The 144,179-nt window shown below is 46.1% G+C and overlaps 5 protein-coding genes and 2 pseudogenes across 25 annotated transcripts; 2 read left to right on the top strand and 5 right to left on the bottom strand.

The window, feature by feature from the left end:
* Nucleotides 1–14,021: 14,021 nt before the first annotated feature.
* LOC147974901 (uncharacterized) lies at nt 14,022–15,369 on the bottom strand (annotated as a pseudogene).
* A 24,963-nt stretch (nt 15,370–40,332) lies between these two features.
* LOC125550835 (NAC domain-containing protein 71) lies at nt 40,333–42,618 on the top strand. Its single transcript, XM_048713940.2, has 2 exons — nt 40,333–40,923; nt 41,396–42,618. The coding sequence occupies exons 1-2, from the start codon at nt 40,456–40,458 to the stop codon at nt 41,933–41,935; spliced, it is 1,008 nt and encodes a 335-aa protein (XP_048569897.1). The 5' UTR covers nt 40,333–40,455; the 3' UTR covers nt 41,936–42,618.
* Nucleotides 42,619–53,832: 11,214 nt separating this feature from the next.
* On the top strand, nt 53,833–59,754 carry LOC125550833 (uncharacterized). Of its 13 annotated transcripts, XM_048713936.2 has the most exons (8): nt 53,837–54,168; nt 54,284–54,364; nt 54,878–54,966; nt 55,491–55,839; nt 56,493–56,607; nt 57,674–57,823; nt 58,419–58,532; nt 59,383–59,754. In XM_048713936.2, exons 4-8 carry the CDS (start codon nt 55,829–55,831, stop codon nt 59,407–59,409), a joined length of 417 nt encoding a protein of 138 aa, XP_048569893.1. In that variant the 5' UTR covers nt 53,837–54,168; nt 54,284–54,364; nt 54,878–54,966; nt 55,491–55,828; the 3' UTR covers nt 59,410–59,754. The 13 variants fall into 13 exon arrangements, 7 of the variants coding, with proteins under 7 accessions (XP_087373973.1, XP_048569894.1, XP_048569896.1 ...); XM_048713937.2 differs by having other exon boundaries at nt 53,834–54,364; nt 55,503–55,839; XM_048713934.2 differs by having other exon boundaries at nt 53,836–54,168; nt 54,284–54,966.
* A 5,081-nt stretch (nt 59,755–64,835) lies between these two features.
* Nucleotides 64,836–69,767, bottom strand: LOC125550832 (uncharacterized). 9 transcript variants are annotated; one of them, XR_015600407.1, is made up of 8 exons: nt 69,235–69,767; nt 69,060–69,164; nt 68,837–68,898; nt 67,886–67,952; nt 67,204–67,389; nt 66,801–67,006; nt 65,866–65,911; nt 64,836–65,050 (listed from the first exon to the last, which is right to left on the bottom strand). XR_015600407.1 is itself a non-coding variant. In XM_087517845.1 (5 exons), exons 1-5 carry the CDS (start codon nt 69,727–69,729, stop codon nt 67,375–67,377), a joined length of 744 nt encoding a protein of 247 aa, XP_087373971.1. In that variant the 5' UTR covers nt 69,730–69,767; the 3' UTR covers nt 64,836–67,374. The 9 variants fall into 9 exon arrangements, 1 of the variants encoding a protein (XP_087373971.1); XR_015600408.1 differs by having other exon boundaries at nt 65,870–65,911; XR_015600405.1 differs by having other exon boundaries at nt 65,866–67,006.
* A 1,079-nt stretch (nt 69,768–70,846) lies between these two features.
* Nucleotides 70,847–87,365, bottom strand: LOC125553609 (aspartic proteinase Asp1-like). Its single transcript, XM_048717369.1, has 9 exons — nt 87,231–87,365; nt 86,992–87,118; nt 86,607–86,842; nt 86,304–86,525; nt 85,911–86,003; nt 71,464–71,509; nt 71,206–71,376; nt 71,047–71,122; nt 70,847–70,953 (listed from the first exon to the last, which is right to left on the bottom strand). Exons 1-9 carry the CDS (start codon nt 87,341–87,343, stop codon nt 70,847–70,849), a joined length of 1,191 nt encoding a protein of 396 aa, XP_048573326.1. The 5' UTR covers nt 87,344–87,365.
* A 15,477-nt stretch (nt 87,366–102,842) lies between these two features.
* On the bottom strand, nt 102,843–104,766 carry LOC147974900 (uncharacterized; annotated as a pseudogene).
* Nucleotides 104,767–106,424: 1,658 nt separating this feature from the next.
* LOC125550831 (aspartic proteinase Asp1) lies at nt 106,425–109,644 on the bottom strand. Its single transcript, XM_048713927.2, has 8 exons — nt 109,372–109,644; nt 108,859–108,976; nt 108,308–108,528; nt 107,985–108,221; nt 107,278–107,416; nt 107,014–107,196; nt 106,853–106,922; nt 106,425–106,765 (listed from the first exon to the last, which is right to left on the bottom strand). Exons 1-8 carry the CDS (start codon nt 109,527–109,529, stop codon nt 106,653–106,655), a joined length of 1,239 nt encoding a protein of 412 aa, XP_048569884.1. The 5' UTR covers nt 109,530–109,644; the 3' UTR covers nt 106,425–106,652.
* Between the last annotated feature and the right edge of the window lie 34,535 nt (nt 109,645–144,179).

Genomic DNA, 144,179 nt, shown 5'->3' with positions numbered 1-144,179 from the left:
ACTCCTGGCGGGATCTAGACTGGCCCCACAGATCAATACTAGTCTTTTCTGCGCACTTTGTCCTCACTCGTGCGCACCCGGGAGCAACTTCTCGGTCGGTCACCCATCCTGAAACTACTCCAAGCTGAGCACGCTTAACCTTGGAGTTCTGTCCGAATGGGCTCCCGGAAAAGAAGGAATTCCTTATTGATATGAGTAGTCTATCATCCGTATTAAGCCAGGCTATCACAACAGGGGACACAATGCTTACCCAGGTTCGGGCCCTCTCTATGGAGGTAATACCCTACGTCCTGCTTGATTGATATTGATGAATATGGGTGTTACAAGAGTTGATCTACCACGAGATCGTGATGGCTAAACCCTAGTAGCCTAGCCTATATGACTATGGTAATGAATGGTGTCCTCTCCGGACTATCCTCTCCGGTTTATATAGACACCGAGGGGATCTAGGGTTTACATAGAGTCGGTTACATAAGAAGGAATCTTCGGGGTCGCCAAGCTTGCCTTCCATGCCAAGGAGAGTCCAATCCGGACTCAGGTATAGTCTTCGGCCTTCATGTCTTCACAGCCCATCAGTCCGGCCCACAGATAAAAGGCCGGATGCCCGAGGACCCCTTAGACCAGGACTCCCTCATTTGTCCTTTACATTCTCTCCCCACCTTGCAGAACCTACAATCTCGTCATCACCCTCCAACCCCCTCATCTCTATAAACATACTTTTATGGTCAAGAAGAAAAAAATCAAAATATTTTCTCTATCTTGCATTTTTTTGAAAAAGGTGGCTTATCCCCGGCCTCTGCACCCGAAAGATGCATGCGGCCATTTTCTCTATCTTGCATGTTTGCCACTCTAATTTGGCGTATGAGCCACCTCCGACAAGTATACCAAATCTGCTTGGGTATTGGTTGACGGGTAGTCAACCGAAACTTCTTTTTGTTTTCAAATAGTTTGGATTTCTTGTCACATGTGTAACGTGGTTACTCAATCGAAACTCAAGGGGCATTTTCGGGTGGAAGATACTTTGTGCCATATTGTGGGCAATTTGGAATCGTAGGAACGAATGTGTCGTTAACAGATCAAATACATGCTACAATGTGAATCATTGCATGGTCATTACTTTTATACGTGGATGCTCCAGAGCATATATTTTTTGTGTGCAACCGTTTGGAAACAATAGCACCCAATTTATTAAACCGGTTTGGCTGGTGAGTCATTAATAGGTTATGTGCATGTGTCATGTAACCTTATTACCTACTGATTATGGTTGTATCTTTATTTTCTGTATTGACTACTTTGAACTCTTAAAAATAGACGTGTGCACCACAACTATGAGATGCCGAAGTTAACCCTTTTTCAAGAAAAGAAAAGGCATGTGCCATTAGACCTGTTGCCATCCAATATTGCCTTGGATGACCACATGCCCATTTTGCCTCGATGATGTTTGGCATGTTAATGCATTCTAGAAAAAAAAGAAGAAATTTGAGGCATGACAAGACCCCTGCTTCATCTACGCTTGTGCAAACTTGTCTTCATTCCGAAGCTTTCTGAAGTTCAGTCAAGTTCACTGCTCCTACGCAAGTACGCATATGATACCATCCGCATCCGCCAAGGTTGAGAGTTCACACCACACACAGGGGCTCGCCCCAAGTCGTACCGTACAGCATCGCGTGTGGTGGGCCCTGCGCGCACGCTGCGCCTCGTCGCCGCCCCGTCGCGGCGACGAGGTAGCCCACATGCCCGCCCATCTTGTTAAGGTAGACCCTCGATCGCGATCGCGTCGCCACATAAGCTCGCCTTTCTTTATCCTGCTTTGTCGCCGGCTGGTTCCCCCGTGTTGTTTCCTAGCACCAGCGGCCTCGCTGGAATCTATCTTGGTGCTCCTGCGCGCCTTGGCCGCCAAGGTCCCTCGTCGGTCCCGTCAACGGATTCCACCGCCGCTAGTGCACCCCGATTCAGAGTCAGACTCGAGTCAGACGCCATTGTTTATGCTCGTGCTCCAGCCACCAAGACTTGGGTGCTGAGTCTTTTTGAGAGAAAAGATAAACTGGGAGCCAAGCCACGCACGCATTCCGACTGAAACGTAGATGAAAAACTCAAGCGGTTCCCCGCGTAGATGAAAAACTCCGGGGGTTCCCCACGTATCTCACCCCCTAGCTCATGTAGGTGAAAAGTATATTCGGCGGGGTCCGGGCGATAGCGTGACTGCTGCGGCGCCGTTCACAGCCATGTGGCATAAGCGCATGCTCAGCCAATTCTGTGCAAAACTGCAAATCAAGCGCCGTATTAGCAATAGTGCCAAAATGAACATCCGGCCTCAGAATCATTACGATGCACACAATCATTTTTAGTAATTAGTAGTAAGTGGAGTACATAAGACAATCACGGTTAAACAAATACTGTACAAGATATGGAATAAACACCCACGACTAAGTTGATTTTTACCGTACTAACATCTTCAAGAAGGATTTTGTGTCCTCTCATCGACAGTCAAAACAAGTATTTTTGCCAAAATCAAGCACCAAAGGCCAACATATCAGATGGGAGACAACATCTTCAGCAAAGTAACAACGCAAGTTCATCGTTGCGGGAGCCTAACCAATCAAGGAAAAATCAAGAGTTTTCATCCCCGGACGTGAAGCGGTGTTTCAACCATTATTTTGAAAACAAATCTTCCGAAAATCACGCTAGTCTGGACTCCAGCAAACTTATGTCTAGAAAAACTCTGACATCTCAACCCGCCCTTCTTGAGACGCGATCACTAAAATATTTGCAGGCACAGATGCAAGTTGCGGCGAATGACCACAAAACAAACTTATTAACACGGTTATAAAAAGCGAACCAACCTGTGGTTGAGATGGTTAGGTGGACAATGGTATTCCTAACCCATCAGGGTTCAAATCCTGGTGCTCGCATTATTTCTGGATTTATTTCAGGATTTCCGGCGATGCGCTTTCAGTGGGAGGAGACGTTCCCGTCGACGACGAGGCGCCTACGGTGACTTCGTAAATCTCAAGATGATGTGCCGGCTCAGTCTTTCGGAGGTGCTCATAGGGGTAAGGTGTGCGTGTATGCGCGTGTATATGAGCGCTTGTGTATGTACTGATGCTCAAAAACGGCTCAGTCTTTCGGAGGTGCTCATAGGGGTAAGGTGTGCGTGTGTGCGTTCATAAGGGTGAGTGTATGCGCGTGTATATGAGCGCTTGTGTATGTACTGATGCTCAAAAAAAAACAAGGTTATAAAACAAGCATTATTGGAAAATGGTGCAGTGATGTACACTCGAATGATTGATCCTTTCTACGGTACGCAGCACCTTGCCATGAACCCGTCCACATCCCACCAGCGATCGATGCCATAGACAAGTCGACATATAGATGAGTGTTGCTTAGAAGACAAACACTTGTGCTGATTTGGTGGCAACAACGGCGGCATGATGCCACATCCATTAATTTAACTGAATGCTTAATTGCTGTACTTTACTTGTTTTCCGATGAGATGCAAAACAACGTGAGTTCTTAGTTGGTCGTATATTCTGATCTGCTGTAATGGTTTACTTAAATATGTGGTAGGTACTTAGTTGCTGCGATTTATTTTCTTATGAAACCTGTTATTTTATGCGAGCTGACTGGATCGAACTACGGGAAATGTTAAACTGAACCAGCGTGATGCAGATTCTTCAAAACCACGGCGCCCTAGCGCCACATACATTTATTTTAGTTTTATTTCTGAGCATAGTTTAACTGAAAGGAGCTTTCGTCCTTGCTTGGTTTGGCTGTAATGATCCACCGAATCAGATAGTTAATTGATTAATTTGGTCGTACAAATTGCAACTCGCAGGATTTGTTTGAAGTATATGTGAGGGTACGCGTCTAGTGAATGTCATGCATGATGCATACACATCAACATAGCGACCGGAATCTCCATGGATTCCAATAAATTTGAGTTGAATCCGTGGTTTCTCCAACACAAATAGACGGAATCAACCAGGTGCATAAGCAAAGGTTCATTGCATTTTATGAGTAAATAGTATAAAACTACTAGTTTACAGGTTAGGGTTTCAAAAAACTACCACTTTTTAAATTTTCTCAGAAAGCTACCAAACGCGCGGTCCGCTGTTTCAAAAAACCCAAACCCGCGGTGACTAGCGAATTAACCGTTTTTCTGACCGCCTGGGTCCATCTGTCAGCCCACGTGGCCACGCACGCTCACGGCGCGGCAGTTGACGGCGGTTAGCCGACGTGGTCCGGTCGGAACCAACGTAGGCGGTCGGGTGGCTGGTTCTCTCACTCCCCCTCCTCTCCCCCTCCTCTCCCCCGTAGTGACCTAGGTGGGCGATGGCGGCGGCGCAGCCAAATGTCGTCGGCGACGAGCGATTGAGCCAAGGCGGCACCGGCCAGGAGGGCGTTGGACCCTCGGAGGTGGACAAATGGCTAGGCAGCTCCAGCTTCCCGGCGCAGCGGTTGCAGCAGCCATCACCGCCAGCGGCTCATGTGGATCCGGCGAGCTCAGATCCGGAAGTCCGCGCGGCCAGGGCAGTGGCGAAGCGCATCCACGCTGATCCAGCAGGCAGCCACCATTGGGCGTCGTCCTTTGGTGGAGTGAGGTAAGCACTGGTCAATGTTTCTGGGTCCTTTAGTTAAAATTTCTGGGTGCTTTAGTTCAAATTGGAACTAGGGTTAGTAATTGTTTGTTCTTGGCATGCTAATGTATTTTATTGGTTAAGTCAGTGTAGAAGAAAGCGTATTTGGTTAGTTCATTTGGTCAGTGCATTCACTGTAATTAGAAGAAAGTTCAGTAATGTTCAGTGACTTAAAAATAATTGTTTGTCAATTTAATCCTAGAGCTTTGTAACGCCCCGAGACCGATGTGCCAGGTGTCCTTCAGTAATTTGCTGTTGTTGGCTTGTCATTGCTTGCGTGTCATGCATTCCATATCATGTCATCATGTGCATTTCATTTGCATACATGTTCGTCTCATGCATCCGAGCATTTTCCCCGTTGTCCGTTTTGCAATCCGGCGCTCCTATGTCACCCGGTGCCCCTTTCTACCTCTTTTCGTGTGCGGGTGTTAAACGTTTTCGGATTGGACCGAGACTTGTCATGCGGCCTTGGTTTACTACCGGTAGACTGCCTGTCAAGTTTCGTACCATTTGGACTTCGTTTGATACTCCAACGGTTAACCGAGGAACCGAAAAGGCCTCGTGTGTGTTGCAGCCCAACACCCTTCCATTTTGGCCCAAAACCCACCTAAACCTCCTCCATCATCCCGCTCGTTCGATCACGATTGCGTGGCCGAAAATCGCACCTCATTTGGACTCTCCTAGCTCCCTCTACCTATATATATGTGGCTCTCCCCGATTTTTCGCACAGTCTAACCCTAACCTTCGTCCTCCTTGCGCCACCGGACAAAAACCCCCGCCCCGGACAATGTCCAGCCGCCGCCGCCACCTCACTCCAGCCAACCGGCGGCCGCCACGTCACCACCGCACCACCCCGCAGCGAATCGGACGCCGCCACCTGTCCGCGCCCGCGCCCCACTTCGCCCCCGCGCCCGCCGGCCCGCGGAGCCGTAGCGGGCCCACGCGGGCCCAGATCCGCGCCGCCGCCTGGACTGTTCTCCGCCCCACGCCTGGTCCTCCCCGTCGCCCGACCGGCCGCCGCACTTCGCGCCCGACGCCGGCGCGCAGCTCCGCCGCCGCCTGCACCGCCCGCCGCCCTGTCTTCCTCGCCGGCGTGCCACACCATCGTCGTCTCCTCCGCAGGGCGCCGCCCCGGCCCGAAGCTCGCTGCGCTCGGGCCCCTTCCTCGCCGGCCGCCCTCATCCGTCGCCACCTCCGGCCTCCCGCGCCGCCTCTCCATCGTCGCCGGAGCTCGTGGAGCTCGCCGGAGCAATTTCGGTCGGATCCACCGCGGGGCGGACGAGATCCACCACACCGTCCATCCAAACGGCCTTCGTCCAGATCCGGATCCCTCCGTCCCGCACCGCTTCGTCCCAGTTTGACTTTTCCCGGAGAGGTCCAAATTTCTTCCAAGTCCCCAGATCTGCTATGTTTTTATGCAATCTTCATCACATCGTATCTCTACATCCGTAGCTTCGATTTGTGCGTGTAGCATATCAAAAATTTCATATCGATGAGTACATCATTTCATCTCATTGCATCATTTTCATTTGAGCTCATCTTGATGCCTGAAATGCTGTTGAAAGAGGGCTATACGGTGAATTTGTCAGATCTGTTTCAGCAAATGGCATTTTGTCATTTTTGCCATGATTAATGTGTGCATGCTATGATCCTGAGCTCTACATGTGTTTTGTTACATGTCATGCCATCTTTACTGGGGTGTATGCCATGTATTTTTTTGATATTTGTGGTGACTAGCAGAAGCTTGCAAAGTAGCGTAATCGGTAATGCTGATTTCAGGGACTTAGAATTTCACTAAGTCCTTGTCCTGATTTTGTCGTTATGCCATATGTTCATGTTGTTTCCTAGTGATCCGTGCCTCTTTTGAGGATGATCAGTAAGGATGATTTGTTAACATTGTGGTGCTATATCCATCCATGTCTTTGTTTGCATTTATGGAGCACCCTAGCTTGAGTCAATCGAGCTCTACTTTTGCTATTTCGTGATTCCTGACAGGTTGTTGACAAGTTAGCGATTTTGCCGAGGATGTTGCTATTGTTCCGTGCATGCTATGTTGTTGTTCTTGCCATGTCTAGCTTCTATGATATGTATTCTTGATGGGTGTGTCCTTAGTTTGTCATGTCATGATCTATAGTGAGTGCATCGAGCTCGTAAACATGCCTACTCGTTAACTGATTTGCATGCTCCAGTTTTTCACTAAGTCTGAAATCTGTTTATGTTTTTGCCATGTTCACATGCTTGCAATTGTATTTTCTGATCCCTTTTGGCTCAAGGTCACTAAGGGACTTTTGTTAAGTGCTTTGAGTAGCTTCATGGCATGCCTTGCTTTGCCATGTTGAGTTCTTGTAGCATGTAGTTTTCATGCTCTAAAGTGTGCTTCCTGATGTTAAATTCCAGACTTGTGTTAATTTCACTAAGTCTGAAACCTGTTATCATTTGCACTTTTGCCATGCTTGTTTGAACCTGTTAATGGATGAATTAGCCATAGCTCAGTGTTCATCTTTTGTCAAGCATCATTCATGGATCCCTGCCATGTATTTTGTTACCATGTTTGAGTGTTGTAGCATATTTATCTTGATGCATCTAGTTGGTCCCTTGCTGTTTATCGCAGACCGGTGCCATATTTGTTTTGCTTGCCATTTCCAAACCGTGCATCCGATTCTGGTAATTTTTATATCGATTTCAACCGAAATCACCTCATCTTTCCAGTGGCACTCTTGGATTTCCAAGTTGAGGCCAGGTCCAATCATTCCTTTGCAAATCATGCATATGCACCGCATACCGCATCTCGCATATCATACCATGTTCATGTGTATGTTTGTTTACTATGTTGTGTGCTTCTTTCCAGTGTTGCTTCTTCGGGTTGGTACCGATTATGACGTGTTTGTGAGGATTCGTTCGACTACGTCCGTTTGTCTTCTTCATGGACTCGTTCTTCTTCCTTGCGGGTTTGCAGGCAAGATGACCATACCCTCGAAATCACTTCTATCTTTGCTTGCTAGTTGCTCGCTCTTTTGCTATGCCTATGTTGCGATTCCTACCACTTGCTTGTCATGCCTCCCATATTGTTAAGCCAAGCCTCTAACCCACCTTGTCCTAGCAAACCATTGTTTGGCTATGTTACCGCTTTGCTCAGCCCCTCTTATAGCGTTGTTAGTTGCAGGTGAAGATTGGAGCTTGTTCCGGGTTGGAACATGGATATTTTGTTGGGATATCACAATATCTCTTATTTAATTAATGCATCTATATACTTGGTAAAGGGTGGAAGGCTCGGCCTTATGCCTGGTGTTTTGTTCCACTCTTGCTGCCCTAGTTTCCGTCATATCGGTGTTATGTTCCCGAATTTTGCGTTCCTTACGCGATTGGGTTATAATGGGAACCCCTTGATAGTTCGCCTTGAATAAAACTCTTCCAGTAAGGCCCAACCTTGGTTTTACCATTCGCCATCGAGCCTTTTTCCCTTGGGAGTCGCGCATCCCGAGGGTCATCATTATTTTACCCCCCCCCCCGGGCCAGTGCTCCTCTGAGTGTTGGTCCACCTTGTCAGCCGCCGGTGGCCACCAGGGGCAACTCTGGGCTGGCCTACCGGAAGTTTGGACAATCCGGTGTGCCCTGAGAACGAGATATGTGCAGCTCCTATCAGGATTTGTCGGCACATTCGGGTGGCTTTGCTGGTCTTGTTTTACCATTGTCGAAATGTCTTGTAACCGGGATTCTGAGTCTGATCGGGTCTTCCCGCTAGAAGGAATATCCTTCGTTGACCGTGATAGCTTGTGATGGGCTAAGTTGGGACACCCCTGCAGGGTTTGAACTTTCGAAAGCCATGCCCGCGGTTATGGGCAGATGAGAATTTGTTAACGTCCGGTTGTAGAAAACCTGAAGTTGACCTTAATTAAAATACATCAACCGTGTGTGTAACCGTGATGGTCTCTTTCCGGCAGGGTCCGGGAAGTGAACACGGTGTTGGAGTTATGCTTGACGTAGGTTGTTCTAGGATCACTTCTTGATCATAGATTCTTGACCATGCTTTTGCCTTCTCTTCTCGCTCTCATTTGCGTTGTTAGCCACCAAATATGTTAGTCGCTTGCTGCAGCTCCACCTCATACCTTTACCTTACCCATAAGCTTAAATAGTCTTGATCGCGAGGGTGTGAGATTGCTGAGTCCCCGTGACTCACAGATACTTCCAAAACCAGTTTGCAGGTGTCGATGAAACCGTACAGGTGACGCAACCAAGCTCAAGGAGGAGCTCGAAGAAGATCTTGTTCTTTATGTTGTTTCGTTCTAGTCGATCAGTAGTGGAGCCCAGTTGGGTTCGATCGGGGATCTGTGTAGCTTTTGGGGTAGTCTTCTTTTATTTTGGCTCCATAGTCGGGCCTTGATTGTATCTGGTTGATGTAATACTTTATTCATGTAATTGTGTGAAGTGGCGATTGTAAGCCAACTATGTATCTCTTTCCCTTATGTATTACATGGGTTGTGTGAAGATTACCTCACTTGCGACATTGCTTTCAATGCGGTTATGCCTCTAAGTCGTGCTTCGACACGTGGGAGATATAGCCGCATCGAGGGCGTTACAAGCTTAGATGATGCGATTTGGGACTTGAGGCTACATTTTCAAGGAATAGATAATATGGAGAAAAAGTATTCAGTTTCCTCAGATATCAGTTATCTGACCATATTAGCATTGGTTGAGTTGGAGGGCTATGGAATGGATGCATTTCTGACTTATATAAAGGAAGAGGGAAAGGGGCTGGAGGGTGTGGAGGCCCTGGATAGTGAGGAGGCATTAGAGGAAATGCTTGACTTATTTGTTGATAATAAGGTACTGAACATCAGTGTCAGAAAAGCTATTGATCTAAGCCCAGCAGATGAGGAACAGATTCCCATTGATCATGTAGGTGAACCTGTTGTTTACAGAGTTTCACAAGGTGTTTTGTACCCTGCCTCTAATGCTAGTTTGCCAGCTTTAACCCCTGATGGGCCCTACATGAACACACAGCAAAGCAGCAATTTTAACAAGGGGAAAACAGTTGTGGAAGAAGAAGATGTAGAAGAAGAAGCAGATGAAGAAGAAGAAGATGTACCAGAGGAAGAAGATGAAGTTGAAGATGACAAATCATCTTCAGATTTTGAGTTCTTTAGGGGTGATTACAGAGGGGAGAAAAATTCTTACAAAGCTTGGTGTAGGGGTGAAGATGAGGCTGGCACTGATACTGCAGAGCACTTTTGTGCAGCTAACTCAGAACCTTCTGAGTTTTGGGAGGAAGAACCAGTTGTTTCTAAAGATGAACAAGTAGAGGATCCTGCTGCTGTAACTACAAAAGCAGCCAAAAAGCTTAAGCCAGTTAGAAAACCTGGCCCAACTAGCAAGTCTCACAATGAGCCTGAGCACATCAAGTTTGAAGATTATGTCCCTGAAGCTGATGAGTACTGTTTTCCAGATGATTTTGGCATAAGTGATGAAGATGATGCACCAAGGCTGCCATCTGGAAGGAAGAGTAGGAAGAAGCCGAAGAAGGAGAGGAGATGGTATGATCCATCAAGGCCTGATGCACATGAGCAGTTTGCAATGCATTTGTTCTTTGAAAATGTAGTTCAGTTCAGAGAAGCCCTTAGAAATTTTCATGTGAGGACTCTTAGGAATTTTGAGTATCACAGAAATGAACCAACTAGGGTTATTGCTTGGTACTCTGAGAGAAAACATGGTTGTGAGTTTTACATAGTTGCCTCCAAGATAGCTCATGAGGCAACTTTCAGTATCAAGAAGATGAACCTGGATCACACTTGTGGAGCAAGTGGAGACAACACAAAGGTGACAGTCAATTGAGTTGCTAAGGTTTGTGAGGATACAGTCAGATCCAACCCTGGAGCTGGTGTTGACACAATTATGTCATACACAAAGAAGAAGTTTGGTGTGCATGTGCCTAAAAGCTTGGCATATAGGGCAAGGAAGCAAGCAGTTGAGGTTGTGCAAGGAGATCACAAACTCCAGTATCACAGAATAAGGGACTACCTGCAGTGTGTGCTAGATACTAAACCTGGCAGTAGGTGCATAGTAACAACACATGAGGACCCACTTAACCCAGCTCCTACCCCAAGGTTTCACTATATGTTTTACTGCTTGTTTGCATGCAAGGAGGGTTTTCTGAATGGATGCAGGCCATTTATAGGTAAGTATTCAGAAATTTATATGCTTTTTAAACATTGATGTACTTAGGCACTCATGTTATCATGTTAGCAGGTCTGGATGGTTGCTTCATCAAGCTAAGCACTGGTCAGCAGATATTGGCAGCTACAGGGAGGGATGGCAACAATAACATCTTCCCAATAGCTTTTGGTGTTGTTGATAAGGAAGAGACAGACAGTTGGACATGGTTTCTCACACAGTTGAGAACAGTCATTGGAACTGGCAATAAGTTTGGCAAATACACAATTATGTCTGACAGGCAGAAGGTATTGTTCTGAACCTAGTCTTTACATTTGCCTTTACATTTGCCATGAGTAAAATGTTATTCAGTAGATGAGTAACACTTAAGATTACCTTATATTGAACAGGGATTGTTGAATGCAATAGATGATGTATTCCATGACTCTCCACAAAGGTTTTGTCTTAGACATATTTATGCCAATCTCCAATCTGCTGGTTTCAGAGGAGAGGAACTTAAGAAACATTTAGATTAGGTTGCCTATTCCTTTACCTAACATGAACGTGATTTAGGCATGGAGAATTTGAAAAAAGAAAGTTTAGAAGCTTGGCAGTGGTTGTCACAGATACCAGAGCATACCTGGGCTAGGTATAAAATGGACACTGTGTGCAAAACAGACCTGGTAGTAAACAACCTTAGTGAGGTTTTCAATAGAATGATATTGGATGTTAGGAACAAGCCAATCAGGACTATGTTAGAGGGCATAAGAACAAAGCTGATGATTAAGTTTTAGAATATCAGAGAGAAGACAGAGACATGCAGATGGGAAATCACACCTGCTTATTCAGAGATTTTAGAAGAGGGGAAGAAGTGGGCTAAATATTGTGAAGCATACATGGCAGGGCCAGGGATATGGCAGGTCACAAGTAGCTCTGAAAACACATATTGTGTTAATTTGAACAATGAGACCTGTGACTGTAGGAGGTGGGACATGACAGCTATCCCCTGCAGTCATGCCATTGCTGCAATGTAGAAACTGAAGATACACCCTAAAGACTATGTTTCTTCTTTCTTTAAGAAACCCATGTATTGTGAAACATATAAGCACATAATATTCCCTGTGCCAGGTCCTGACCATTGTCCTCATACACCTGGTGATGATATTTCTCCCCCTGTTTTTAGAGAGAAGAAAGGTAAAAAAACAAACTGCAAGGAGGAAAGGCCTGTTTGAGGTGCCAGCTGAAAAGGATACTTCTAGGATTGGTACAGTGACATGCAGCAACTGCAAGAAGCAAGGGCACGGGATCAACAATTGTGGTGTCCCTTTGAAACCTAAGTTCTAGATGAGGCTGAACAAGCACTAGGTATGTCCATTGATTCCATTGTTACATTCATTGCATTGCATTGTTACATTCATTTCACTTGTAGGAAAATAGTTCTAACTAATATTGTTGTGTAGGAAAATAGAGCAAACTACTCTGAGGCTGGTTCTTCAATGGCTGCAACTGAACAAAGGCCACCAAGGGTACCTGCTGCCTCTGCACCTGCACCAACTCCTCCTCCAAGAACAAATGAGTCAACACAGACAACTTCTAGGTCAAGGAAGAGGGCAGCACCAGCTACAACAACAGCACCACCACCTCTCAAGAAGAGCAGGACCAACACCTCTTCTGCAACAGTAGTACCACCTCCCAAGAAGAAGAACACAACTATTTCTGGCAATGGGTCAAGGTCTTCTCCAGCAAAGAACACCAGGTCATCAAGGTCTTCTCCAGCAAAGAACACCAGGTCAGCTGCTGCCAATAGAGCTGGCACTGGATCTTTCATTGCTCCTAGACAATCTGATACAAGTGCTGTGCAGGATGGGTCAAAGAGGGTCAGGAAGCCATCTAATAGGCTGAAAGATTACTTTTATGCAAGTGGTAACTAGCTGAAGTGGTTGAACTCCAAGTGCTTGATACTGTTTGATTTGGTTTGTAATAACATTGCCTCACTAAGTACTTGATACTGCACTGTTTGATTTGGTTTGTAATATGGTACTGTATGTGGATTCTGCACTTGTTTGTAATATGGTATTGTATGTGGATTCTGCACTTGTTTGCAACATCAATTCATCTACAACTTTTATCTACATGTGGATTCAACACTTGATGTACACCTTATAGATAGAAACATCCAAATGTTACATAGATAGAAAGATAGTCTCGTAGATAGAAAGATATCTATCTGACCAAGTGCATTATATGGTACTGAGATATACATCACTGACCAAATGCATACATTTATTCAGAAACATCCAAATGTTACATAGATAGAAAGATAGTCTCATAGATTACATCCAAATCTCACAAAAACTACCAAAACTCTCTCTCAAATTGACTTACAGATAGAAAGATAGATAGCAAGATAGATAGCTAGATTGACATATCAGTCATAGCGCTCAAAGAAACGGACCCACTTGGACCTAGTTGCTGGATGAGGAGCCATGACTGCCCTAATCCTTGCCCACCTAATGATCTCCATGAATGACCTTCCCCTGCCGCCAGTGAAAACCATCTCTAGTTCTTCATCATTGCACTTCTCCAGTACCTTGTTGGAGAGTCGGCGGTTGAACTCCTCTTGTTGCTCATCCTGGGCCGCCTCTAGTGCCCTCTGCGTGCGCCTCCTCCTCCTCCTCCTCTGTGCTGCTGCTGCTGCTGTCCTAACCTCCACAGCCTCCCCCTCTTCCTCTGTGACATCTCCCATGTCAGGATCCATCTGTAGGGTTTCTTTTGGGTGGCGGCTGGTGGAGTCACTGGGAAAGGGTGGGGTGGGGAGGGGTTTATATTGAGAGATGGATGGGGGTTGGGTTTAGTAGGGCTAGGGTTGCATTTGGTCAGAGTGTAGTGGGCCACTAAGCCCAATTACCCATAGAAATAATATATGAAGGCTAACAAATAACATATAAAAGATATAAGATCAAGTTGAACACTTAATAGCATACAAGATCCATTTCCACAACTTAGTAGCACAAGAGATCCATTTTCACTACTTAATAGCATAGGAGATCCATTACAACACTTAATACCATAGGTGATCCATTACAACTTAACAACATAGGAAATAAGGTTCTTACACTAGGTTAAACTTCACATTCCACCAAAATGTACACCCATAATCACTTGAAGTCATGTCAGGCCACATCCTTATATAAAGGCCTTTGGATGTACTTACTTCACCAACATATCACAGCAAGTTCAAGACTCAAGGATGGCCTTGATTTGCTCTAACTTCTCCTTGTTGCCATACCCTTCTTTCAGCAGCTCAGCAACAACAAGCTCAAGCTTTTCCTTCTCCTTCTTAAGAACATCTCTGTCAACTTCAACATCCTTCATAGCCTTCCTGGTGTTCTTGATGATATCAGCTTGGCTCTACAAAATGCACCTCTGCTCTTTTGCAAGTTTAAGCTTTTCCATCTGCACCTCCAACATGGCTTTCTCCTCTAGCTCCTTCTTCTTATCAAGTTCTCCCTCCTCCACTTGTTTCTGGTACACCTGCTTGTCCACCCTACCATCCTGCCAATCAAACATCTTGGATACATCATCAACAAGCTTGGTGTACTCAATGCAAAGCTTGTCATTTTCAGTCCTAAGCTTGGCCAACTCCCTTTCATGTTCACTCTTAAGCCTGGCCAACTCCTTCTCAAACTTCTCCTTGTCATGTATCCTTCCAAGGTTCTGCTCATGGAACATCTCCCATAGCTTGCACAAACATCTCTGAAGAACAGTTGGCCAAGGCCCATCAACCCACTCTACAACACCACAATTCACACCATTTTCCTGCATTTATAAAGGTGATAAGTTATTACAAATGGACTAGGAGCTTATTTCAGTTCCATGATTAACTTGTATAGACTTGATAATTTCTAACAATGAATAACACAAATGAGATATGATACGTTATTACAATGCCATGATTAAGTTTCCAAAGTAACAAAAATACATAGCAGAAAAGTTTATTGGCATCATATCAAACAAAGTGTTGCATCATATCAAACGTCAGTGAACATACATAGCAGAAAAGTTTATTGGCATCTAACCTGGACTGGGCAGCCATAGAAACGCCTTCCTGTTAAATGCCCTTCAAAAGCAACACGCTTAATAGGCCTCATTTGATGCAGAATGCACTTGGGATGAGCAAGCTCAAGTTGGCCACAGAAAAGGGGCTCCACAGTGGTGTCTAGTTCCTCCTGCAACCAAAATAACCAGCAAACACTAGTTTCAATCTGCACTCAACACCAGAATCAACTTGCACGGTTCATTAAACATGAACACTAAAAAAATCCCCAACTCAGCATGAACCCTAACACTGTGCAGAGATGAACCCTAGCTTACATCAATCCTACAATCAAACCCCAGCCTCACTATTGAACAAGAATCCTACAACAGCAACACTACACTTAGCAAGATCCATGGCGGTAGCCTAGGCCTACTAGCACCTAACCCTAACCCTAGGTGGCAAAGAACTTACCATAAGTCCCATGTCCATGCTGACGACCTGGCAGTCCTCCTCCGAGCTCGTTTCCTCGTCGTTCCAAGAAGGCATGGTGGCAAGGAGGTCGACGGCGACCGACCTCAAAGACGGCGAGCGGCGGCGAGCTCGTACTGGAGCAGGGGAGTGAGAGCAGGGGAGTGAGCGAGCAGGGAGAGAGTGAGCGAGCAGGTGCGCCCGACCGACCGAGGGGGTTTATTTACCCCAGTTCTGACCGGGCCGGTCTGCTAACGGCTGTCAACGGTCGCGCCGTGAGCGCGCGTGGCCACGTGGGCTGGCAGATGGGCCCAGGCGGTCAGAAAAACGGTTCAATCGTTAGTCACCGGCATTTTGGGTTTTTTGAAACAGCGAACCGCGTGACTGGTAGGTTTCTGAGAAAATTTAAAAAGTGGTAGTTTTTTGGAACCCTAGCCTGTAAACTAGTAGTTTTATGCTATTTACTCGCATTTTATAGACCTATTCTACGTACGTTTTGTTGCAGTCCCTACCGGCTGATGATAACCATGAAGTCCTCGTGCGGAACAATCACTACCGCCGGCAAAACTAGCGGATAGAGTGTTGTTGTCGCCGTTTTCATACTGGAGCCGACCTGACCTTGCTGATGATAACCATGAAGTCCTCATGCACGCGCCCCTAAGGACCAGCAGTCTGGAGCCGTAGTCGTCGTCCTCTAACCCTTGAATCGATATGAAACACCTGACACCAAATCTCGCCATCACGCACGCATGACGAGAATCCCTAACCTCGTCACCCCAAGGAGATGACAAGAATCTATGTTGCAGCTCTGTTGATTCTGTCTTAATGGACGAACTCAGGGAGAATCGAAGCTTGGAAGACCAAATCAAAGATGGCGCGCCGTCACCTGTCGAAGCGTCACCCCGTGAGGACTAAAAACATCTAACCTAAACTACTAGTCCAAGCCGAGGCACAGGGATTCCCCTCCCCGCCACCAGTTGCCGGAGCGGCAAGCAGAGGGGAGGATAATCCACTGGCTGGCCGATGGAGCTTGGATGGAAGGAGAACTTTTTCCTAGCCGCCTTAACATGAGGGGGAGGAAAAGTCATGTATTCTCCCAACATTATGGTTTATATTTCAACATTTTCCAGTCCGATTGGCTCTGAGAGCCTATGGATGGATTGGTAGTAGGATGGCCTTTTTTCGGTTAAAGGCACATTTCTATTCACGTGGGTCTAGACGGGCAACCTGAAACCCTAGTGAAAGTGCATTTAGTCCCTTGCGTTGTTTTGGTGTGATGATAATGAGGTTTCTCGTCGTGTGGCGAGATTTGGTGTTAAGTTTTCAGATGAATTCAATGGTTTAACAGCAATGACTGCAGCTCTAGGGCGCTGGTTTTTAGAGGCACGTGCACGAAGACTTCCCGGCTGTCATCGGCATGGTAAGGCCGACTCCGATAGGTGAGCGGCGCGTCAACGGCTCGTTCTGGCGACGGTAGTGGTCGTTCGGTGGTCTTGCAATCTCAATGAATTTTTATTATGTTTGAGGTGCTTTGTACTTCCGATAAACTTTGATAATGGATCTGAATCATTTTCACACAAAAAACGCAATATCTATTTTTATCAATTTAATCAACGCAGAAACTCCGTGTCTATCTCGAGGTGTCATCCAAAACAACCACAAGGCGGTCCTATACCGATTTGACAAGTGGTGAGAAACCAGAAGCCTTCAATCGGCACGTCTCTTGGCAGCCTCGCAGGAACTAGGAATCTGTTGTCGATTGCCAAGAGCCAGATACACTGCACATGCATGGTTAAAGTTAAAGAACGCCGCAAAGGTCCATCTCGCCCGACAGGGTGCGCATACAAAATTCAGATCGACGTGGACGTGAAACTACGAAGGCAGCATGGCGGCTCATGCCCGCCGCGTAAAACCAACAGCCAGGTCCCTTTGTTTTCCGTCTCACCTGAAGCAATGACACCTTATCGAGGAGCGTGCCGTTTATGCCAGGTAGGCCCGAATAACCCTGGGCCCCATACACATGTTTCAGTCAAAGGGGCAACCGTGGCGAGGCCTGTGTCGATCAGATCACGGACGTTGGGGTTAGCGGATCGCCGCGTATGATTTGCGTTGCAGTAATAATTTACTCATGTAAAGCGAACGGCGTCACACAAAGTTTCAAAAAAAAGTGATATGCGATGGCCCGCTTAAACAAGTAGGTTAGAATCTTGGTAGCTCAGATTGTTGGAATCTTTGCGGTATAAATCATTTCACAAGGTTCAAGTCTTAAATAGATTACTGATGTTCGTATTTTTGGATATCTGAGCTTTTTCGACGATGTTAGTTTACTTTGCTGGAAGGAGGTGTTCTCCCCAGAAGACACAAGTTCGTTTCATCGACTACAAGTCGTCTATTTTTATTACTTCGTTAACCTCAAGCCATGAACATAAGTATTTAGAGAAAAATCTAGCGCTCCTATTGCGAGGACGGATACGGAATACCACGGTAAAAGACTCCCGTGTCACCCCTGCTCGGGCGGCACCGGAGGCCCCATGATCCACAACTAGCGCCAGTCCCATGGCCGATCCCATGGCCACTGCCGCCGCCGGCGGTGGTGGCGGCGCTCGTCACGCCGAAGGCGGAGGGCGGAGGAGGCACGCAGCGACGACGCATTGGGCGGAGATGCACAGTGGCGGACGCGTGCGGATGGAGGATGTGGAGAAGAAACGTTGTGGTGGCGGCGATGGGGGTGGATGGATTGAGCGAGGCTAGTCCTTGGCGGCGCCATCCGAGGCGTTGCTGCCACGGTGGGCGGCGGCGGTAGCAGGGCCGCCCTAGGTATGATCTGGACCAGTGGGTTGCGGCTGACGCAGTGAGTTTCAACCAAATTGGCTGTTGTCCAAGGGATGAGACGGCGTAGTCTTTTTGGGACTGTTCTCCGCCGGATCCGGCGTCGTCGTCGTTGGTGATCTGGTTCGTCTTCTCCTCTGCTACCGGCTGGTGGTGTGGGGGCTACTGGCTTGGCTTGAATAAAGGTGGTTGACCATGCTGTTCTTCGAGTTTCAAATCGTTGACCTGCTTCATGTCGACCTCCTCGATCTGGACGCCTACGAGTTCCGGTCTTCCTCTCAGAGATCTCAGCTATTGGCGCATGGCGTCACTGGATATCTAGATCAGAATTGATCCGGTCAGGTGCGCCCTTATCTTCGGCCAGAGAGGCTTCATGTGGGCGTGGCGCGAAACTTTGCTATCTTGTGAGTGCACTGGGACATGTCTAAATATAGATTTCTATGCATGGACAGTGGTGAAGAAAGTCATGGTGGCTGTGATCTGAGGCTTGTAATGGCGGGGAGAAATTTTGATTACGATCTAGACTTGCGGCACACGTTTTCTCTGTGTGTCGGGTGTCGACTACTTGCAGCAGCGGCCTTGGCAGGAGGGAGCGGCAACACTGGTGGAAAGCAATTCTGGTGATGCTTCTCGAGTACCAAGCCGTGATTTTCAGGGTGAAAACTCAAGGTCTGGCCTTTATTGGTTGTACCTGGCAATGGCCTTGCTGAAGGCATTGTTTTCGGACTAGGGTGAAAACTCAAGATCTTTGATTGAGCGATGACAACGCTTGTGCCTTTCTTTCCTTCTTGAAGGCATTGCTTATGGAGAACCTCTTTTGTGGTCCGAGTGTTGTTTTTGGTGGTGTTTAGAGTGTTGTTGTTGCGAGTGTGTCATCACTGCAACGAGGTCTTTTTTTTACTTTTTTTGCATTCTGGATGTTTTTTGACATCCTGTTGGTGTAGAGGCTGGACGTAATTGGTATCTTCGTGATATTAATATATTCTCCTTTAAAAATATAGTATTTAGAGAAGAGTTTATCTGATCTGCGTGTTAGACTGTATATATACGTAGTTGAAAGTGCGTTATATCGACTAGAGGGGGGATGAATAGGCGATTTTTATGAAAGTCTTCAAAACGTGAAAGTTATGAAGACAAACGATAGAAATAAACCTATTACCATGCAGCGGAAGGTAGACTACACTAGACAAGCCATAGTCAAGTATTCAATGAAGTGAAAGCACAATGACTTAATAGCAGCAATGTAGTAAGGATCAGGTAGGAAGATATTATGAAGCCATACAGAACATGCAGTCACTCAGTGAAGACAAAAGATAGTGCAAACATACAATGACTTCACAAGGAGCAACAGTAAGTAAAGGGAAGAGAAGATGAAACCAGTGACTCGTTGAAGACAATGATTTGTTGGACCAGTTCCAGTTGCTGTGACAACTGTACGTCTGGTTGGGGCGGCTAGGTATTCAAACCTTAGAACACACAGTCCCGGACACCCAGTCCTGAACACGCAGCTCAGGACACCCAGTCCTCACCGTATTCCCCTTGAGCTAAGGTCACACAGACCTCGTCCAATCACTCTGGTAAGTCTTCAAGGTAGACTCCCAAACCTTCACAGACTTCGTTCACCGGCAATCCACAATGTCTCTTGGATGCTCAGAACGCGACGCCTAACCGGCTGGAGGATGCACAGTCCTCAAGTGTAATAAGTCTTCAGAGCACACAGACAAGAAGACTTAAGTGATGCCCAATTCTTTCTGGCTCTGGGTGGTTAGGGCTTTATCCTCGCAAGGAATTCTCTCTCAAAGGCTTCGAGGTGGGTTGCTCTCAAACGACAAAAGCCGTACTCTCAATCTGAGCAGCCAACCGTTTATGGTTGTGGGGGGTGGGCTATTTATAGCCACTTGGCAACCCGACCTGATTTGTCCGAAATGACCCTGGGTCACTAAGGAACTAACACGTGTTCCAACGGTCAGATTTCAAACTCACACGACAACTTTACTTGGGCTACAAGCAAAGCTGACTTGTCCGACTCTGGACAAGATTCGCTCTCATAGTCTTCACTCGAAGACATAGATGTTTTTGGTTAGGCATCACTTCAATCATTCTGACTGGTTCTCTTGGACCCCACTTAACAGTACGGTGGTTCCTATGACTCAACACAAAAGAAAAAGAACTACGAAAGATCTAAGTCTTCGAGCCCCATAGGCTTCATGTGGTGTCTTCTCTTGTCATAGTCTTTAATGTGAATATCTTCATATACCACCTTTGACTTCAATGTCTTCATACATTTTTAGGGGTCATCTCTGCTAGGAAAACCGAATCAATGAGGGACTTCTACCTGTGTTATCCTGCAATTCTCACAAACACATTAGTCCCTCAACTAGGTTTGTCGTCAATACTCCAAAACCAACTAGGGGTGGCACTAGATGCACTTACAATCTCCCCCTTTGTGGTGATTGATGACAAATTAGTTGAAGTTTTCAACGGGGAATATAATCTGTGAAATTGTAAAGGATAAGGAATTGTCTTCATAAGTTGCAAGGGCTCTCCCTGAAGATGTGCATATAGGTAATTTGCTTTTGGAATGCAAATGCACATGGCAGGTTGTACTTGTGGAGATCCACTTTAACTTATGATGACAATCCACTATGCATGTGAAAGTATATGAAGATAATGACATGCATAATGGAAAATGGACGTCTGCAGAATAATCTAAGTGCGGAATTTATCGTCGCACATGCGGAATTTATCATCGCAAAACAAAGTGGCAGATAAGTAGCAGACGGCCATCGAGTTTAAGTGTTACAACTCAAAGAACCAAATGTAGCAAAACGAGAGTTGTAAGCACGAAGCAAAATATAAAGCACCCGCCCATATGGACCCGCTTGAAGACTATCAACCGCATATGCTTCTCCCCCTTTTGTCAGTAAGGATCAAAAAGATTTGAAGACATAGAGCATCTACTCGTTCCCAGGCGGAGTAGGTGAAGTAGCAGGGTCGTTGGTGGTGTTTGGCGGTACTGAAGAGCTTGGAGCAGAGTTGACGCGTGCTGAAGGAGGTGGTGGTGAAGTAGCATCATCTTCATCCTCGATAACTCTGGCAGTCACTGTTGCAGCAGATGAAGAGAACTCAGAGTCTTCAAGGGATGGAGTTCCTAGCAGCACAGCTCTTCGAGGAGGTGTGGAGTCAAACTTGAATCGCTCAGTGAAGCCATCCTCTTGGAGATCATCTTCAGAACACATCATCGTTAGCCCTTTCCATGTACGGCGACAGGTTTCATGGGCAACGAAAGCATTCTTGGTGGCAAGATTGCGAATGCGATTAACTTCCACCAAGAGGCTTTTCATCTGACGCTTCAGCCAGTCATGATGCCTATCCTGTTTCTGATGAAGAGCCACAAGAAGCTCTCGGTCGTTGAGAACACGAGTGCGCTTCTTGGGTCTTGGAGCAGTTGTACTATCAGTGGCTTCAGTAGACGCAGGGTGTGGTGCACGTGTAGTGCCAGCCAAAGGATACACCCGAGTGACTGCTTCAACTCCTTCAATGTTCTGTGAGAAACTCTGATGCTCTGCATTCTGAAGACTTAGAGGTTCTTTTGCAGGCTCAGATTAGATGGCTTCAGTAGAGATATCCACATCAGGCAGAAAAATCCTATGATTGCAAGCAGATGGCTGATATGAGATATCGGAGTGAAGTTTAATTAGCCGCATTACCCATGGGGTGTAGAACTTCAAGCCAAACAGATCAGAGCCCGAGGCAGCAAGTTGGCGGATGAATAAGTCTTGTGCATTGAAGCATTTTCCATGAAGAATATAGAAGACCAAAGTCTTGATTGCACCCTCAAGCTTGGCATTTGGAGAGTGCCCTTTGATGGGGCAAAGAGTTCGCCTGATGATGTGATAGATGGTTCGTGGCAGATACTCAAGATCTTCAACAAAGAACTCTGTTGGATAAGCAGCATCTTGGGGAAATGACTTCATCATGCTGAGCATCTGACTCATATCAGGTTCCGGCCTCTTAAAAATGCTCTCAATAGCTTCATTATGCAGCTGACAGCCATGCTCGTAGAGATCGCCAGGAGTGGGCAAACCAGTGAGCTCAATGATGTCAAATGCATTGGCTTCGTGATGAACATTTCCGGTCATCCACTCCAGGACCCAAGTCTTCGGATCTCTGTTGTACCCGCGGATGTGAAGTGTGGCATAGAATTGGAGCAGCAGCTCTTCATTCCAATGCTCTTGGTCAGTAACGAATGACAGCAGTCCAACTTCCTTGAAGCAATCCAAAGCTTCTTCCAGACAAGGCAGACCAGTTATGGCTTCAATGTCAAGGCGCTTGTGTGGGAAGATGCGACCTTAGTTGTAAAGAATGCATGAGTAATAGCTTTGCTGAGGATAGCTCCAGAACCGATCAGATGATATCCTTTCCCTTGAGTAGGGGTTCCTGGAGCTATCGAAGAATGTGTTGTCTGCCCTGAAGCCATTGATATTGAAGGAGCCAGGTGCTGATGCAGGACCTGGGAACCTTGGCAATCTTGGGATTGGCTTCTGTACCTGAGGCTTGTGCTCAACATGATAGTCGAACTGTGGACCAGGAGCAGACTCAGGAATAGAAGTGACGGGATCAGTGGCTTCGTTGTCTTCTTTTTCCGTTGGGGAGGGCTCCACATTAGCTTCATTGGTGGTTGTGGTAGCCGCAAGATTTTCAAGCACGTTCTCCTTGAGAACTGCTTCTTGGTGGGACAGTGGAGTGGCAACTTGTGGACTTCATCTTCCGCGGCTGATGCAGCCGGATTGTCTTCAGCAGAGACTTGAGGCCTTGGACCTTTGCGAAGTCTGCGCAACGCGGGCGACGCCTGTGGAGTTGGAGTGGGTTGGGCCTCATAGTCTTCTTCCTCTTGTGGGCGATCTGCCCATGAAGCATCATGTGCAATTGGCGTCAGTGGACGACCAATGCTGATGAGTTCGCTGTTCTGAGGAAGGACTGCACCATCTTCTACATTGTCATGTTGACCAATGTCTTCAGCAGCGATGGGATCAGCTGCTGGAAAGTCTTCAGCTTCATGAGCCTCTGTGGAAGCAGGCTCATGAATAGTCAGTTGGCGTTCATGGCGTTCAGCTTCAGGATAGACCATAGAAATGGGTTCAACTATCAAGGGCTCTGTGGGAGCTGTCCGATCTTTCTTGGTCTTCCTCTTCTTCTTGGAGGGGGCAGTTGGAGAAGCTTCAGAATGTTTCCTCTTTCTGGCTTCAGCCTCAGCAGTCCTTATCTTCTTGAGCTCTGAAGCTGTTGACCGGCTTTTTGGCTTCGAGCCAGTCATTTTAGTTGTGAAGACAATAGGAACTGATTCCTGCCTTGGTGCGTCAGGTTCAGCCGTAGCAGGCTTCTTCTTCTTCTTTGCGGCCATCCTGGGGTCGATGCCAGGACGCCCAAGGGCCTTGCGCTTCTCAGCCTCATTGTAGGCTTGCACACATCTGTCAGCCAGAGTCTTCATGCGCTCACGCGAACCCTGAGCTTCTGCACGTTTCTTTACAAAGGCTTCCTTGAGCTCGTGCATCATACTCTTAAAGTTCTTCACTTCCTGCACGCTGAGCTTGGCCATATGCTTCTTGAACTGAGCCTTTTCATAGTCAATCTTTTGCTTCAGTTCAACAATGCGCTGGGCAATAGCGAGTTCTGAAGCAATGGCGCCTTGGAAGGCGACACTAAGGCCAATTGGTAGCTGCAGATCTTCAAAGCTGATATTTGGCGTGTCAAACCACTCGTCAATGAAGTTGTGGATTATGGTCACATCAAAGAGAGGCAGATCATTGAAGGCTTCTGCTTTTTCTTTGCTCTTAATGAGTTGCTCAAGAGCGTCATCTGCTAGATCTTCATCACTTGACAGATCAATGTCGTCATTGCGCGGAATGGCAGCAGCAGTTAGCTCTTGTCCGGTGTGAGGCAGAGGCATCTTGACTTTCTGGGGCTTGGAGACGCGAGATAAGTCTTCGGACTGCACACTGTCTTCAGGAGGTGCGGTTGCCAGTGGCTTCGCCCTTGAGATTTTTGGTGAGGGGGCAGGCTTTGAAGCTTTAGACTTCTTCATCTTCTTTGTCTTCGGCGCTGCAGGAGCTTCTTCTGATTCAGCGTTAGCTGCAGACTCATTCACTACAGTCCCTTGAACTAAGATGCGGGTGATGAGGCCTTCAAGGTTGGAGAAAGGACTGATGACATTGGGTTCTGCATCTCGTGTGCCATCTGCCCTTGGTGCTGAGGGACCAGGGTTGAAGTCTAACCCCAAAGTCTTCTAGTTCTGCTTCGCTGAGTTCTGGGCAAACTAGAAGTTGCGCTTGAACAGATTGTCGTCACGACACCATAGTAGTGACGATGGGTGTGCATCAGCTGGTTGTGGCCCACGGACCATGCAGGGATAGAAGCCTTGAGCAATGGCTTCATCTCTGGACCTGGGTAGAAGATTCTTGTATTGGATGTCTCCCCACGGTCTCTTGATGGCATTTTTCTCAGCATATTCTTGGGTTACAAATCGGTATTTGAACCATTGTTCTGCCCAATATCTTCGAATCCATTGGATTCGGGTCTTGCGCTGATTGTAATCCTCTTCAGGATCTGTCTTGTGCAGTTCTAAAAGTTCATCTGGCAGATTTCTGGATGTTTCTCCATGACGCTTTCTGCCACCCTTCCTTGCTGCTTTCTCTGAAGCCATAAATTTTAACTTGAAAGGCTTCAAGACGTTCAAAGGCTTCAAAGGTTTTCGCTTGCTGGACCAACAGGAACTGGCTTCGGGAGAATTAATGTGATGCTGTAAGAATTCTGCAAATGAATGCAGACTATGAGAACCAAAGGATTCTCCCACGGACATGTACCTGTGACAGCATTAAGGTGCGAGGGAAGGGGAAGAGGTCATATGCATTCTCAGAAGATTTTGAAGATAAATCAGTTTAGAAGACATTGACCTCATTTTGCGAAGACATTCACTCATAAATAAGGAGTTGGTTCCAGATTTGTACGAATCCACACATCAGTACAAGTGAGGAATCTAACTACTTTGTGAAGCATAAGTGAATATACTAGGCATGTTATGAGATGCAGTATGAGAGAGATCTAACTTGTGTGAATAGAAACTGTTTGTGGTAGAAAGTGACAAATCCATAGAATCAGCGGTGCTGTAAAAAGGAAGTTTTATTTACCACACTAAGAACTGCTAGACGAAGTGGAAGATGAGGCCGAGCAGTTCGATCTTCCGTGCCCTAACTTGGCGATGGAGGACACCTACGGCGACGGGGGAGAGGATGATGTCCGCGGTTGGCGTGAAGACGGCGTCGGAGAGGTTGCGGCAGCGAAGCGCTTCGTCGCCGGCGTCGTCGAGGGCTAGCGGTGGCGCTAGGGTTCGTGTGAGAGTGGAAGAAGAGATAATGACCGTTGTGAAGTGTGTATTTATAGGTACATGGGCGGCACTGCGCTATTACATAGGTGCCCCTGGCGATTCGCATCTGAGGAACACGTGGCCATTATGCGGAATTTTGGGGTTTGTTCCACGTCCCACGCACACCTTGATTGTCGGGTGGTCGTTCCTACTTCATGTGGAGGAATGAGCATTGAAAACGGACTTAATGGTTGTCTCTGTATCTTCTGCTGACAAGGACGCAGAGAAGACATTCGACGGTTTCAATAGAATGCATATGATTTGGAGAGATAGAAGAATTTGAGATAGAAAGCATAGAGAGGTTAGGGTCCGATCACATTCACTTAGTTCAAAAGATTCAACAATGAAGACATAGCTATAAGTGAATGCTGTAGAGGACAGAACACTAATATATATATATATAATCAACATAGTGAAGATAATCATGAAGATATGTTGAGATCGAAGCCAAACCAAATGTGAATACATTGCAAGGTAACGCCATGGGTGAAACACTTCAAAATAGAACATTTGATGGTGGCGTTACCCACCGTATAGGAAGTATTAGACCCATACACGGCGCACAATTATCGTGGCGCTCCGAAGTCAAATTCCACATTAATGTATTCACACTTAGAATATATGTCTTCATTGATTGAAAATATACTTTACTTCGTGTGTTGCACATCTAAGTCATCAATATGCATAAGGGTTAGGATGTGTGCTTGATCACAGGACATTTGAGGATTCCAGGATATTTAGCTCACACCGTAACTTGGAAAATCTCTTCTCATCCAAGGGCTTGGCGAAGATATCTGCCAGTTGCTCTTCAGTGTTGACGTGTATGATATCAATATCTTCCTTCACAACATGATCTCTGAGAAAGTGATGACGAATTTCAATGTGCTTTGTCTTCGAGTGCTGAACTGGGTTGTTGGCGATCTTGATGGCGCTTTCGTTATCGCAGTAAAGTGGCACTTGCTTCAGATGAATGCCATAGTCCTTGAGTGTTTGCTTCATCCACAGAAACTGAGCGCAGCAAGATCCAGCAGCAATGTATTCAGATTCAGCAGTGGAGAGAGATACACAGTTCTGCTTCTTTGAAGACCAACATACAAGTGATCGTCCCAGAAAGTGACATGTGCCTGATGTAGACTTTCGATCAACTTTGTCACCAGCATAATCAGCATCCGAGAATCCAACCAGATCAAACTCTGAGCCCTTTGGATACCATAATCCTAGAGTTGGGGTGTGAGCCAAATATCAAAGAATTCGCTTCACAGCTAAGTGATGCGACTCCTTTGGTGCCGCTTGAAATCGAGCACACATGCAAACACTAAGCATAATATCTGGCCTAGATGCACATAGATAAAGTAAAGAACCAATCATGGAGCGGTATACCTTTTGATCAAACTCTTTACCATTGTCGTCGGGACCCAGATGATGTTTGGCTGGCATTGGTGTTGTGAAGCCTTTGCAGTCTTGCATACCGAACTTCTTCAGGCAATCTTTGAGATATTTCTCTTGAGATATGAAGATGCCGTTGCGTTGTTGTCGTATTTGAAGACCAAGGAAGAACTTCAGCTCTCCTATCATGGACATCTGATATTGCTCTTGCATCATATATCCAAACTCTTCACTGTACTTCTGATTGGTGCAGCCGAAGATAATGTCATCCACATATATTTGGCACACAAACAGTTCACCATCATATGTCTTCGTGAAGAGAGTGGGGTCTAGGAAACCAGGTATGAAGCCTTTGCTCTTCAGGAAGTATTTGAGTGTGTCATACCAGGCCCGAGGGGCTTGTTTGAGGCCATACAGTGCCTTGTTGAGCTTGTATACCATGTCAGGATGTTTTGGATCTTCAAAGCCAGGCGGTTGTGCAACATACACTTATTCTTCAACCTTGCCATTGAGAAAAGCACTCTTCACATCCATTTGATATAGAAGTATGTTGTGATGATTTGCATAGGCCAGCAGTATGCGTATGGCTTCAAGTCTAGCCACAGGAGCAAATGTTTCATCGAAGTCAATGCCTTCCACTTGAGTATATCCTTGAGCAACGAGACGAGCTTTGTTTCTGACAACTTGAACATGCTCATCTTGCTTGTTGCGGTATATCCATTTGGTGCCTATTATATTGTGCTTCCGTGGATCAGGACGCTTAACTAGTTCCCATACATTATTCAGCTCAAAGTGTTGAAACTCTTCTTGCATAGTTTGAATCCATTCAGGTTCCATGAAGGCTTCTTCAACTTTTTTGGGTTCTATTATTGAGACGAATGCGAAGTGCCCACAGAAATTTTCTAGCTGAGTTGCCCTTGAACGAGTGAGTGGATCGGGTGCATTGATGCTGAGATGATAAGTTCTTCTTCAGGATGAGCTTCAGAAGGTATAATTTCTCCAGTTCCCATTAGCTTGATTGATTCACTGGATGGAACTTCATCTAGCACATTTGGCAGTTGCTCTCTTTGTGAACCATTGGTCTCATCGAACCGCACATTCACTGTTTCAACCACTTTGTAATGAAAAAGATTGAAGACTCTGTAGGAGTGAGAATCCTTTCCATATCCAAGCATAAAATCCTTATGTGCTTTTGGTGCAAACTTTGAGGTGTGATGTGGGTCCTTGATCCAGCACCTTGCGCCAAATACTCTGAAGTAACTGACATTTGGCTTCTTGCCAGTAAGGAGCTCATGAGATGTCTTGTTCAGAAGCTTGTGAAGATAAACACGATTGATTGTATGGCATGCAGTATCAATGGCTTCAGGCCAGAATTTTCTTGGGGTCTTGTATTCATCTAGCATCGTTCTGGCCATCTCAATGAGTATTCTGTTCTTGCGTTCGACGACGCCATTCTGCTGTGGCGTGTACGGGGCTAAGAATTCATGTGTGATGCCCAAGGTATCAAGATATGTATCAAGGCCAGTGTTCTTGAATTCAGTGCCATTGTCACTTCTGATGTGCTTTATCTTGGCGCCATAATTGTTCATAGCTCGATTTGCGAAGCGTCTGAAGACATCCTGCACTTCAGTCTTGTAGAGGATTATGTGCACCCAAGTGTATCTAGAGTAATCATCAACAATAACGAAGCCATAGAGGCATGCAGTAGTAGTAAGAGTTGAGTAATGAGTGGGACCGAAAAGATCCATGTGAAGCAGTTCGAAGGGTCGAGTAGTGGTCATGATTGTCTTTGAAGGAGGTTTGGCCCTCGTCATCTTCCCTGCTTCACAGGCACCGCATAAGTGGTCTTTCTTGAACTTGACGCCCTCGATGCCTATGACATGCTTCTTCTTCGCAAGGGTGTGGAGGTTCCTCATGCCAGCATGTCCAAGCCTCCGATGTCAGAGCCAGCATTCTGAAGTTTTTGCTAGAAGACATACGGCAAGCTGTGGTCCTGCTGAGAAATCTACCACGTACAAATCATCTTTTCGATACCCTTCAAACACTAGAGACTTGTCAGATTCCATTAGTTCAAGGCAACGATATTTTCCAAATATTACGATCATGTTCAAATCGCAAAGCATTGAGACAGACATTAAGTTGAAGCCAAGGGATTCAACAAGCATGACTTTGTCCATGTGTTGATCCCTTGAGATTACAACTCTACCTAGATCCAATACCTTACTTTTACCTGTGTCAGCAAATGTGATGTGGCTCTTGTCGGATGGACGTAAGGTTGAGTTCATAAGAAGACTTCTTTTGCCAGTCATGTGATTTGTACACCCACTATCAATAATCCATTCTGAAGACCCTGGTGTCGTACCCTACAGTGCAGTTAGGGGGATAGGCTTCACCAAGAGCATTGTGAAGCAAAAACATTTGACGAACCAGTGGGTTATGAAAGCTTAGATCCAGATTAGGACTAATAGGGAGAGTAGCAAGCGATTCAGGAACGAAGTACATAGTAAGACCATTCGGGCATTTGATCTTGCGCCCTACAAGATGTTTAAGGTCCCCAGTAATGGCGTCAGACGATTTTGGTTTTCTGCTGGAGACATTTCCCTGCAAAACAGAGTTAAGCTTTCTTAGCCACCCACATCTTCAAGGGTGGCTGAGAAGCAATGAGTCTAAGCGCAGCATCTGAGAATTTTGGCTTTGGAGCCCTAGCAAACAGTCTTGCAGGCGGACAATAGTACTCATAAGAATAAGCAGAATAGTTCTTGGTCTTATGAACATGGCGGTTTGATGAACCGCTCTCATATTCATATGCCTGAGTATGGTTTCCCTGCAAAACATTTGCGTTAGTGCGACTCAGGTGAGTCCTCTGTCTGTATGAAGCCTTTGGACCATATGAAGTCTTTGGTCTGAGGTTTGTCTTCTTCACGTGAGGTGTCATGATGACATTCACAGGAAGATTATCCAGCCACCTTTTCGGAACCCAGATCTTCTTCATAGGCGGTCCATTCCTGCAGTTAGTACCAATGTACCTGGCAAACACTTGACCATTCTGATTCTTAAACAGTATATAATTTGCATCAAAGGATTCATCAATGATAATGGGGTTAGCACAGGTGAAGCCAGATAGATTGGATGGGTCTGCTGAAGGTTCCTTTGCAGCAACCCACATGGTTTTGGGGTACTGCTCAGGTTTCCAGTAAGAGCCATCAGCATTCATTTTTCTTACGAACCCAACACCCTCTTTCCTCGGGTTTCGCTTCAGAATCTGCTTTTTGAGGACATCACATAGTGTCTGATGCCCTTTAAGACTTTTGTACATCCCTGTTTCAAGCAATGTCTTCAACCTAGCATTCTCATCAGCAATAGCAGTGGTATCCTCAGTAGAGGGGTTAGTTACCACATCAACAGTTGAAGATATTGCAACAGTAGTAGCAGTAGAACATTCAGCAACAGAAGTAGCATTAGCACGCTCAATGCATTTAAGACATGGTGGTTCAAATCCTTCCTGAGCGGGACTGATCTGTTTGGAGTGAAGTGACTCGTTTTCCTTTTGAAGATCTTCATGAACCGCTCTCAATTTCTCAAAATCTTGCTTCCTTTGAAGATAATCATAGGAAAGCTTTTCATGAGTTGTTGAGAGAGTTTCATGACGACTTTCAAGTTCCTGATACTTAACGTGAAGTTTTTTATGTCTTCAATTAAGGATTCAAATCGAGTCATTTCAGCACTTAATAGATCATCGCTTCTGTCTAACAGTTTTTGAATATGTTCCATAGCTTTCTGCTGTTCAGTTGCAATTTTAGCAAGTGTTTTGTAGCTGGGTTTTGAATCACAATCAGAGTCATCGTCACTAGATGTTTGATAGTGAGTAGTGCGTGTGTTTACCTTGGCACCGCGTGCCATGAAGCAGTAGGTAGAAGCGGAGTAGTCCTTGTCATTTGCATCGGTGTCGGTGACGAGGTCATTGTCTTCAGTATTGGAGATGGACTTGGCAACGTATACTGTAGCCAGACTTGCGATGCCTGAATCGGACTCCTCCTCAGACTCCATCTTTGCCTCCTCAGAAGCGGACTCCTCCTCTGAATCAATTTCCTTGCCAACAAATGCACGTGCCTTGCCAGATGAGCTCTTCTTGTGTGATGAAGACTTTGAGGACGACTTGGACGAAGACTTTGAGTATTTCTTCTTCTTCTTGTCGTCAGAGTCATATTCATTGCTCTTCTTCTTCTTTTTGTTCTCATTGTCCCACTGTGAACACTCAGAGATGAAGTGGCCAGGTTTCTTGCACTTGTGACATGTTTTCTTCTTGTAGTTGTGAGCAGAAACTTCATCATTCCTTGAGCTTGATCGGGAAGACTTTCTGAAGCCTTTCTTCTTGGTGAATTTTTGGAACTTCTTCACAAGCATAGCAAGTTCCCTTCCAATGTCTTCAGGATCATCAGAACTGCTGTCAGATTCTTCTTTAGATGAGGAAACAGCTTTTGCCTTCAAGGCACGAGTTCGTCCATAGTTTGGACCGTAGATATCTCTTTTCTGAGAAAGCTGAAACTCATGTGTATTGAGCCTCTCAAGTATGTCAGATGGATCGAGTGTCTTGAAATCAGGACGTTCTTGAATCATCAGGGCTAGGATATCAAACGAATTATCAAGTGATCTCAGTAGTGTCTTGACGACTTCATGTTTGGTGATCTCAGTAGCACCGAGGGCTTGAAGCTCATTTGTAATGCAGTGAGTCGGTCAAATGTGTGCTGGACATTCTCATTGTCATTTCGCTTGAAGCGGTTGAAGAGGTTGCGAAGGACACTGATTCTCTGATCTCTCTGGGTTGAGATGCCTTCATTGACCTTGGAGAGCCAGTCCCAGACCTGCTTAGATGTCTTCAAAGCACTCACATGGCCATACTGTCCTTTGGTCAGATGACCACAGATGATATTTTTGGCAGTAGAATCCAGTTGAACGAATTTCTTGACATCAGCAGCAGTGACACCTTCTCCAGCCTAGGGAACGCCGTTCTCGACGACATACCATAGGTCGACGTCAATGACTTCAAGATGCATGCGCATCTTATTCTTCCAGTAGGGATATTCAGTTCCATCGAAGACGGGGCACGCAACGGAGACTTTAATTATCCCTGCAGTCGACATAGCTAAAGCTCCAGGTGGTTAAACCGAATCACATAGAATAAGGGAGCACCTTGCTCTGATACCAATGAAAGTGCGTTCTATCGGCTAGAGGGGGGTGAATAGGCGATTTTTATGAAAGTCTTCAAAACGTGGAAGTTATGAAGACAAACGATAGAAATAAACCTATTACCATGCAGCGGAAGGTAGACTACACTAGACAAGCCATAGTCAAGTATTCAATGAAGTGAAAGCACAATGACTTAATAACAGCAATGTAGTAAGGATCAGGTAGAAAGATATTATGAAGCCATATAGAACATGCAGTCACTTAGTGAAGACAAAAGATAGTGCAAACATACAATGACTTCACAAGGAGCAACAGTAAGTAAAGAGAAGGGAAGATGAAACCAGTGACTCGTTAAAGACAATGATTTGTTGGACCAGTTCCAGTTGCTGTGACAACTGTACGTCTGGTTGGGGCGGCTAGGTATTCAAACCTTAGAACACACAGTCCCGGACACCCAGTCCTGAACACGCAGCTCGGGACACCCAGTCCTCACCGTATTCCCCTTGAGCTAAGGTCACACAGACCTCGCCCAATCACTCTGGTAAGTCTTCAAGGTAGACTCCCAAACCTTCACAGACTTCGTTCACCGGCAATCCACAATGTCTCTTGGATGCTCAGAACGCGACGCCTAACCGGCTGGATGATGCACAGTCCTCAAGTGTAATAAGTCTTCAGATCACACAGACAAGAAGACTTAAGTGATGCCCAATTCTTTCTGGCTCTGGGTGGTTAGGGCTTTATCCTCGCAAGGAATTCTCTCTCAAAGGCTTCGAGGTGGGTTGCTCTCAAACGACAAAAGCCGTACTCTCAATCTGAGCAGCCAACCGTTTATGGTTGTGGGGGGTGGGCTATTTATAGCCACTTGGCAACCCGACCTGATTTGTCCGAAATGACCCTGTGTCACTAAGGAACTGACACGTATTCCAACGGTCAGATTTCAAACTCACACGACAACTTTACTTGGGCTACAAGCAAAGCTGACTTGTCCGACTCTGGACAAGATTCGCTCTCATAGTCTTCACTCGAAGACATAGATGTTTTTGGTTAGGCATCACTTCAGTCATTCTGACTGGTTCTCTTGGACCTCACTTAACAGTACGGTGGTTCCTATGACTCAACACAAAAGAAAAAGAACTACGAAAGATCTAAGTCTTCGAGCTCCATAGGCTTCATGTGGTGTCTTCTTTTGTCATAGTCTTCAATGTGAATATCATCATATACCACCTTTGACTTCAATGTCTTCATACATTTTTAGGGGTCATCTCTGGTAGGAAAACCGAATCAATGAGGGACTTCTACCTGTGTTATCCTGCAATTCTCACAAACACCTTAGTCCCTCAACTAGGTTTGTCGTCAATACTCCAAAACCAACTAGGGGTGGCACTATATGCACTTACAGTAGTCTGTGTATTAATATTGTAACATTGTATTGTACCCCTTGGTACCTCTATATAATGAAAGAGCCACACCTCGTTTAGGGTGTCGAGCAAGTTTTGAACATATTGTGTTTTACATGGTATCAGAGCATGCATCGATGGCGCGTAGGGACCCGTCGACGGGGCTGTCTCGAGATGAGGAGCACCCGACGAGTAGACGACAGGAGCACCGGGAACGAGGGCGTCGGCTTCATAGGATGGTTGCGGCAGCTGCGCCAGGAAGTGCTGCTGCGGTAGCGGCGCGGAGTAGATCGGCGCCGACGGTGGCTGGTGGTGATGCGGCGGGAGAGCCGCATAGGGTTGGTGATGATGCGGCGCCGCGTAGGACGCCACGGGCCAGGAGGACTGCGGCGGCTGAAGGGAGCCCTGGGCCGCCGGCGGCGCACCATACACGGCAGGAGCGACGCCACCCGGCGTCTGCGCGACGCCGCCGTAGGGCGGCTGCACAGCAACGCCATGAGATGGCGGAGCAGCGAACTCAGCAGAGGAGTCGGCCGATGGATTTGATCCGATCGGGGACTCGGTCGGCGGCAGGGCCCCATAGGCCGACGCAAGGGGCCGAGAAGCAAGGAACGGTGACATAGGGGCGAGGGTCGGCCCGGCGGCGGTGGCAGCGGCGGAGTTCGGCGCACCGGCGGCGGCGGCGGGAGCAGCGGAAGACATCGAAACCCTAGTCTGATACCATGTAAAACCCTAGTCTGACTCCGTGTACGAGGACGAAGAGGGACCACAGGCCGTGCCGGTGAGACCGACGCAACCGGTGATGGAGACGAAGCTGCAGCATCGGGAGAGCTCGCACTAGGGCTCCCTGACGACGACGAGCCAGGCGAGGCCAGCCCACTAGCAGCCGAGGCGGGACTGACCGGGGCCAGCTCCAGGCCGGTCGAAGCAACCGCCGACCGAGGCGAAGATGCCTCCAGGTCGGGCGTGACCCCTCCTGGGTCAGGCGGAGCGCCAGCCGAAAGACTGGGCGAGGCCAGCGGCACGCCAGGCGAGGCCAGCCGAGGGCCAGGCGGGGCGCCAGCCGAAGGACTGGGCGAGGCCAGTGGCAGGCCAGGCGAGGCCACCCGTGGGCCAGGCGAGACCGGCGCCCGCACGACAGCCTCCAGTGGCGATGCAGGGGCGGGTACGTGGGTCGAACCTGTTATGCATGGGACATGCACGTCCCGAGCAGGAGCTGCCGCGTCGGTTTCCTGTTCATCAAGAAGCTCAAGACGAGTCAGTCGGGCATTTTCTGTCTGAAAGAACGCAAGGACGGGACTGTGTCATGGCTAGCCGCGTGCATGGCTCACATTGCTGCTGATCCCACTGCTGAGCCTCGACACTTCCAGGCTGCACTGAGTATTCCTCACTGGCACGCTGCTATGAAACAGGAGATTCAGGCTCTCCAGAAAAATGACACTTGGCCGCTTGTTCCTCCAGTATATGGTGTCAATATTATTGATTCCAAGTGAGTTTTCAAAATCAAGAGACATGCTGATGGTCCCATCGAACGCTACAAGGCACGGCTTGTTGCCAAGGGCTTCAAACAGATGTATGGTCTTGATTATGAAGACACGTTCAGTCCAGTCATCAAGCCTACTACCATTCGCTTGCTGTTGTCTCTTGCTGTCACTCGTGGATGGTCTCTTCGTCAGCTTGATGTGTAGAACGCTTTCCTCCATGGAATTCTGGAGGAGGAGGTTTATATGCGTCAGCCACCTGGATTTGTTGATCCTGCACGCCCTCGTCATCTCTGTCGTCTGACTAAGGCGTTATATGGACTGAAACAGGCTCCTCGTGCATGGCATGCTCGTCTTGGCTCTGTTCTTCGAGCACTTGGGTTTACTCCCTCCACTACAGACACATCGTTGTTCCTTCTTCAGCGTCCTGAGGTTACGATGTATCTTCTGGTTTATGTTGATGATATCATTCTTATCAGTTCATCCCATGTTGCTGCTGATCGTCTTGTGGTTGCACTTAGTGGTGCCTTTGCTGTCAAGGATTTGGGTGCCTTGCATTTTTTCCTTGGTCTGGAGGTTTCACGTTCTTCTGCTGGTTTGACTCTTACATAGAAGAAGTACTCCCTGAATTTGCTGCGTCGTGCTGGTATGCTGAAGTGCAAACATGCTATTACTCCAATGTCTGCCACTGATCGGTTATCTGCCCTTGATGGAGATGCTCTTTCACCTGAGGATGCTACTGAGTATCGCAGTCTCGTTGGTGGTCTGCAATACCTGACTATTACCAGGCCTGATATCTCCTATGCAGTCAACCGTGTCTGTCAGTTTCTTCATGCACCCAGGACATCTCATTGGTCTGCTGTGAAACGTATTCTGCGTTACATCTGTCTTACTGTCTCCTATGGTTTGCTTCTTCAGCCTGCGCCCTCGTGTGAGCTCTCAGCTTTCTCAGATGCGAATTGGGCTGACAGTCCTGATGACAGGCGATCCACGGGGGATATGCGGTATTTCTGGGTTCTAACCTGATCGCCTGGAACGCTCGAAAGCAGGCCACAGTGTCTCGCAGTAGTATCGAAGCTGAGTACAAAGCAGTTGCTGATGCCACTGCTGAGATCATATGGGTACAGTCTCTGTTGAGAGAGTTGAGAGTTGCTTCAGCACATCCTCCGGTTCTGTGGTGTGATAACATTGGTGCTACATATCTTTCATCTAATCCAGTGTTTCACGCTAGGACGAAGCACATTGAGGTTGACTATCATTTTGTTCGGGAACGTGTTGCACAGAAGCTATTTTGTATCAAGTTCATTCCGTCAAAGAATCAACTTGCTGACATCTTCACGAAGCCTCTTCCACAACCACAGTTTGTAGGCTGTAGGCGCAATCTTAACTTGCTTTGTACTTCAGGCCACAATTAAGATTGAGGAAGGGTGTTAGACTGTATATATACATAGTCTGTGTATTAATATTGTAACATTGTATTATACCCCTTAATACCTCTATATAATGAAAGAACCACATCCTAAACGGGATGTCGAGCAAGTTCTCAACCTATTGTGTTTTACACTGCGGTGCACAGGCTGTACAAAGAGCGACCGCGAGATCTGATATACACACGCGCGGCGGAGTTCCGTCGCCCGCCAGCGCGCGGGCGCTAGGCCACCGGACGCGTGGAACAACGCTACGCAACGATGCGTCGCTGACCCGCACCTCGCGCCGGCTTCTCGCCGCACCGGAAAAGTCCGGCGCCGCGTGCGGAATTGCCGACTGCCCGGGCTAGCTCGACGAGAGACAGCTGGCCTCCGGTCCGGGGATGGGTGGATCCGTGCATGGCGCACGGTGACGTAGCGTGAGCCAGGTCACGTGCAAGCTGCCTTTCGGCCACCGCGACTCCACGAGGCCGGCCTGCGCTGAGCCAAAAGCGGCGGTCCAGTCCACGTCGCCGGCGACGCGCGTGCGGCTCGCCCCTGCGGTCTCGCCCGGGGACCTACAGCGGTTGCTCGCGGGGATGGATATTCGCGACTCGTCGCCGTCGCCGTCGCTGACCGTACAGTTGGGCGCTGGTGCGGCGCTGGCCACATGCGTGAGCGTCACATGGATATCTCTAGCACGAAGTGCATGGTCACATGGGTCAATCTAGCCGCACCATCGCATCGCAGCAGTTTACTTGTCGCACACGCGAACGTGAATGGCCCTGCGTGCATGCGACCTCGCACGGTCGCACACACCGTTGCTCTGTGCCGCTGCCTGCGCTTCCGGATGACTCAGGCATGGACCATGCTTGCACGCACCGCTCAAGAAGTACTATTTGAGAAGAGAAAAAACATGTCAAACTCGACGCGCAGTACGAAAACACTGGGACCTGTTTGGTAGGCTACATGAAGTCCAACCAGGCTCTGATGGGCTAAGTTTGAGTTGTTTGACTGCCTGACTCGCATGGAAAAACCAGCCGGCATGAAATTTAAAGTACCCCTCTGGCTAGTGTAATTTACACTACGAGGGAGGAAGCGGAATATGGTAAATTCAGGTGATCAAACGACAAGTAGGACATGGCACGGAGCCTACCATCCTCTAGGCCAAGAGTTTCTGTATTGGGATGTGAATACATTTTTTTTTGCGGGGGTATTTGGATGTGAATTAGAGATGCAGAACAGATATTGTTAGATTCAAGTAAAAAACACTTTCCAACAGCATCATTTTTGTACCAAATAATTAAATATACACCTCAACAATCATTGGTTGAAATAAATTCTTTAAATAATCTAAAAGCTGACCACAAGCTGACGACAAACGGAACATGGCACAGAGCCCACGTCTTCTATTTTCTGGATTTTTGGTTGGGTCGTTTGCTTTGGCTATTTTAATATTGTAGTGGATTATTATGCGATAATCCACTTCGGTGCCAAAATTATTTTTTTACAGGCAAGATGTGTATGTGCATGATGTTTGGGCAAATTTTCATGAAGTTTGGAAATTCGAGGAGCACGTGGCAAAAAAAACAAAATCGTACGTGAACAATGTTGTTTTCAAATGTTTCTCACAGACATGAACTTTGTTTTTTTTCACGAGCTCCTCGAATGTTCAAACTTCATAAATTTTTGCACGAATATCATGAATTTGAGCATCTTGAATAAAAAATGGGATTTTTTAATACTTTTTTTTCTATTTTTTGCGGCCTTATTGTTCATGCCCGGGCTCAGATAACCCGGGCACCAATATGCCGCACTTATTATTATGTCCACTAAGTTTTTGTCTATTTGATGTTAGGCGTTTTAGATAAGTCGAGGGCTCAACGGCGATGATGACAACTCTAGAGTGTTGATCTTTCAAGACACATACTTGAAAACTTCCCGGCTGTTATCGAAAAGGTCAAACCAACATCAGTAAACTGGAGTTGTATTAGTGGTGCATCGACGGCTCATTTTAGCGACGATATTGGTCATTCGATAATCTACGGATCACGATGTGATTTTTATTATAGTTTTCTTTTTTTAGTGAAAATGTCTAGATCTGTTATAAAAGTTCACCGTCAGTACAAAACATCTCAAACATATTGAAAATAACATCGAGATTCCGACACCACTGAACGACCACTACTGCGACCAGAACGAGTCATGCCCCTCTGCTATAGCCTCTCTTCACTAGAGCCGGGTTGACCTTGTCGATGACAACCGGGAAGTCTTCGTGCGAAGTGCCCTGGAGCCGCAGTTGTCGCCATTGAACCCTTAAATAACTCCGAATCACATGACACCCAATCTCGCGACATGATGAGAAATCTTAAACTCGCCGCCACAAGAAGACGGCAAGAATCTATGCCGGATTTTCGTCGACGTCATCTAGACAGACGAATTCGAGGAGGAGGAGTCCGGAAGAATTAAGAAGCGACACCATTCGCCTGAACGCCACGTGTGTGAGGACAAAAAAACACTCACCTAACTACTCACCGGAGCAGAGGCACCGGAGTTCTACTCTCCTCCATCGGCAGCCAGAGCGGCTGGCAGGGTAGAGGCGAATCCATGGACTCGTAGGCTGCCTGAAGTTAGAGGAGAAAACACATTTTTTTTTTATGTTTGACGTGCTTTGTGGAGTACTTTCGATTATCTTCAGAAAATATTTTTGAAAAGAAAAGGTTTTTTAATCAATTAGATGTTTGTTTAACCATTTTTTTCTTATAAATATGCTCCTACATAGTTTTGTAGCACAAATGCAAACTACTCCTAGGGGCCTACACCAATTGTACGGTGTAGTGTTTGTAGGAATGAGTGTATGTGTATATTTATAAGGGCTTCTTTGATTGTAGGGTTTTGAAAACACAGGAATAGAAAATGTATAGGACTAGAGTGACATGCCCGCTTAAATTCTATAGGATTAGCAATGAGTGTTTGATGCCGCAGAAAAATAAAGGAATTGTAAAAAACATTAGAGCGGTTAGATATCCTATGAAATTTAATACAAAAGATTTCATATAAAAAACTCCTACGGATCCAGTCCTATGATTCAAATGACTAACATAGAAAAAATCCTAAGAATTTCAATCTTTTCGAAATGACCCTAAGTATCTGTGCCTTTAACTTTTTTTATATCTTTCGATCTTGTCGCTGAGGTTGTTTCGAAAGATTAGATTTACCATTGCACAAACAAGGAGAAAGATTAAACTTGCCCAAAAAGTTATCCTAGGGACCTACACCTACGGGGCACTTAGTCGCCTAGGAGTACGTGACAGTACAGATTCCAATGCAAGTTCTTCAGAAGACGATTTTAACCTACCCTAAAAGCTGACCACAAGGCGCCTAGATATCATCGACGGTGGCGATCGATGCAAGTTTTAAACTTGAAATCCGCGGAATCCGCAACGAAACACTATTTTTTATATTTTTTTACCCTACGAGCTGAGAGACGGACCAAGTGGAACGATGGGAATCTCGACGACCCGTACAATTATCCCAAGGGCCGCAAGCACCCGGTGGGCCCGCGCAACATGCCTCCCTCCCTTCCTAACCCGGGGCCCTACCGCGCAGGCAGGTGGTACAGTACTACGGACCGCCCCTCGTCATATCTCACGGGCTCGGATGCTCCCTCAGTCCCTCGCAATCCCAGACGGCGACATAACTGCTGACGTCATCCATGACAATTGCGCTCCCCCGCTGGCCCCACGCCTTCATCCGACGGCTCGCGCGTCTCGTCGCCCGTCCGATGATCGACACGTGGGTTGTCATCCGACGGTCAACCAGGCCCCCTCCTCCCCTCCCCAACTTGCACGTGCGTCACATCGCGGCCTCCCCGTCCGCCCGTCGACACGCGTCGGCACCTCCGCCTATATATACGGGCGGGTACGGCGAGCTCATGTTCCATTCCAAATCTTCCCCCCAAGCTCGAGCCGCCGCCGCCGCCGATCAGCCGAACCAGCCGCCGATCCAACCAATCTCCCGAGCGCCCGCCCTCCGAGCTCAAGCCCCGTTCGTGAATGGACCACGGCTTCGACGGCGCTCTCCAGCTGCCCCCGGGGTTCAGGTTCCACCCCACGGACGAGGAGCTGGTGATGTACTACCTGTGCCGCAAGTGCGGCGGCCTGCCCATCGCCGCGCCGGTGATCGCCGAGGTCGACCTGTACAAGTTCGAGCCGTGGAGGCTGCCGGAGAAGGCGGCGGGAGGGGGGGCGGACGCCAAGGAGTGGTACTTCTTCTCGCCGCGCGACCGCAAGTACCCCAACGGGTCGCGGCCGAACCGCGCCGCCGGGACCGGGTACTGGAAGGCCACCGGCGCCGACAAGCCCGTGGGGTCGCCCCGCCCCGTGGCCATCAAGAAGGCCCTCGTCTTCTACGCCGGCAAGCCCCCCAAGGGCGTCAAGACCAACTGGATCATGCACGAGTACCGCCTCGCCGACGTCGACCGCTCCGCCGCCGCCCGCAAGAAGTCCAACAACGCGCTCAGGGTAACCACCTGACCCCGTCTCTCTCTGTCAATCTGCGCTGATGCTTGGCTGCCTCGTTTAATCCCTTCCTCTTTTAGCATTAGCGAGAGATTTACTGCGCATTTAGTAAAGGAATCGACCGGGAGATCTTTCTTGAAATAGCAAGTGGTGTTTTAGCTTTAGAAAAGTCAATTGGCAGGTTAGGTGCGTCGTGGCCATGCGAAAAAGAAGGGGAAAAGGGGCCCAAGTTGCAGCAGCACGCTCAAGTTGTCCCTTTCGTCACAGCCTGTAGTTTGGCGGCGACGTGCGGAAAGCAATTGCGGCGGGCGCATGTCGTCATGGCTCACGCACCGCGGGATGGAGACAACGCCGCCCGCCCGCCCTCCCCGTCTCCCGTCCACGTACACGTACACTAGCTTTGGTTGCTTTTGAATTGTTTTTTCTTGCTCGATCGATCGCGTCGCTGAGACTTTTCTCCTCGTGATCTCTGCAGCTGGATGACTGGGTGCTCTGCCGAATCTACAACAAGAAGGGCGTGATCGAGCGGTACGACACGGCGGACTCCGACGTGGCCGACGTCAAGCCGGCGCCGGCGCCGGCTGCCAGGAACCCGCGGCCGGGCCAGTACCACGCTGCTGGGCCGGCGATGAAGGTCGAGCTGTCCGACTACGGGTTCTACCAGCAGCCGTCGCCGCCGGCCACGGAGATGCTCTGCTTCGACCGCTCCGGGTCGGCGGACCGGGACTCCAACTCGAACCACTCCATGCCGCGCCTGCACACGGACTCCAGCTCCTCGGAGCGCGCGCTGTCCTCGCCCTCGCCCGACTTCCCGAGCGACATGGACTACGCGGAGAGCCAGCACGCGGCCGGCCTCGCCGTGGGGTGGCCGGGCGACGACTGGGGCGGCGTCATAGAAGACGACGGGTTCGTCATCGACGGCTCGCTCATCTTCGACCCGCCGTCGCCGGGCGCCTTCGCCCGCGACGCCGCCGCGTTCGGGGACATGCTCACGTACCTGCAGAAGCCGTTCTGAATGAACGCGGCATCCGTCAGACCCCTCCTCCTTAGCAGCCTCCACTAACATGTTCGTCAGGTCTCGTGTAATTCGGTCTGCAAGCTTCCGAAACCAATGCAGATTAGAGAAAACTTAGTGAGGATTAACCCGCACAAATCTGATGCCCCTAGATCGATCGATCGGGGTTCGGATGCAGAGTTTTCCCAAACGCACGTACATACCAGGTGTTAGCCTCGTCAGGTTTTGGATGGCATTTGGGTGACTTGGTACAAGCCAGGATCGTTGTACCATGTGCCCTGCTGCCCCTGCTCCTTGGCCGCCGCTTGGACATGGCAAGCATGCATGGTCAGGTAGCCGTCGGGTAATATTTCAATTTTTGCTGTGGTAGTACATTCCAACCAAATTAGAAGTAGAGGTCGAACAAGAAGATGAAACTGAAGTTTTGGGTTCAGGAGCTGTGGATCGTGTTGTGTAGCTAGTAGTGTAGAGCTGGTTCGGGTTATTATTTTCTTCTCGAAGGACTTAGGTTCAGTGTCGTGGCAGCTGGCTGACGCTTTTAGGTTTTGTTGTGTCATGTGTAATTGTAATTGCGAAGATGGATGTGATAGAGTCGATTTCAGTGGTGGTCTCTCGCGTGACCTGGAAAGTCAATTTTTTATGCAATTATCGTAATAATTAAACAGTGATGTCAATTGTAGTTATCTATGGCCTCATTTTGCTTCTGCCCTGCGCCTGCTGATGCTTGCTTGCACGCTCACACGACTGGATGAGAGAGAGAGGCTGCCGCTCTGTTCTTTGTGAATTGTGTATGTGCATGTTGGTTCTGAATCTAGTCATGCAACTACATGGAGAGACGCCATGCACGCATGCCACTTTTGAAGGGGCGTCATCGTCGTGTACTCAAAAGTGTGATGCCTTCTCTTTTGGCTGTTGTTGAGGGGCATCTCGAGTCATGGATGTATGCCCTGCTGAAGCGCACGTAGGTAGGAACACTCTCAGAAATTATCTGCATATGCTAAGTTTTAAGCAGGTTTTACGTTTTAAGTTTCCGGAAATAGTTTCAAGTGAACTCATAGCAAATTTCTGAATGTTTCAAACAAATCGTACAAGTTTCAGAAAAAAATATGATCCTGACAATTTTCATGCTTCGAAGCAGAATTTTAGGTATAACATAACCTAGTTTAATGGGCAATCTTTTTTTAATATTTTTTTTCAAGGATACGTCATGAATATCAAGATCATAAATAGAAGGGGAACGTTTCCCTGCGGCGCGCCGGTGGAAACGCTCCGCCGGTCGCGTACGCTTCGTTCGATCGAGGGCGATCGTGTGGCCCTGTGTGGGCTCATCCTCTCAGCCCCAAACGCTCAACCCCACATCACCCTTCCACGCGCTCGCAGGACGCATCACTATGGGCCCCACACCACCGCTGTTCCCTATCCTTCTTTTTTTATCCTCATCTCCTTTCTTCATTTTTCCCCAGTCGCCTCTGCTTCAGACTACCACATCCACCATGACGCACATCCCAGCTCTCTCGTCTACTCCGCGCCTTGCCAGCCGCCGGACACCTGCACCCAAAGCCAACCCACAGCCCCAACGTCCACCCCACAACGCAAGCGACCACGACGGGGGGCGCTCCTGCTGCTGTGACCCGGGGCGATGCGCAGGGGTCATGGCATGACGGTGGATGAGGGTGCTCGTGGCCATGTTAGTTTTTGCTGGAACCGGCGAACCATTTTGCTACAATCGTTTTTGGTTTTTGTTACTATCGGTGTTTTGTGCATTTGTGCTACGTCCATCTCCATGACATCGTTGTTTTTTCCAGTCGATTTTTTGCTACAACCATGTTATGATTTTGTTGGAACCGAAGATAATTTTTGCTGGAACCGGCTCATGTTTTTGCTACCACCCACCCCACCCAGAATCTGCTCCCACCGTATTTTTGCTGAAACCAGCTAACGATTTTGCTATGACCGGCCAGGATTTTTGCTGGAACCGGCTCTGCGGTTGCTACAACCGGCAGGACGACGTGCCCACTGGAGCTGGAGCTGTAGCGCGCTCACCGGTGATGTGGTTTTTGCTGGAACCAGCATAAGTTTTTGCTGGAACCGGCTAGTTACTTTGCTACAATCAGACTTTGGGGATTTTTGCTGCTATGTTTATTTTTGCTGAAACTAGTGTCAAATTTTGCTGGAACCGGCTATTCCTTTGCTACAAAGCGGATTTTTCTGATTTTTTGCTGCTATGGTTGTTTTGCTGGAACCAGGCAGCGGGGATGGTCACCATGCTGGAACCGGGCAACAGGGATGCTGGAACAATCGGTAGTTTTTGCTTCTACCAGCAGCATTTTTTGCTGAAACCTGCATGTTGAATTTTTTGCTAGGACGGAAGTGTTTTTGCTGTAATTGATTTTTGCTGGAACCTGCACTTTTCTTTGCTGGAACTGGCTCATGGGATTGCTTCCACCAGCGAGGTGGTGCTCGCGCTGATTTTTTTGCTGGGTGGCAAGGGCGGAGACTGTGTTTGTATTTATTTTTGCTGCAACCTTTGTGTTTTTTTGCTGGAAACAACAATAGATTTTGCTGGAACCTGCCAAAACAGAGATTTTTTTTACAGTTGTCCAGCGGGGCGAGCGGCCATGGCGTGTCCACCTGCGAGCCGGCGGGCAGCCGCGGTGAGCCGGCGAGCGGTGGCGGTGAGCCAATGAGCGGCGGGGTGGGTGCTACGTGCAAACCACCGCAGAGGATATGGTGGATCTGAAGCGAGGAAGAAGGGGACGTGCGTGAGGATAGCTCGCTGAATCGTGCGGTCCTGAAGACACTAATCGTGCGGCTGCGCGGGGACCGGCCGAAACATTTGGGCCGGTGCGCCGGCACCTAGCGCTGGCCTAAATAGAAGGTGCCAAGATGGCAATCTTTTTAATGTTGAAGATCCACTATTTCCAAGCACAAAATATCTACACAAATTAGATAGATATAGATATACACAGATATTTGGAAGAGCCTTTATAGCACTCATTTTACTCCAGACGAGCTGGACAAGACGTATCATATAGCACTAGTTTTACTACTCTAGGCGAGCATCCCGCCTCCTCAGTCTATGAAACCAAGATTCTTGGGCATGAACTCCACCATGATCCTCGGTCTACCAGTATACTGCCGTGGGCGCCTCCTAAGTTCAAGTTTTGGACAGCGGATAGGTTGTAATGGAGGGGATGACCAAAGTGCGCAGTTTGTAATTATGCATTGTCTTGACTAGGAAAAATGCCCGTACGATGCAACGGGAGAATAAAACATCATATACCCATAACCAATAAACATGTGTAGATCAAGTCTCTCTTTCCCGGACCCATGTCTTATATTTTAACACGGTATCCTATAAGACTCATCTTTTTCGTGTTGTTGTTTATCCTCCTGTCCGTCCTCGTCAATGGTGGTTGTAGTGGTCACCGAACATGGTCAATCATCTCAAGGCGGTGAGCACGTCCAACACACGGCACATGTGTCGCTTAACCGCGCTAGTGCAAGAGAATGTTTAAAATCTAAAATAATGTCGTCGAGTTGGATGAACCATGCCAGAGCAAGAAAATGTTTTAAACTTAAAAAAAATAGTCAAGCTGAGAAAAAAACATATCAACCTAAAGGGGTCAATCGCCCTAAGGGAAGTGTTGAATAAGAAATAATAATAAAACTCATATTCTTTCGTTTTGTTTCCCCTCCCATGCGAGAGAGGCGGAACCGAAGATGACCCGGCTACCACCGTCCTCCGCCAGCGACTCGAGGGGTTCCTCCTCTCTAGCAGCCGCTCCGACGACGGCGGGAGAAGGGGGAACCTCACCGTCTCGTCGATGGCGTGTAGTTAGGTTAGGGCTAGGTTTTCTTCTTTCACCAGTTTCTGTATTGACGGTTATGGTGGTGGCGGCGTGGAAAATCTGCTTCGGATTCGATTCCAGTGGGTTGTTGTGAGGCGGTCGGCGGCGAATTTGGTAGTAAGCTAACCAATCGAGGCTGGTGCGGCGGCGGTGCCGATCTCGAGGTGGAACTTTTTCTTTTTTGCTCTGGGCCCGCCGTCATGGTGGCGCGTGCTCCGGCCTCAGCATGAGGGCATGGAGCTCTAGTAGGAGCGTGGTGACTCCGGATTTGCAGGTTCTCGTGGGTGGCGGCGCTTCATCATCATCGTTCAACAAACCGACGCAAGTGGCGGCGTAGTTCTGATCTGGCTTATCTCAGGCGTGCTAGTCCTCCTGGACCAAGGATCTGATTTCCTGACGTCTTTATTCTGTGCGCATAACTAAGGGTTTCCCTGGCTCTGCTAGGGAGCGGCGGATATGGCGACAGCGGCGCGCCCTCATCCCTCGTTGGAGGTGTGGCTAGATTGGTTCCCCTTGGTGCATTTTGTAATGTCATATTTTTCTTGGGTTGTGTTGTATCACTGCTTATTTTCAATATCAATATAATTTGGGGTCCTTCTCACAAAAAATTTAAAATATCAATATAAAGGAGATTTTAAGTATGGATGGCATCATCATGCACGTACATGTCTCAAAGTATATGGTGTGCTCCTCCTTTATTTAATTATTAGCTAGCCACTTGATCGATTCTCTCTCTCCCACTGAAGCCGCGTCCCTTTTCACCGGCTTAATTAAAGCAGTTATTAGCTAGCCTCCCCGTGGATATTGCTAGCCCGTCCACGGCCGCCTGAGCACCGTCTGGCCTTCCGCACCTTGCGCGGTGTTTAAGGCCGAGCGGCGCGCTCCCGGCCATCGAGAGCATCCCCTGCCTCTCCACGCGAGGCGGCACCGGACGGGCGTGGCTCGTGCTCATGGTGGTGCCGGCCGGGTGGCTGATGTTCCTATCGTTTTCCCACGTCGCCTCATGAATGCCTGCTTTTTCTCTTGCTATTTTCCCACGTCTCAGGTGCCACGTGATTGCTAGTTTTCTAGAGGTATATTAACTGGTCTAGGTGGATGTGAAAGACCGATATGGTACTTTTAAATATGAGAGGCCATTGATGCGACTCATATACATGCAGATATTTTAGCAAGGATCAGGATGGACGAAATATTGCGTGTGCTTCTTTCGGCCAAGGGCCAGCCAGAAGCACAAGGCCCAGCCGGACGTACAAGCATAGGGAGGCAGCGTATTTTCTGGCGGACGGATGCACGTTTTAGAATCACCTCGGATATATGTTAAATTCAAACTGAAAGCGTAAAATCACGGGAAGAAGCGTATTGTGATGGTGAACCCACGGAGTCAATCCGTGCTTTATTATTAGGGAGATATAAGAGGCCATTGATGCGACTCATGTACAAGCAGATATTTTAGCAAGGATCAGGATGGACGAAATATTGTGTGTGCTTCTTTCGGCCAAGGCCCAGCCAGAAGCACAAGGCCCAGCCGGACGTACAAGTATAGGGAGGCTGCGTATTTTCTGATCCTTGGATATATGTTAAATTCAAACTGAAGGTGTAAAATCACGGAAAGAAGCGTATTGTGACGGTGAACCCACGGAGTCAATCCGTACTTTATTATTAGGGAGAGATTAAGCACCTTGGAGCTATTGCTGTATTCTTTTTTTTTTGCGGATGAACTATTGCTGTACTCAGAAAAGAAAAACTCATGCATCCAGAGGTAAATTTACTCTACCAACGGAGGGACATCCAATTTTAAGCAATCATTGTATCTATGGCAGGGCACTCACACATACAATAGTTGCAAAATTCTTTGTGGCTCAAGAAGCTAGCTAAACATGTTATGTTACAATAAATATTTGTCTTACGATAAAGGTAGCTTTTTATTGAGTACTAATATTGTTGCACCAAGGATACAAACATTATAAGTATACACACAACCTCCACACCATTGGGATGCACATAGATCAACGATATCAAGACACACAATCACACGTCTACCGGACCATAACTATGCTTAGATGGAGGAAAAAGAAAATACCTCGAAGCGATACGACAACGATCAGCAACACTAATTATCTTTTGACAACACAAGGACTGCGAGGACGTTCTCAAATGGCAACGCCTCCAGAAAGGAGACAACACATAAGTGCCACCGTCGCCACATCCAACCATCGAAGGTGAGCTAGTGGGTTTTCATATGAAGATCAAGTCCAAACAAACTTTGAGCAATTCCAATTTACGTTTTTCATCCAGAAACTCAAGATCACGTATTCGAGATGCACAATGGATAATCTGCAGAACAGTCGCGTTTGTGGTGCATGATCCGTGCCTGCAATGCGGCAACAATGAGGCTGTTAGCAATGCCTGCAATGCGGTTAGAACGAGGTTGTTAGGACGACCTCTTCCATGTTTCCATGCACGGCCATGCATGCACGCTCCGGTCGCACATGGGCAGAACGTAAAATAATTGTACGTTCGATGCTCCACCCTGCCGCTATAGATTCAGTAGTATCATGTGATCGGGCATCTTTCTTGGAGAAATACACTGGAGGCATGTGACGGCGCATGTAGGCGGCAGCGCACAGGCCGGTCAACTGCGACGTACGGATACCTGAGCCCGGATATCCCGCGAGCATCGGCGGCCGGGCCCCGCCGCTCATCATGTAGTCCAGCGGAGGCGACGGAAGATCATGTGGGGACTGGTGGCTGCAGCGCCTCGCGGCTGCCAATGGCCGACGCCCGGACACCACCAACTCCACCTGGTCGATCGAGCCAGTCCGGCCGGTGCGCCAGGTGCTGGCAGCATAGTAGTGGTAATAATGTAAAAATTAAACAAGCGCAACTCTAGCAGCTATACCTGGCCATCTGCCGGGCCGGGCCTACCAAAGCCCGATGCAAAAACCTAGGACCAAGCCCGACCCGGCCATCGGACCTAAAAATCAGACCCGAGCCCGGCCCATCATGCTAAAAGCCCGCCGGGCCTTGGGCCGGGCCTCTTTGTTAACGTGCAAATACGATAGGCCCGAGCTCGGCCATCGGGCTTGAAATCTAGGCCCGAGCCCAACCCCTGGACAAGGTCGGGTCGGGCTGACCAGGCCGGACTGCCCATGGCTAGGTCTACTAGCAACACATCATCATCATGATAATGGCCTACATCCGTATCATTCTCAGCCCAAAAAACGGTCTAACGAATTCGGCATATCGACACCGGTCTTCATGAATTTTGCATGCTGCTCGTAAATAGTGTCTTTATGAATTTTGCACGCCGCTCGCAAATAGTGTCTACATACATATCATTCTTCATGGATTTTTAGATTTGCCTTCAGTCAAACACTTAACTTTGACCAAGTTTATTGAAAAGTATACCAACATCTACAACATAGAACTAGTCTCATTAGATTCATCATAGAACTACTACATATTGTTGATATTGTAGATGTTGATATATTTATCTATAAACTTGGAAAAATTCAAAGATGTTTGACTTCGAACAAACCTAAAATTTCAAATATTTTCAAAACAGGGAGAGTAGTATATATCCACGTGCGTGGCTTGATGTAGATGCGTAGGTTGGTCGACTGCTGCAGCCTCACCCGAGTTGGCATAAAGGTACTACTCCCTTTTCGAATTACTCGTCATAGAAATGGATATATCTAGAGCTAAAATACATCTAGATACATCCATACCTGCGACAAGTAATTCGGAACAGAGGGAGTACAAGTGTAACTAAACAATCAAATGCATTAGCACACCAGTTAGTCAAGACCATAAGATGAAATAACGTCATGGAGTTTGAGAATCCACTAAGTAACATGAATCAGATTGCACTAGGAATGGTGGAACCAGTTGACACATTTGGAAAGTTGGTGCCAAACGCAGGCTGCGTCCGGCCGCTAGTCCTTCTCCGTTTCCTTTTTTCCTTTCTTTTCACTAGTAAGCTTGCACGTGCAATGCACGTCCCGATTAATATATGTACTTACTCGAACACTGTGAATACTTTAAAATTCAAATTATTCATGGAACAACATAGCTGATCGATTCAAGTAGATGGGAACATTTATAATTACCAATCATATACCTACACATTTTTTTCTTGAGCGACTTATTCAGAAAATCCATAATTAGTGAAAATATGCAAACTTGCTATGTAGATCGGCAACGAATGGTGGCATATCACATGTGTGGTTCTGACCATCCACTTGAGTATGTTTTGTAGATAACCCCTCTCAATAATTATAGGTAAATTGTTGGCTATGTCTTGGGACTGTCCGTTTCCGTTTCTACTCTATAGGAGCTGCTGAAGGGAGACAATACAGTCGAAGGGGGGCGCCGCAGAAAGCTGGTGCGGCCAGCACCAATGCTGCATGGAGCTAGGTCGCCCCATCTTGTAACGTCACGGAAAGATGCCATAGAGGAGTTGGGCGAGCAGGTCGCCGACGCGAGCTAACAGCGTCGCTGCCCCGCCGCGACAATTGTGGCTCTGCCCCCGCAGAAGGATCCGCTTCACCCTAGATGATTGTGGCTCTGTCAATATCTCAACACGTTATAGCTGCACTGAATTTTCTACTGTAGTTCTTCCGAGCTGGTGCAAGCTTCTGAGCTTGGAGATCTCCTGAATTTGTATGCACCAAGATTTTTTGATTTGTTAAAAGTGACAATCAAAATGCATTTTGGTGGAGTCTTTTCACAGCTTCCATTTCGAGTGAAACATAAAGATAGAGAGAAGCTAAATCTTTCATCTTGCAAAGAGAGGATTCAGACAAATTAAACTACCCTTATTTTGATAAAGTAAACTTTGACAGTGTAATGAAGTTCTTTCATGTTGAAAATTTAACAATCCCTGTGTCTCTCCCGAGAGAATGTTGAAGCTCTAGACAACATTATAAGTGTTAAGTTTCAACTAATAATAATCAAAAGGAACAAGTTGGAAGCTCAAGAAATTCACATATGTTTATAATTAATTGCATTTGACTTAAATTGATAAATCACATATAGAATTCAAAATGATAATACATGAATTTCCTCGTCTTCTTCCATAGAAAAATAACTATGGGATCCTAAATTTACAGTCTAGATGCCTTTTATGTCTTCTAAGAAAAAACTAAACAACTGAAAATCAACATTTCAAAATAAAATATCCATTCTAAATAATCTATCAGTGGCATCAGCTACATAATGTGCATTGAATTATACTTACATGAAAAAATGTGTGACATATTTAAATAAATTATTTTTTTTAAAGCTATATGAACCCAACTAAAAGAACACAGTAACTGGTGTAGCATGAATCTTTGTTTAGTTCCATACAAGACTATTTTTCAAAGGCTTTGGTAAGAATGCTTGATATTTCCCTTTGTAAGAAGAAGAAACTTGCAACTTCATGCGTCCAGCGCACATATGAAATACATACCTGAGCCAGTTCAAAAACAAGACTACTGTGTAGTCTGAGAAAATATTTTTCAAAATAGCCGCTTACAAAATCATCATCTAATGTTGACAAGAAGCATCTGCAGCAGCCATCTCAATCCCTTGTGTTTATCTATTTGGAAGGACAAGGGCAGCAATAGATTGGATCATGGGTTTTGCAAAGCTGAAATTTCAGCAAATCTTTGCATTTTTCGTGTTTCATAGAGAAGAATAATAAATGATATGTTGGTTAAAGAAAGAAATTTTATTGTAGGTGACCAAAAAACAACATTCTTTTGCTCTGTACTAAGAAAATACTAATCAAGCAAACAATGGTAGAATTTATCATCAAGTCTTTAATTGGATCGATCCACTATCCATAAGCAAAACATACCCAAGTATGGAGTGAAAACCAGTGAGAAAAATGTGAGTGCAAGCATTAGCCATAGGACTTCTTGTTCTTGTTTTTGCACCTTTGCAAATTCAACACCACAATCACAACACTCTATATTCAGTATGAATAAGTGTAATTTTGAAACAACAAGAGCAAATTTTACTGGCTATAAATTGCTTCCATCATGTGACCATGTAGCCTCGCACGAGCATGATATATGTCACTTGAACAGCTGGAACGGAAGGGGGGAAATATTTGAAATCAGAACCCCAAGGACGGCAAGAACCAACATTTGATAGGAAGACAATCCATTTTTACCCCACAAGGTATGTGAAGAAAAACATACTTCTCCATGTTGGATTTGTGCTGCACTATAGCCACACTGGGGAACACCAAAGAAAAATGAAGACCTTGCCTTTCTGAGAGAGTTTGTGAGGACCTATAAGAGATGACACCTAATGCTATAATTCAGGAACAAACCGGTATAAGGCAATACATGCTGACATTCCGTCAAAGAGGCAGTGTTGACCATCATACTACTTGCTTTCTGAACTACTGAAAATCTAAGCAAAAGTATAAAGGAACCAAAGACGCAATCGGATTTCCCTAGATTGGTTCATCCACGAATGTAATATTATGTGCTGTAAAAACAGAAAAATAGAAATGGCTGTCTTTTCATTCCTACAGAAATCGTACTAAAATTACCTGGCTTGTTGTCAACACCAGATAAAATCCATGTGCTACATGTCCCCGTTACCTGGCTTGTTGTCAACACCAGACTAAAACTGTACAAAGACGTATGCTTATAGGTGTAGTTTCTTAGAAGAATGGCTCATCATGTAAAAGCAGAATAATTTATACAGTTGTACATATGAGTACATTGCATTGACTATACTTTATTCTGTCACATCACATTCTTTTGTAAGAACAGATAAGAACAAACTTGCTTGCTTACATCAGACCCGCAGCTTCCTTGGTGGCAAACAGTAAATTGTTTCAACCTTCAGTGTACAACAACCAATAGTCATACTCTTGAATCCAGGAAAGCTAGGTGAGTAAGTAGGTGATTAAGAAACATAAAGTACAAAAGAAATACATTCAGTTTTTCTGTTGCGTGAGAAAAAAAGAAAGAACAGAGAAGCAATATAGCTATTCTCGCCTTGTTAATCTGAAAAGATAGAACCCACATTTCTTCAATGTTTAACATGGAGACGACAAACATGTGAATTAGCCGTTTTCGCATCTAATCCACGTTGCCCATTCAAAAGTTTAGGATTGAATAAATGATGTATACAACTACCACTGGACTGAGAAGGCAAGTATTATAGATTTTTTTGTGCAGGCAAATGTTCAAGAGCTCAGAAAATAGAACAATTTTACCACTGGATCGTCACGTCGACGCAGCTCTCGCCGCGGCCGTCGCGAAGACGCTCACCGGCAGCCATCGGGTAGGCTAGCAAGATGATGAGCGCGTGAGGGCGGATGTCTTCCGGGTCGTTCCGCGTCCCCTGCCGGCTGCCGGCTGCCGGCTGCCGCCCCTCCCAAAGAATCCTCGGCCGTCAGTGCCTTTGGGAGAAGGCCATCGGCGGACGGCGGCAGAGTGGAACAGCGGGCAGAGGATCAGCGGCGACTAAGGCCGAGTTGCGCGGCGGCGGCGGCGGAGGCCAAGCGGAGCGGGCGGTGGTGGGCTATTGGTCCGGCGGGGGAGTGGAGGAGCGTGCGTGCGGGGGTTGGTTGACTGGGGACGTGCGTAGGCGAGCGGGCGATTTTTTGGGATCGATCGCGGCAGGCTGAGAGGAAAGACTTACGAACCGTGCGGTGGGGATTGTGTGATTATAATGGCAGTAGATTAACCCAATGGCATGGTGGGTAATTAAAGCATAAAACATGTTTAGTAGGCTGGAGGGATGTAGACTATCGGATTGCAGGTTTTGATGGATAGGATGATTTGGTTCTCCACCCTCTCGTGCTTTTATATCTACTCCTAATGTCTCAATTGGTAGGTCGCGTTCCGGGTTTTATTTTCGTCCCACCTAACCCGGTCTATTTTGGTACTTCTTTGGTACTACTTTCCACCTCCCTCCCAACCGCGGAAAACCAAAAAAATCGAACCAACCATGTTACGAGGGAGCGATGCCTCCAGGTACTCCCCTCCACGCCAAAGAAACGGACGAAAATAAACCGTCGAAAGAAAACCAGCGAAAAAAAAACCGTCTTGGACTGGCAACGTGCGAACTAGCGAGCGGGCGAGCGAAGCCTCCAGGTGCCCTCGAGCGACGCCACACGAGATCCCCTCGCCGTTGCCCTCGCCCTCGCAGCCGCCGCCGATCCCCTCCCCCATCTTCCTCCCTCAAACGCTAACCCGTCTCGCGGTGCGCCACCGCCCGTCGCGGCCGCCCCCGCCACCTCCCGCCGCGGCCGCCGCCCCAGCTCCAGCCGTGGCCGTCGCGCCCAGATCTAGCCGCGGCCGCCGCCCCCACTTCCCACCGCGGCCGCTGCCCTGCGCGCCAACGACCCCTTCCCCCGCCGCCGCGCCACAGGTCCACTTCGCCTGCGCACCAGAGAGGACCCCGCCGCCATGCCTCCGTCTCCCCCTACTCCTTTTTCCCGCTACCTATCTCTCTCCTCTGAGCTGCGCGTCGTTCCTCTCTGCAGGTGCCGCCATGGCCGCGTCATGGAGCTTGCCGCCATGGGCTGCGTGCCCCTCCGATGACGGCCTGCCTCGCCCACGTCCAGGTCCTCTCAATCCTAATTTGGGCGTCCATTTATTTTGCGCTTGATCCTGGTTTTAGTGGGTTTTTCGTCCTCGTCGCGTGTTTCATGGTGGCCGCTAGGGTGCCCCTGCCGGCCATCTGCCATCTGCTCCAGGGGCCCCCTCCAGGAACACACAGCGACTGCTAAGCCATCGTCCCGTTTTGCTTCTCCCTACACATCCTTACTAAGAGAAAGGGGCCTGCCCAGCTAGCAGCAGCTTCCTAGCTGGAAGATGCATAGCCATAACGCACACATCGATTAGGAGCAGTTTATCACGCAGCTTGTACGCATGCTGCCGCCGCCTTTTCGCCTCGTGCCTATATCGTGGCGGGTGAACAAGGGAATCTCGCTGGAGACCCTTTTGGAAGGGATCTCGGTGGCGCACCGCCGTTGCATGTCGTTCGTCGGTATAAGAATTGCCGGACGGTCGATGTCCGATGTACGTTTCATTAGCTATATGTTTCTGCAGTTTGATATAATGTTTTTGTGGCGTAGATCTACAAGAGATCAAGAAGGGTGATGTTCTGGATGCTGATCTTGACTAATAGTTGCCGGATGAACTATGCAATGACAGCATGGATGAGGTAATTAATATCTTGATTTACTCATTTGTACAGCTAGATAAGAGTAACTTTGCAATATCGTAGTGCCCGTTGAATTGTTTTTTTTAAGATAGAAAATTTTCATATCATCCATGCAGATTTGCTCGTCTATCTTAATTTCTATAATACTACTACTATTTAAAATAACAATCTTACTATTAGTCAATTCAAGGACTACTTTGCCATTTGGATGCTCTTGGGTGCAAATGTCTTATTGGACTATTAGTGGAGTCACTTGTGGATAGACTGTTTGGTACCTAATGTACTTCCATAGTTTACAACCTCTCATTAACTGTGACTGTACATTTCCAAGAATATTTTGTAATAGACACACGCCCAAAGTTTTAATAACGCGCTAAGGCTCTTAGAGGCGGACATCTTCTAAATGCTATAGCAAGCTATTTAAAATAAAATGTTTAAATCTGGCTGGTCTTACTCCTGCAATACTCCTGGAATAGTACATGAGATTTAGCCACTGGACTCTCACTGAAGTGTGATTCATGCAGCTTTGTGTGCAGTTCACATTTACCTGGTGGACCATCACCAACCGGATGGAGGTGAAGCAAGTGGGCAAGTCAGGGAAATGCTCGGAAGGCTATCGAGAAGATCAACGATCTTAACCCCACGATCCTAATTTCAGTTTGTACCTCGTTGTTGGGCTGTCAGAAAAGTTTGGAGCAGGAGCAATGATATGACAATTGTGGCTAACTTTCTTGTCATTAGTCATATATGTGCTAATGGACCTTCCGGGTTCTCCATTATGTTTACCGGCCGGTTTCTCATCTGAAAAATACCCCATAGCATAGTGGACAATGCTTTTTTTGGTCAGAAGTAGTATTTCTACATGAAACTAAGGTATATATGCGTATGAAAAATGTGGCTTATCTTTAGATAATGCTTTTTTTGTTAGAAGTTGTTTTTCTACATGAAATTAAGGTATATATGCGTATGAGAAATTATATCTTTGCTTAACTCAAAAAATTGTATTTGCTCCTTTTAGCGGGAGCCTGGAGGTGATACGGTTTGTACAGCATGGTTTGAATAAGATATTGTTTGTATACTGTTGAGTGAAGTATTGTATAACTACTGTAAAGTGGGTGTAGGTTTTTATTGTGCATTTTTCACAGAGGTTTGGGCGTTTGGACACAACCATATGTACAATTTGAAGCCTTCATTTGGTATTGACATCTTATCTTGACTCAAATTTTGAAAATTCTCTATAATACTTCCATCTGGAAGCACAAAATCTGATAGAGTTGATTCGTGTGGGAAAAATACATGAAGCTTTGAAGTTTTCTCAAGAAGAACTAGCACCAAGAGCCGAGTAAACTGTAATTTTTTTGTTAAAACATCTCACTTACCTTAGTTAAAAACCAGGGTTCGAAACTATATTAGTCAGAATACAGTTCCTGTTGTCAGCTAGATTTCATTTTCTGGTAATATCATTTGTCGTTAAGAACATGCTCTTATGTTATATTTTATTTGTAAACTTTTGGCAATTTTTTCAGCAAGCATTTCTTTAGGAAACAGAGAAAACCGCAGCAACTATTTGATGTTTCTCAACGCTTGAAGACAACAAGTGAAGTTGTTGCTACCATCTTACAAGCCAAAGTCATGAGAAAGGTATGCACTATGTGGCAGAGGCATGCATATGATGTGATGCCCGTTTTATTTTCATATATATCTTACGATTTAATTTCACTGCAGTGTACCTAAATCCATGTGGTAATGTCATTGGCGTACATAATATTTTACGCATACAAACACTGTTCTCTCACAGCAAATGATTAGTTTCTAAATTCTAATCTTTTGGTTCTGGTTAAAGAATTACATGATGGAGGATGGAGTTGTCCTTCGAAGAATTGTTTAAAGAACTAAAAAGTAGTAAGACCATGTCTTTCAAGTGCCAAATCGGCATTGCAACGCGCTGACTCATGTATGGGGTCCGCAGATGCTGATTGGAACCTTTGATAGTTAGGAGATGCATACATAAACCTATGATAATTAGGAGATGTTTGGTAGTACAATATTTGTCCATGTGTTGTAGTAAATTTGTACAATGCAAGTCACCATAAGTCAATGTGTTTAGAATAATAAAATATAAGAAGTTCAACTAAGGGGGCACTTTAATTAAATAACTTTATTTTTAAAATCCCCATTCTTCAATCTTTTAGGATTCATGCAATTTTGAGTGTCTGCATCTGCATGCTATTTTGGGTTCTCAGGTTTTTTTATCTCAATCTTTGGATAGGACTGCAACTTCTCAAGTGTGGGAGCTGAAATAAAAAAGGAGAAGAGCATGCCTAATCCATCCAAATAAAAATAAATATATCACATATTGCTTTGGAGACACATCACCAATGGAAAAATTTACTAACTTACATGCTTAGGCAGGTTCATAGGTTGATAGCAAGGATTATATGTGATGTTTTGTTTTAATTTGATACAAAAAATTATCTCTACAATTTGTTGATATTAAGGAGTAATAACTGAAAACTTCTAGAGGTTTACATCTGTGAAGGTGTCTAGAAAATGGACTGTAAAATGTTTTTTATGTGGAGGCATAAAGATTAATTCACTATTTTGTTTTTGTAAAACGGTTGTTTACTCGCCAATTTGTATAGTTAAATCCATCTATTAAGGATATATTGTTGAAAAGTATTATTTTTTACTTCATTCAATTTTTTAGTCGGGTGTTAAAATGTTGGGAGATTACAAAGTTCATGCTCTATTCACACATGGTGGAGGCAACCCAACAAGTTGTTGCGGGAGCCAGCAGAGAAAGGAGTCGAGGAACCCGCATCATGGGAGGAGAGTCATCGAGGGGCATCCGGATAAAGTGAGACACTGCATTGTATATATATGGTCAGAATATATAACCATATTCTACATACAATGAACGCTGAGTATTCTTTGTTGCACATACTTAAATCTTTCACGTGAAATCTTCATGCTAACTATATACATTGCTTGTGCTGGTTGGTTATGAGCTGAAAATGAAAATTTTATTGTACTTGTTGAAGTAGCGTGCGAACGAAGCTAAAGACAACATTCCCGGTGTTGTACGGGAATATCTCAAGTGTAGCAAGTAGAATTTAGTTTGTAACAGATAATTATTTGGATCATTGCCCGTTTTGTATGTACATCGTCAAATTACATTGCAAGTGAAGCGGATTTCAATTATTTTCCAATTGTTGCGGGTTATCTTTTCTATATATGTAAGTTTTCACATGCATTATATATTATTTTGATGGGGAACTACAGACTTACTACCGGCTGAACTATATGCATTATATTTATATGTGTAATCAGAAAACAAAGGCCCATGGACACCGAAGAACCAGCAGTGGAGTTATATGAAATTTCTTGCGAGAGCTACACCATTCTTTTTAGTACTGACTAATTCTCATGAGTACCAATGGTGAAATTTTCAGGCCTATATACTGGATGAGATTCTCATTGCCGGCATTCTTCATGAACCTATCAAGAAGAACATTTCAATACTAATTGCAGCACATGTTTTCTCACCACCGGCTAACAAGAAGAGAGTATGATTTTCTAATGCTCAGTGTTGTAAGCTTGATTCACGAGGAGCTTCTCAATGTTGTACATGTTGTTTGTGAGTAACAGAAATAAATCATTTCCTGGAATCAGACGCTATATTTTCTGTGGGAATTCGTTGACACAGTTCCTTACAACACTGAGAATCTTTGAAATGGGCAAACCGCTCTATGTAATTCTATCATCCATTCTGATTTTGAGACAAGTATATCAGTTATCTTTTTCCTTCTAGCAAGGTACCATATACATGTTTACAAATTCTCCTTTGCCTTCCAGATCAACCAAATAGGCATCTTTTTGACAAATGGAGGGAATTCATTTGTCAATATAAATAGATTTCTTCAGTATAAGCAAATGAACAGTGCGATGAAGTTAACAGCTCTCTATCCTTATTCCTCTTATTCATTGTGTATTTCCCCGTTTTATACATGTAACAATGATGAATGATGATGAACTTAGACTTGGTGTAAGGAGAGTCATTCTGTTTCCTTGAACAAAACAGCCCTCTATCCTTATTTATCCTAAAAGCTTTCAGACGATACTCACACCATATGATTCCTTGAAGTATAGAAGTATTTTTTTTTCACATCTGTTACAATCCAATATTTGTTAGTTAATCATATTCTTTATATTCGCAAGTAGTATAAAGTTGCCCCAAAATTGGTAATATGATTTTGGATTATACATTATATGCCGACAAGGAGGTTAATGGTGCTCAATAAACTAGCAGTATGAAATAACCCTGCATATATTTGTTGATTTTTAATTTGAGCCTTTCAATTCAACTAAAAAATTTATTTGTACAATATTTACTGACTTCTACCTCTTGTTTTGCAGGCTATCTGGAATGATTGCATGTATTAATGAAGTAGTCCACGTTAGGTGGATTGGCTCAAAATGGAGAAGCATGATTGTATTAAGCATTTAAGCTCTAAGCAATTTAGAATGTCAATGTCTTGGGGCTCCCTTGCAATATTTCAGAGAACTATATTTTTCCAGACATTTTATATTGCCTCATGATGTTTGGGGGATCTGATTAGGTATTGTTTCTCTATATATCTATCTATCTCTCTATTTTAGTTGCTAATAGAATAATGAACAATTGATAGGACTAACCTTATAGACTTGTGTTCTCCTCAATCCGACTGTGTATTTTCCAAGTTTTGTGCTAAAACGGGAAAAAACATATGTTTTAAACTTGCGACAACATATTCTCCGTGCAAATTTTAGCCTTGTTGTTCACAATTGATGCTGCCTATGATTCACACTTATATTTGAGCTTAAAGTCTTAGTGTATACCGAATTAGGCTTTCCCTTCGGTCGGTTTATGTCAGAGTTCACACTACAACACACATTTCCTTTTGAGTCTTATGTGAGTTACTTTTGAACCGATACACCAAATCAGGCGTTACACCGCTCAAACAAACTAGAAGAAAATCATCAATGGATTTATCACAATATTATAAAAATCAGAATAAATGTATACACAATTTTTTTAACAATAAATGTTATCAAAGATTGATGTATTTACCTCTCCCAAGATAGGTAACATGTTCTAGAAGATGTGTTTTGTTGCATTAGTACGTAAATGGTGAATTGCATGTTCTAGAATATAGGCTTTTGCATATTGCAATCAAGTTCTTTTTTTATGGAATTGAGTTTCTGGTTGTAACTTGTTCGAACATTTGTTTAAAGGGAACAAAATACTCCATGTGTTTGTCTTCAATTAATGGATAATAACAATACACTTGCTTTTGTGAGATGGTATCTTAAGCATAAATAATAAAGGCATTCAAGTGTTATTATCATTTGTAATGCAGAGCACAATAAAGAGTTCAATGTTTTTGTAGCCCCTTCTTTATTTTGTGAATCAGATATGATAGGTCTTTCTATTATACGGTCGATTTTTTATCGAAATACATTGCAAGTGAAGGGGATTTAAAATCATTTTTTGTGTTATTGGCTATCTTTTCTGTCCATATTAAATTCGATATGCAACCAGTACAAATTTTACAAAGCCCGTGGCAACGCACGGGCAGCCTACTAGTAGAGGTAGTAGATGAGTTGTTGCTAGCGCTGGTAGCTGCACAAACCGAGAAAAATCTAAAGAAAGGAAAATTAGATGATGGATAGACTATGCGGTAGCAAAGCAGGTGGGTGGTGGGTGCAGAGTCCTCCGTACTAATGCGGAGCCGAGTTGCGTGCTCGTGCCCGGCGGGGCCGACCATCTACGACAATGTCCTGCGTACAATCTTTTCTTTTTCCTGGTTTTTTTAAAATGGAGAATGACCCCGACCTCTGTACTTGGGCAATGCATACGGTCATTTTATTAATTATTCTTATAAGATCTTACAAAATAATACAACAGTAAAATTAAAGCCGCCGTCTAAGCAACTCTATCCAGTTGATGAAGGCGCGGATAGCCTGGGCCTAATACCAAACAGATATCGCAGCCAAACCTAGTATCTAAGACCTGAGGTTCCATCCAGGACGCCTGCCGGGTATGAGTCTTACTGGTCCGGCGTGCACTCAGAGACCGCCGTCGCCAACTGTCACCGCTTCATCTTCAGAACTGTACTGATGCATCAACCTTGCCCAGTCCAGCTATCGTCGACGCCACCACGGCGCCCAACGACACCTTCTTCCCGCGCGCAAACAGCTGAGCACGTCGCGGTCGCCACTGATACACCTCGGCACCATGCTGTCAGGTACCACCAGCCGACACAGCTTAAAGTCTTTGGAAAATCTGTCGTGCGTAGCACCTGCCGACCAGGCATGACAAAGTGTAGCACCCGTCGGTCAGGCATGACTTGACATCTCCACCAAAACTCCGTGCAAGATGAAGCCGCTCCACCGCCAGCCTCTCTGAACGGGACCGGAGCACCCCAGGAAGACACGGCGAAGAGTTGGGCACCACAATCACCACGAGAGCCGGACCAGCCGACCGCCATGCCGAAGCGACACCACTAAAGAGAGAACCGCCGCCATCAGGAACGACAAAAACGTGCTGCAGCTGTCCCACCTCCCCGCGGACCCAAAGCGGCGCCTTCAAGAAGGTGACGGAGCCGGGCACCGCCGCCGCCCGACCAAAGTTGTGGGTTTTCACCCGGGTGCAGGGGGAGGACGAGGGGGAGGAGCTAGATCTCGAAGCCGCCTTCAAGAAGGAAACAACGCCTGGAGCGCCGCCGGCGTCGTGGCCGCCGCAGCCGGCCAAGAAATTACTCCGATCCAGAGCTCCCAACCCCACATCCGCGCAGTCCGCCACCGGATCCGACCGGACTGATGAGAAGGAAGCAGTAGCACGGGGGAGCCGTCTTCAGATCTGGCAAAGGAGAGCAGCAGGGGATCCCTCCACGCAGCGCCCGCATCCACCGCCAACTCGCCGCCCGCGCGGCCGAGTAGACGCGGCCCTCAACTCCGGCGAGCGCCGCCCGCCACCAGGACGACGCCGCCCTCACCAGCAGAGGCCGCCGCCTCAAACCCTAGGCCCGAGCCCGAGCGACGTCGCGGCCGAGGGCCTCGCCGCCACCCTCATCGGCGGTTGCGCGAGGGACCCGGCGCCCGTCCCCGACGGCGGCGAGGAGAGGAATCGAGAAGGGGAGGAGACGGACGGGGAGGTTGGTCGCCCTCAAGAGGACAACGCGAGGGAGAGGGAGGGACAAAAAAAGAAAAAAAGAAAAAAGAGAAAAGAAAAGAAAAAAGGAAAAAAAATAAACAAAGATCAACTACCTCTGAAAAACCAGAGTTCAACCAAAGGACAGTCCTATCTTCGGTTCTAGCATACTTAGCCAAAATATTACTAACAGTATTTTGGCTACGGGTAACATGGGAAACACAAGTTCTGCGAAGACTCCTCATATGCTTGATCTCTCCCACCAAGGAAGCAAAGTTTGATCTGTCCATATTCTTATCGTTGATCATGTTAACTGTTGCAAAAGAATCCACCTCCAGATGTATGGAAATCTCTATTCTTTGGATAGCGGCCTATAACCCTTTCATGCAAGCACAAAGTTCCGATATCAAGACATTCCTGCATGAAAAAAGCCTGTCACGACGGACCGTGCCAGCACTTGCTCGACCATCAGTAGTCCATGACCCATCAGTTCACCCGTGAAAAAATTATCTGCAGACAGCAACGTACTACGTAGTATTCACTCCATCCGAAATTACTCGTCAAAGGAATAGATGTATCTAAACGTATTTTAGTTTTATATGCATTTACTTTTATTCATTTTTCGCGACAAATAATTCTGAATGAAAGCAATGCGACCATGCTCTGTTCTTGCCATAGTTTATAATAAAAAAAAATAAGACCAACCCAAGAGCTAACCCTCATTGGCTTTTCTTTATAGGAGAAACTCCGTGAGCACCATGCGCCCGTGTCCGGGCTCGAACTCGGATGGGCTGGCAGTAACCTCAGCTGCACAACCAACGGGTCGACGCCCCGTCCTCGCCACAGATCATAATGAGCTCACCACAGCAGCCTTGCATGCCAGGAATGCGATGCTTTGGTGATTAGTACTCCCTTCGTTCCAAATTACTTGTCAAAGAAATAAATATATTTAGAACTAAAATACGAATTAAAATACATCTAGATACATCCATATCTGCGACAAGTGAGATGCGGGGAACCATTTGAGTTTTTTAACCAAGTTGGCATAAAGATTACTGCTAGTACAAGTTTGTGTACTATCATCACAGAAGCACAGGCAGTCAGGCATAGGGATATAAATTAAACGACATGTCGACTCGACTCTGAATCAGAGTGCAGTACCGACGGTGGAATCGTTGACACACGGGGGTTCTTGCTCGCCAAGGTAGCGACCATGTACGTAGGTACCACTTTCTTTAATGCTTGCTCACGATCGACGGCGACGAGGCGCTGCGTGCCGCCGCTGGGGCCCGCCACCACCTCCGCCTCGGGTGCCGTGACAGGGGATCCGGCTGCTAGGATATGCCATTTGTACTTTGCGATGGGAATCATGAGCCCATGTTGAGTCCAGTCATGCAAAAGTTTAAAAATGTTCGTGAGTTTTTTTTAAATGTGATCATGACCATGTGCTGTACACTAATTAACCGAGCGTCATATGAGTTCATGACCATATGTCGTACACTGATTAAACACGGGTAGCTCGTTTCACTATTTTTTGAATTCGATCGCCACAAAGCACCAAACTCTACTTGTTGACGCGACATCCCTCTTGTGCATATTAGGAATTAATTTATATTTATACCTCTATATCTATCCCTACTAATAAAATAGGAACCACTTCTGCCCGTCTGTTATGCTATTTTACGGAAAACCCAAGACATTTTGTATAATCAACCCGCAATCCACCTATAAGTGACAGAAAAACTTTTCTTTCTTTCATGGGGCTTGGCCACGCTATGGGCCTTGCCCCCTTGGGCCGGCGCACTTAATGAGTTGCTTCTATTTCTTTTTTTTCCATTGTTTTTCTCTTATTTTTTTCTATTTTGTGTTTCCTTTTTATTTCATTTTTATTCTTCTTTTTATTTTTTAAATATTGTTTGCAATTGAAAAATATTCTAGTTTCAAAATTTTGTTCACAATTTTAAAAAATATTCATAGTTTTTATTTTCTTTTTCATATTTTCATAAACTGCACATGTTTTGCAAAAATTCATTTAAAAAAATATGTTCACAACTCAAAACAATTCAAAATTTCAAAGAAGTTCATGTTTTTTAAAATTTTGTTCGCTTTTTTTCAACTTTGTTTACAATTTTTTAAAAATGTTCATATTGTGAAAAGTGTTCACGTTTTAAAAAAATCACTTTTTAAAAAACAATCACATATTTTGGGAATTAGAAGCTTGTTCGTGATTACAAAAAATGTCTTATTTTCAAAAAAATTGGTAACTTTTCCAAATTTTGTTCACTCTAAAATTGTTCACATTTTAAGAATCATATTTTTTTAAAGTTTCAATACAAAAAACAACCGAAAAAAGAAAGACAACTTGCAGGAAGAATGGGCAGGCCCATTTTTCGCCTGCCTTCAGCGAAAGCTCCTCAATTTGATGCTCACAGGAGCTCCCGGTCTAAAGCTACACTAGTGGTTGGGGCCCTCCATTGCGGGCCTCTTGAGAGGTAGATGGGCGGTGCCAGGTGAGAATTTGCCCCTTCCGATTAGTTTTAGGCGATATATGTCGTACAGGTGCATGCAAGCAATGATATGCTTCAAATCAGAGCCAAAATATAGACTATGAAAGCAATGTCAGATGCAAACATAACAATAAGATAGAGCAGTACAAATGCAGTGCACATTATCACGCTTTGGACGAAAGAGATACAAATTATGGGAGAAAAGTAGCAGCATAAATATAATTCATGATGTAAATTTACAAGCATGCATATATCAACATTTAGGCATTTAGCCCTGGAATGAAAATTTGCAGTTTCAACAGAAAACAAATATCATAAGTGAAAGGTTGTTTGCACCAAGAGGTGTTGATCCCTAGATCCTTCAGGTTTCACCGACCTTCTGAACCTGTAATAGCACAAATTAGAATGTAACCTGAGTGTAATGAAATGCAACCTTATTACTGGCCTAATGATTTCAAGGCATTAATACAACAAACCATCTCAGGAAAGATCCAACATTATTCCCAAGAAGAAGCAGTTTCCAAAACAGCAAGATGTATGTATGTCACCAGGAACTTTAGTAGTGCAAATGGATATAAATGTGCCTTGTACAAAACGTGAAATCATGTATGTTTGCGTCCTCCAAAGGTGAAACGGTTCACGGTAAGGCTAGCTTTCATTTACCGAAAGCAAGATAAACCTGCTTACTTTTGTACTCTATGTAGTGATGAGTTAGTATGTGGATATGAACCAGAACATAAATGCTAGTAAGATTTTTGTACTTTATGTCCTTTTGTGAAAGATGAAATCATTTCCAGCAAACTACAAACTGACAACTTGCTTGAAGTACTACAAATAGCATCCAATATGAGTAAAATGTATATTTCACTGTGTAGCTTCTGTGGCAACAAAACAGCTCCTATCTAAAGCAGAAATCACATGCTAATCCGCCTAGCCATATGTACATGACCAACTGGAAAGCCAATTCATAGCTAACCTAGTAGTTCATTTAAGACAACATATACAGGTATATCGTTTGAAGAAAGTCGTGATGACTGAACCTTTTAATGGGACAACATGCGAGATCCTCAACAACTGAATGTACTATCAGTCGTGATGACTGAACCTTTTATTCTATGTGTCTTACTGCAGCATGACAATGACAATAAAGAATAAGACTATAAGGTGGCTGGAATGGAAAGTCTAACTACAAAGTAGTACCAACTTGCACGGACGGGAACTTGGTGCTCTCGGGTACCCGCGCACCCTATATGTGCCAAAAAAATAGTAATTAAAAAATCAGAAAATTCCAAATCTTTTTTTGGAATCAAACATGATCAGGTATTGTACTCATATAAACAGTTTGGACAAAAAATGATTTATATTAACTTCAGGGCAAAAAAGACAAGTTTATGACGATAATATAGCGTGTATAGTACTTATATATAGCGTTTTTTTTTTGCTACAACGGAAGTCATTCTCTGACCAATCTTTTTGTATGACTACAATATTTGATCATGTTTGATACCAAAAAATATTCGGAATTTTTTAAACTTTTTTTGAATTACTATTTTTTTTGCATATAGGGTGCGCTGGTACCCAGGTTCTCCTTCATATTTTCCCAACTTGCACTCATTTAAGATTATTTGAGCTTGGTTTCAGAAATTGCAACAAGAACATATATTAATAGAAAAATGCCATGTAAAGTACCCAACAAATTAACTGGTTACAAACATCATCTGGCCAAAGTTTTGTCCATTACCCAATAAAAATAAAAAAGTAGCTGGTGTACAGGGGTTGTAAGAACCTCTCAAGCACATCTTACTGGTGCTGCTATTATGTTCATGAGATGACTCTTGAACTAATCGCACAATACCAGTTGAGGAATTGGAGAAAAGCAACACATAAACATTCGAAACGAAATCAGATTATGACAAACATTTCAAGTAGACTACAAGAACCTGCAGTACCATGAGCGTGTATTTTTACCATAGATTCTTAGTTCACGGTAGGATATATACCTCTAGCCTCATTTACATACACACTGTATAGGATACTTCAAAAGTGTGCAGTATGAATTAGATCTGTGGAACTAAATATGCGGATTTGGTAAGTTTGAAAGAGGTGATGCTTATAGAGGAGAGAAATCATGGTACCTGGTCAGATCTGCGGCAATTAAAAATGGGCTCGACAGGTGAAACAGCGTTGTGTTGGTGGTGGGTTTCATCCGGCCTCTTGGTGCAGGAGTCAAACGAAATCATAACGTCTTGCTGGTGGGTTGGAGCTTGGACCGGCCGGTTGAGGCGGCAACGCTTGCACAAACCAATGGTGCTCGCATAACTCTGCTTCTTAACATATAATTCTACAATTAGCAAAGGGTTAAAACTATTAGGATTCTAGACCAGCAAAAACCAGGCAACTCGAAAATTAGCAAAGCAGAATACCTAAACATGAGAAAACATATAGTTGTTTTCTACTTTTCTAAGAAAATTTAGATCTCTGCTACCAGCTTGAAAGCTCGAATCATTCAACTGAATCCAAGGTGCTGATACTACTAACCTTGAGATTTTCGGTGACATCCCCAGTTTTCTGGTGTGTGGACAAAGCATACCTTAACACATCACCTAAATCTTTAATAGGTGGTCCAAACATCAGTACTCATGTATCCAAGAGCATGGATCCGAGAGGAGAAGGTTGGGTCAGCAATCTAAATCCTGATGTACTGACGATTCACCCATGAGTTTCCTTTATCGAGATTGAAGGTAATAAAAAAGACATGCATTAGATAATGTAAGAGAGAACAATTCGTCAAAAAAAATGTAAGAGAGAACAATCTGAAAACTAAGAAGAACTCAAAGTCTGAAACTTTTGTTAGTTGAATAATAATAATAATAATAATAATAATAATAATAATAATAATAATAATAATAATAATAATAAGGAATAACATGACAAAGAATGCACTTTTATAAGCTTAAATTATGAAGAGAACAACGGATTTTGAACTATCCACACTCCTAAGAGGCCCAATTAAATAATACTGCTTGAATTTCCCTGCGGCGATCATGGTGAAGAGTGCCATCCACACTCTTCAGAAGCCCAATTTTGCACCATTGTCCATTAAAGCATACTCCATAAGTTCAGGAAGCAAATGCAAGAGATATATAGGTGAATCTTTGCATCCACCATCCAGTCTTGGTATGCTTGAGGTACGGTGCTAAATCTCAGGTATCTAGTTTACCAGGTGTCCAAGAAGGATGGGGATAACAAACATTAAGATGCCAGCTTCCAGCTTACATAGCAGAGACCTGTCAGAGTGCATTTTTTGTCAGACACATTTCACAGACTGAACTTTTCTATCAATGAGTGCAAGGGTTCAGCCAGTGAACTACTCAATCTTCTCACAAAAAATGAACTACTCAATCAGATATTCAGAATGCATCAAGTGAACATTTGAAGATCTCATTAATGAACAGCTAAGTATGCTGTAGAGGTAATCGAGATGCACCAATGAACTCCACAGTCCATTTCCATTCACAGGCAGTTAAGCACATGTCGTCGTCTAGAATATAAATCTAGTAACTATTATTAGATGAAAAACGGAAAAATCTTACAGCGCTATGACCCACATGGACAATAAACAGTGTCTATATCTTTTTATACTAATCAAGAAAACTCCACTACTACACAGGAATGAAATAACAGAAATGAATTCAATATGTATATATTCATTAAACCATGATGAACTCCTAGTTTCGGCCTTTCCTAGGCCTGTAAGAGTCGACCAAAAATTGCATTACCAAAAAATCAGCGGCTGCAGCGGCCAGGATGTGGTTACTACAGAGACAGGGTCGTATAAGTCGTAACTAAGAATTCAAGGGCTAGCTGCCGGAAAAAAAATGTGGGCCCTAAATAGGAAAAAAGAAAACAATCTCCTACCTAATGTTGGTAAACTTTACAAACATGCATGTGAAGAAAATCATATGACGATAGCTTTTCTATGTGTAGGGCTTGGCTGTGAAGCAAGCTGGAACAGGCTATCAAATACAGTATGTAGTAACTAAAGCAACTAACTTATCCACCTCTTCATCCTTGGAAGCCCTCATATTGAAAAGTAAATGCATGAACAAGGTCCAAGTTTAAGCATCAGAAAAAATTTAGAAGAAAAAGATGACAACAAACCAATTCTTGCCTGATGGATTTCATCATTTTGCTCTTCATACGCTCCCTCAAATCCCACATCATGCCCTCCTCCTATAGGAGATTTTCAAATATGTGAATGTCAGACATGTATTAGTTCGGAGATGCACATATAGGTTGCAGTTCGTACCATGAACAGTTAGTCAACCAAATCTGCGGAATCGAGCAGGGGGAGAGGGAGAGGGGAATGCGGAAGAAAAGAGGGGCCATAGCACCTTGGCCATGGTCGCCGTGCTTGCCGTCCGTGCGTGGAGCAGCCCGTGCCCATCTAGAGGTAGCCGGCCCATGCTTGGTCGCAGCCAGCTACAGGCGTTGACGACCTGCGTGAGAAAACAAATCAGACTTGTGCGAGTAATAGCAACGCAGCATCCAAATTGAATCGAACCGAACCAAGGGGAGAAGAAGATGGGTGTGAGAGGAGCTTGTTGATAGCGAAACTCTGTCGCGTCGTCGCCGGAGAAGAACCTCGCAGAGCAGCCTGGACCCTCTCCTGGCGAACTCTGGCCACGAAACACCACGCTTCCCTCGTCCGGCCTCCCCTCTCTCCCTCTCCCACCGGCCACCGCGGCCACGGAACGCCATGCCGCCCTCGTCCCGCCTCCCATCTCGCCCTCGCCCTCCGCCCATCGCGGCCACGGAAAGCCGCGCTGCCCTCGTTCGGCTCCCACCCCCCCTGTCTCGTTCCGGCAACGGGGCACGTCGGCGATGTGGATTTGGCGGAGGCGGAGGCGGCGGCAAATCGGCAGGGAAGAAACGACAGAGAGGATTGCGTGTGTGGGTTAAGCCTTCGTGGGAAAGGCAACAGGCATCGCCCTTTCTTTCTTCCTTAATCGCTGCCTTTTTTTTCCTCCTCAATATCGTTCCTAGACAGGTGGCATCGCTCATTGGTCGCCCAGCAAGTGCACCTTATTGTTTTGGATGCCCGTACCAAGCTGATGGTTGTCTGTGTTAATGTTGGGTTAGCTCCATATAATAAGGGGTGATGGAGATTCAATTTGAAGCAAGCTGCATCATACAGATGGAGCGAGCCTGTTTTGCCTGCCTGGTTGCTAGAAAACAAATAATAAGAAAAATAAAGCTACATGAGGTGGCAAAAAATCCGATCACGTGACTTCAAATGGCTCAATTTTTGGTACTTACCATGTTAGTGGCTTCTTGAGATTTTAGAATAACGCAATTTTAAATATTATAATGTTTACGAACAATTTTCATATGAATTTTGGAGGATTAGGATTCCGTATTTTTTTAAATATGATTGTTTAATTCATAAGATTTAATATGATGAAACTCTATCATTATCACTATCTCTCTTCCTACATTTATTCGTCCGTCCCTCTATCTATTTTGTGAGATTTCAGGAGTCTGGGGGATGAAGGTGGTTCGATTGATAGATGCAATCGACGGGTCACCCTCCGAGTCGTTCGATTGCTCACTCCTAACTGTTCGTTCTCACTCATGTCCTCTTTATTCAGTTTCTCTTTCTGTGGATTTCAGCTGCTTGCAGAGAGTAATTCTGGCGATGAGCTATTCTATAACTGTTTTTTTTCTTAAACGGTAAATGTGGGGAAGCACCCCACCTGAAACGGAGATTTCACTGAAAATACAAGAGTGCAAGGGCACAAAGGGGGTACAGCCGCACATGGCAGCAAAAAATGTAAGAAAACTGAACGTAGCTATGCTCTCCGGTTGGAAGAAACTGTTCAAGAAAAAGTCAGGAATGTGTAAATATGTAAGCTTTTCCCCTTTTCTGCTTTACCTCCTTGTAAAACTAGGTTGGCATGTCAGCTTTAGATTGTTCAGGTTCCCGTAAAAAAAAGCTTTAGATTGTTCAGATAAACATACACACGCAGGAATGCAACCAAAGAACTCCATTTTATTATGAGCAAGAGGATCATACAAGACCTATCAACATCATCACTTCATTCTTGCTAAGAGTTATGACCCCTTGCCTACTCCCAAGCCCATCTATCTTTTACCAAGATGTATCTCCATGCAAACTTACTCAGAGACGCGAAGCAGGATGAGGCCTGGTGCACTGTTGGTTGTTAACCCATCCCAGCATACCATGCTGATTGTCGTATATCACAAGCATATCCCGCATTGTAGCGTCTGCAAAACAAAAGATCAAAATGGAGATCATTACAAGCATGTATGCCTGATGCACTAGTTTCAGAAAATGGAACATGTTTGTCAAGTTCAGACCTCCAATTAAGATCCGTCGGTCTCCATCAGGGATCTGCGTTCCGTTGAGGATGGCCAAGCACCAATTATTGCTTCTCTGGCATAAATTTGCAAGGACGTGTTAGCTTCTGTAATTTGCCGTTTCACTCTTTGCAGTCAATCGAGTCATCAAACGTTTACCGTGTGGATGAGGTAGTTCATAGCAGGGATATGCATGGCAATTTTGTTGTGAAACTGCAATGAAAGTGGCTTGAACAACCTCTTAACCTCGTCAATAGATTTGAATTTCCAGCACTGTGGCAGGTCATCATCATGCACCTCCCTATGTGAACTGCCGATCATATCTTGCACCTGCAAGATCCAAATGCCACGACTTGCATGTTACATGTCTCTATCCAAATGCATGGGCACCATGATGCAGTGCGGTTCAATAAATACCGTATGAACAAAGGGATTGTATATCCGGGCAGGTATGTAGGTGTAGGTGGTACTGTTAGGTTGATCTCTATCCCGTTCGAACCCAACGGGTGGAACGGGCCCTTGACTCGCGCCCTGATTGGGGGCGCCCAACCAAACCATGGTTGGTGGGCCCCTGTGACCCGCGCTATATAACAGAGGTGGGGGCCGGGGCACGACTTACGAGGTTGAACGCTGCCACCAACCCCACCGAATACTCCCTACCGATCTAGGGTTAGCGCGGTGCTCACGGGAAGCTCCACTACCACCGCCATCCACTCTCTGTCATCACCGCCGTCGCCATCCACCATGGCACCTCGGCGGGATCATCGACTCAGAGAGAAGGTAGGTTTACCGGAATCACTAGCCTATATCGATCCAAAGCATGCTATCAATGGTATCAGGCCATGCTAGGCTAAGATTTTCGGTAAAAAGAATATACAGAGAAAGACAGATCCCCCTCCCCCCAACGAACCCTAGATAGGGCAAAGAAAAATTCCTCAATGGAGAAAGTAGCGCCGCTGTCATGGCCGTGCCGTTCCTCTCGATCCGGATGGGCATCGGCATGCCGAGCCATTCAGAAGAAGAACACGGGCAGGGGGGCACCACGCCTTCGCCGCTGCCTAAAGAACAGACCCCGTCGGGGCAAAGGGCAACGCAACCAATCCATTCGACGGCGGCGCGCTTCCCGCAAGGGAAAACGCGCTACCGGCGAAGGGGCTGACCACGGCGCCGCGGTCGGGTGATCCACCGTCGTCATATTTAGTGGAGCAGAGGAGGGCTAGACTTCACGTCTCTCTCTGCCACTGGCTCGCGATGGACGGGGAGAACAGGAAGGAGAAGGAAAAGACCGCGCGGCGCGGTTGCCGTCGACGCCGGCGCCGGCGCCCTGGCGCGGCGAGGTGGCGCTCGACGCCGTCGCCGGTGGAAGGACGCGGCGCGGTGGTCAGGCGACCTGCACGAGACCGCGAGAGCAAGGAAAAAAGAGAAGGGACTCGCGCGCCGCGGTGGTGCGTCACACGTCGCCGGCGGCCGGCGTGGCCCGCAACCCTCGAAGAGAGAGAGACGAACGGGGGCGGGCGTAGAGACGTGCGAGCGGCGCGGGGGGAAAGAGGGTTTGACTGAGGCTGCGCTCGACTCTCCCTCGCTCACCGTTTTGTTCGGGAGAAAAGCGTGGATGGTCGTCCGATCGCAATGAACGGCCATGATGAAAACCCTAATTCCGAACTGGGCCGATGGGCCGAAAGTGGAGAAGGCCGGCTGCAGCCGCTGGCGGGCGTTGGGCCGGGCCGTTTTTGGCCAGGCGCGACGCGCTGACGCGCAGAGTGCGCGTGAGCAGGCCACAGGCCAGCTGCATTTTTTTTATATATATAGTTTTCTGTCCAGTTTTCTGGGCAGATTCTAAATAGTTTTTCTATGCAATTTTTCCAACGAAAATTGTGTTTAGAAAATAGAAAAGATATTAAAAAAAGTAGAAAAGTATCTGGAAATAGAAAAGTAAAATTTTCAGAAAAAGAAAAGTTCATGAATTTTATAAAGGACATAATAAAGTTCATGAATTTTGTTTTAGTAACATAAAAGTTTCTATAAAATGTAAAAAGTTCATGAATTTTTATTCATGTTTTTCCGCTGCGTAAATAATCAGTGCTCTTTTACAAAGAAAATAAAAGTTTATATAGTATTAGTTTTTAAGAGCATGTTAAAGTGATTATTAAAGTGATGAATATGATTATGTTATTTTTATGACCAACGTTGTTAATAACATGATCATGCTTTATTATTTAAATTAAAGGTGCTCTTTTAAAAAGTGAATAGAACTAAAGTAAAAGATTAAATTATTGCTTCTCTAATGCATTTTTGAACCAACCGGTTAAAATTTCTTAGAGAGTAAAAGAGTAGATAATTGTTTTTGAATAGAATATTGTAAAGCTTCTGTGCAAAGTAAAAGTTTTATCATCCAATTAAATTGGAACCAACGGAAAAATTTAATTGAAAGAAATGTTCTTAGTAATTTTTTCCCCTACGGGTGAAATAAGATGCAGATAGTTTCTGCTATGACAAAAGAAAGATATTTGTTTAAAGTTAAAATATGGTATTGTTATTTTCTGACCAATGTTGATGATAACAGTACTATAATTCTATGAGTCTTATGTTCAAAAGTTCAAATCTCTGATAAATTTTGTATCAAAGTGACCTTTTTTCAGAGAATTTGATAAAGACTGAGAAATGTATATTGCTAGTTTTCCGCTGCAATAAAGTTGATGATGATTATTATTTCTTAGCAAAGTTGTTTAATAGAAATACTATCATCACATTGTTTATGAGTTATATGCATTATTTCCATTTCCGCCCAACGGTGATATGGAATTAATGTTGAAGAATGAGTTTTATTCTAATTCTACCACAACGGTGATTTAGAGTATAAAAAGGAAGTTTTACAAAAGTTTAATGTGCATATTTTTTAACCAGACCAACGTAGGGTTATTTTTATGCTCATTATTGTTGATTATTGGCTATGTTTTCTCAGACTAAAAGTTTTTCATGCTTTCATTCATGAAAGCAAATGGCTGGGTACTTGTGGCCCGAAAGATGACCAGGAAAGGTCATAACATGAGGAAGTATGTTCTCTCTAAAGAATGACATCAAAAGAAAAAAGATAGATCATTGAGAGTCTTGGTTGATGAATGTCCTTCATGTACTCTCTATGAAGAAGATTTCTCAGTCAACATGATTTGAGATGAAACAAGCAACATGTGTGTTTAATTTGACCAACGTCGGATCAAGCATGTGTGTCAAAGACCATTCGGATTTATTCCTAAATTTGATGATTGAATATGCAGTCAAAAGAGCCAATTCTGGCATTCATATTCCCTTACAGGGAATTACCCGCATGGCGGGAAAAGATATTATGTCAAAAATCCCGTATGGCGGGAGAAATTTTGGCAAGAGAAAGATATGATAACTCATGTGTTTTTTAATGTATCTCATTCTAGGAGAAAAGAATGGAGTAGCTGAAAGGTGCAACCGTACACTTATGGATATGGTGCGCAGCATGATGAGTTATTCCAACTTGCCACTGGGATTATGATGGAGGGGCTTAAAACCGCCATTCACATTCTCAATAGAGTGACAAGCAAGTCGGTGCCCAAAACACCGTACGAGCTATGGACAGGAAGGGTGCCCTCCCTACAACACTTCAGGGTGTGGGGGTGCCCTGCTGAGGTCAAAATGTTTAATCCAAACATTGCAAAGTTAGATCCCAAAATAGTGAGTTGCCACTTCATTGGCTATCCAGACAGATCAAAGGGTTTTCGTTTCTACTGCCCAGACAGATATACAAAGTTTGTAGAAACGAGACATGCAGTCTTCTTAGAGGACGAAATGATGAGGGGAAGCTTGGTAGCTCGGAAAATTGATCTTGAGGAGAAGAGGGTGCATGCACCTAATCCGATGATTCAAGAGCCATTTTTCTCACTACCAGTTGCAACTCCACCCATGACAACTATGGGGGTAGACCCGGAACCTGTCCGTCAGGAGTCGACTGAACCCGTTGTTGAGCATGAAAGGGAGGTGCAACAACAAATTTTAGAAGCAGTGCCAGAAGTTGAGGCACAGAATGTGCCAGAAACTGAGGCCCTTAGAAGGTCTACAAGACCTAGAAAGTCAGCTATTTCTACTGACTTTAAAGTTTATAACACAGAAATGGTTCATATGGAAAAAGATCCCACCTCATATGAAGAAGCCATGAGAAGCCCTCATTCATCGAAGTGGATGAAGGCAATGGAAGACGAGATGAAATCGATGAGTTCCAAAGATGTTTGGGACTTAGAGGAAATTCCTAAAGGAGCCAAAACAGTAGGCTGTAAATGGGTCTACAAAATTAAGTATGACTCTAAAGGGAATATAGAAAAGTATAAAGCACGACTCATGACAAAAGGATTTACACAAAGAGAAGGGATAGATTACAATGAGACATTTTCTCCAGCCTCATGTAAGGATTCCTTCAGAATCATAATGGCATTAGTTGCTCATTTTGATTTAGAGTTACATCAAATGGATGTTAAGATGACATTTCTGAATGGTGATTTAAAAGAAAATGTCTACATGAAACAACCTAAGGGTTTTATCATGGAAGGCAAGGAAAATATGGGATGCAGCCTGAAGAAATCCATTTATGGATTAAGACAAGCCTCTCGGCAGTGGTATCTAAAGTTTAATCAAACGATTAAAAGTTTAGGATTAAAGAAAAAAATTGAGGATAACTGCATTTATGCAAAGTTTAAAATAGGAAATATATTTTCCTAATCTTGTATGTGGATGATATCCTACTTGCTAGCAGTGATGTTAGTCTACTACAAGAAACAAAGAAGTTCTTATCCTCAGATTTTGACATAACAGATCTTGGTGAAGCATCATATGTTTTGGGCATAGAATTCATCAAGATAGGAACAATGGAGTCTTAGGACTATCGCAGAAAGCATATTTAGAAAAGGTTCTTAAAAAGTATAATATGCATGCGAGTAAAGCCACACCTGCTCCTATAGTCAAGGGCGATAGTTTTGGGAAATTCCAATGTCCCAAGAACCAGTACGAGATCGATCAAATGAAAGCAGTACCATATGCTTCGGCAGTTGGCAGCTTACTGTTGGGGAACGTAGCAGAAATTCAAAATTTTCCTACGTGTCACCAAGATCTATCTATAGAGAAACCAGCAACGAGGGGAAGGAGAGTGCATCTACATACCCTTGTAGATCGCTAAGCGGAAGCGTTCAAGAAAACGGGGTTGAAGGAGTCGTACTCGTCATGATCCAAATCACCGGAGATCCTAGTGCCGAACGGACGGCACCTCCGCATTCAACACACGTACAACCCGGTGACGTCTCCCATGCCTTGATCCAGCAAGGAGAGAGGGAGAGGTTGAGGAAGACTCCATCCAGCAGCAGCACAACGGCGTGGTGGTGGTGGAGGAGCATGGTGATCCAGCAGGGCTTCGCCAAGCACCGCGAGATATGAGGAGAAAGAGAGGTAGGGCTGCGCCAACAAGAGAAGAAACTTCGTCTATGGGCTGCTCCTTTGCCTCCACTATATATAAGGGGAGAGGGGGGCTGCGCCCCCACCTAGGGTTCCATCCTAGGGGCGGCGGCCAGCCCAGATCCCATCTGGTGGGGCGGCCAAGGGGAGGGGGAGAGGGAGGCGCACCAGGCATGGTCCCTAAGGCCCATCTGCCCTTAGGGTTTGCCCCCCTCCTCCCCTTAGGCGCCTTGGGCCCTGGGGGGGGCGCACCAGCCCACCTGGGGCTGGTCCCCTCCCACACTTGGCCCATGCAGCCCTCCGGGGCCGGTGGCCCCACTTGGTGGACCCCCGGGACCCTCCTGGTGGTCCCGGTACGTTACCGATAAAACCCGAAACTTTTCAGGTGACCAAAACAGGACTTCCCATATATAAATCTCTACCTCCGGACCATTCCGGAACTCCTCGTGACGTCCGGGATCTCATCTGGGACTCCGAACAACATTCGGTAACCACATACAAACTTCCTTTATAACCCTAGCGTCATCGAACCTTAAGTGTGTAGACCCTACGGGTTCGGGGACCATGCAGACATGACCGAGACGTCCTCCGGTCAATAACCAACAGCGGGATCTGGATACCCATGTTGGTTCCCACATGTTCCACGATGATCTCATCGGATGAACCACGATGTCGAGGATTCGATCAATCCCGTATACAATTCCCTTTGTCTAGCGGTATTGTACTTGCCCGAGATTCGATCGTCGGTATCCCGATACCTTGTTCAATCTCGTTACCGGCAAGTCTCTTTACTCGTTCCGTAACACATCATCCCATGATCAACTCCTTGATCACATTGTGCACATTATGATGATGTCCTACCGAGTGGACCAGAGATACCTCTCCGTCACACGGAGTGACAAATCCCAGTCTCGATTCGTGCCAACCCAACAGACACTTTCGGAGATACCCGTAGTGCACCTTTATAGCCACCCAGTTACGTTGTGACGTTTGGCACACCCAAAGTATTCCTACGGTAACCGGGAGTTGCACAATCTCATGGTCTAAGGAAATGATACTTGACATTAGAAAAGCTTTAGCATGCGAACTACACGATCTTGTGCTATGCTTAGGATTGGATCTTGTCCATCACATCATTCTTCTAATGATGTGATCCCGTTATCAATGACATCCAATGTCCATGGTCAGGAAACCGTAACCATATATTGATCAACGAGCTAGTCAACTAGAGGCTTACTAGGGACATGGTGTTGTCTATGTATCCACACATGTATCTGAGTTTCCTATCAATATAATTCTAGCATGGATAATAAACGATTATCATGAACAAGGAAATATAATAATAACTAATTTATTATTGCCTCTAGGGCATATTTCCAAGAGTCTCCCACTTGCACTAGAGTCAATAATCCAGTTCACATCGCTATGTGATTAACACTCAAGGTCACATCCCCATGTGACTAACACCCAAGAGTTTACTAGAGTCAATAATCTAGTTCACATTACCATGTGATTAACACTCGATGAGTTCTGGGTTTGATCATGTTATGCTTGTGAGAGATGTTATAGTCAACGGGTCTGAATCTTTCAGATCCGTGTGTGCTTTACAAATCTCTATGTCATCTCCCAGATGCAGCTACCACATTCTATTTGGAGCTATTCCAAATAACTGTTCTACTATACGAATCCAGTTTACTACTCAGAATAATCTGGATTAGTGTCAAAGTACCCTTTACGACGAACTCTTTTACCACCTCCATAATCGAGAAAATTCCTTAGTCCACTAGTTACTAAGGATAACTTTGACCGCTGTCCTGTGATCCATTCTTGGATCACTCTTGTACCCCTTGACTGACTCATGGCAAGGCACACTTCAGGTGCGGTACACAACATAGCATACTGTAGAGCCTACGTCTAAAGCATAGGGGACGACCTTCGTCCTTTCTCTCTATTCTGCCGCGGTCAGGTTTCGAGTCTTACTCAATGTTCACACCTTATAACACAGCCAAGAACTCCTTCTTTGCCGATCCCATTTTGAACTCCTTCAAAATCTTGTCACGGTATGTATTCATTTGAAAGTACTATTAAGCGTTTTGATCTATCCTTATAGATCTTAATGCTCAATACTCAAGTAGCCTAATCCAGGTTTTCCATTGAAAAACACTTTTTAAATAACTCTGCATGCTTTCCAGAAATTCTACATCATTTCCGATCAACAATATGTTAACAACATATACTCATCGGAAATTCTATAGTGCTCCCACTCACTTCTTTGGAAATACAAGTTTCTCATAAACTTTGTATACACCCAAAACTTTGATCATCTCATCAAAGCATACATTCCAACTCCGAGATGCTTACTCCAGTCCTTAGAAGGATTGCTGGAGCTTTGCATACTTGTTAGCATCTTTCAGGATTGACAAAACCTTCCGGTTGTATCACATACAACCTTTCCTCAAGAAAATCGTCGAGGAAACAATGTTTTGGCATCCTGTCTGCAAGATTTCATAAATAATGCAGTAATCGCTAATATAATTCCAACAGACTCTTAGCATCGCTACGAGTGAGAAAGTCTCATCGTAGTCAACTCCTTGAACTTGTCGGAAAACATCTTAACGACAAGTTGAGATTTCTTAATGGTGATACTCACCATCATTGTCCGTCTTCCTTTTAAAATCCATATGCACCTAACAGCCCTACGACCATCAAGTAGTTATTCCAAAGTCTACACTTTGTTTTCATATATGGATCCTCTCTCGGATTATATGGCCTCGAGCCATTTTGGAATCCAGGCCCACCATCGCTTCTCCATAGCTCGTAGGTTCATTATTGTCTAGCAACATGACTTCCAAGACAGGATTACGTACCACTCTGAAGTAGTACGCATCCTTGTCATCCCACAAGGTTTGGTAGTGACTTGATCTGAAGTTTCATGATCACTATCATAAGCTTCTACTTCAATTGGTGTAGGTGCCACAGGAACAACTCCCTATGCCCTGCCACACACTAGTTGAAGAGACGGTTCAATAACCTCATCAAGTCTCCACCATCCTCCCACTCAATTCTTTCGAGAGAAACTTTTCCTCGAGAAAGGACCCGATTCTAGAAACAATCCCTTATTGCTTTCGGATCTGAGACAGGAGGTATACCCAACTGTTTTGGGTGTCCTATGAAGATGCATTTATCCGCTTTGGGTTCGAGCTTATCAGCCTGAAACTTTTTCACATAAGCGTCGCAGCCCCAAACTTTTAAGAAATGACAGCTTAGGTTTCTCTAAACCATAGTTCATATGGTGTCATCTCATCGGAATTACGTGGTGCCTTATTTAAAGTGAATGTGGTTGTCTCTAATGCCTAACCCATAAACTATCGTGGTAATTCGATAAGAGACATCATGGTATGCATCATATCCAATAGGGTGCAGTTATGATGTTCGGACACACCATCACATTATGGTGTTCCAGACTGTATTAGTTGCGAAACAATTTCCACAATGTCTTAATTCTGTGCCAAACTCGTAATTCAGATATTCATCTCTATGATCATATCATAGATATTTTATCCTCTTGTCACGACGATCTCTCACCTTCACCCTGAAATTACTTGAACCTTTCAATAATTCAGACTCGTGATTCATCAAGTAAATATACTCAACATCTACTCAAATCATCTGTGAAGTAAGAACATAACGATATCCACTACACGCCTCAGCACACATCGAAATGTATTACTTCCAACAAGTTGCTTTCTAGTTCCATTTTACTGAAAACGAGGCTTTCAGTCATCTTGCCCATGTGGTATGATTTGCATGTCTCAAGTGATTCAAAATCAAGTGAGTCCAAACGATCCATCTGTATAGAGTTTCTTCATGCATATCTACCAACAAACATGGTTCGCATGTCTCGATCCTTTCAAAAATGAGTGAGTCCAAAGATCCATCAACATGGAGCTTCTTCATGCGTTTTATACCAATATGACTCAAATTGCAGTGCCATATTTGTGTGGTATTATCATTACTATCTTATACCTTTGGCATGAAAATGTGTATCACTACGATCGGGATGGTATTATTCAAATAAAGAGAGTAACCATTATTCTCCTTAAATGAATAACCGTATCGCGATAGACATAATCCAATCATGTCTATGCTCAACGCAAACACCAATCTCGATGGTAGAGGGAGCGTGCGATGTTTGATCAACCTTGGAAATACTTCCAACACATATCGTCATCTCACCTTTTAGCTAGTCTCCGTTTATTCCGTAGCCTTTTGTTTCGAGTTACTAACACTTAGCAACCGAACCGGTATCTAATACCCTGGTGCTACTAGGAGTACTAGTAAAGTACACATTATAATGCATATCCAATATACTTCTGTCGACCTTGCCAGCCTTCTCATCTACCAAGTATCTAGGGTGGTTCTGCTTCAGTGATTGTTCCCCTTATTACAGAAGCACTTAGTCTCGGGCTTGGGTTCAACTTTGGGTTTCTTCACTAGAACAACAGCTGATTTGCCGTTTCATGAAGTATCCCTTCTTGCCCTTGCCCTTCTTGAAACTAGTGGTTTCACCAACCATCAACAATTGATGCTCCTTCTTGATTTCTACTTTTGTGGTGTCAAACATTGTGAATATCTCAAGGATCATCATATATGTCCCTGATATATTATAGTTCATCACGAAGCTCTAGCAGCTTGGTGGTAATGACTTCGGAGAACCATCACTATTTCATCTGGAAGATCAACTCCCACTCGATTCAAGCGATTGTTGTACTCAGACAATCTGAGCACAAGCTCAACAATTGAGCTTTTCTCCCTTAGTTTGCAGGCTAAGAAAATCCTCGGAGGTCTTATACCTCTTGACGTGGGCACGAGCCTGAAATCCCAATTTCAGCCCTCGAAACATCTCATATGTTTCGCGACGTTTTAAAACTTCTTCGGTGCCTCAACTCTAAACCGTTTAACTGAACTATCACGTAGTTATCAAAATGTGTATGTCAGATGTTCGCAACATCCACAGACGACGTTCGAGGTTCAACACACTGAGCGGTGCATTAAGGACATAAGCCTTCTACTGTCTGCATAATTTCTAATATCAACTTTCAACTAATTTTTCTCTAGGAACATATCTAAACAGTAAAATTAAAGCGCGAGCTATGACATAATTTGCAAAATCCTTTTGACTATGTTCAGGATAAACAAGTTCATCTTATGAACTCCCACTCAGATAGACATCCCTCTAGTCATCTAAGTGGTTACATGATCCGAGTCAACTAAGCCGTGTCCGATCATCACGTGAGACGGACTAGTCATCATCGGTGAACATCTTCATGTTGATCGTATCTACCATACGACTCATGCTCGACCTTTCGGTCTCTTGTGTTCCGAGGCCATGTCTGTACATGCTAGGCTCGTCAAGTTAACCTAAGTGTTTCGCATGTGTTCCGAGGCCATGTCTGTACATGCTAGGCTCGTCAACACCCGTTGTATTCGATCGTAAGAATCTATCACACCCGATCATCACATGGTGCTTCGAAATGATGAACTTTCGCAACGGTGCACAGTTAGGGAGAACACTTCTCTTGAAATTTTAGTGAGGGATCATCTTATTTAAGCTACCGTCGTTCTAAGCAAATAAGATGTATAAACATGATAAACATCACATGCAATCAAATAATGACATGATATGGCCAATATCATATTGCTCCTTTTGATCTCCATCTTCGGGGCTCCATGATCATCATCGTCATCGGCATGACACCATGATCTCCATCATTGTGTCTCCATGAAGTTTTCTCGCCAACTTATTACTTCTACTACTATGGCTACCGGTTAGCAATAAAGTAAAGTAATTACATGGCGTTGTTCAATGACACGCAAGTCATACAATAAATAAAGACAACTCCTATGGCTCCTGCTGGTTGTCATACTCATCTACATGCAAGTCGTGATTCCTATTACAAGAACATGATCAATCTCATACATCACATATCATTCATCACATTCTTCTTTGCCATATCACATCACATAGCATACCCTGCAAAAACAAGTTAGACGTCCTCTAATTGTTGTTTGCATGTTTTACGTGGCTGCTATGGGTTTCTAGCAAGAACGTTTCTTACCTACGCAAAAACCACAATGTGATATGCCAATTGCTATTTACCCTTCATAAGGACCCTTTTCATCGAATCCGATCCGACTAAAGTGGGAGAGACAGACACCCGCTATCCACCTTATGCAACTAGTGCATGTCAGTCGGTGGAACCAGTCTCACGTAAGAGTACGTGTAAGGTCGGTCCGGGCCGCTTCATCCCACAATGCCGCCGAATCAAGATTGGACTAGTAACGGTAAGCATATTGAACAAAATCAACGCCCACAACTACTTTGTGTTCTACTCGTGCATAGAAACTACGCATAGACCTAGCTCATGATGCCACTGTTGGGGAACGTAGCAGAAATTCAAAATTTTCCTACGTGTCACCAAAATCTATCTATAGAAAAACCAGCAACGAGGGGAAGGAGAGTGCATCTACATACCCTTGTAGATCGCTAAGCGGAAGCGTTCAAGAAAACGGGGTTGAAGGATTCGTACTCGTCGTGATCCAAATCACCGGAGATCCTAGTGCCGAACGGACGGCACCTCCGCGTTCAACACACGTACAGCCCGGTGACGTCTCCCATGCCTTGATCCAGCAAGGAGAGAGGGAGAGGTTGATGAAGACTCCATCCAACAGCAGCACAACGACGTGGTGGTGGTGGAGGAGCATGGTGATCCAGCAGGGCTTCGCCAAGCACCGCGAGATATGAGGAGAAAGAGAGGTAGGGCTGCGCCAACAAGAGAAGAAACTTCGTCTATGGGTTGCTCCTTTGCCTCCACTATATATAGGGGGAGAGGGGGGGCTGCGCTCCCACCTCGGGTTCCACCCTAGGGGCAGCGGCCAGCCCAGATCCCATCTGGTGGGGCGGCCAAGGGGAGGGGGAGAGGGAGGCGCACCAGGCATGGGCCCTAAGGCCCATCTGCCCTTAGGGTTTGCCCCCCTCCTCCCCTTAGGCGCCTTGGGCCCTTGTGGGGGGGCGCACCAGTCCACCTGGGGCTGGTCCCCTCCCACACTTGGCCCATGCAGCCCTCCGGGGCCGGTGGCCTCACTTGGTGGACCCCCGGGACCCTCCTGGTGGTCCCGGTACGTTACCGATAAAACCCGAAACTTTTCCGGTGACCAAAACAGGACTTCCCATATATAAATCTTTACCTCCGGACCATTTCGGAACTCCTCGTGACATCCGGGATCTCATCCGGGACTCCAAACAACATTCGGTAACCACATACAAACTTCCTTTATAACCCTAGCGTCATCGAACCTTAAGTGTGTAGACCCTACGGGTTCGGGAACCATGCAGACATGACCGAGACGTCCTCCGGTCAATAACCAACAACGGGATCTGGATACCCATGTTGGTTCCCACATATTCCACGATGATCTCATCGGATGAACCACGATGTCGAGGATTCGATCAATCCCGTATACAATTCCCTTTGTCTAGCGGTATTGTACTTGCCCAAGATTCGATCGTCGGTATCCCGATACCTTGTTCAATCTCGTTACTGGCAAGTATCTTTACTCGTTCCGTAACACATCATCCCGTGATCAACTCCTTGATCACATTGTGCACATTATGATGATGTCCTACCGAGTGGGCCCAGAGATACCTCTCCGTCACACGGAGTGACAAATCCCAATCTCGATTCGTGCCAACCCAACAGACACTTTTGGAGATACCCGTAGTGCACCTTTATAGCCACCCAGTTACGTTGTGACGTTTGGCACACCCAAAGTATTCCTACGGTATCCGGGAGTTGCACAATCTCAGGGTCTAAGGAAATGATACTTGACATTAGAAAAGCTTTAGCATGCGAACTACACGATCTTGTGCTATGCTTAGGATTGGGTCTTATCCATCACATCATTCTTCTAATGATGTGATCCCGTTATCAATGACATCCAATGTCCATGGTCAGGAAACCGTAACCATATATTGATCAACGAGCTAGTCAACTAGAGGCTTAGTAGGGACATGGTGTTGTCTATGTATCCACACATGTATCTGAGTTTCCTATCAATATAATTCTAGCATGGATAATAAACGATTATCATGAACAAGGAAATATATTAATAACTAATTTATTATTGCCTCTAGGGCATATTTCCAACACTTACAGTATGCACAAGTGTGCACTCGCCCTGACTTAGCTTTTATCACCGGGGTACTCGGTAGATATCAAGAGAATCCAGGCATGGAGCACTGGAAGATGGTAAAGAAAGCATTGCGTTATGCGCAAGGCACGAAGGACTACATGCTAATATACAGGAGAAGTGATTCCCTAGAGATAAAAGGGTATTCAGACGCAGATTTTGCGGGGGACAGAGATGATAGAAAATCCACGTCAGGACACGTCTTCACTCTCGCTGGGGGAGCTATTTCGTGGAAAAGCTCCAAACAGTCGATAGTTGCATCATCCACGATGTATGCAGAATTCATAGCATGCTTCTAAGCCACGGGGCAGGCGATATGGCTAAAGAAATTTGTACCCGACTTGAAAGCGGTAGATTGTATTCACAAACCACTAAAGATGTACTGCGACAACCAACCCGCAGTATTTTACGCTCACAACAACAAGTCGAGTAATGCTGCCAAAACAATAGAGATAAGGTATTATGTTGTGAAAGATAAAATCCAGGATCAAACTATAAGTCTCGAGCATATAAGGACAAAGGATATGCTTGCGGATCCGCTAACGAAAGGCTTACCACCCAATGTGTTCAAGGAACACTTAGCCGGCATGGGTTTAAGGGAAAGCCTTATGATTCCTGGATAGGCCCAAAAGGAACAGAATTTGCTTCTGAACATAACGTATGTTGTAGCTGTATGATTCTAACGGCAATTAAGCTGTGACGATGAAACATGCTCTATGTACCAATATGTGATGAGACAAAAAAACTAGAAAGTATAAAGTTAAAAGTAAAGTTGAGATCAAGGGGGAGAATGTTAGGTTGATCTCTATCCCGTTCGAACCCAACGGGTCGAACGGGCCCTTGACTTGTGCCCTGATCGGGGGCGCCCAACCAAACCATGGTTGGTGGGCCCCTGTGACCCGCGCTATATAACAGAGGTGGGGGCTGGGGCACGACTCACGAGGTTGAACGCTGCCACCAACCCCACCGAATACTCCCTACCGATCTAGGGTTAGCGCGGTGCTCACGGGAAGCTCCACTACCACCGCCATCCACTCTCTGTCATCACCGCCATCGCCATCCACCATGGCACCTCGGCGGGATCATCGACTCAGAGAGAAGGTAGGTTTACCGGAATCACTAGCCTATATCGATCCAAAGCATGCTATCAGGTACCACTGTCAAAGACAGCATTCACTCCATGCTTGTATATCTGCTGTCCATTCAGGTGTAGTGTTGCTTGACCAGGTGAGTAGAAAAGTCTGCAACAAATAGTCTTGTATAAATGTTTAGAACCAAGTGAAAAGAAAACAAGTACTCCCTCCGCAAACTAATATAAGAGCGTTTAGAACACTACTTTAGTAATCTAAACGCTCTTATATTAGTTTACAGAGGGAGTATCAACGATATAGTTTTCTAACTATACAATCCCTTTCGACTATTAGATATTACAGTTATGCAAGGCTAGCAGGGGAGCAAAAACCAAAAACTGAAATTGGCACCCAAAACTTCAACTAATGATCATAAACAAGCTCTTGAAATTGATAAGCAATGGTGCTTACTCGTATTTTCTCATGGGTGCCCAGGTTATGCCTTCCAGGTCAAACTGCTCCCCAAAGGAGAGGTAGCCCCCTCCATCCTTGCCAAGGCAATGCCCAATGATGTTCTTGGTGATCATCTTGTTCAGCATGAGTTGTGGGACAAAACCTACCGTTCCCATCCCAAGACCAAGGATGCCATCTACGGGCGATGTTTCTTTCTGTGGTAGCTGGTTGTATCCACATCTGCGCAAAATGAAAGGTGAAAAATCATCAACATCCAAGTCCAGTAAGCATTGAACTGACAGTGAACGGTCAGTATCTTACCCGAAGGCAATGAAACTGGATTTTTCATTTCCCCTGAGAGAGATCGTGTCAATGGAGATGACACCGTCTGTCGTCCCATCAAGGTATTGAATTTGGTAGTGGCATTGATGTGGCTTCTGATGTGGGCATTGAGGGTTATTACCTGCCAGGTCTTTCCGTAGTGCATCACAGTACTTGTGTTGACATTCCATCTTCAAGTTGCTAAGTTGTGGCGAGTAATGTGGGTGTTTTAGATGCTGGAAAAATCAAGCACAAAACAAAGATTATGCCAAGATTGCAGTACATTTTTTGCCAATAACCTTGGACAGAACAGAACACTTGGCATCAAACACAAATGCTACAGTAGTAAGATAGTATGTGATATCACAGAATTGAGTGTTGTTACCCGGGTGCAGTGCTGGCAGCCGAGTTGCGGGTGGTGACACTCCAGCCAGGTGAGGTTGCTGCCGGTGTCGATGTCCAGGAAGTAGGGCTTCGGATGTTTACCAATCTTCATCGTTACATAGTAGTGGCTGCAATGGTACAGAAAAACGTGTCAAATATACGGAGAAAGAAAACTTCAAGCCTGAGAAGGACGATCAAAGCTTGTCAATTGCCATGTAAAGATCAGAGAAACATACATACCCGACAGGGTAGACGTTGCCATGGAGCGGGAGGGTGATGACGGAGGAGGAGGATGGCACGAGTGGGAGCAGGAGCAGGAGGAGAGCGATGATTGGAGACCACATGGCAGCCATGGTGGGGGGAGAAGGCAGCAGTGTGATTTGAAACTCTGCTTCTCTGGATGGTGCGAACAGGGTGGTCAGGTATTTATAGCCGTTGGCTTCAGAGCTTAATTTCCTCCACTGCTTTGTAGTACGCCTTAGTTTATTTTCCTTTGCATTTTTTGTGGCTTTAATGTTGATTTTCTTCTCAAGTGAAGTTGTATTCGGGCTTAGCAACTTATGCAGGGCGGGGGTTCATAATGTATAGTTATGTTTTCAAAAATAGTATACCCCTGCCTTTCCTAATGAGCAAATGGCTTAGAGTTCCCTGACTATTACATCCTTGTTTAAAACAACGGAATTTTCCAAAATTCTAGCAGGAATAGAACAAATTTATATCAAATTCCATGTGTTCCAACTGAGACTCAGTGAAATTTAGGCCAGCAAGAAGATTAAGTCACAAAGAAATGGATTTACATAATTATAATTTATATCACTCGATTGAAAACAGCGGTTGGCTGGAGCACAAGGGGTGGTGATATAACTATACCAGCCATCCATTTTTAAGAATTCACACAAATAAATGACCAGTAAATTGTGATGAGGTGCATGCTACTCAAAATTAGTGATATGTTTACTTATTTTTAGGCTAAATATGATGCAAACATTCCCATGAAGATACTGCATAGAAGATACAGTACATTTTAAATAAATGATGGCATGCCAATGATACATGTCTAGCAAACTAATGGGCATCACATTTTGTTCTACTTAGCTGTACATGATACACATATGCAATGCAACCTCTAGATATGTGCATATATTTACTGCATAAATTTTAAAATTGTGTGAACATATAGTGTACATCTGAAAATAGTGGTCCATTTCAGTAAGATAACCGCAAAACTCGCAAGTCTTTTCCCAGAATGTAAGAGTAGAAAGGTTCTCATATCTGTTTTGGTCATTCTTTAAGCACACGCTCCACAATTATGTTCACAGAGAAAGGATATATGGTGCTAGATTGCAAAATATGTACTAATGGCTCACTGTGGAAACCTCAGAAATAGATAAGGATATGGAGACGGTTTCAGTCTCTACTCCAGCAAGCAACAATTGTTTTGATATTAGAAATATATGGAAGCAAACACAATACTATTAAGACAAATATGATACTATACATGAATTGACAACTAACACTGTTGTAACTCATGTCCTATCACATTTTTTTTGAGCAAAATGTCCTATCACAATTCACAAGGTCATTTACAATATATGACACAACAGAATGGACATTGCAATTATAAAAATCTTCGATACTGAATTTTGATCTTGATACTCATGTGGAAACTGAAGTGCAAATGACTACAAGGTTTTGAATTTTGTATGTGTCATGAGATAAGAGTAGCAAATTGTTGTTAATCACAATCTCACACCATCCTTGCTGCAAGGCATCATTTCTACTCTGTTAATATTTTTAAGGTTTCTCAGAATTGACAATTAATCCATATTAAAAAATATATGCTATTTTAGCATACTACTCACTCTTGAAACAAGAGTTTGAGTTATCCCGTCTATGTGGACGAGGCTGGTCAGGAAAGTATACAGTTACAGGCTTACAGCAGACCTACTCACATGTTGCATGCCTGGTCCAGTGGAACATTCAGTTCTGAGTCTGACAAAGCATAGCAATCTTTCGAAAATATTGAAAAGCATGAAAGCATCAGATATATTGTGTATAAAAGAATTGGAGTTAAAATAAATGGGATGTTACCATCTTATTGCGAATAGGAGGAGCATACAGGTTAGTGACATGCTATTTGTCTCCACTACATGCTCATCCTTGTTTCCATATACCCCATCTAGGCATGTTAAGACAGAGCAGACTTTATTTGGATGCCAGTAGCGGCATCCAGTTAGATGGTTGCAAATGACTTGGTTTGTATCTCACCTTGAATAATTCATTATATTTAGAAAAACTCTCCCTTCTTGGATTTTTTTTCTCCCTACTCCAAAAAATGATTAGTGATAGATTTACTTATAGGGCTAAATGATCTAAACATTCTCATCAAGATACTGTATAGAAGATACATTCAGATAAATGATGGCATGCCAAATGAACTAAACATTTCGACCTCGAAAATTCGAAAAACAATTTATTTTGTTCCACTTAGCTGTACATAATACACATATATGCAATGCAACTTCCAGATATGTGCATATATTTAATGCGAAAATCTTTAATTGTGTGAACATATATAGAGTACATGAAGACATATCAAAACAGTGGTCCATTTCGAGTAAGATAACGGCAGAACTGACGGTCATACTTTTGCCGAATGTTAGATTAGAAAGGTTCTCATTTCTGTCTCTGTGTCAGTCATTCTTTAAGCACACTTTCCACAATTATGTTCACAAAAAAGGATATATTGTGTTAAATTGCAAAATATGTGCCAAGGAACCATTGTGGAAACCGCAGAAATAGATAAGGAATATGGAGACGGTTTCAATCTCCACTCCAGCAAGCAACAATTATTTTGAAAGAAATATATGGAAGCAATCATCATGCTATAAAAACACAAATATGATATATCAACTGACAACTAACACTGTTGCAACTCATGATTATCACAACTGACAAGGTCATTTACAATATATGACACAACGTAACGGGCATTCGAATTATCCATTCGATATTGAATTTTGATTTCAGTACTCATGTGGAAAGCGAGGAATAAATGACTACAAGGTTTGGAATTTTGTATGTGCCATGAGATAAAAGTAGTAAATTGTTGTTCATCATAATCCCACATCATCCTTGCTACAGGTCATCATTTCTACTCTGTCAATGTTTAAATTATGAATACTAAACAAACAACAGTAGTATGGCTTTTTTTGTGCAGACAGTAGGTTTTTGATTTTAAAGGACAAAATTAATGATCAGAATTTGCCAATTGTAATTTTTCAGATTAGAGCTGGAAATTCTGTACACAGATATTTCAAAGGTAAAAGCTATTTTTCTTTTGCCTAGTTCATCTTCATATACCATAACTATATATACACCATCAGTCAGCAATGGGGATTGATTTTTAAATTTCTCAGATTTGAGAAGTAACCCATATTTACAAGTATGCAATTTCAGCATGAAACTCACTCTTGAAACAAGAGTTGGAGCTATCCTGTTTACATGAACGCAGCTGATCAGAAAAGTAAACAGGTAAGAAGGCCTACTCACAATGTTACCTGCCTGATCCAATAGAACATTCAGTTCTGAGTCCGATATAAAGCAAAACAATCTTTCAAAAAAATTGGAAAGCATGCAAGCATCAGATATATTGTGTATTGAAGTTTTTAAAGCTTCAATTAAAGATTCCGTCTTATTATGAACAGGAAGAGCAAAGAGGTTAGTAACTTACTATTTGTCTGTCTCCACTACATGCTCACTTGTTTCCGTTCATCCCTTGTTTTTGCCAGGCATGTTAAGACAGGACAGACTTTATTTGGATGGCAATAGCAGGATTCAGTCAGATAGTTACAGCTGACTTGGTTTGTATCTCACCTAGAATAATTCATTGTATTTAGAATTATTCTCCCTTCTCTAACAATAATATTAGAGATGGATTTACTTGTAGGGCTAAATGACCTAAACAATTCCATTAAGATGCTGTAGAGATTCTTTAAAAAAAAAGATGCTGTAGAGAAGATACATTTGATAAGTTATGGCATACCAAATGACACATTTTTGTGGATCAATTTTTTACGTTGGAAATTCGAAAACCAATTTATTTTGTTCTACTTAGCTGTACATGATACACATATATGCAATGCAACTTCCAGATATGTGCATATATTTAATGCAGAAATTAAAATTCATGGTCATTTTCCCCATAATGTTAGAGTAGAAAGGTTCTCATTTCTGTTTCAATTGTTCTTTAAGCACACTTTCCACAATTTTGTTCACAACAAAAGGATATCTTGGGTTACATTACAAAATACTACCTCTGTCCCAAGATAAGTGTCTCAACTCTAGTACAACTTTGTACTTCGTACTAAAGTTAGTACAAAGTTGAGACACTTATTTTGGGACGGAGGGAGTATGTGCTAAGGAATCATTGTGGAAAGTGCAAAATAGGTAAGGAACATGGAGATGGTTTGAATCTCCACTCAAGCAAGCAATAATTATTTTGAAATTAGAAGTATATGGAAGCAAGCATCATACTATAAAGGGCAGCTCGGTGCACGTAGCTCCCTCTTGCGCAGGGTCCAGGGGAGGGTCCAACCATTTTGGATCTTTTGTATATGGAAGCTGTTAGGAATATGCAACTTGTATTCCCATGAGGCCATAGGCCGATATATATACATGTACAGGTGTGGAACATATGCAGGAAACCCCTTATACAACGGGATAAATACAAAGGGGTACATGACTTATATTATAACTCTAACACCCCCCCTCAAACTCATGGTGGATGAACAACACTGAGTTTGGAGAGATAAAAGCCATGTTGTGCTCTAGTCTGGGCCTTCGTCAGGAAATCCGCCAACTGTAACTCGGAAGGCACATACTGAAGAGCAATAACCTGATCCTGCACACCAGCGCGCACATAGAAAGCATCAACACCAATATGCTTGGTGAGCTCATGCTTCACAGGATCACGCGCAATGCTGATAGCACCTGTACTGTCAGATAAGAGCAGAGTCGGTGTAGTGACAGAAACACCAAAATCGTGAAGTAACCACCGTAACCAAGTCACCTCTGCCGTCAAAAGAGCCATTGCTCGCAACTCAGCCTCGGCACTCGAACGGGAAACTGCAAGCTGTTTCTTCGTCTTCCAGGCAATGAGAGAACCACCAAGAAAACCACAGTAAGCAGAAAGTGAACGGCGATCTGAAGGATCACTAGCCCACGTAGCATCCGAATAGGCCTGAAGCTGTAAAGAACTGGAGCGAGGAAAGAATAGACGGTGAGATATCGTGCCTCGAAGATATCGGAGAACACGAAGGAGATGACTATAGTGAACCGAGGTGGGAGCAGAGACAAACTGACTCAGAATATGAACCGGATAAGAGATGTCCGGACGCGTGACAGCTAGATAGACAAGACTGCCAACAAGATGACGATAACGCGTCGGGTCAGGGAGAGGATCACCATCAGTAGCACGGAGGTGAACATTGAGCTCCATAGGAGTCTCAACAACGCGCTCGTCAGTAAGAGCAGCACGAGCAAGAAGATCCTGGATATACTTTTCCTGGGATATAAAAAAGCCATCAGAGGTAGAAGAGACTTCAATCCCAAGAAAGTAGCGAAGAGGTCCAAGACCAGACATAAGAAACTGCTCACTAAGACGGGCCTTTACAAAGGCAATATACTCGGGGTCATCCCCCGTGATGATCATGTCATTGTTGGGGAACGTAGTAATTTCAAAAAAATTCCTACGCACACGCAAGATCATGGTGATGCATAGCAACGAGGGGAGACTGTGATCTACATACCCTTGTAGACCGACAGCGGAAGTGTTGACGCAACGTAGAGGAAGTAGTCCTACGTCTTCCCGGTCCAACCGATCCAAGCACCGTTACTCCGGCACCTCCGAGTTCTTGGCACACGTTCAGCTCGATGACGCTCCCCGGGCTCCGATCCAGCAAAGCTTCGGGGAGGAGTTCCGTCAGCACGACGACGTGGTGACGATCTTGATGTTCAACCGTCGCAGGGCTTCGCCTAAGCACCGCTACAATATGACCGAGGTGGAATATGGTGGAGGGGGGCACCGCACACGGCTAAGAAACGATCACGAAGATCAACTTATGTGTTCTAGGATGCCCCCTGCCCCCGTATATAAAGGAGCCAAGGGGAGGGGGCGGCCGGCCAAGGAGGGCGTGCCAAGGGGGAGTCCTACTCCCACCGGGAGTAGGACTCCCTTCTTTCCTAGTTGGAGAAGGAGAAGTGGGAAAGAGGAGGAAGAGGGAAAGGAAGGGGGGGGGGCGCCGCCCCCCTCTCCTTGTCCTATTCAGACTAGGGAGGGGAGGGGCGCGCGGCCACCTCTTGCCTCCTTTCCTCTTCTCCCTTAGGGCCCATGTAGGCCCAATAACCCCCGGGGGGGTTCCGGTAACCCCCGGTACTCCGGTAAAATCCCGATTTCATCCGAAACGATTCCGATATCCAAATATAGGCTTCCAATATATCGATCTTTATGTATTGACCATTTCGAGACTCCTCGTCATGTCCATGATCACATCCGGGACTCCGAACAAGCTTCGGTACATCAAAATACATAAACTCATAATGAAACTGTCATCGTAACGTTAAGCGTGCGGACCCTACGGTTCGAGAACAATGTAGACATGACCGAGACACGTCTCCGGTCAATAACCAATAGCGGAACCTGGATGCTCATATTGGTTCCTACATATTCTACGAAGATCTTTATCGGTCAGACCGCATAACAACATACGTTGTTCCCTTTGTCATCGGTATGTTACTTGCCCGAGATTCGATCGTCGGTATCTCAATACCTAGTTCAATCTCGTTATCGGCAAGTCTCTTTACTCGTTTCGTAATACATCATCTCACAACTAACTCATTAGTTGCAATGCTTGCAAGGCTTATGTGATGTGCATTACCGAGAGGGCCCAGAGATACCTCTCCGACAATCGGAGTGACAAATCCTAATCTCGAAATACGCCAACCCAACATGTACCTTTGGAGACACTTGTAGAGCACCTTTATAATCACCCAGTTACGTTGTGACGTTTGGTAGCACACAAAGTGTTCTTCCGGCAAACGGGAGTTGCATAATCTCATAGTCATAGGAACATGTATAAGTCATGAAGAAAGCAATAGCAACATACTAAACGATCGGGTGCTAAGCTAATGGAATGGGTCATGTCAATCAGATCATTCACCTAATGATGTGATCCCGTTAATCAAATAACAACTCTTTGTCCATGGTTAGGAAACATAACCATCTTTGATTAACGAGCTAGTCAAGTAAAGGCATACTAGTGACACTCTGTTTGTCTATGTATTCACACATGTATTATGTTTCCGGTTAATACAATTCTAGCATGAATAATAAACATTTATCATGATATAAGGAAATAAATAATAACTTTATTATTGCCTCTAGGGCATATTTCCTTCAGTCTCCCACTTGCACTAGAGTCAATAATCTAGTTCACATCGACATGTGATTTAACATCAATAATTCACATCACCATGTGATTAACACCCATAGTTCACATCGTCATGTGACCAACACCCAAAGGGTTTACTAGAGTCAATATCTAGTTCACATTGCTATGTGATTAACACCCAAAGAGTACTAAGGTGTGATCATGTTTTGCCTGTGAGAGAAGTTTAGTCAACGGGTCTACCATATTCAGATCCGTATGTATTTTGCAAATATCTATGTCAACAATGCTCTGCACGGAGCTACTCTAGCTAATTGCTCCCACTTTCAATATGCATCCAGATTGAGACTTAGAATCATCTGGATCAGTGTCAAAGTTTGTATCGACGTAACCCTTTACGACGAACCTTTTGTCACCTCCATAATCGAGAAACATATCCTTATTCCAGTAAGGATAATTTTGACCGCTGTCCAGTGATCTACTCCTAGATCACTATTGTACTCCCTGGCCAAAAGTAGTGTAGGGTATACAATAGGTCTGGTACACAGCATGGCATACATTATAGAACCTATGGCCAAGGCATAGGGAATGACTTTCATTCTCATTCTATTTTCTGCCGTGGTCGGGCTTTGAGTCTTACTCAACTTCACACCTTGTAACACAGGCAAGAATTCTTTCTTTGACTGTTCCATTTTGAACTACTTCAAAATCTTGTCAAGGTATATACTCATTGAAAAAACTTATCAAGCGTCTTGATCTATCTCTATAGATCTTGATGCTCAATATGTAAGCAACTTCACCGAGGTTTTCTTTGAAAAAATCCTTTCAAACACTCCTTTATGCTTTACAGAATAATTCTACATTATTTTCGATCAACAATATGTCATACACATATACTTATCAGAAATGCTGTAGTGCTCCCACTCACTTTCTTGTAAATGCAGGCTTCACCGCAAGTCTGTATAAAACTATATGCTTTGATCAACTTATCAAAGCGTATATTCCAAATCCGAGATGATTGCATCAGTCCACAGATGGATCGCTGGAGCTTGCATATTTTGTTAACACTTTTAGGATTGACAAAACTTTCTGGTTGCATCATATACAACTCTTCTTTAAGAAATCCATTAAGGAATGCAGCTTTGTTTATCCATTTGCCAGATTTCATAAAATGCGGCAATTGATAACATGATTCGGACAGACTTAAGCATAGATACGAGTGATAAACTCTTATCGTAGTCAACACCTTGAACTTGTCGAAAACCTTTTGCGACAATTCTAGCTTTGTAGATAGTAACACTACTATCAGCGTCCGTCTTCCTCTTGAAGATCCATTTAATTTCAATGACTTGCCGAACATCGGGCAAGTCAACCAAAGTCCATACTTTGTTCTCATACACGGATCTCATCTCAGATTTCATGGCCTTAAGCCATTTCGCGGAATCTGGGCTCATCATCGCTTCCTCATAGTTCGTAGGCTCATCATGGTCAAGTAACATGACCTCCAGAACTGGATTACCGTACCACTCTGGTGCGGATCTCACTCTGGTTTTACCTACGAGGTTCGTTAGTAACTTGATCTGAAGTTACATGATCATCATCATTAGCTTCCTCACTAATCGTTCTAGTAGTCACAGGAACAGATTTCTGTGATGAACTACTTTCCAATAAGGGAGCAAGTACAGTTACCTCATCAAGTTCTACTTTCCTCCCACTCACTTCTTTCGAGAGAAATTCCTTCTCTAGAAAGGATCCATTCAAAGCAACGAATATCTTGCCTTCGGATCTGTGATAGAAGGTGTACCCAACATTTTCTTTTTGGTATCCTATGAAGACGCACTTCTCCGATTTGGGTTTGAGCTTATCAGGTTGAAACTTTTTTCACATAGGCATTGCAGCCCCAAACTTTAAGAAACGACAACTTTGGTTTCTTGCCAAACCATAGTTCATAAGGCGTCGTCTCAACGGATTTTGATGGTGCCCTATTTAACGTGAATGCAGCTGTCTCTAATGCATAACCCCACAACGATAGTGGTAGATCGGTCAGAGACATCATAAATCGCACCATATCTAATAAAGTACGGTTATGATGTTCGGACACACCATTACATTGTGGTGTTCCAGGTGGCGTGAGTAGTGAAACTATTTCACATTGTTTTTAACTGAAGGCCAAACTCGTAACTCAAATACTCTTCTCTACGATCAGATCGTAGAAACTTTATTTTCTTGTTACGATGATTTTTCACTTCACTCTAAAATTCTTTGAACTTTTCAAATGTTTCAGACTTATGTTTCATCAAGTAGATATACTCATATCTGCTCAAATCATCTGTGAAGATCAGAAAATAATGATACCTGTCGCGAGCCTCAATATTCACCGGACCACATACATCAGTATGTATGATTTCCAACAAATCTGTTACTCGCTCCATTGTTCCGAAGAACAGAGTCTTAGTCATCTTGCCCATGAGGCATGGTTCGCAAGCATCAACTGATTCATAATCAAGTGATTTCAAAAGCCCATCAGCATGAAGTTTCTTCATGCGCTTTACATCGATATGACCTAAACGGCAGTGCCACAAATAATTTGCACTATCATTATCAACTCTGCATCTTTTGGCTTCAACATTATGAATATGTGTATCACTACTATCGAGATTCATCAAAAATAGACCACTTTTCAAGGGTGCATGACCATAAAAGACATTACTCATATAAATAGAACAACCATTATTCTCCGATTTAAATGAATAACCGTCTCGCATCAAACAAGATCCAGATATAATGTTCATGCTCAACGCTAGCACCAAATAACAATTATTTTAGGTCTAATACTAATCCCGAAGGTAGATGTAGAGGTAGCGTGCCGACCGCGATCACATCGACTTTGGAACCATTTCCCAAGCGCATCGTCACCTCGTCCTTTGCCAGTGTTCGCTTAATCCGTAGTCCCTGTTTCGAGTTGCAAATATTAGCAACAGAACCAGTATCAAATACCCAGGTGCTACTGCGAGCTCTAGTAAGGTACACATCAATAACATGTATATTACATATACCTTTGTTCACCTTGCCATCCTTCTTATCCGCCAAATACTTGGGGTAGTTCCGCTTCCAGTGACCAGTCCCTTTGCAGTAGAAGCACTTAGTCTCAGGCTTAGGACCAGACTTGGGCTTCTTCACTTGAGCAGCAACTTGCTTGCTGTTCTTCTTGAAGTTCCCCTTCTTTCCTCTGCCCTTTTCTTGAAACTAGTGGTCTTGTCTACCATCAACACTTGATGTTTTTCTCGATTTCTACCTTCGTTGATTTCAGCATCACGAAGAGCTTGGGAATCGTTTCTGTTATCCCTTGCATATTATAGTTCATCAGAAGTTCTACTAACTTGGTGATGGCGACTAGAGAATTTTTTCAATCACTATTTTATCTGGAAGATTAACTCCCACTTGATTCAAGTAATTGTAGTACCCGGACAATCTGAGCACATGCTCACTAGTTGAGCGATTCTCCTCCATCTTTTAGCCATAGAACTTGTTGGAAACTTCATATCTCTCAACTCGGGTATTTGCTTGAAATATTAACTTCAACTCCTGGAACATCTCATATGGTCCATGACGTTCAAAACGTCTTCGAAGTCCCGATTCTAAGCCGTTAAGCATGGTGCACTAAACTATCAAGTAGTCATCATATTGAGCTAGCCAAACGTTCATAACGTCTGCATCTGCTCCTGCAATAGGTCTGTCACCTGGCGGTGCATCAAGGACATAATTTTTCTGTGTAGCAATGAGGATAAACCTCAGATCACGGATCCAATCCGCATCATTGCTACTAACATCTTTCAACACAATTTTCTCTAGGAACATATCAAAATAAACACAAGGAAGCAACAACGCGAGCTATTGATCTACAACATGATATGCAAAATACTACCAGGACTAAGTTCATGATAAATTTAAGTTCAATTTAATCATATTACTTAAGAACTCCCACTTAGATAGACATCCCTCTAATCTTCTAAGTGATCACGTGATCCAAATCAACTAAACCATAACCGATCATCACGTGAAATGGAGTAGTTTTCAATGGTGAACATCGCTATGTTGATCACATCTACTATATGATTCACGCTCGACCTTTCGGTCTCAGTGTTCCGAGGCCATATCTACATATGCTAGGCTCGTCAAGTTTAACCTGAGTATTCTGCGTGTGCAAAACTGGCTTGCACCCATTGTAGATGGACGTAGAGCTTATCACACCCGATCATCACGTGGTGTCTGGGCACGACGAACTTTGGCAACGGTGCATACTCAGGGAGAACACTTTTTATCTTGAAATTTAGTGAGAGATCATCTTATAATGCTACCGTCAATCAAAGCAAGATAAGATGCATAAAAGATAAACATCACATGCAATCAATATAAGTGATATGATATGGCCATCATCATCTTGTGCTTGTGATCTCCATCTCCGAAGCACCGTCATGATCACCAACGTCACCGGCGCGACACCTTGATCTCCATGGTAGCATCGTTGTCGTCTCGCTAATCTTATGCTTCTACGACTATCGCTACCGCTTACTGATAAAGTAAAGCATTACAGGGCGATTGCATTGCATACAATAAAGCGACAACCATATGGCTCCTGCCAGTTGCCGATAACTTGGTTACAAAACATGATCATCTCATACAATAAAATTTAGCATCATGCCTTGACCATATCACATCACAACATGCCCTGCAAAAACAAGTTAGACGTCCTCTACTTTGTTTGTTGCAAGTTTTACGTGGCTGCTACGGGCTTAAGCAAGAACCAATCTTACCTACGCATCAAAACCACAACGATAGTTTGTCAAGTTGGTGTTGTTTTAACCTTCGCAAGGACCGGGCGTAGCCACACTCGGTTCAACTAAAGTTGGAGAAACTGACACCCGCCAGTCACCTGTGTGCAAAGCACAGTGGTAGAACCAGTCTCGCGTAAGCGTACGCGTAATGTCGGTCCGGGCCGCTTCATCCAACAATACCGCCGAACCAAAGTATGACATGCTGGTAAGCAGTATGACTTATATCGCCCACAACTCACTTGTGTTCTACTCGTGCATATAACATCAAACCATAAAACTTAGGCTCGGATGCCACTGTTGGGGAACGTAGTAATTTCAAAAAATTTCCTACGCACACGCAAGAACATGGTGATGCATAGCAACGAGGGGAGAGTGTGATCTACGTACCCTTGTAGACCGACAGCGGAAGTGTTGACGCAACGTAGAGGAAGTAGTCGTACGTCTTCCCGGTCCAACCGATCCAAGCACTATTACTCCGGCACCTCCGAGTTCTTGGCACACGTTCAACTCGATGACGCTCCCCGGGCTCCGATCCAGCAAAGCTTCGGGGAGGAGTTCCGTCAGCACGACGGCGTGGTGACGATCTTGATGTTCAACCGTCGCAGGGCTTTGCCTAAGCACCGCTACAATATGACCGAGGTGGAATATGGTGGAGGGGGGTACCGCACACGGCTAAGGAACGATCACGAAGATCAACTTATGTGTTCTAGGATGCCCCCTGCCCCCGTATATAAAGGAGCCAAGGGGAGGGGGCGGCCGGCCAAGGAGGGCGCGCTAAGGGGGAGTCCTACTCCCACCAGGAGTAGGACTCCCTTCTTTCCTAGTTGGAGAAGGAGAAGTGGGAAAGAGGAGGAAGAGGGAAAGGAAAGGGGGGGCGCCGCCCCCCTCTCCTTGTCCTATTCAGACTAGGGATGGGAGGCGCGCGCGGCCACCTCTTGCCTCCTTTCCTCTTCTCCCTTAGGGCCCATGTAGGCCCAATAACCCCCGGGGGGGTTCCGGTAACCCCCCGGTACTCCGGTAAAATCCCGATTTCACCCGGAACGATTCCGATATCCAAATATAGGCTTCCAATATATGGATCTTTATGTCTCGACCATTTTGAGACTCCTCGTCATGTCCATGATCACATCCGGGACTCCGAACAAGCTTCGGTACATCAAAATACATAAACTCATAATGAAACTGTCATCGTAACGTTAAGCGTGCGGACCCTACGGTTCGAGAACAATGTAGACATGACCGAGACACGTCTCCGGTCAATAACCAATAGCGGAACCTGGATGCTCATATTGGTTCCTACATATTCTACGAAGATCTTTATCGGTCAGACCGCATAACAACATACGTTGTTCCCTTTGTCATCGGTATGTTACTTGCCCGAGATTCGATCATCGGTATCTCAATACCTAGTTCAATCTCGTTACCGGCAAGTCTCTTTACTCGTTTCGTAATACATCATCTCACAACTAACTCATTAGTTGCAATGCTTGCAAGGCTTATGTGATGTGCATTACCGAGAGGGCCCAGAGATACCTCTCCGACAATCGGAGTGACAAATCCTAATCTCGAAATACGCCAACCCAACATGTACCTTTGGAGACACCTGTAGAGCACCTTTATAATCACCCAGTTACGTTGTGACGTTTGGTAGCACACAAAGTGTTCTTCCGGCAAACGGGAGTTGCATAATCTCATAGTCATAGGAACATGTATAAGTCATGAAGAAAGCAATAGCAACATACTAAACGATCGGGTGCTAAGCTAATGGAATGGGTCATGTCAATCAGATCATTCACCTAATGATGTGATCCCGTTAATCAAATAACAACTCTTTGTCCATGGTTAGGAAACATAACCATCTTTGATTAACGAGCTAGTCAAGTAAATGCATACTAGTGACACTCTGTTTGTCTATGTATTCACACATGTATTATGTTTCCGGTTAATACAATTCTAGCATGAATAATAAACATTTATCATGATATAAGGAAATAAATAATAACTTTATTATTGCCTCTAGGGCATATTTCCTTCAGTCATCAACATAGAGAAGAAGAAGAGTCCGACCACGAGGAGAAAGGTGAATAAACAATGCTGGATCATGAGCACTTGCTGAAAAACCAGCAGCAGTGATCACAGAGGCAAAGCGCTCAAACCAGGCGCGAGGGGCTTGCTTAAGGCCATAGAGAGAGCGACGAAGACGACATACCATGCCATCAGGAACAGAATACCCAGGTGGTGGCTGCATGTACACCTCCTCACGCAGCTCACCATATAGACAAGTGGCGTGCAGAGGCAACGGCAAGAAGTGTACGAACAGTGGTCATATGGGCCACAGGAGCAAAAGTCTCGTCATAATCATGACCGTGCTCCTGCTGAAAACCACGAGCCACAAGACGAGCTTTGTGACGCTCAAGAGAACCATCGGAGCGAGTCTTAACCTTGTAGACCCACTTACAAGTGATCGGACGGACTCCGGGAGGAAGAGAAACAAGATCCCAGGTACCAGTGCGTTCAAGAGCAGCAATCTCCTCTGCCATCGCAAACTGCCATTCAGGATGAACAATAGCCTGACGGTAAGAAGTCGGCTCAAGAACAGCAGCACCAGCGGTGGGAAATCCAAAGCGATAAACAGGCGGACGAGGACGAGAACGCAAGCCATAAGTAGGCTGAGAGGAAGATGACGACTCATCCACAGAGGCATCGACTGGTCGTGGACGACGAGTGTAATGCTGAGGAAAAGATGGAATAATAGAAGGAGGAATCGTCAAGGTAGAATTGGGGGGGTGGCGACGAAGAAGTCACCGGAGATGAAGGTGTAGAATCCGGTGACATGCTGGGAGAGGAGACCGGGGAGGAAGTCACCGGAGATGAAGGTGGAGAACCCGGTGACATGCTAGGCGAGGAGACCGGGGAGGATGGTGGCTGCAAATCAACTAGAGGTGGAGAAGGAGAGGAAGTGGAACGGAGAGGTACAGGCTCGACGGGGGTGATAGGTGAGTCAGGAAAAGTGAGGAAAGAGATATCCTACACTGAAAAAGTCGAGGAAGATGGGCGTGGGTAGAAGGGACGCGACTCATCAAAAGTCACGTCTCGAGAGATACGCATTCGACGACCGATAGGATCCCAACAACGATAGCCCTTATGCTCATCACTGTAGCCTAAGAAGACACACTCAACAGACTGAGCGGTCAGTTTGGTGCGTTTGCGAGGGGCAAGAAGAACATAGCAAACACAACCAAACGAGCGAAGCATCGAATAATCGGGAGAACGATCAAAAAGTCACTCGAAAGGAACACCACCCTGTAGAGTAGCGGAAGGCTGTATATTGATAAGATAGGTGGATGTGGAGACGGCCTCAGCCCAAAAATGAGGCAGGAGCTGTCTCAAGAAGATGTCGATGCTTTCACTCAGCCTCACCATTCTGAGCATGAGCACCAGGACAAGAGAATTGAGAGAGAGTCCCTTGCTCAGCAAGAACACCACGCAACATCTTAGAGATATACTCGCCAGCGGAGTCAGCACGAAAAACACGAATGGGTGAAGAGAACCGAGTATGAACCATGGCAGCAAAATGCTTATAAATAGACAACACCTCAGAATGAGAAGTCATGAAATAAAGCCATGTGTAACGAGAGAAATCATCTATGAAAATAATATAGTATTTATGACCACCTTTCGAAGCGAAAGGGGCCGGACCCCATACATCAGAATGGACTAAATCGAAAGGACGCTTGGACACTGACTCACTATGTGAATATGGTAACTGAATCTGCTTGCCAAGACGACAACCCTGACACTCTAAAGAGACATCTCCTGAGACAGACCCCAGAAGACCTCGACGAACTAAAGAAGACAACCGAGAACCACACAGATGACCAAGTTGATGATGCCACTGCTGGAAGGAACCAGTAACGGAGGCGACAGAAGCGGAAGAACTGGCGATGGTGGTGGCAGCGGAAGGAACATGAAGCCAGTCCAACTCCCAAAGACCCTGAGAATCACGGTGGCGAGGGCCAGCCCCAACCAGAGTGTGCGTGCGACGGTCCTGGACAGAACAAGAGTCAACGTCAAGGATGACGCGACAACCAGAATCAGTAAGTTGACCAGCAGAAAACAGATTCATGGTAAGTCGAGGAACATGAGCAACATCAGGAATAGAATAAGAAGGAGTGGTAAGATTGCCTCTACTAGCAACAGAAAGTGGAGTACCATCAGCAGTGAAGACATGAACAGGAGAATCCAGTGATCGAAGAGAGGACAAAGTGGAAGAATGAGAAGACATATGAAAAGAAGCTCCAGAGTCCAGAACCCATGGGGATGTACCTGACTGTGTAGAGGGTGATTGCTCAGTGCGGGAAGCATCAGTCACAGAACCAGCAGTACCCGTCGAGGAAGAACCTGAAGCCTCGAGCAGACGCTTAAGTCTCAGAATATCCTAGTCAGTCAAAGCAATGGCTGAAGCTGTCGAGGTAGATGACGAAGTCCCTGAAGATGATGATCGCGCCTTGCGCAGGTGTTTCTTCTTCGTGTAGCACTGAGACTCAAGATGACCATCATTGTTGCAATAGTCGCAATGTGGACGGGGGCGACCTGAGCCTCCAGAAGGAGTGGGCAAGAGCGGCGGAGCACTCGAGCGAGAAGGGGTCGGTGCAGCAGGTGGCGTAGGAGCACGAGTAGCGAGCACAGAGGGAACCTCCAGCAAACCAGCACCACGTAAGCGAGTCTCCTCAGCACGAATCTCAGAAAGCGCCTCCATGAGAGAAATACGGCCACGAGCAAACAACTGAGCACGCCGGGGCTCAAACTCCTTACGGAGCCGAGACAGGAACTCATAGACGCGATGAAACTCCAAATTGGCCTAGACAGCCTGGCAACATGGGCAAGTACGACAACCAGCACTGAGGAGAGAATCAAGCTGGCGCCAGATAGCAGAACTCTGTGCATAGAAGTCATCAACAGTAGAGTCACCCTGCTGAAGAGCATGCTCCTGACGGACCACAGAAAGGTATAAGGCATCACCAGAGGGCTGATAGCGCTGACGAAGACGGGTCCACATCTCAAAGACAGTAGGAAGACCCAGAAACTCAGAAGCAAACTGAGGCAGAACACTAGCAGTGAGAACAGCTGCAGCACGAGCATCATCATCAAGCCATTGGGTGTAAACAGACAGAGCACCATGATACGTCTGAAGAGCCTCCTCATAAGCCAAAACCCTCTCATCATAAGCACGATCAGCAGCCTCATCAGCAAGCTTAGCCGCATCCTTGGCGGCCTGATTAGCATCCGGAGGAAGAACCGGTGGAGTCGGCGGAATAGGAGCCACCAGAGGAATCGGACGTGGCGGACAACAGACCTCGCCAGAAAGAACACCCCAGAGACGGATGCCACGCATGTGAATGCGCATGAAGCCAGTGAACTCAGTGTAGTTAGTACCATCGAAGATCACCGGAGAGCGAGGGACAGCAACATAGCCCGATGCAGCAGACATTTTTTTTAGGCAGAGATCAGCGGGAGCAGGAGATCAGGGCCCCGTCGCTTAGGGCCGGCTGGGAACGAGACTGCAGCCTTGTCGAAGCGGTCGTCCGGGAAGTAGATCGTGGAGCCCTCGAACCCCTCGAACTGCGCCACCTCGATGGATCTGGAGCGCTCGGCCGGAAGTAGATCGATGGAAAGCGGTCGTACGGGAGTTGCTGACGGGATCGATGGATCTGGAGCAGCCTTGTCCACCGTCGGCTCGGGGCGCGGGGATGAAGCGGTCGTCCGGAAGGTGATCGCTCGGGATCGCTCGGGCGGACCTGCTGACGGGAGCTGCGACGGCCCAAGAGCAGGGTTGACCTGCGGTGGTGAAGGCACCGGAGAGCAGCGCCGGCCAAGAGACGAACGGCAGCGGCTGCGTGGACGGGAGATTGGATCGAGAGCACGAGTTGCGCGTGCTAAAAAGAAACTCTAAGGCTCTAATACCATGTTAGGAATATGCAACTTGTATTCCCATGAGGCCATAGGCCGATATATATACATGTACAGGTGTGAAACATATGCAGGAAACCCTTTATACAATGGGATAAATACAAAGGGGTACATGACTTATATTATAACTCTAACAGAAGCAAGCATCATGCTATAAAAAGATAAATATGATTAGACAAGACCTACTCACAATGCTACCTGCCTGATCCAGTGGAACATTCAGTTCCGAGTCCGTTAAAAAGCATGACACTCTTTCAGTAAAATTGAAAAGCATGCAAGAATCAGATATATTGTGTATCAATTTTTAAAAGATTCAAGTAAATGGGATGCAAGAGTAAGGATTCCGTCTTATTATGAACAGGAAGAGCATACAAGTAACTTACATTTGTCTCTACACACTCATCTTTGTTTCTATTCATCCCTCATTTTGGCCAGGCATGTTAAGACAGTACAGACTTTATTTGGGTGACAGTAACGGCATTCAGTTAGATAGTTGCAACTGGCTTGTATCTCACCTCGAATAATTCATTGTATTTAGAAACATTCTCCCTTTTCTGTCATTTTCTACTCTCAGTTTGGCTCACATTATAAAGATATACAGTGCTACATTGCAAAATAAAGCAACAGCTATTTGATAATAGTTAAACTTAACGGAGGGGGCATCTTGTCTTGCTATTAAAAGAGAAATGTGCTAAGCAAGCTATTGCTAGTAATATCCTAGAGAAACTGGCAAGGCTATTACGGTATACGGTTACAACTGAATGAACCTCCCATTTGAAGTGGAATTTTCATACCAGCAGTTGGAATGTCTACAATGTTAAGCATGCGCCATCAGATAGTTTAGTATATATATTCTCTGTCATTATTCAAACTCAAAACAGCTGAACCGTGATCTGTGCAAATTTGAACCTGCATCTTATTCTTTTTCTTCTTGTAAGAGACCGCGTGATCAGAACACAACTCTTGGTATGATTTGCGTTCAATGTTAGAAGTAGTATATGTCAGCACGTGCAATTCCTCAGTATAAACAGTTAATGCAGGATAGCTCCATATAGCTCGGTATGTGCAGGTATGATTTATTTAAGTCGTCCACTATGTGCAGCATTCAGTTCTGCAACATTTGAAGCACGCAAGCACCGTATACTTGCATATAGAAAGATAGAGCTGCAAGTAAAAGGAGATGGTAAAATATAGACTTCATTTCATTATGAACAGGAGGAGAATACATATCAGTAACTTTATCTGCCTACATCTGCATGGCTCTTCTCCTCTCCTTTCTGCCTCATTTTCCTCAGGCTCATGTTAATACACTACAACACACAGTACTTTTATTTGGATGGCACCCTATAGTGCTTGAGGTGCAGCCAGTGTTTGAACGGACAGGTTAATGATTTGGATCTGATTAATGATCATGGAAAGTTAGACATAATAGACTTAGAGCTTCTACTGCATGACCCACGGATCCATCCAAGCTGCCCTTTCTCATTGTCATAAATTATCATCTGATCCTGCATTGTGATGTCTACAGAATAGAAGATCAACTGCAATTATTACAAGATCCCAGATATCCTAATTTTAGAAACTGGGTACTGTGTGTATGAATTTATACCTCCAATTATGTTGAATGTCTGTTTAGCAGCCGTACCATCAAGGATACCTAAGCACACATTCCCATATTTCTGGCACAAAAAAGACGAGAACATTTTAGCTTTCATTTTTTCAGTAAAATGTTTGGTAAAATTACTGTAAGTTGGGTTATCGAACGCTTACAGTGACAATGAGGTAGTTTTCCGGAGGGATCTCCATGACAGAATTCTTGCCAAAGCTCAAGAACAGTGACTTGAAATCGTTCTTGACTTCTGACACAGATTTGAATACCTTCTGCCCTTTCCAGCAAAGAGGCAGACTGACATCTGAGACTTCTTTAAGTGACTTGCTGAGACCAGCTTTGAGCTACAAGACAAGTATCCGATTGATTAACTGTTTCTTTCTTCAAATTCATGGCAGTTAAAATGAACTGTGTTTGAAATCTACCGCAGAAACAGTTGCTTGGTATGGTTGGGCCGCAAAGTAGGTGTAGGTACTACCGCTGTCAAATACCACCTCCATTGGCTTCACCCCTAGCGAGCGTCGGTCGAAGTACAGTGTTCCTGAGCCAGGTGAGTAGTAATTCCTGAAAATAAAATATTGTATAACGTGTGAAGCCAAAAGGTCTTACTGAAACCTTATACAGTTTACAAAACTTTCTGTTGACACGGAATGCAAATCCTATATAAGGTACAGGCATTCAGTTCAGGTGGTCTGAGTTCCCAGCAAAAAAGAGAGAGTCTGAGCTAACATGTTTTAAGACGCTAAAGTTTTTACCCTTTTTCTGAATTATTATTGTAGTTTATTGATATTAATATGAAATACACTGCTCAATGATAGACTGAAAACATTCAACAGGGTTGCAATCAACTGTACACGAGCATTATCACTGAGTTGTCATGTGAAGTTGATGATTTTTTTTACCCTCCTGTAGCTACAAAGCACAAAAAGATAAGGATAGCTTCCAAATTTATTAATTTTTACGTTGTCATGTTGTTTCAGCAATAGGGCCATTTTATTAGGTCCATGCCATGTCACTGGTGATCAAGAAATCAACCAAATACCAATGTAGCCTAATTCTTAGACTAAAATAAATCCATGATTTGCAATTGACAACACATTTTATCAAAATGTTAAGAACAATGCATTCTTACCCATATGTGGTACGAGCCATGGGAACCCAAGTTACACGCGAGGTGGGTACGATATCATCCCCGAAGAAGAGGAAGCCTCCTCCATTCGTGCTGAAGCAATGGCCAAGAACATTCTTGGTAATCCCTTGCTGCTTGAGCTGCGAGAGCAGGCTAACTGATCCTTTCCCAAGCGCAAGCAAGCCGTCCGTCGCCGCCTGCACTGCGCCATTCTTTCCCACTTGCTGATCATATCCACAGCTGAAAAGAGAAGCAATAAAACATCAAGAACGGAACTAAAACACCAATAACGAGTCAATGTAACATAAATTGGCATATATTATTACCCAAAGGTGAGGTTGGCACGGACAGTGGATGAATTCCTCAGGGACAGTGTGAAGTTGTCAGCGATGAGCACGCCGAGTGAAGTTGCCTTGTCCGTGTACTTGATCTGGTAATCACATTGCTGTGGTACGGCGCATTTCTTGTTAGGGCTCAAACTAGTGCAGAGCGAAGCTGCACAGGGAACAATCTTGTTCTTTGTTGGCTTGTACCATGGGTGTGGCACCTACAACAACAATCAGGAAGAAAATCAATCACAAAACCTTGTGGAATGGAAAAAAAAACAAGGCCTGCATTCCACATCAAATCTGGGACTAGAATTAAGCCAGTCGTGGATTAGGATAATCAGTGACTTTGATGCAAACCAAGCAAGAAAATATCACAATATTATTATGTTTTGACGGAAAAGATCACAATCTTAACACAGAAGAGAGACCAATTCTTGAACTAAATCAAGTGGCAGAAAGAAAAGCTATGAACTTGAATACTGGAGTTGAATTCTCCGTGCAACTCAAGCAATTAGGTACGTAAGATATAACATTGAGGCGTAGTGCACCTTGTTGCAGCTTTGGCAGGGGGCGTCGCATTGCAGCCAGCTGAGGTCGCTGCCGGTGTCGACGTCCAGGAAGTAAGGCTTGGCCGGGTCCCCAATATTCATGGTGACATGATAATGCCTGCAGAAACGGCACAGAAAATTTCTGAACAAACAAATCCTGAAAGAACTGATGAGAAAATAAACAGAGGATGCAAACAGAAAACAGTTCAGTGGATCCCTATCTTCAGAACAAAAAGTAAATAAATAGATAGACAGAAAAAAGTCAGTTCATGGAGCAAAAGTCAAAGAGGATTCTTGGACTTTGTGCCGGCTACTTGGACGGGATTAACATCAACGCCGGCAGAGCCACGCAGACGACGATCGACGACTCTGCATTCGTCAGAAACCAACCAACCAAAGCTGCAAATAAACCCCAAAGATCTGCGTATCTGTTCTGCGCGCACAGAACAGAACCCGGGGATATCCTGAGAACCAACCCAATCTGATCAGGGCAGGGGGGAGGAGACCGCGTACCCGATGGGATAGACGGCACCCTGGAGCTGGAACACGGCGGTGGACGAGGACGACGGGGACTTCCCCGGCGTCGCGGCGCGTGCTGGGCTGGGCGCGAACGGGAGCAGGAGGAGGAGGAGTGCGAGGAAGGCGGCCGGGGACCACCTGGCGGCCGCCATGGCGGGAGGGGAGGGAGGAAGGTGGCGGCGGCGGACGGACGGATCGCTCGAGGGTGGAGCAGTCAGCAGTGTGAACAGCTGTCGCGCTAGTTTTTTGGTTGGAAGCGGAAACGCGGACCGCGAGGGGGTATTTATAGTGGGCGGAAGGAGAACGCGCTCCATGCCTCCGTCGAACCTTCTGCCCGGTTACTCATTTATCTCTCTCTTGTTTTTAATTTTATTTATTTATTGGCTAGAAAAAGGGAGATTCTTTTTTCAGTAATGTTAACAATATGATATCAGAGTTTTAGGCATGGCAAATACGTTTTTCCTGGAAATTTATATTGCCGCGCAGATGGCAAATTTAGTTGACGAGCATGATAATTTCTGGCAAAAAATAAAAAAAAATTGAACTGATGAGGATTTGCTATGCATCAACTAAACTTGCCATCCTCAGCTAACATAATTTATCATTAAAAAAATTCCAATTGTCATATCTGAAAATCTGACATTCGCTGGATATTCAATCTGCCTGAAAATTCAGGCAAACCCTACGCCGTATACATACAAAAATACACACATTGTGATTTATATTGAGTTTGACATACTTCCATTGTATACTAATTTGTTTTTACGTCAAACATGAAAATTTGTGTGTAAGATGCTAAAGGAGTAAAGGTACAGTATATATGTATTGGACTCTGGTTTTAATTCCGTGTGGACTAGTGGATAATTTTCCTTGCATTTTCTTCACCTAAAAATGGAGACCAACGACCAAAAGACTTTGAGCCGAGACTTGAGTTGCTATCATGTCGCGTAAACTAACACGGAGAGACGCCGTGTTAAGTAATCAGACCATCACTTGCTTGTAGCTTTCAGTCCTATTGATGGTCTGATGTCGTTTTCACTTCTCTTTTTAAATGGCCTTGGCGTGACTAAGAGGGACAAGCCTGTCTAAAATTTGCACAACATTTTCTAGGGTACAAGACGTTTATGCGCACCACACATCTGACTTTTTTTTGAGAAACTTTCAATCTATTCATCTTTAATCATGATAGTACAAAAATTACAGCGATGTCCGTGGATCACCTAGCGACAATGAACTAGGGTTTGAGAGGAGATATTGTTGTTGAAGATGTTGATGAAGATTGCCCTCCCAAAGATGAAAGGATTATTGGTGATGACGATGGCTTCGATTCCCCCTCCAAGAGGGAAGTTCCACCGGCGGAATCGCTCCGCCGAAGGGCAAAAGTGCTCCTGCCCAAGTTCCACCTCGAGACGGCGGCGCTTCATCCTGAAAGTCCTCTCCTTATTTATTTTTCTAGGTCAAAATGACCTATATACCAGAATATGGGCACCGGAGGTGGGCTGGGCTGAGCACAACCCACTAGGGCGCGCCCTGGTGTCTTGTGCTCACTAGGTGGCCCCCCTCTGGTAGTTATTTGCTCCAGTATTTTTCATATATTCCAAAATAATTCTTCGTAAATTTTCAGCTCATTTGGAGATGTGCAGAATAGGTGCCCTGACGTAGTTGTTTCAGGTCCAGAATTCTAGTTGCCGATATTCTCTCTCTTTGTGTGAACCTTGCATATTATGAGAGAAAAATCATTATAATTACTCAATAAAGCATTATTATGCATCAAAACATTATAAATAACAGTAGGAAGATATGATGCTAAATGGATGTATCAACTCCCCCAAGCTTAGACCTTGCTTGTCCTCAAGCGAAAAACCGATATCGAAAAACATACCCACATGGTTAGAGAGAGAGGTGTAGATAGAAACAAAATAAAGACATAGTATCATCGTGCTTATTATAACAGCAACAAACTTTATCACATAACTTCTCATGAAGAAGTGACAATTCATCACAACAACGAAGTAAAAGCATAAACTCTATTGAAAACCAACACTCTATGTTCTCAGTCAACCTTGCAATTACAATTCATTATATTTCCAGAAGGGTCTTGTATCGGAGCCTTTTGGCAAGTCCACATACTCAACCGTCATTTAATCTTATATGATTGCTAACACTCATTGTATACCCATGAGCAAAGAGTTTCAACTAGACACATAGAAAGATAGAGGCTTAAAGTTTCGCCTCCCAACGTATTCACCTCGAGGGTGATGTCAACAATAATAATTCATGCTCACCTACATCCAACTGGATATATGTGCCTAGATCTTTTCTCACCACATGATGCTTGCAGAAAGAGAAAATAAAAAGGAAGAGGGAAGAATACTTTGACTATTGCCTGAAAGTAAATACATAAAGTAATAATAGGCCCTTCGCAGAGGGAAGCAGAGGTTGTCATGCGCTTTTTGGTTTGTATGCTCAATATCTTAGTGCAAAAGAACGTCATGTTATATTGCCCCTTATGATAGCAACCTTTATTATGCAGTCCTTCGCTTTTATTACTTTTCCATCACAAGTTCGTACAACGCTCAATTTTCTCTTACACTAAATGATCCAACACATTTAGAAGCAATTTTTATTGCCCTTTTGCACCGATGACAACTTACTTGAAGGATCTTACTCAATCCATAGGTAGGTATGATGGACTCTCAAAACAAGATTTTGAGTTTAAGGTTTTCGGATGCACAAGTAGTATCTCTACTTAGTGCGGATTTTTGGTTAGCAAAGATATTGAGCAAGCACCACATGTTGAAGGATCTATGACAATATAACTTCTATGTGAATATGAACAAACATAAATCATTACTTGTCTTCCTTGTCCAACATCAACAATTTTGGCATATAATATTTGATGGGGACTCACAATCATAAAATATGTCCAAGATAGTGTATTTGCATGTGAACCTTCTCTCCCCTTATTAATTCTTTCATGAATTGCATCATTGACCAATGCTATGTTTGTCGATCTCTAATAAATTTTACCACTTATACTTTTACTTATACTTTTCCTTATGTGATGTCATTACTTAACATAAGATTAGCATATGATCTGATCTTTTTCATTATTTTCTTTTATTTTGATTGAAACATAAAAGTAAAGAAGAAAAAACTCAAACTAAACTTTATTATATAACTCTCACTCGATTACATGGATAGATGGATTACGAGAACTAAAACTCAAAAATAAACCATGCTAAACTTTTATTCAACTAATTCAAAAGATAACTAAAGATTGAACTAAGATAGGTAAAGGTAATGAAAGTGATGATGATACGATACTGGGACACATCCCCCAAGCTTGGCACAAGCCAAGGGGAGTGCCTATACCCATGTACTTAAGTCTCCTTTGGTGGTGAAGATGATGATTGTCGAGGATATGACTATTGGATATGACCCGCCCAGGAGGGGCCGGGTTATCCCAATGGCGGTTCATAAACCAAGCCCATGAATATGTTGAAGATGGCGGTTCATTTAGTAGGCTTGTTAAAGGGCCCAAAACCCAAAGGCGGCTTAAGGCCCGTAAGTGTAAACTGCCATGTATATGTGACTTGTATTGTAAGGCATTTAAGATAAGTCACTGGGCCGAACACGTTTGTATGAACCGGCCGGGACTCTGTAAGCCGCGGAGCGTCAACCCGTGTATATAAGGGGACGACCCGGCAACGGCTTAGGGTAAGAGACAACAGATCGAAAGCCAGGCTAAGCGTATTCGCTCCTTGGTAATCGAAACCCTAGCAATACCACCTCAAACTGGATTAGGCTTTTACCTTCACCTTAAGGGGCCGAACCAGTATAAACTCCTCGTGTCCTTTGTCCCGTTTTAACCCCTTTAAGCTAACTATGTCGCAATGGCTCCACAACTAAGTCCTTCCACCAGGACATCTGCCGTGACAATTCCACGACAGTTGGCGCCCACCGTGGGGCTTGCGCACGGTGGTTTTGAGTTCTTGAAGGGCAGCTTTGAAGGGATCAAGGGGTACGCTGTGGGCCGGATGGCCAAGAGTCGTCGTGGCAAGCTCTACATCGACGACGTAGGCTGGGGCCCCGAGGCCGGCTCAATTGAGTACGGGTACCGGGTCTCCTTTGGCGGAATCCACGTCTTCATCGGCAAGATCGGTGAACCGGGCCCTGAGCCGGACATCTGCACCGACATCATCGAGACGACTCAGTGATACGTCCATTTTGCATCATGCTTTTATATCGATATTTATTGCATTATGGGCTGTTATTTCACATTATGTCACAATACTTATGGCTATTCTCTCTTATTTTACAAGGTTTACATAAGGAGGGAGAATGCCGGCAGCTGGAATTTTGGGCTGGAAAAGGAGCAAATATTAGAGACCTATTCTACACAACTTCAAAAGTCCTGAAACTCCACGGAATACCTTATAATAAATAATGAAAAATCCTTGCCAAAGATGAAGACCAGGGGGCCCACACACTGCTCACGAGGGTGGGGGGCGCGCCCCCTACCTCGTGGGCCCCCTGGTGGCTCTCCGATGACCATCTTCTCCTATATGAAGTCTTTCATCGAGAAAAAAAATAAGAAGCAACCTTTCGGGATGAAACTCCGCCGCCACGAGGCGGAACCTTGGTGGATCCAATCTAGAGCTCCGGCAGAGCTGTTCTTCCGGGGAAACTTCCCTCCCGGAGGGGGAAATCATCGCCATCGTCATCACCAACGCTCCTCTCATCGGGAGAGGGCAATCTCCATCAACATCTTCATCAGCACCATCTCATCTCAAAACCCTAGTTCATCTCTTGTATCCGATTCTTGTCTTCAAGTTCGGGATTGGTGCTACTAGGTTGCTGGTAGTGTTAATTACTCCTTGTAGTTGATGCTAGTTGGTTTAATTGGTGGAAGATCATATGTTCAGATCCCATATGCATATTAATACCCCTCTGATTATGAACATGTTTATGCTTTGTGAGTAGTTACATTTGTTCCAGAGGACAAGGGAGAAGTCTTGCTATTAGTAGTCATGTGAATTTGGTATTCGTTCAATATTTTGATGAGATGTATGTTGTCTAGCCTCTAGTGGTGTTATGTGAACGTCGACTACATAACACTTCACCATTATTTGGGCCTAGAGGAAGGCATTGGGAAGTAATAAGTAGATGATGGGTTGCTAGAGTGACAGAAGCTTAAACCCTAGTTTATGCGTTGCTTCGTAAGAGGCTGATTTGGATCCATATGTTTCATGCTATGGTTAGGTTTACCTTAATACTTTTGTTGTAGTTGCGGATGCTTGCAATAGAGGTTAATCATAAGTGGGATGCTTGTTCAAGTAAGAACAGCACCCAAGCACCGGTCCACCCACATGTCAAATTATCAAAGTACCGAACGCGAATCATATGAACGTGATGAAAACTAGCTTGACGATATTCCCATGTGTCCTCGGGAGCGCTTTTCCTTATATAAGAGTTTTTCCAGGCTTGTCCTTTGCTACAAAAAGGATTGGGCTACCTTGCTGCACTTTATTTACTTTTGTTACTTGTTGCTCGTTACAAATTATTTTATCATAAAACTATCTGTTACCACTTATTTCAGTACTTGCAGAGAATACCTTGCTAAAAACCGTTTATCATTTCTTTCTGCTCCTCATTGGGTTCGACACTCTTACTTATCGAAAGGACTATGATAGATCACCTATACTTGTGGGTCATCAAGACTCTTTCCTGGCGCCGTTGCCGGGGAGTGAAGCGCCTTTGGTAGGTGGAATTTGGTAAGGAAAAATTTATATAGTGTGCTGAAATTTACTGTCACTTGTTACTATGGAAAGTAATCCTTTGAGGGGCTTGTTCGGGGTATCTTCACCCCGACCAGTAGAGCAAAGAGTTGCTCCTCAACCTACTGAACCTATTGAAAATGAATATGAAAATGAAATTCCTTATGAGTATCCTTCGGGTATGATAGAGAAACCGCTAGCTAATCCTTTTACAGGAGATAGAACAAAGCATCCTGATGAACACCTAATATATGTGGATGAAGTTTGTGGATTATTTAAGCTTGCAGGTATACCCGATGATGTTGCTAAGAAGAAGGTCTTCCCTTTATCTTTGAAGGGAGACGCATTGATATGGTATAGGCTATGTGATGATACGAGATCATGGAACTATAAAAGATTGAAATTGGAATTTCATCAAAAGTATTACCCTATGCATCTTGTTCATCGTGATCGCAATTATATATATAATTTTTGGCCTCACGAAGGAGAAAGCATCGCTCAAGCTTGGGGAGGTTTAAATCAATGTTATATTCATGCCCCAATCATGAGCTCTCAAGAGAAATGATTATTAAAATTTTTTATGCTTGGCTTTCTGATAACAATCGCACCATGCTTGATACTTCTTGTGCTGGCTCTTTTATGATGAAGACTATTGAATTCAAATGGGATTTATTCGATAGGATTAAACGCAACTCTAAAGATTGGGACCTCGACAATGGTAAGGAGTCGGGTATGACACCTAAGTTTGATTGTGTTAAATCTTTTATGGATACCGATATTTTCCGTAAGTTTAGCACTAAATATGGACTTGATTCTGAGATAGTAGCTTCTTTCTGTGAATCTTTTGCTAGTTATGTTGATCTCCCTAAGGAGAAGTAGTTTAAATATGATCCTCCCATAGAAGTAAAAGCAGTTGTACCTATTAAAGTTGAAGAAAAGACTATCACTTATAATGATCCAATTGTTCCTACTTCTTATGTTGAGAAACCACCTTACCCTGTTAGAATAAAGGATCATGCTAAAGCTTCAACTATGGTTTGTAAAAGAAATATTAAAACATATACACCTCCTGAGCAAGTTAAAGTTGAACCTAATATTGCTATTGTTAAAGAGCTCTTGTCTGATAATATTGATGGGCATGTTATTCAGTTCTGCGGTGAACCTGCTAGAATTGCTAAACCTTGTGCTAAAGATAAACATAGACTTGTGGTAGGCATGCCCGTTATTTCTGTTAAAATATGAGATCATTGTTATCATGGCTTATGTGATATGGGTGCTAGTGCTAGTGTTATACCTTATGACTTGTATAAAGATCAAGCATGAAATTGCACCTGCTGAGTTAGAAGATATTGATGTCACAATTAAACTTGCTAATAGAGATACTATTTCAGCAATGGGAATTGTTAGAGATGTTGAAGTCTTGTGCGGGAAAACTAAATATCCTGCTGATTTTCTTGTTCTTAGTTCCCCACAAGATAGCTTTTGTCCCATTATATTTGGTAGACCCTTCTTGAATACAGTTAATGCTAGGATAGACTGCGAAAAGAATGTTGTTACTATTGGCTTGGATGATATGACTCATGCATTTAATTTCTCTAAATTTAGTAAACAACACCGTGAAGAAGAATTGCCTAGTAAGGATGAAATTATTGGTCTTGCTTCCATTGCCGTACCTCCTAGCGATCCTTTAGAACAATATTTGCTAGACCATGAGAATGATATGTTTATGAATGAAAGAAGGGAAATAGATGAAGTATTCTTTAAACAAGAACCTATGCTGAAACACAATCTGCCTGTTGAAATCCTAGGGGATCCCCCTCCACCTAAGGGTGATCCCGTGTTTGAGCTTAAACCGTTGCCCGATAATCTTAAATATGCTTATCTTGATGAAAAGAAGATCTATCCTGTTATTATTAGTGCTAACCTTTCAGAGCATGAAGAAGAAAGATTATTGAAAACTCTGAAGAAGCACCGTGCTGCTATTGGGTATACTCTTGATGATCTTAAGGGCATTAGTCCCACTCTATGTCAACATAAAATAAATTTGGAAGCAGATGCCAAACCAGCTCATGATCCTCAACGACGTCTAAATCCTAAAATGAATGAAGTGGTAAGAAAAGAAATACTAAAGCTTCTGGAGGCAGGTATAATTTATCCCGTTGCTGATAGTCAGTGGGTAAGTCTTGTTCATTGTGTCCCTAAGAAGGGAGGTATTACTGTTGTTCCTAATGATAAAGATGAATTGATTCCACAAAGAATTATTACAGGTTATAGGATGGTAATTGATTTCCGCAAATTAAATAAGGATACTAAGAAAGATCATTACCCCTTACCTTTTATCGATCAAATGCTAGAAAGATTATGCAAACATACACATTACTACTTTCTAGATGGTTATTCTGGTTTCTCTCAAATACCTGTGTCAGCTAAAGATCAATCAAATACTACTTTTACATGCCCTTTTGGTACTTTTTCTTATAGACGTATGCCTTTTGGTTTATGTAATGCACCTTCTACCTTTCAAAGATGCATGATGGCTATATTCTCTGACTTTTCTGAAAAGATTTGTGAGGTTTTCATGGACGACTTTTCCGTCTATGGATCTTCTTTTGATGATTGCTTGAGCAATCTTGATCGAGTTTTGCAGAGATGTGAAGAAACTAATCTTTTCTTGAATTGGGAAAAGTGCCACTTTATGGTTAATGAAGGTATTGTCTTGGGGCATAAAGTTTATGAAAGAGGTATTGAAGTTGATAAAGCCAAGGTTGATGCTATTGAAAAGATGCCATGTCCCAAGACATCAAAGGTATAAGAAGTTTCCTTGGTCATGCCGGATTTTATAGGAGGTTCATTAAGGACTTCTCAAAAATTTCTCGGCCTCTGACTAATTTATTACAAAAAGATATACCATTTGTCTTTGATGATGATTGTGTAGAAGCATTTGAAATACTTAAGAAAGCATTAGTCTCTGCACCTATTGTTCAGCCACCTGATTGGAATTTACCCTTTGAAATTATGTGTGATGCTAGTGATTATGCTGTAGGTGCTGTTCTAGGGCAAAGAGTTGATAAGAAACTAAATGTTATCCATTATGCTAGTAAGACTCTAGACAATGCTCAAAGAAATTATGCTACTACTGAAAAAGAACTTTTAGCAGTTGTATTTGCTTGTGATAAGTTCAGACCTTATATTGTTGATTCTAAAGTAACTATTCACACTGATCATGCTGCTATTAAATATCTTATGGAGAAGAAAGATGCTAAACCTAGACTTATTAGATGGGTTCTCTTGTTACAAGAATTTGATTTGCGTATTGTTGATAGAAAAGGAGCTGAGAACCCCGTTGTAGACAACTTATATAGGTTAGAGAATGTTCTTGATGAACCACTACCTATTGATGATAGCTTTCCTGATGAACAATTAAATGTCATAAGTACTTCTCGTAGTACCCCTTGGTATGCTGATTATGCTAATTACATTGTTGCTAAATTTATACCACCTAGCTTCACATACCAACAAAAGAAAAAGTTCTTCTATGATTTGAGACATTACTTTTGGGATGACCCACATCTTTATAAAGAAAGAGTAGATGGCGTTATTAGACGTTGTGTACCTGAGCATGAACAGGAACAGATCCTACGCAAGTGCCACTTCGAAACTTATGGAGGACACCACGCGGGAGATAGAACTGCACATAAGGTATTGCAATCCGGTTTTTATTGGCCTACTCTCTTCAAAGATGCCCATAAGTTTGTCCTATCTTGTGATGAATGTCAAAGAATTGGTAATATTAGTAGATGTCAAGAAATGCCTATGAATCATTCACTTGTTATTGAACCATTTGATGTTTGGGGCTTTGATTATATGGGACCTTTTCCTGCCTCTAATGGATATACACATATTTTAGTTGCTGTTGATTACGTTACTAAGTGGGTAGAAGCTATTCCAACTAGTAGTGCTGATCATAACACTTCTATTAAAATGCTTAAAGAAGTTATTTTTCCTAGGTTTGGAGTCCCTAGATATTTAATGACTGATGGTGGTTCACATTTTATTCATGGTGCTTTCCGTAAAATGCTTGCTAAATATGACGTCAATCATAGAATTGCATCTCCATATCACCCACAATCTAATGGTCAAGTAGAATTGAGTAATAGAGAACTCAAATTAATTTTGCAAAATACTGTCAATAGATCTAGAAAGAATTGGTCCAAGAAACTTGATGATGCATTATGGGCCTATAGAACCGCATATAAAAATCCTATGGGTATGTCTCCGTATAAAATGGTATATGGAAAAGTATGTCACTTACCTCTCGAACTAGAACATAAGGCATATTGGGCTATTAAAGAGCTCAACTATGATTTCAAACTTGCCGGTGAAAAGAGGTTATTTGATATTAGCTCTCTTGATGAATGGAGAACCCAAGCTTATGAAAATGCCAAGTTGTTTAAAGAAAAGGTTAAAAGATGGGATGACAAAAGGATACAAAAGCGTGAGTTTAATGTAGGTGATTATGTATTGCTATACAACTCTCGTTTAAGATTTTTTGCAGGGAAACTTCTCTCTAAATGGGAAGGCCCCTATGTTATCAAGGAGGTCTATCGTTCCGGTGCCATAAAAATCAACAACTTCGAAGGCACAAATCCGAAGGTGGTAAACGGTCAAAGAATTAAACACTATATCTCAGGTAATCCCATAAATGTTGAAACCAATATTATAGAAACCGTAACCCCGGAGGAATACATAAGGGACACTTTCCAGAATGTTTTAGACTCCAAAAAGGAATAGGTATGTGGTACGGTAAGTAAACCGACTCCAAAAAATTTTTTAAGGCAAAATTTCTCCGTTTTGGAATATTTAGAAAAACAGAAAATTAAGTAGCAGTCTGGGAAGGACACGAGGGCCCCACGAGGGTGGAGGGCGCGCCCCCTACCTCGTGAGCTCCTCGTGTGCCTTCCAGACTCCGTTTTCTTGCACGATACGTATTTTGGTCGGTAAAAATTCATTATATAATCTCCCGGGGGTTTTTGACTCCCGTATCACGCAAAAATCTCCTGTTTTTGTTTCGAGCTGTTTTTCTGACAGATTTAGATTATCATGACGTCCCCAAGTGCTTCCAAGGACAAGTTCTTCGAGAAGGTCATCAACCCTTACCTCGCGGAGGTGCTGCGACACCCTAAAACCATTGAGATGCGTGATGGGTTGCTGCACATCCGCGATGCTGAGGGACCAAAGGGAACCGGAAGCGTGGAGACGAGGCTCGAAGCAATGGAGCAACAAATTTTCAAGTGCCAGGGGATGGTGGAGCGTGGAATCAATGCTAGCCACACAATGCTCACGGAGTTCACTAACAACTACAAGCCGGATGCCAAGAACACCGAGGAGGCCATCTTCAAGCTATATGAGAAGAACGAGCACCTCCAAGCCCAAATCTATGACCCGCAAAACCAAAACTGTGAGTATGAATATAGATTCAAAAGAATGAGTTTGGCTGCAGATTCGAGGATTCCGGAGACTCGATCATCCTTCTATGATGGTGAACCTATGCCTTGTAAGATGGATGACAAGCCTACATCATCAACAACACCTCCACCTTCTTCATCAACCAAGGAGATATAATCACATGGGTATGGGCACTCCCCTTGGCAACTGCCAAGCTTGGGGGAGGTGCCCCGGTATCGTATCACAATCACAACTCCTATCTTTACCGTTTTTCTTAGTTCGATCCTATTAGTAGTATTTTGATCTAGTAGAATAAAGTTTATGGCATGATCTAGTTTCGAGTTTTGCTTTATGATCTCTCTATGTAATTGAGTCCGTGAGTTATATAATAAAGATTGGTGATTGAGTCAAGGGCTTGCTTATTTTTGCCATGATCCCAAATAAAAGAAAAGAAAAGAGAAAAAGAATAAGAAGAAACAAAAGTTCATATTGATCTTATTGATAGTAATGACTTCACATAGAAAGAGTGTGATGATTAAAAGTTGTTGGGAGTTGGCAGACATAGCTTCGGTCATCGTTGCAATTAATAGGAAGTAATAAGGAAAGAGAGGTTTCACATATAAATATACTATTATTGACATCTTTTATGATTGGGAACACTCATCAAAATATGACATGCTAAAGAGTTGATGTTGGACAAGGAAGACAACGTAATGGGTTATGTTTTCTTATATCTGAGATAAAGTATGTTGTCATGGATCATCCAACATGTTGAGCTTGCCTTTCCCCCTCATGCTAGCCAAATTCTCAGCACCAAGTAGAGTTACTACTTGTGCTTCCAAATACCCTTACACCAGTTTTGCCATGAGAGTCCACCATATCTACCTATGGATTGAATAAGATCCTTCAAGTAAGTTGTCATCGGTGCAAAGCAATAAAAATTGCTCTCTAAATATGTATGATTGATTGGCGTGGGAGAAATAAGCTTTATACGATCTTGTGATGTGGAAGTAATAAAAGCGACGGACTGCATAATAAAGGTTCATATCACAAGGGGCAATATAAACTGATGTTCTTTCGCATTAAGATTTTGTGCATCCAACCATAAAAGCGCATGGCAACCTCTGCTTCCCTCTGCGAAGGGCCTATCTTTTATTATTATCTTCTACCTTATGCAAGTGTCATGGTGATCTTCACCTTTCCTTTTTCATTTTATCCTTTGGCAAGCCCAGCATGTTGGAAAGAACCTGATATATATATATATATATATATCTAATTGGATGTAGGGGGGCATGAGTTATTATTGTTGACATTACCCTCGAGGTAAAAGGTTGTGGGGCGAAACTATAAGCCCCTATCTTTCTTTGTGTCCGAATTAAACTCCGTAACCACAAGTATTGCGCGAGTGTTAGCAATTATGAAGGACTAGATGATAGTTGAGTATGTGGACTTGCTTTTTAGCTCTGACATAGACTCTTTCCGATGTTATGATAAATTGCAATTGCTTCAATGATTGAGGTTATAGTTTGTTGGTTCTCAATAAGGTTTCTGATTCATACTTTTGCATTGTGAATAGATCATCACTTGAACATAAGTAATCATATGACAATATCTATATATGTTGTTGTTATGAGAATAATCATGATGCCCTCATGTCCGTATTTTATTTTTATCGACGCCGCTACCTCTAAACATGGGGACATATTTATTGTTATCGGCTTTCGCTTGAGGACAAGCAAGGTCTAAGCTTGGGGGAGTTGATACGTCCATTTTGCATCATGCTTTTATATCGATATTTATTGCATTATGGGCTGTTATTTCACATTATGTCACAATACTTATGGCTATTCTCTCTTATTTTACAAGGTTTACATAAGGAGGGAGAATGTCGGCAGCTGGAATTCTGGGCTAGAAAAGGAGCAAATATTAGAGACCTATTCTGCACAACTCCAAAAGTCCTGAAACTCCACGGAATACCTTATAATAAATAATGAAAAATCCTCACCAAAGATGAAGACCAGGGGGCCCACACCCTGCTCACGAGGGTGGGGGGTGCCCCCCCTAGGGCGCGCCCCTACCTCGTGCCCCCCTGGTGGCTCTCCGATGACCATCTTCTCCTATATGAAGTCTTTCATTGAGAAAAAAATAAGAAGCAACCTTTCGGAATGAAACTCCGCCGCCACGAGGCGAAACCTTGGCGGATCCAATCTAGATCTCCGGTAGAGTTGTTCTGCCGGGGAAACTTCCCTCCCGGAGGGGGAAATCATCGCCATCATCATCACCAACGCTCCTCTCATCGGGAGAGGGCAATCTCCATCAACATCTTCATCAGCACCATCTCATCTCAAAACCCTAGTTCATCTCTTGTATACGATTCTTGTCTTCAAGTCCGGGATTGGTGCTAGTAGGTTGCTAGTAGTGTTAATTACTCCTTGTAGTTGATGCTAGTTGGTTTAATTGGTGGAAGATCATATGTTCATATCCTATATGCATATTAATACCCCTCTGATTATGAACATGTTTATGCTTTGTGAGTAGTTACGTTTGTTCCTGAGGATAAGGGAGAAGTCTTGTTATTAGTAGTCATGTGAATTTGGTATTCGTTCGATATTTTGATGAGATGCATGTTGTCTAGACTCTAGTGGTGTTATGTGAACGTCGACTACATAACACTTCACCATTATTTGGGCCTAGAGGAAGGCATTGGGAAGTAATAAGTAGATGATGGGTTGCTAGAGTGACAGAAGCTTAAACCCTAGTTTATGCGTTGCTTCGTAAGGGGCTGATTTGGATCCATATGTTTCATGCTATGGTTAGGTTTACCTTAATACTTTTGTTGTAGTTGCGGATGCTTGCAATAGAGGTTAATCATAAGTGGGATGCTTGTTCAAGTAAGAACAGCACCCAAGCACCGATCCACCCACATGTCAAATTATCTAAGTACCGAACGCGAATCATATGAATGTGATGAAAACTAGCTTGACGATATTCCCATGTGTCCTCGGGAGCGCTTTTCCTTCTATAAGAGTTTGTCTAGGCTTGTCCTTTGCTACAAAAAGGATTGGGCCACCTTGCTGCACTTTATTTACTTTTGTTACTTGTTGCTCGTTACAAATTATCTTATCACAAAACTATCTGTTACCACTTATTTCAGTACTTGCAGAGAATACCTTGCTAAAAACCGTTTATCATTTCCTTCGGTTCCTCGTTGGGTTCGACACTCTTACTTATCGAAAGGACTATGATAGTGTCGGTGTACTAGAGTAGGGGTACCCTAGTATCCCGAACTTGTGCACGGGCAGTCGCAGCATCCCGCGGCAAGGCTTGCCGGGTGACCGCCAAGGTCCTCCGTGGTTCCTTTGGAGCCATTCAAGAACAAAGTGTCCAAGCTAAGAAGACAAGACCCCGGCAAGAGGAGCTTGCCGGGAAGGCTAACAAAAGCATCCCAAGACCCCGGCAAGAGGAGCTTGCCGGGAAGGCCACCCAAGGCATTTCAGGGAACTTGCCGCGGCGCACCACGCGTCCCGGCAAGGCCCGGTGAGCGACAAGCTCCCGGACGCGACAAGACAACGACAGCGGCAAGGCGCTTGCCGCGGCAAGATGCCACTGTGCCCGCGCTCCAGCACATCCACCAACGTGTCACTCTGGGACCCCTCCAGGCATACGTGGCGGAAGGCTGTGCAGCTTGCGGTGCGCGATGGCAAGCGACGCTGACAAGATCGCCATCGTGGCGAACGGTGGCGTCCCTGGCGGTCCCTTTTCGCACTGTTTAAGCGACACAGACGGGCATTTAAGGCCCTTGTCCCCTGCCGTCAGGGTTAGGTATGATACACTGTAGCAGGTAGCTGTGCCTACCACAGCACCTTTCCATTTTTGCCCTTTACCTCCGTTGCCACCTGTCGGTGACCCCTTGCGCATATAAAAGGAGGCCCGTGTGCAACGTAGAGGGGGGTTCGAACACTCATGCTCGGTCTCGCTAGCTGCTGGTGTGTACTGTAGCACTCCGCGCTCCCGAGCAAGAAATCAATACAAACCACAAGGCAGGAGTAGGGTTTTACGCATCCGTGCGGCCTGAACCTGGGTAAATCGCTCGTGTGCATCGCCTCGATTTGCTCTTTGCGCGACCTCCGCCCCCGCCGAACCGAAAGGGACCCGGACCGCCGGTCCCATAGGTGCCCGTGGATCAGTACCCCGGCATCTTTGGCGCGCCAGGTAGGGGGCGTCGAAGTTGTGGGAATCAGATCCGGCGTTCTCGCGAGCTAGATCTTCATCATCTTCATCAACATGCCGCCGAAGAAGAAGGTTTCGGAGGCAGCTGCTCCGTCCGCGCCAAGCCAACCACCGCCGGAGCAAACGGTTGGTGGGGCAAACGCCGGCGGAAGAACGGGCGTCGACGAGGGAGCTCGCGGTGCTGCCAGGTCAAAGGACAGGGCTGCGCTGCCCATTGGCGGCGTAGCCGGCTCCCACAACGACCGGGCGCACTCCAAGACCTCGGCGTCCATGCATGCACCGCGCCCGTCTCACGAGGCGCGGGACCGGCAGCATCATGGTAATCACGGTACCATGCGTTCGCTAGACCAAGATCGAGCTGGTGGATCTCGGAGCGCTCAGGACCACCATGCACGTCAACCTGCTGGCGCGAGCGAGACACGGTCGCCTGGACGGGATACCGCTCCTTCTAACGTGGTTAGAAGTCCGAGCATATCCCGCTCCTCGCACCGGTCGCCACCTCCACCCGCCACTGCAGCAGAAGCTCTGGCGCGAGCTCAGCTGCTCCTAGACTACCCTCCAACGGCGGACAAGATCGACGATTGGAGGGCCACCATCCAGAGTCTCATCGGCTTCGCCAACGGCGACACTCCACGGCAGCCGAGCACGTCGCAGCCACGGCAAGCTAGCCAGGCATGAGCCGGAGACGACAAGACTGGTGGGGGTGCAACTATTGTGCACTCTCCGCCCCGAAGGCCAAGATCGCCGACTCGCCGGATCCACCTCGACAGCGACTCCACCGCGTCATCAGATCCGCGAGCTCGTCGCGATCAGCGCCAAGTTCTTCAAGAACGACAACAAGAAGACGCTCGTACTCGCATCGAGCGCCGAAGAGAAGCGCGACGTCAGTCAGACCAGCGCGCTGGGCCCTCTGTTGACATGCATGCGCCAGGGGAACCAGGCGACTTGCCGTACGCGGTAGGTTGCCCTGCGTTCACTCGTGAGCTGCGGCAAGTCCAGTGGCCCAGCACAAAGAATTTCAAGCCAGATGTACCGGAGAAGTACGACGGCAAGACGCATCCGTCGGAGTTCCTCAGCATCTACACCATCGCGGTGCAGGCTGCCGGGGGGCGAGACGACAAGATCCTTGCCAATTACTTCCCGTTGGTGCTCAAGCCCAACGTCAGGTCCTGGCTCATGCACTTGCCGGATAACTCCATATCCTCCTGGGCGGACCTGTGCCATCAGTTTGTTGGCGCCTTTACAGGCGGCCACAAACCTCATGGCCAAGAGAGTGACCTTCACCTGCTCGCCCAGAAGGAAGGAGAGCCCCTGCGCAAGTACATTCAGAGGTTCAGCCGTGTACAGTATAACATCCCAGACGTGCACCCCGCCGCGGTCATCAGCGCCTTCCATCAGAACGTGCGTAACCGCAGGATGCGGGAGGAGATGGCGATGTGCAGGATCAGAGACGTCAGCGAGCTATACGCCCTGGCCGACAAGTGTGCACGTGCTGAGGAAGGGAGGAGACTCCCCGGAGAGAAGACCGGAGCAGAAGGATCTGACAGTGAGGATGCTGCCCCGGCAAAGAAAAACCGGCGGCGGAACAGGAAGAAGAAAGGCAAAGAGGTGCTAGTCGTTGAGCAGTCCGGCAACGAAGGTGGCGCCAAGAAGGCTACAGTTGGTAGCTCCGGCAAGGAAGTTGCCGCGTGCACCAACTGTCAGGCTGTGGCGGTCGCCGACAAGCAGGACGGCACCGACAAGCAATATTGCAAGATTCACCGCACCAAGGGCCATGACCTCCAAAGCTGCAAGAAGGTCGAACAGCTTGTCCAGCAGCAGAAGGCTGAGTACGAGCGTCGCGACAAGGAGAGGGCCCAAGGAGGTGCTGTAGAATCTGGCAAGAAGCGTGCCGGCCGGGGAGGACGCCGCGGCAAGGCCAAGCAGCGGCAAGGAGATAGACCTCCCCGCGGCCGCGACAACGATGAAGACGACGACGACGACGAAGACATGGAAGATGTTGAGACCAGTGAGTAGGAGTTTCAGAAAGCCAAAGAGGTCTTGTGCGTTGACGGCGGTGCCTCTCTGCATAGTTCACACCGCCAACTCAAGCAGTGGGTGCGGGAAGTCAACGCGGCGGAGCCACCTGTCGAATCGCGCAAACTTCTGAAATGGTCCAGCACGCCTATCATCTTTGACATTGAGGACCACCCTGATCGCACAACTGCGGTCGGGTGCTTGCCGATGTTGGTTTCACCAACTGTCCACAACCTCAAGGTCACCAAGATGCTAGTTGACGGCGGGGCCGGCTTGAACCTGATCTCCTCCGCTGTACTCCAAAAACTCCAGATCCCCGACAGCGAGCTCGAAGAGACCGGCACATTCCAAGGAATCAACCCGAGAAGGAGCAAGCCGAAGGGGAAAGTCATGCTGCCAGTGACATTTGGCAGCGAGCTGAACTTCAGGACTGAGAGGGTCACATTTGACGTTGCCGATATTCCATTGCCTTACAATGGGATACTTGGCCGTCCAGCACTCGCCAAGTTCATGGCAGCCTCTCATTATGCGTATAACATGCTGAAGATGCCAGGCCCGATAAGCGTCATTTCTGTCCCTGGCGACAAGAAGGATGCACTTATCTGTGCCGACAAGATCTACCGGGAAGCAGCAGCCGCAGCAGATCACAAGCCACTTGCCGCTGAAGCTCCCGGGGGGAAGAAGACCAAGCCCGGCAAGAGCTTTGATGCCCACTCCGGCAAGCGCACCTCTTCGGAGTGCTGCGCTGCCGTCGAGGACGCACCATCGAGCTCCACCGGCAAGTGTAAGAAGACGATGGCAGCTCCGCCAGAGACGAAAAAGGTGTCCGCCAAGGAGGACGGCACTGGTGGTACCTTCACCATCAGTGCCACTCTCGACCCTAAATAGGAAAGCGCGCTCGTTGCTTTCCTGCGGGCGAATGTCAACGTGTTTGCGTGGCAACCGTCTGACATCCCCGGTGTTCCCAGGAAAGTAATTGAGCACCACCTTGCCGTTTGTCTTCATGCGCGGCCCGTCAAGCAGAAGGTCAGGAAGCAGGCAGTGGAGCGCCAAGAGTTCATTGCAGAAGAGATCAAGAAGCTGGAAGCAGCAGGCCTTGTCAGAGGAGTGCTCCATCCTACGTGGCTGGCCAATCCTGTAGTCATGCGCAAGGCAAATGGGAAATGGAGACTTTGTATCGATTTTACTGATGTTAACAAAGCTTGTCCCAAAGACCCATTTCCTTTGCCGCGCATTGACCAGATTGTTGACTCCACAGCCGGATGTGATTTGCTTTCATTTCTTGACGCATACTCAGGATATCATCAGATCTTCATGGCAGAAGAGGATGAGGAGAAGACCGCATTTATTACTCCATGTGGCACGTACTGTTTTGTACGAATGCCTTTCGGATTAAAAAATGCTGGTTCAACATTTGCAAGAGTAGTCCATGTCGCTCTTGAGCTGCAAATACACAGAAATGTGGAAGCCTACATGGATGATATAGTAGTCAAGAGCGAGGACAGAGCAACTTTGATTCAAGATTTAGACGAGACCTTTGCAAATCTGCGCAAGATCAGCCTCAAGCTCAACCCAGAGAAGTGTGTGTTTGGAGTTCCCTCCGGCAAGCTTCTCGGGTTCTTTGTGTCTCAGCGGGGAATTGAAGCCAATCCCGACAAGATCAAGGCCATTGAGCAGATTGAAGCACCCAAGCGCGTCAAGGATGTACAAAGACTTGCCGGTTGTGTGGCTGCTCTCAGCAGGTTTATTTCTCGGTCTGCTGAGCGCGCCCTGCCGTTTTTCAAATTATTGAAAAAGGCAGGTCCAATGAGATGGACTCCGGAAGCGGAGGCTGCGCTGCAAGACTTGAAGAGGTACCTGTCCTCCCCCCCAATACTTGTCGCACCTAAGCCACAAGAGAAGTTGCTGCTCTATATAGCGGCAACCAATCAAGTGGTTAGTGCTGCGTTAGTAGCGGAGAGGGAGGCAGATGATGAGCCTGCAACCATGGCAAGCGCATCCAGCGACAAGCAGGGCGCTCCCCCGACAAGCTCTGGTCCCGACAAAGATGAATCTGCGTAGATGCGAGAGGAGATACAGAAGAAAATGGTGCAGCGCCCAGTTTACTTTGTCAGCTCCCTTCTGCAGGGGGCTAGGTCAAGGTACTCTGGTGTGCAGAAATTGCTTTTCGGCCTTCTCATGGCCTCGAGAAAGCCGTGCCATTACTTCCAAGCACATGAGATTACAGTCGTCACTCGCTTTCCGCTGAAGAGGATATTGCAGAATCCAGAAGCGACAGGCAGGATTGTCGAGTGGGCACTGGAACTGTCAAGCTTTGGTCTCAAGTTTGAAAGTACTTCAACTATACAGAGCAGAGCATTGGCAGAATTTATAGCAGAATGGACGCCAACAACAGATGAAGAAATTCCAGAAACGAGCATCCCCGACAAGGAAGTAAACAAAGAGTGGCTGATGTACTTTGATGGTGCCTTTTCGTTGCAAGGCGCCGGCGCTGGCGTGCTGCTTGTCGCACCCACCGGAGAGCACCTCAAGTACGTAGTCCAGATGCACTTTCCCAAGGAGCAAGCAACAAACAATACTGCAGAGTATGAAGGCTTGCTTGCCGGTCTCAGGATCGCGGCAGACCTTGGGATCAAGAAGCTCATAGTCAGGGGTGACTCACAACTTGTCGTCCGCCAAGTAAACAAGAGCTACCAGAGTCCGTTGATGGAAGCTTACGTCGACGAAGTGAGAAAGCTAGAAGAACACTTTGACGGCCTACAAATGGAACACGTTCCAAGAGCTCAGAACGCCATTGCAGATGGCCTGTCAAAGTGCGCCGCACTTAAGTTACCTGTGGAACTAGGGATCTTTGTGCTCAAGCTGACTCAGCCGTCCGTTACGCCATCAACTGGACAGAGCAAGAAGAGGAAGTTGATTTCTGGTGACTATTTGCCGGCAGAGCTTCCCAAAGCCGCCGCCAAGAAGGTCCCCAAGATCAACGCCAAGAGCGCTGAGGAGCAGTCTGCTCCGACAAGCCCTAGGGTTTGTTCCGTTGAAGCAGAAGCTCCCGACAAGTTTTGCTCCGGCAAGCTTGCCGGGGAACGTCACGCTCCGGCAGAGCCGCAGGTTCTTGCCGTAGAAGCGGATGTTCCCGCAGCAGTCCCCAAGATCAACACCAAGAGCACTGAGGACCAGTCTGCTCCGGCAAGCCCTAGGGTTTGTCCCGTTGTAGCAGAAGCTCCCGACAAGTTTTGCTCCGGCAAGCTTTCCGGGGAACGTCACGCTCCGGCAGAGCCACAGGTTCTTGCTGTAGAAGCGGATGTTCCCGCAGCAGCAGATTTGCCTTTAGTCCTTGTTGTCGAGCCACAAGCTCTAGCATGGGCGCAGCAGATTGTCCGTTTCCTTCAGACAGGAGAACTTCCCGAAGAGCAAGAAGAGGCGGATAGAGTAGCCCGGCAGTCAAGTATGTACCAGTTTGTCGACAAGACACTGTACAGAAGAAGACTCAATGGTGTGAAATTGAAGTGTATTCACCGGGAAGACGGACAGAAGCTGTTGGCAGAGATACATGGAGGCATATGTGGTCACCACATTGGCGCAAGAGCACTTGTCGGCAAAGCATTCCGGCAAGGTTTCTTCTGGCCAACAGCCCTCTAGGATGCAACTGCACAAGTAACCAAGTGTGAAGCATGCCAGTTTCATTCCAAGCAGATACACCAACCAGCTCAAGCTCTCCAGACGATCCCTTTATCCTGGCCATTTTCGGTCTGGGGGCTCGACATCCTCGGCCCCTTTTCCTGAGCTGTCGGGGGCTTTGAGTACTTGTACGTTGCAATTGACAAGTTCACAAAGTGGCCGGAAGTGGAACCAGTGAGGAAGGTGATAGCACGGTCAGCAGTCAAGTTCTTCAGGTCGATTGTTTGCCGCTTCGGGATCCCTAACAGGATAATCACCGACAACGGCACACAATTTACGAGCCGCACCTTCATGCAATACGTCCAAGATCTTGGCGCCAAGGTCTGCTTCGCTTCTGTTGCTCACTCGAGAAGCAACGGTCAAGCGGAGAGGGCAAATGCTGAAGTGCTGCGCGGGCTCAAGACCAGAACTTTCGACAGGCTGCACAAGTGCGGAAGAAACTGGATCGAGGAGCTGCCGGTGGTTCTTTGGTCGATCAGGACGACGCCAAATCGAGCCACTGGCCAGACACCTTTCGCTCTAGTCTATGGAGCAGAGGCAGTTATCCCCACAGAACTCGTATACGGGTCACCTCGAGTGCTCGCTTATGATGAGCTTGAGCAAGAGCAGCTGCGACAAGATGACGCGCTGCTCCTTGAGGAAGATCGTCTTCAGGCTGCTGTGCGAGCTGCTCGCTACCATCAAGCTTTGCGCCGCTACCATAGCCGTAAAGTTAATGCCAGAAGTCTCGAGGAAGGCGACCTTGTTCTTCGGCGTGTCCAGTCTGTCAAGAATTCCAACAAGTTGACGCCGAAGTTGGAAGGCCCTTACCGGGTGAAACGAGTCACTAGGCCTGGCGCTGTCCGCCTTGAGACCGAAGATGGAATTCCGGTGAGCAACTCCTGGAACATTGAGCATCTTCGTAAGTTTTACCCGTAAGGCGCGGTTGTCGGAACCTGTTCCGGCAACCACCTTTTGTACAAGTCTTGCCGCTGTTGCATGTAATCCTTTGTACAAAGCCGGGCGCAGATCCCGTGCATAAGTAAAGCTCATGTGCTCCGCACATTTTGTCGATTTCATGCTTTCTATTTTTGGCATATATGATCTGACACTTTGTGCAGCACCCGCCCCACGGTAAGCAATAACGAGCCGTAAGGCTCCATATCTCTATTTTCTCTCCTTTCTTTTTTCTCAAGGAAAAGAAGGTTCCCTCGCCCACAAGTTTGCCGGGGGGGGGGGGAAGGAGAAGATAGTGGTATGGACCGGGCGTCGCTCAAGGAAGTTTTGCCTTGCCGGGAAGCAAACAACAGAAAAGCTAAGTTGCCAAAGTTTGAGCAATCAAATTTTTCAAAATTTTAAGTTATCTCCATTGAATGACCACACTTTGTATGGAAAACCTATGCGCGGAGGAACCAACTCGTAGCTAGTTGCGCCTTTACTTTGTTTCGAGTCCACTCAACAACTTAAGCGAGCTGCTAGCGCCCTTACTTTGCTTTGAGTCCGCTCAGCAACTTAAGTGAGCCGCCAGCGCCCTTACTTTGTTTCGAGTTCGCTCGGCAACTTAAGTGAGCTGCAACTAGTTGCGACAAGGTTTCTTGCCGGTAGCGGCACCGCCAGCAGGCTGCTGACGTCCCGCACTCAGCGCTCGCGGCCCAGGTGCCAGCACCGGCAAGTTCCCTAAAAGCGTAGGGTAAAAAGACATACAAAGGGGGGAGTCAAGTAAAGGAAATAACGTTGCAATCATTGCCCAGAATAAAAGTTATATTACAAGGATAGCTTGTCGCGGCTCTAATAGTTTGTTTTCATAACATGCCAAACAGCGACAAGGAAAGAAGAAATGGGCGGCCTAATCTACGCGATCGCCTTCGACCCTCTTGATCCCGCTCACCTTGTCCACAATGGGTGCGACAAGGGCCTTGAGCTCCTCCAGATCGGCCTCCGGCGGCAAGGTCCTGAGGATGTTGGTGAGGCGGAGGCCCGGATTGCGGAAGGCCACCTTCATCAACACTTTCTCGAGGGCTCCTGCGCAGATCTTGCGCGATTCATCGGCCAGCTGCTTGGGGATCCTCTCCCGGAGTCGTTGGAGGGCTGTCGCCACGCCCTTGAAGAACAGGACGAGCTTGGCGCTGGGCTGGAGGTTGTCGTCGGAGGGATACCCAAGATCCACCATTCCCAGCTGCGCCAGCTCCTTGTCGATATCTGTGGCGGCGTTCACCAGACTCTCCGTCCAGTGCGTCACAGTCTCGGCGTTCTGGGCGGCGGCAGCGCTCTCCAATAGCGCCTTGTCGGCCTTGATCTCCTCCTTCAAGGCCGCCTCCCGCTTTTTGGCGCTGTCCAGAGTCTTGGTCAAAGTGGTTAGCTTCAACTCAAGATCCACGTTGGAGACCTTGGCGGCGCTGAGCTCTCTGCCCTTCTCGGCGAGATCGGCTTCTAGCTGCGCCACCTTCGTCTTCAACTCCTCCTTGATGGCCTCGGCGGCGGCGGCGTCCTCTGCTTGTTTGAGGGCTTCACCGAGCTTTCCCTCGCGCGCGGCAAGTTCCTCCTCGTGGGAGTCGAGATTGACCTTCCGCTGCGCCAGCTCGCCCTCCTCCGCAGCTAGCTTCACAGCGGCAAGTCGCTGCCGCTCTTCGACTTCGGCCTTCTCAAGGAGGAAGGCCTTCTGCGCTTCGCCAAGCTGCTCCCGCTCCTCCGCCAGGGACCGGAGGGCTTCCCGGTGGAAACCCCCCGAGTTCTTCCGCGCGCTTTTCGATGTCAGCTCCCGCCTTCGCGACAAGCGCCTCGCGGGACTCCAGATTGGCTTGCCGCGCGCGATAAAGCGACATCAGCTTCCGCAGCAGCCGCTCTTCTTCGGGCTCATTGCTGCTGCTGCTTGGCGCGTCGACCAGCGTCAACCCCGCGGAGGCAAGCACTTCTCCGTCGAAGATCACCCCCTCGACCGGCGCCCTGGAGCTTGACGCCCAGGGGAGGTTGATGAAGACGCCTTCGCCGGCCTTCAAGTAAACGCCCGGCTGGGGCTCCTCGGTGCTTGGCGCTGCGGCTTCGGCGGACGGGTCGACGGTCGGTGTAGCGCCTGGCGCTCCTGCGGCCTCTGGGCCGTCAGTACGATCGCCAGATCCCTCGCCAGTCGCCGCGGCGCCAGCCTTGGCGGCCTCGGCACCGGCGGGATCACCCGCGCCGGCTACGTCCTCGGCGACGACCTCGATCTGCATCCGCTCCGCAGCAGATGGGTCTGACAGCCGGCAAGGGGAGAAGAGTCAAGCAAATCCAGCAAAAACTCAAGAAGATCAAAGGAAGAAGAACCCAAGAGAAGTTTTGAAGCAAGAGGAGTACCTGCACCAGGCTCTACAGTAGTGGTCTCTGCCGTCGGGGGGCCGCTGGTGCTGTCCCTTGCCGGAGAACCCTTCCTTGCCGGAGACTTCTCCCTTACCGGGAAGCCCTCCCTTGCCGGAGAGTTCTCCCTTGTCGGGGAATTCTCCCTTGGCTCCTGGTGGGGCTGCTCGGCTCCTACACAAGTCAACAAGCAGATATCAGCAAAGACAAGTACCCATGCGCGCCTCGCAGCGGAAAGCAAATCAAACACTTACGCTGGGGGCTGCCCTGGAGAAAAGTCACCGGCTCCGGCAAGGTTGTCTCGGGCGCGCCACCTGCTGTCGCAGTGGACTCGTCCTCGATGATGATCACCGGGGCCTTAGCTCTCTTTGCCGCTCTCTGGGCCAGAGTCCTGAAGAGGAACAGGTTCAGAGAAAAGCAAGTGAGAAACAAGATCGACAGCAAGAATTGAAGAACCACAAGTACAGCAAGAGAAGCTTACTCTTCTTCTTCTTCCTCGTCGGAGCTTAATGCGGAGAAGTCGAAGCCCGGCGCGCGCCCGGCGGGAGGAGGCGGAGGAGAAGCTTCCCTTGGCCGCTTGGCGGGAGCAGTGGCGGCGGTCTGAGACGACCCCGCTCCGGCTGTTGGCGCGGCGTGAGCAGCGGCAGGAACCGAAGCGGTGGTCCGGCTAGACTCCGCTCCAGTTGCCGTCGCAGCATGAGGCGCTCCCGCGGCAACGGTGTTTGCCGCGGTGGAGCGTGTCACGCGGCGCGGCGACTGTTGACCCGCTTGCCGCTCCGCCACATCACCGACCTTGCGGAGACGCCTTCTCGGTGGGGATGGAGGCTCTGCTTGCGGTGGGCTGTCTGAAGACGAGGTGGAAGAGGAGTTGATCTCCAACGAGCCGCTTGCGTCCTTGGCGGGCTCGCTCGGCTCGGCGTCACGCCCGGCAAGCTCCTTCTTGCCGGCAGGCTCCCCTCGCTCGGCACGGCTTGCCGCCTCCGCTACATCTGCTTCCTCCATAGTGAACCCAAACTCGCCCGCGGCTGCGGCTGCCGCTGCCTCCTCCAGCCTAGTGGCGATAAGCGCCATCTCCGCATCCGTGGTGTCACGGGTGAGGCCGTCCTTCTCGTCGGGGTGGATTGCCACTTCCACCAAGTCGTCAAAGAACTGCTGCACGACCTCGTCTGCAGGCTCCTGCCAAGTTGGCACAATCCCGTGCGAGTCGCACTCCGGCATCATTGCACGGATGCGGTCGAGCGCAGAATTGTTGCACAACGGCACGACGCCCCCCGGCAACCTAAACACCTCGGGATGTTGGGGGTCATACTTGAACAGTTCCTGCAGCATCGCGTTGAGCTCCAGGACTGTGAAGTTGTAGTTGAGGCCCGGCCGCAGCCTCATGATGTCTGCCGCGTTCTTGAACTCCCAAGCGGGCCTCCCCCATTCCTGCAGGGGGCGATGCGGCGGTGAAGGAAGTCTGCGCCAACAACGCCAACAGTAAGCCCGGCAAGCCTGAGGCGCAGGATCCTGGTGACGGCAATCTTCAGCCTGTCGTCCTCCGGGGCCACGTCAATCGCTGCCGCGCGCTATAGGGGTTTTGCGCCGGGTGGTGAATGGCTGCGGGCTCTCCTCGTCAATCCAGCACCAATCAGCTCTCCACTCCTCCCACTTGCCGCGGAATTCTCCCTCCAGATACGTTTCCTTCTTGCCGGTCCTTGAGATCCAGGCGATTCCGCCGGATAGAGCCTCTCCTCTCTCTACTCGGGGTATGAAGAAATGGCGGAAGAGGGCTACGTTGGGAAGGACTTCGACAAAGTTTTCGCAGAGATGTGCGAAAACTGCCATGGTCAGGACGGCATTGGGGGTGAAGTCAAGGAGGTGGAATCCGTAGGTATTCATGATGTCGCAGAAGAAATCAGAGAAAGGCGGGCAGAGCCCGCAGTAGAAGAACAGAGCAAAAAAGGGGTATCCATTCGGAGCCTTCTTCCAAGCGGCGGCGGGGAGTACCTTTGTGCGTGGATGCGCGCGCGTCTCCGCCGACCAGAACAGGTAATAGTTCTCCCTCAGCTCCTTCGTGCCAAGCTTGGGGGGGGGGAAGACGGACCACTCCTTCCGCAGCGCCGCGAGCCGCTGCGCCTCGGTCGACTTCACGGCCTTCCCCTTGTCGGCTTTTGGAGCCATGGCGGAAACAGTGGAGGAAGTCGATGGCGTTGGTGGTGCTGGTGGCGATGGGAGGCGGAGCGCTGCTCTCTCTCTCTCTCTCTCAGTTTTGGGAAGGTGAGGGAGCGGCGGAGATTTCTGAGATTGGAACGGCAACGGGCAAGTGGGCGAACTGCCCCTGTTTCCCCTGTTTATAAAGGGGGAGGGGGCGGACGTTCCGCATTTCGGAATAAAGAAACCCCCACGATCTCTCCCACGACGCCGCATTTGACGCATGCCGTTCGGGAAGGGCGCGGTGGATACGGAGTAAGATACGGCGTAACCTAGGCCGCGCGTGCCCGTGCCCTGTTTTGGGCCTGGCCCAACAGCGCTCGGCACCGTGTATGGCCCAGGCCCGGGGGCTCCTGTTGGTGTACTAGAGTAGGGGTACCCTAGTATCCCGAACTTGTGCACGGGCAGTCGTAGCATCCCGCGGCAAGGCTTGCCGGGTGACCGCCAAGGTCTTCCGTGGTTCCTTTGGAGCCATTCAAGAACAAAGTGTCCAAGCTAAGAAGACAAGACCCCGGCAAGAGGAGCTTGCCGGGAAGGCTAACAAAAGCATCCCAAGACCCCGGCAAGAGGAGCTTGCCGGGAAGGCCACCCAAGGCATTTCAGGGAACTTGCCGCGGCGCACCACGCGTCCCGGCAAGGCCCGGTGAGCGACAAGCTCCCGGACGCGACAAGACAACGACAGCGGCAAGGCGCTTGCCGCGGCAAGATGCCACTGTGCCCGCGCTCCAGCACATCCACCAACGTGTCGCTCTGGGACCCCTCCAGGCGTACGTGGCGGAAGGCTGTGCAGCTTGCGGTGCGCGGTGGCAAGCGGCGCTGACAAGATCGCCATCGTGGCGAACGGTGGCGTCCCTGGCGGTCCCTTTTCGCACTGTTTAAGCGACACAGACGGGCATTTAAGGCCCTTGTCCCCTGCCGTCAGGGTTAGGTATGATACACTGTAGCAGGTAGCTGTGCCTACCACAGCACCTTTCCATTTTGCCCTTTACATCCGTTGCCACCTGTCGGTGACCCCTTGCGCATATAAAAGGAGGCCCGTGTGCAACGTAGAGGGGGGGGGGGTTCGAACACTCACGCTCGGTCTCGCTAGCTGCTGGTGTGTACTGTAGCACTCCGCGCTCCCGAGCAAGAAATCAATACAAACCACAAGGCAGGAGTAGGGTTTTACGCATCCGTGCGGCCCGAACCTGGGTAAATCGCTCGCGTGCATCGCCTCGATTTGCTCTTTGCGCGACCTCCGCCCCCGCCGAACCGAAAGGGACCCGGCCCGCCAGTCCCATAGGTGCCCGTGGATCAGTACCCCGGCATCTTTGGCGCGCCAGGTAGGGGGCGTCGAAGTTGTGTGAATCAGATCCGGCGTTCTCGCGAGCTAGATCTTCATCATCTTCATCAACATGCCGCCGAAGAAGAAGGTTTCGGAGGCAGCTGCTCCGTCCGCGCCAAGCCAACCACCGCCGGAGCAAACGGTTGGTGGGGCAAACGCCGGCGGAAGAACGGGCGTCGACGAGGGAGCTCGCGGTGCTGCCAGGTCAAAGGACAGGGCTGTGCTGCCCATCGGCAGCGTAGCCGGCTCCCACAACGACCGGGTGCACTCCAAGATCTCAGCGTCCGTGCATGCACCGCGCCCGTCTCACGAGGCGCGGGACCGGCAGCATCATGGTACTCACGGTACCATGCGTTCGCTAGACCAAGATCGAGCTGGTGGATCTCGGAGCGCTCAGGACCACCATGCACGTCAACCTGCTGGCGCGAGCGAGACACGGTCGCCTGGACGGGATACCGCTCCTTCTAACGTGGTTAGAAGTCCAAGCATATCCCGCTCCTCGCACCGGTCGCCACCTCCACCCGCCACTGCAGCAGAAGCTCTGGCGCGAGCTCAGCTGCTCCTAGACTACCCTCCAACGGCGGACAAGATCGACGATTGGAGGGCCACCATCCAGAGTCTCATCGGCTTCGCCAACGGCGACACTCCGCAGCAGCCGAGCACGTCGCAGCCGCGGCAAGCTAGCCAGGCACGAGCCGGAGACGACAAGACTGGTGGGGGTGCAACTACTGTGCACTCTCCGCCCCGAAGGCCAAGATCGCCGACTCGCCGGATCCACCTCAACAGCGACTCCACCGCGTCATCAGATCCGCGAGCTCGTCGCGATCAGCGCCAAGTTCTTCAAGAACGACAACAAGAAGACGCTCGTACTCGCATCGAGCGCCGAAGAGAAGCGCGACATCAGTCAGACCAGCGCGCTGGGCCCTCTGTTGACATGCATGCGCCAGGGGAACCAGGCGACTTGCCGTACGCGGTAGGTTGCCCTGCGTTCACTCGTGAGCTGCGGCAAGTCCAGTGGCCCAGCACAAAGAATTTCAAGCCAGATGTACCGGAGAAGTACGACGGCAAGACGCATCCGTTGGAGTTCCTCAGCTTCTACACCATCGCGGTGCAGGCTGCCGGGGGGCGAGACGACAAGATCCTTGCCAATTACTTCCCGTTGGTGCTCAAGCCCAACGTCAGGTCCTGGCTCATGCACTTGCCGGATAACTCCATATCCTCCTGGGCGGACCTGTGCCATCAGTTTGTTGGCGCCTTTACAGGCGGCCACAAACCTCATGGCCAAGAGAGTGACCTTCACCTGCTCGCCCAGAAGGAAGGAGAGCCCCTGCGCAAGTACATTCAGAGGTTCAGCCATGTACAGTATAACATCCCAGACGTGCACCCCGCCGCGGTCATCAGCGCCTTCCATCAGAACATGCGTAACCGCAGGATGCGGGAGGAGATGGCGATGTGCAGGATCAGAGACGTCAGCGAGCTATACGCCCTGGCCGACAAGTGTGCACGTGCTGAGGAAGGGAGGAGACTCCCCGGAGAGAAGACCGAAGCAGAAGGATCTGACAGTGAGGATGCTGCCCCGGCAAAGAAAAACCGGCGGCGGAACAGGAAGAAGAAAGGCAAAGAGGTGCTAGTCGTTGAGCAGTCCGGCAATGAAGGTGGCGCCAAGAAGGCTACAGTTGGTAGCTCCGGCAAGGAAGTTGCCGCGTGCACCAACTGTCAAGCTGTGGCGGTCGCCGACAAGCAGGACGGCACCGACAAGCAATATTGCAAGATTCACCGCACCAAGGGCCATGACCTCCAAAGCTGCAAGAAGGTCGAACAGCTTGTCCAGCGGCAGAAGGCTAAGTACGAGCGACGCGACAAGGAGAGGGCCCAAGGAGGTGCTGCAGAATCTGGCAAGAAGCGTGCCGGCTCAAGTTTTAACAGATCTGTTGGAGGCTCTGGCAACTTTGATGGAGGTGGAGGTAACCCCGGACAACCAGGAACAACATAAGGTGGATGTGGCTAAGCTGCGTGATGAGATAGCGCAAGCCAAGGTAGAGCTGGAGGCCAAAAATGCTAGGATGGCTGCAGAGCGGGCCGTTTTAAACGCCCAAGCACAGCAGATTCAAGCGAATTCATATTGGCTCACATTGAATCAGAACGCTTCAAACGAAGTCTTAAGGAGAAAACACCAGAGTTGTCTGCCCTTGGTTTATGAATCGAGAAATCTCTTCAGCATGCCTGGGGCGGGGGCCAGTAACCTGCCGATGGTAAACCAGATTACTGAAGCGCTAGGGGGTGGAGCGCCGGTTCAGCCGTGCGTGACGGGTTCCCCGCATATGAATAACACCCCACCTCAGCACGTGGTGACGCCGCCGGGTCATTATTCCAACCCTTTGAACAATATGATTGTTGCAGCTACGCAATTGGCGGCTTTGCGAGTCGAGGGCGAGTCTCTGACAGTAGTTGAAACCCGAAGGGCTAGGGAACTTATTCAAACAACGGTGTTACAGCAGCAGGCTTATTCTTACAGTCCTGATCGGGTACACTCAACCCCTCGTCCAAGCCGGAGCTACAACAAGCACATTGACTCGCCAACAGTTTCGAGTACTGAGCAGCGCTGTAACCAACCTCGTGGGCATGACCCGGCGCACAATGGTGCCGATGCACATAATTTGGTGGACCAGGGCAGAGCACGCCGGGAGGCCGAGCTGGCGGCTCATCAGCACGCGCCAGTTTACCCGACAACTTCAGTGGAGGCAGGTGTGGCCTCTAGAGCTTGGGGTGTGCCGTGTTTAACGGTGGCTCTGCGAAATGAGCGTTTGCCCAAGGACTTCAAGGGCCCTCGTAAGGTGCCTAATTACACAGCTGATCAACCCCCTGAGGCTTGGGTGGAAAGTTATGAGATGGCTATGGAGATGTTGGATGTTAGTGAGGCTGCATGTGCTAAGTATTTCACCATGATGCTGGAAGGGACGGCTCGTACTTGGTTGAAAGGGCTACCTGCCAACTCCATTGGGTCGTGGGCAGAGTTGAAGGCCCGGTTTATCCAAAATTTCAAAGATACATGCAAGCAGCCTATGTCAATCATGGATTTGGTTTGTTGTGTTCAAGCCGAGGGCGAATCGACGACCAGCTGGGTGCACCGGGTCTCGACTATCATACATTCTTCAGATAATATCAACGTTGGCTCAACGGTTTTAATGTTGGAGAAAAATTGCCGTTTCCTTCCACTCAAGCAGAAGCTTGGGCGGCTTAAGCGTCATTGCAGTGACATGGGTGAGCATGGTAGCTCTTTTCAAGTATGCCGACTCTGATAGTACCAAGGACCCCGACTCTGAGGATGAACGATCGGGAAAGGGAAAGAAGAGTAGCAGTATGAGGGGACAACAGCACAACCCGACCAATCAGGGCGGTAATGGTAAGCGCAAAGCTGATGATTTTGTGTCTAACACCGGCGCACAGAATTATAACCAGTGTCGTAAGGGGAGGCCGGCTCAAGGGACAAAATTTGACCTTGAAGCGATAATGAATCAGCCATGTCTGAAGCACGGAACTCAGGAGAAGCCGTCTACCCATCTGTGGAAGGATTGCAACATTATGAGACAATTCAGGGAGTCTTTCCAACACAACCATGGTCCGAATGGCGGTTCAGGGTCTGGCCCTCATGGTCCGGGTCATGGAGGCGGCGGCTCAAATTTCGGGTTTCACGACCAAAGCAATCAAGGTGGTTACAACCAGCAGAATAATCAGGGGAATTAGCAGTAGCAACAGTCTGGTTATCAGAGCAACCGGAAGCAATTGAATAATGGACAGTACCACGTCTTCACCACTAGCTTGTGTAAGCGGGATCAGAAGCTTCATAAGAGGGCAGTGAATGCTATTGAGCCAGCGGTGCCGTGTTACTTGCGGTGGTTGGAGCAGCCTATTGTATGGAGTCGTGAGGATCACCCGCCCCGGGTTGACAATCCGGGTCACCTGGCTCTAGTGGTGGCGCCTTAGGTAGGCTATAAATTTACTAAGGTGCTCATGGATGGAGGCAGCAACATTAATATACTTTACTATGAAACCTTCCATCGCATGGGACTGACCAACAAAAATCTTAAGCCATCAAACACTGTTTTTCATGGTGTGGTGCCGGGTAAGTCGGCATATCTAGTGGGTAAGATATCTTTGGAGGTTGTTTTAGGAGATGAGCATGATTCCAGATCTAAGACCCTAACCTTCGAAGTGGTTAAAATCAAGAGCCCTTATCATGCTCTGTTCGGGCGGCCGGCATATGCTAAATTCATGGTGAGGCCTTGTTATGTTTGCTTGCAGCTTAAGATGCCAGGTTACAAGGGCACCATCACAGTGCATGGAAGTCGCAAGGTGGCCTTGGAATGTGAAGAAAGCGATGTTGCTTATGCTGAGTCTGTTTTTGCAATGGAGGAGCTGAAAGTTTACAAGGATAATGTTGACCCGGCGGACATGACGTCCTTGAAAAAGCCAACTACAGAGCATGATCCTTTGCTAAAGTTTAAGTCGGCAGATGACACTAAAATGGTTGATTTTGTTCCTGGCGACTCATCTAAGAAGTTCAGCATCAGTGCTAATCTGGATCCGAAATAGGAAAGCGCGCTCATCGAGTTCATCCGTGAGAACCGGGACATCTTTGCATGGAAGCCTTCAGACATGCCGGGTGTACTGAGGGAACTCGCTGAGCATACTCTTAATACTGATCCGAAGTTTAAGCTGGTCAAGCAATTCCTTTGTCGTTTTAACGAGGAGAGGCGGAAGGCCATTGGTGAAGAAGTGGCCCGGCTCTTGGCGGCCGGGTTTATCATTGAAGTTTTTCATCCTGAGTGGTTGGCTAACCCGGTGTTGGTTCTTAAGAAGAATGACACTTGGCAAATGTGTGTGGATTACACGGACTTAAATAAGGCTTGTCCGGCTCATCCGTTTGCTCTACCTCGTATTGATCAAATCATTGATGCTATGGCGGGTTGTGAGCGTTTGAGTTTTTTGGATGCTTATTCTGGTTATCATCAGATCAAGATGGCAGTTAAGGACCAGGAGAAGACAACTTTCATTACTCCATTTGGAGCCTTCTGCTATGTGGCCATGCCTTTCGGGCTCAAGAGTGCCCAGGCGACTTACCAACGGTGTGCGCAAAATTGCCTTCACAATCAAATCGGGCGTAATGTTCATGCTTTTGTAGATGACATTGTGGTGAAATCCAGGAAGAAGGAGACCCTTATTGATGATTTGAAGGAGACATTTGACAATCTCTGGGTCTATAAAATGATGCTTAACCCGGCCAAGTGTGTTTTTGGTGTACCGGCGGGTAAGCTTTTGGGTTTTTGCTTTCAGACCGAGGTATCGAAGCTAACCCAGAGAAAATCAAGGCCATTACTTCCCTGGCTAAGCCAAAGTGTGTTAATGACGTCCAACGCTTGGCGGGTCGGATAGCGGCCTTGAGCTAGTTCATAAGCCGCCTTGGAGAAAAGGCCATCCCTCTGTACCAGGTGATGAAGAAGACAGATAATTTCGTCTGGAGTAATGCTGCTGATGAGGCATTTGAGGCGCTTAAGAAGCAACTGGCTGAGCCACCGGTTCTTGCTACCCCTATTGATAAGGAGCCTTTGTTGTTATATGTGGCTGCCAATGGCCAGGCTGTCAGTGTGGCCATTGTGGTGGAAAGGAAAGAGGCGGGCAAGGAGTATCTGGTTCAACGACCGGTTTACTACATCAGCAAGGTACTTATTGAGTCCAAGCAGAGGTATCCGCATAGGCAGAAGCTTGTGTATGGGGTTTTCATGGCAAGTCGAAAGCTCAAGCAATATTTTCTAGGTCATCCCATTACTGTGGTTAGTTCTGCTCCTTTGGGGGATATCACCCAAAATAGAGAAGCCACAGGTCGGGTAGCCAAGTGGGCCATTGAGCTTGGACCTCATGGTTTAAAGTATGTGCCTCGTACGACCATCAAGTCATAAGCACTCGTGGATTTTATCAATGATTGGATAGAGTTTCAGACACCTAAGGAAAAGCCGGATAACACATATTGGACTATTCACTTTGATGGATCCAGGCAGTTGGAAGGCTCGGGGGCTGGAGTTGTCTTGACCTCCCCACAAGGTGATACATTTTCTTATATTCTCCGATTAATGTTCCCTTGTACTAACAATGCAGCTGAGTATGAGGCCTTGCTCCATGGTCTTCGGATGGCTAAGGAGATGAACTTAAGCCGGGTGAGGTGCTTCGGTGACTCAGATCTGGTAGCTCAGCAAGTTTCTGGTACTTGGGATTCTAAGGATCCACTCATGGTGGCTTATCGTCGAGAGGTTGATGCCATTGCGGGTCACTTCAAGGGTTACCAAGTTGAGCATATTGATCGCAGGAAGAATGAGGAGGCTGACACTAGCCGGTTAGGGTCTCAGCGTAAGCCGGTGCCACCTAAAACTTTCCTAGATGTTCTGCTTAACCCTTCTGTCAAATTGCCTACAGAGGAGGATGTTGCTGTTCCTGACCCGGAAGCACAATTGGTGGCGGCTCTTCATGCCGTTCCTGATTGGACAGTTTCGTATTTGGCTTACACGACCCGGGGCGAGTTGCCTGAGGATGATATTTTGGCCAGGCAGATAACCCGACGATCTAGGTCAATGACGATTGTCAATGGGGAGTTGCACCATCGCAGTGTCATAGGGGCGTTTCAACGTTGCATCTCTCCTGAAGAAGGCTGTGAGATTCTATGAGAGATTCACGAAGGAGATTGTGGTCATCATGCCGGCTCTAAATCTCTCGTAGCCAAGGTCTTTCGTCATGGGTTTTATTGGTTGACGACTCATGCTGATGCTGAGGATTTG

The sequence above is a fragment of the Triticum urartu genome, chromosome 4A, assembly GCF_056163025.1.
Source record: "Triticum urartu cultivar PI428250 chromosome 4A, HENAU_Tu73, whole genome shotgun sequence".
Classification (NCBI taxonomy): Eukaryota; Viridiplantae; Streptophyta; class Magnoliopsida; order Poales; family Poaceae; genus Triticum; species Triticum urartu.
This window is presented reverse-complemented; position numbering and strand designations above follow the sequence as displayed.

Coding starts and splice junctions, on each gene's coding strand:
- LOC125550835 (XM_048713940.2), top strand. CDS start 40,456: ATGGACCACGGCTTCGACGGCGCTCTCCAGCTGCCCCCGGGGTTCAGG. Junction 40,924..41,395: donor AGTCCAACAACGCGCTCAGG/GTAACCACCTGA, acceptor TGATCTCTGCAG/CTGGATGACTGGGTGCTCTG.
- LOC125550833 (XM_087517847.1), top strand. Junction 56,608..57,673: donor AAGCCAAAGTCATGAGAAAG/GTATGCACTATG, acceptor TCAATTTTTTAG/TCGGGTGTTAAAATGTTGGG. Junction 57,824..58,418: donor TCGAGGGGCATCCGGATAAA/GTGAGACACTGC, acceptor TGAAATTTTCAG/GCCTATATACTGGATGAGAT.
- LOC125550832 (XM_087517845.1), bottom strand. CDS start 69,729: ATGAGCGATGCCACCTGTCTAGGAACGATATTGAGGAGGAAAAAAAAG. Junction 69,165..69,234: donor CCCATCTTCTTCTCCCCTTG/GTTCGGTTCGAT, acceptor TTTCTCACGCAG/GTCGTCAACGCCTGTAGCTG. Junction 67,953..68,836: donor AAAATGATGAAATCCATCAG/GCAAGAATTGGT, acceptor GCACTCTGACAG/GTCTCTGCTATGTAAGCTGG.
- LOC125553609 (XM_048717369.1), bottom strand. CDS start 87,343: ATGGCTGCCATGTGGTCTCCAATCATCGCTCTCCTCCTGCTCCTGCTC. Junction 71,510..85,910: donor GTCTTTGACAGTGGTACCTG/ATAGCATGCTTT, acceptor TAACAGTACCAC/CTACACCTACATACCTGCCC. Junction 70,954..71,046: donor CCGACGGATCTTAATTGGAG/GTCTGAACTTGA, acceptor TTTGTTTTGCAG/ACGCTACAATGCGGGATATG.
- LOC125550831 (XM_048713927.2), bottom strand. CDS start 109,529: ATGGCGGCCGCCAGGTGGTCCCCGGCCGCCTTCCTCGCACTCCTCCTC. Junction 108,977..109,371: donor GGTGCCGTCTATCCCATCGG/GTACGCGGTCTC, acceptor CCGTTTCTGCAG/GCATTATCATGTCACCATGA. Junction 108,529..108,858: donor CCTGCCAAAGCTGCAACAAG/GTGCACTACGCC, acceptor TTGTTGTTGTAG/GTGCCACACCCATGGTACAA.